Below are 144,179 nucleotides of genomic sequence, written 5' to 3'. Positions count from 1 at the left end.
ATTTTGGCAGAGTGCAATGCTGCGCAAATAGATTATGCAATATATTTTCATTACAGATGGATTTTCCTTTCAGTAAACTGAAATTTAATCCATGTTTTCACTTTCCAACAAATCCTACCGCTTTTTGGTTGTTGTTATAAAACGTTTTTTTTCTTCGTCCAAATGTATTGTTTCAAACCTTCGCTCGTTGAAAATGTCACTTTTTTGCCTAATATTGAGACGATATATATCATTGCAAGGAAGTACTTGTATTAAGCTTTTAATGTTGCATATGCGTGCATTTAAAGTCTGTCTGTGCCCGGTAACATACATAGGCCCTTCTCTCGTGAACTCTCAGTTTTTGTATTGCTTCTGCAAAGCAGATGTTGATTGTTCACTTGACCATCTGTTCAACGTATTTAATTTTATTTTTTCCAGCTTAGGTTTCTGCCACATATGAATAATATTTATGTAAGCAAAAGGACTTTCAGGGTCGCACTATTAAATCGTCTTAAATAATTGACCCTGTCAGTCGTCCCTGGTAGAGAAATGCAATTATCGCACACACTTTAAAGAATTGAAAACATAGCTATGGATGTAATGAAATCTTCAAATTCTTCAGTACATTTAATCTAATAGAAGTGTATTTCATAGTCATTACGAACTATTTGAACCATCGCGCTATCAATGCTGATGATGCTCAGTTTTACGTTGTGTGCACGAACTTTGTCTTTCCAGTGCATTATAGGATATATTTTCTGACGTTTGCAATCAAGATGTTAATATTTTCATTTTCTTGTATGCTATTTTACAACGCATCAAGCTATAATAGCACATTTTCCTATCCAAATTTGTTTACACGTATCCTTAGTTCTTGATGCCAAGACTTTTTATGTTATGATAAACTCGTTATATTTTCATTGTTTTGCATAATTTCTGTTTTGTGTTAAAGAGTGTTTTGTTCACTAACGCTCGTCTAGCGCATGTGCTAGAGCAGATATTGTAGTAATGACAGTATTTTAAAAACATGCGACTTGTGCTCCACCTTACCAGCTGTGCTTCAGTAGATCGAATATTAAAATAACTGGAATTCAAACTTTTCCTTGTCTCGTAGTTTTCACTTTTCGTACTATTTAAAATAATGAAAAGTGTGCTTTAGCTCTCAATATACTAACTACTTCAGGTTTGCCCATTAAAGTAAGATGAATGCAGTCAAAGCCTTCTATTTTCATTTGTTAAGGCTGGAAATTAGGATATACTAGGGAATATATAGCATTTAGTTAAACATTGGAACCGAATTAACTTTATCTTAACTCAATCGTCATTTGACTTTCAAACGAAGGAAGAAATTGCCTACGAATGGTTTCTGGCATCGATCTTATAACATGAATGTTTGTTCCAGGTCTGTGCTTTTCATTGAGAATGGTTATGTCAACATTAAATAAAAACGAAGTTTGACAACAGCATGCGGTGACTATCAACGGTTATATAAGTATCATATGGAGCAGAAACTCATCTAATATTCTCTATTTGCATTATCTGGCACACGCCCCTTAAAACATGATACCAATTCCTTTACATTAAGAAGGTTCATTACGACATTTGTAAACATATAAAATATGTTCAATTTTGAAAATTGGGACGAATTCGATTTTACAATTGTGGGATATGTTCGTGACTTTATTTGTCGGTTACACTAATCCAGTTGTTACAATCCAATTCACATCACAACATAACACTGTAAAAATTTCATAAGCTTCTTCTGTGTCTGTCTTCACTCTCTCTGTTTTTTAAATTTCTTCACTTTCACACTTTTTCCTCCACTTCTTCCTCACTTTCTCCCCTTCTTCTTTTCTACTCATTTCTCTTTCTGCACGTTACTGTGTTCTTCCTTGGAGGAGGGTACCTCTTCTTCCTGTCAATAACCCCTCTCTTCTTCTTCTTCTTGCTCCTGTTGTTTCTTAGGGTATTCTGAAAACCAATGTCCTTTTTCTTGACAATGATAACATGCATCTTGACTTTTGTCTCTTCTAGCCCCAGTTTTACTTTTTGACGATCTGGACACTCTGAAGACCAATGTCCTTTCTTCTTACAGATATGACAAGTATCTTGACTTTTATCTCGAAAGGAGGGTGAGTAGTCCGTCGGCTTGTCTGCGGAACATTTTCTAATGTCCCCTCGCAAAGCTCTCATCAAACGTTCGATCTGTGTAGGCTCTTCCGTCGTTCTGCTCGGTTTGAGAGTGAAATGAATAGTGGAAGGCAAGACACCCACACCCTTTATATATACGCTGGTCTACCATGGATATAAAGTGACCGATGCTGTTTAGAATCTAGTCATTTGACTTTTCGCAGTCAAGATGAAACGATCGAATCAAATCGAGAAGAAAGAATAAGAAGTAAGTAAGAGGCAGAAACGTGATTTATCGCCTCGTACAATAGCTGACGTCTTGGCACAAATTCATACTAGTGATTTTGAAGATGACATGAGTGAACCAGATTCCAGACCCAGCGATTCTACACCCAGTCAAAGTTCACCAGTAAACCCTGAAAATTACTATCACATTCGAGAGACGGAAAAGCACTCCTCTAGAAAATTTAGAATGACTGCTTACACTTACAGGGTGAAGTTTAAAGATTTCAAAGCAGACATACGACTGGAGAAAGAAAAGGGCTTCATCACCGAGGTGTGCGATTCTTTGATAACCACTCTGAAACGCCAATGTCAAGCCAAAGAAGACGATCGCCTGAGACTTTCCATTCATCACGACAGCTTGTAATCCACTGTTTGGATCGAGTTTAGCAACCCAGCAGAACTGACTCCTTCCAAAGTCATGGACAAGATACAAAACGTGCAACAATCCAATGACCAGTCTCACATCACTGATGGAAAAGCGACACTGTTCATGAACCACGTCTCTCTCCCCAAGGGGACCGGACAACGCAGAAAAGTGTTATTGGTGGATGACATTCTTAGTATTAAACGTAGTCTCGTCCAAATTAGCAACTCTCAAGACCAGATCTGTATAGCCCGTGCCATCATGGTGGGACGAACGTATGCAGACAAGAACGACACGGTAGAATGGAAAAGGGTCTGGGAGAAAATTCAAAAATCGGACCGAGCCAAACAACGATTTGAAGCAGAACTCCTGTTACAACAAGCTGGGTTATCCAAAGACACACCATGTGGCATTCCTGAAATGCAAAAACTGCAAGACGTCTTGTCTCCACGCTACACCTTGAAAGTGCACCCTCAAGAAGTGCGCGGGCCTTTGTTGTTTGGAGGCAAAGATTTCCAAGACAGAAAATACATTCACGTCTATTATCACGATGAACATTTCGATGCCATTACCAATATCACTGGATTCGTGGGATATAGTTATTACTGTGAGAAATGTGACTATGGCTATAACAATCGAGAGCAACACAAGCATTGTGGATCGAAATGCTCAGGATATTTGACCTCTCAACCCTGTCTAGACAAAGGACACGAACGAGTGCATTGTCCTGCTTGTCTGCGCACTTTTGTCAGCCCTACCTGTTACCAACAACATCTAACAACGCAAAGTTCACAGCAGAAATGTGCTTGTCAACCGCTGAGATTGTGTCCTACGTGTGGACAAGACATACTTACCAATAATGCCAAGGCACACGTATGTTCAGGAAAGAAGCGATGTCACATTTGTCACCAAATCGTTCACTTGGAACACCAATGCTACATTCAAAAATACCAACCCCAACAGGAAGATGATGACCACAGGAAGAAGGACAATATCACCTTTTTCGACTTCGAATGCATGCAAGAGACCGACATTCTTATTCCTAATTTCTGAGTGGCTCATCGAGTGTGCGAAAAATGTATCCAAGAGCCTATTTTTAGTCATTGCCCTCACTGCAGTAAGATTCCTGGAGGACGTGAAAAAATCTTCCGGGGACCGAACACGCTGGACGATTTTGCCCGAATGGTCTTAGACCCCATCGTCGAGACGTGAAGCCAAGAGGACATCGAACGTTACGGAGATTGTCATCGCCATGCCACGGTGACGGCCCACAATTTCTCCGGATACGATGGATAGTTTCTTTTGAGATACTATTCGAAACAAGGCACCGCACGTCCTAAAGTGACTTTGAACGTAGCCAAAATTATTTCGATGCAAGTGGGACAAGTGCAGTTTAAAGATTCGAGGAGCTATTTGGCCATGCCTTTGAGTCGAATGGCTAAGGGGGCGCTCACCAGTTAATATGTACTTTTGAGAGAGTGACGTATGTAAGGTGAAGTAGTTTGCATTTAAAACATGCACAATGGAGAGAATGTTGGCATACCTCTATGCTACATTAATGTAATGTAGATGATATTTCTTTAGATATTGTACTTTTGGAAATTTTACATGGTTTAAGCACACTGCTAACTAAAATGACTGCTCTCATGTGTTAAAAATCTAGCCTGAATTAGTCTAAAGTACACTATACATAGCAACTATTAAAATAGAGAAAAATGAATTTTGCCAGACTAGACAATACCAGCTATTGAAAGTGCAATGAACGAATTACCAAATATATAAAATGTAGAAAAAGTTATCGGCTCTTTTTATACAGTTTATCTGTGAAGTTCAGGAAGTGAAAATGACAAAGTAGACCTAGCACTTTTTTGAAAGATGGATACATCCATCAATCATACACCAAAATAAAGGGAATTAAAGGTTATTTGAATTATACCTAAGATATACAAGGTCTTTTTCAAATAGCCAGTATAACCAGTGAGGAAACCCGGGGAAATTCTTTTTCTTTAAAATCCTAACCCTATGAAAAATAAGGAAACTGTACAGCGCCAGCGAAAACATTTGGAACGACAGAAATGGCCAACGGTTACTTTCCTCACTTTTTCAGAACCGAAGCCAATCAGCATGCCGTTCTACCCCATTTGCCTGAGGCTAAAGACTACGACCCTGACAACATGCGTACCGAACAACGAGAAACTTTCTACGCTTGGTACCAGGCTCATGCTTTGCACCCCTTCGATTTTCAGGAAGAAATGTTAAAGTATTGTCGTTCCGACGTGAACATTTTACTGCGTTGCTGTGGAAAATTTCGAGAACTGTTCATGGAACACGGAGGGGTCGATCCTTTGAAAGAAGCCTGCACTATTGCCAAAGAGTGTTCCTTAGTGTACCGCCAACAATTTATGCCTGAAAACACCCTGGCTGTCATCAGTCCTCAAACGTTAAACTTTGTCAAACGTCAATACTTGGTCAAAGCCCTACGCTGGTTACATTACTTGTGCGACAAGGAAGACACATGGATTCAGCACGCCTGCAACGGATTGGGCGAAAAGACCATCGGAACATATTCGATAGATGGCTGGGACTTAGAAAACCCCAAGATCGTGTACGAGTTTAACGGTTGCTTATTTCACGGGTGTCCCGCCTGTTACCCTCAACGTGGCACTAAAAATCAGTTTTCACAATAAACCATGGAAGACTTGTACCAGGCCACTTGTCAGCAACGCTTTATGTTAGAACAGCAAGGATACCAAGTGGTGAAAATGTAGGAACACGAGTAGGATCACCTTTTGAAAACCGATCCCGAGTTTAAACGCATCGTAGAAAGTTACAAATTAATGGACCCCCTTAACGCGAGGGACAGTTTATACGGAGGACGGACAAATGCCACCTGTTTGTTGTCCCTCGCAATTGTTGACATTGATATTGGTCAGCATATAAAAAGGGAAAATCTGCAAAATCGATAGTTCATTGTGACTACGAAGACCGAGCGAACAAGATGAATACTCTCAGAGAAACACAAACAAGTTCAGACAGGCACAATTCAAGTTTTGGGCCTCTGAAGTGGAGTGTGGTGCTGAGCCTTGCGGTGTGAGCGATGCAGTAAAGGATCATGGGAACTTTGTTCTCACTGCTACTACCACTACATCTATCATGGAAAGTGATGATATTCGTGTCAAACCTGACGGATGCTAAAGTGATGCTGCTCCTTATCGTGGACAATTTACTGGTTTTCATTGTGGATGTCAACCTTCACGTCTACCACCCTACGGATGTCATTCAGCCCCGAGCAAACTCCTGTCCATGTCACCCTACCCTTATCGAAACCAACCTGTGAACAACGAATATTCCTTCCCTGTGTGATTGCCTGAATACTGCAACTTTGAAAATCGTTTTTAAACGTTCAAAGGAAAATGGCCTAAATGTCTGGGAGGACCGACCCCTGAAGAATTAGCCAGAGCCGGATTTTTCTACTTGGGCGAAGGGGATAAAGTCAAGTGCTTCAGTTGCGGTGTGTCACTTCACCAGTGGGGACAACAAGATTCAGCCTACTTGGAACATGCTCGATGGTCTCCCATTTGTCAGTCTTTACCTTTAGTGGGACAATATCCGTAATCCCTGAATGGATAATTTACAAGAGAACATTCGTGGATTGCCTGTGGGGTTGAAAGAACGCATTTACCTAGAACTGGTCAAAATTCAAGTGAAACGTAAAGAACAATTGCATCCGTTACGTCACCGGTGTGTTAACCGCTGGTACCTGAAAACTATAAAAGGGCTGATTCAGTTGAAAGTGTCCCATTGGTCAGATATTCATCAACTACCCCTTGGTTCAAAGGTTTGGTTTGATATTGATGATTTCGTTTGCTACCAGGTAGACTTACTGCAACTAATTCCAGAGGAAGAGTTAGAGAGTTACCAAAATCTTTTACACAATGTCACCTTAGTGAAACAGGAAACTTCTCAACGAACTGTGATGTGCAAGTTAGTAGCTAAACTATTTAGATTCGCCACTGGAGTAAAACGATCTCTGTGCAGACAGTACACTTATTGTCTCCGACAAAAGAGGGTTTTAGTATGACCTGATCATGGATACTTTACAAGAGAACATTCGTGGCTTGCCTGCGGAGTTGAGAGAACGCATTTACCGAGAACTAGTAAAAATTCAAGTCAAACGTAAAGAACAATTGCATCCGTTACGCCACCGGTGTTTAAACCACTGGTACCTGAATACTATAAGAGGACTGATTCATGAGAAAGTGTTCCAGTGGTCAGACCTTGTTAAACACTTCGAGGACGAGAAGGATCAACACTTTCATGATTTTCGTTGCTTCGAGATACACCTACTGCAACGAATTGAGGAAGAAGAGTTGAAGGATCACAAAAGTCTTTTACGCAACATCTGCTTATTGGAAGAAGAAACTTCTGAACGAACTCGGACATGTTGGTTTGTGCTTGGAGCATTTAGATTCCCTACTGGAGAACGAATATCTCTGGGCAGAAAGTACACGTATTGCTTCCAAAAAAGAGGGTATAAAAAAGGCTGCCATGCCACGGCTTTTATAAAAAGTGATTCAACAGATTCCGTGGAAGGAACTCAATGACCATATTCAAACCGTGGAAGATTACCAACACTTAGTACTACAGCTGTATCCATTGAATTTGGGTCGACGTGTGGTGTGTGTCTTAGTGACTTGTTTTCTCGGATTTCGTTTACCAGCCGATTCCTTGTGGACTCTTTATGAACAGTACTTACCACCCAATCAAACATTAAAGCTGTGCCTTGAAATGGTCACGAAAGACTCATTCTGCTCAAAGCCTTGCGTTGTCATCTGGATACTTTCGACCTCTACGGGAAAAAACGATTTGTCAACTTTTAGCTACCGAAGACGTGTATGACGATGTGTGTTTAGCTTGTGACTTACACCCCCCTTGGACAGATGTACGTGACTGGAAAAAATGGGGTTTTGCGGCTTGGACCCAAGAAGTGGCCCAGTATGCTCAAGAGTTATGATCCTTCCTTCCAACGTCCAAGGAAAAAAGTCACTCTTCAACCTGTGTTAGTGATAGTACCAGAAGAACCCGTCATGGACATTCCTGAAAGCCCGTTTCGGGAGAACATTTGTGTGACATTACCCTCTGTAGAACCTGTAAGAACATTACACCCTGTCCCGAGGACATCTTTGTTACCCAAAATATGTTGTATGGAGACTTGTTTCTATTCCTTTTTGATCGTTTTAATGTGCATTTTATCGTTGTACTTAACCTTTTGGCTTTTACGTTTTTTAGTCTTTCGTGTTTATTTTTAAAACATCAATAAACGTGTCCTGAAAAAGTATAAAAACTTTTGTCTTGTCTGTTTTGTGTCACAAGTGACATTCCTTGAATTGCTATGGCTACATCTGCTGCCTCTGCTTCCTCTTCCTCCACTTTCAAAGTCATCGACGAACACTTAGATCGTGCCAGTTGGGAGGCTTTGTACCTTCGCAATCCCTTTAACATGCTCATTGCTGCACCTAGCGGTTCAGGTAAAACCGAATTTGTCAAACGATTGATCGAACATCAACGTCATTTGATCGATCGTTCACCTCAACGAATCGTGTGGTGTTACAAAGAGTGGCAATCGGCGTAAAGCCTCTTGCGAGAAAGTCAAGGCGATTCCATCGTGTTTGTGGAAGGCATTCCTAACGAAGACGACGGAATCGTATCGGACCCCCGTCTAACCCATCTGGTCATTTTTGACGACATGTTAGGAAAAGACGAAGACGAAATTAAACTTTGGTTTACGAGGAAAAGGGCTTCATCGTAATGCCAATGTCATTTACATTACTCAAAATTTGTTTCAACAAAGTAAAGCCCAGAGAAAACAGCTTTTACTCGCAAGAGAGGCACTTCAGCCAGGACGCAACCTTTCATTCGCAAACCACGACCTGCAACGACGGTGACAGTGTCTCCGGTAGCCTCAGGTTCATCCACTTGTCCGTTGATGACACCTTGGAAGCCCGTGTCTCCAAGAACTTCTCCTCAAGTGGTGACACCCTCCTCCTTTTTAGCTGCAGTGGCAAGTCCAAGAAAGATTGGACATGTTATAGAGTTTAATGGGTTTTTAAAGCAATAACTGGCTCGATTTAGCCCGTGGCGAACCCTTCACGACGTGTAATGCCTGTCATCAAATTGATACGACGTAAAGACAATCAGTGGCGACGCGTTCCAGTATAAAAAAGGTCTAAGGCAAAGTATGTGTATCAGTGTTTTTTGTTCTCCTGAACTCCCAAAGATGTCACCTCAAAGAAGTGCACACCGTCACTATCGTCATTCTCCTGTCCAAAAAGGAAAGAGCCAAGGAGGGTTTCGTCATGCGTCAAAGCGCTTAGTCAAGCATCGACGTTACCCTAAGAAGAGACACATTCGTCCAAACAAGAAGAGGAGGATTCCTTAGCGATTTTGGAAAACACATTGTCAACTTTATTACGAAGCGATAGTCAAAATAAAAAGATAAAAGGACGTGTGCTATGTCATCGACGTTAGTGTATTTTTGGTGAATGTCCCGGAACCAACAAGCAAAGATGTCACCCTCCAGAAAACATCCCTCTTCTAAACCCAAAGGAAATTAAATGAAAGCAGAGCCTCCTCGTTTAGTCAAGGTCTCTATGAAAGAATAAAAAAATAATTCTACACAGTAACATTTGTGGCCAAGAGATCAAACATCTGGGTCACACTGGATGAAAGAAAAAACATACATTTTAGTTATCTTGATAAAGGACTTTTAAACACCATGCAGGCAAATGTGCACTTAGTGGTACTCTTATTGGCCTTTTAAAACAAAACAGATAGTATCTTCTGTACAGTTAGGGGTACATTGTATCTTCATTAACCTTGGTAGGCATTTCTGTCACGACCGGACACTGGAGTCACTTTTGAAATTAGTACTTGCTCGATATGTACTTGAACACTTCTTTCCAATTCTTAGTAATTGTATGCATTTAGTCAAGCTTTATTTGCCTGGTTCATTTGGTTTGGTGCTTTATGACACAGAGACACAAGTAGGATATTTAATCCCGAGGCCATTGGAGTAAGGCGCCTTGCACAAAGACACGCCATTGTTGCTGACCCAGGCTTGGTAGAATTCCAACCCACACCTTTTTTTTGGATCCTGAGTCCGGGACACTAAACTACTAGCCACAGCAGCTCTATGTCTGGTTCATAACCCATTGAGGTATATGCATGTAACTTTGTTTACTTGTGGATCATGGTTAAAGGAATCATGTTTTACAAACATGCATAGTGAGATGAGTAGTTTGTAATTATCCATTGAAGTGAAATAATTAGTTGCCATTCATAACACCAGAAATTTTCGAGGTATTTACATGTTTTAGCGTAAGTTAAGCAGGAGAACTTTGTTAAAATGCTTTTGTTGGATTTAATTACGCTTGTAACAAATCTGGGATGGCCTAAGCTGGTATCGAACCTGTGAATTGTGAATCAGGCTCTATACCGATTGAGCTATCGTATCAACAAGCTAAAATGGTAACCTGTGTCATGTGGTATAATGTAAACTTGGTTCTTGAAAGTAGTAGTATAGACAAGTTCACTGTTCATCATTGTCAGAAACCATTGGAATAGGGTCAAAGGTTCAATACCCACCCCAGCTATCCAGGTTGGCTGCCCCAGTTTATCCTGAGGAAAATGTCTTCACTTTGCTCTCATGGACAGTGTATAACCTTCTTGTGTTAATAAGCCATACAAAACCTGACCGGAGAAATGGACCTGAGTTTGATCTCAATAGAGAACCATGGCAACTCGTTAGGTCTTGTCAGCCTTGTCATTCCAATGCTGCAGATTTTATATCTGCTCAGGTTGGCTGCCAATAGGCAATAATGTAGTAAACGTGTTGTCAATACCAACGAAAATAAAATAAAATTATCTTTATAACAGGTGAGATATAGTATGTGGTCTATCGATTTTCAGTTGTACCCCACCTTCAATGAACAAAAGAATTTGCTTGGTAAAATTAGTCTAACTGAAACATATGCAATCCGTTCATACCAGACAAATTTCAAACCAGGCCTTCTAATTTGGAAATATATTGTTGTTAACTGGATGAGCAATGAATAATCCTTGCAACTGTAGAAGAATGGCAAATACAGATGATGAAACCCAGTGACACGTTGCCTAAATCATAAAAATGTATCTTCTTCTAGTATAAACATATTTATCATTTTCTTGTATTATATGCCAAGCATTCCGTAATAATACAGTTTGCATGAAAGTAACTTTGTGTTTGCTTGTCTTATAGTTAAGTTCTGGTTGCAATGACGATACCTTTATTGAGTAATTTTTCAAATGCAGACATTACTAATCATAATTATTATTATTATTATTATTATTATTATTATTATTATTATTATTATTTATTATTATTATTATTATTATTATTATTATTGTTGTTGTTGTTGTTGTTGTTCTTACTGTTATTGCTATTATTATTATTATTATTATTATCTGATTTTAGAATCTTGTATAGTTTCTAAAATTTATGTATTGAGATTCAAGTGACAATAATAATAAAATAATACTAATAAGAAGAAGAATAAAAGGAATAATAATAATAATACTTATTATTATTATTATTATTATTAATACTATTAATATTATTATCATTATTATTATTATTATCATTATTTTTAAATCATTTTGTATGTAGTAGAATCACTGTCATTTACAAACTGCCCTATTGGTGAATATATGGCATATAAATAAGAACAGGATAAAAAGATCTGTACTTGAAGAACATGATATATTATTTAATTTTCTAAGTGTGATTTTTCTCTCATGCAAGAGCTTGCCTTTATAATAACTGAGTTACAAATTCGTGTGAGCTATTAATAATATTTTTATGCATCATTCATCCCTCTGTTTACCGGCTGCATTTTTCATATATTACGAAGTTTTGTTCCTAAGCATCTTTAATAGTACTTATCAAATATCACAAGGGTGATCAAATTACATTAAAACTCCTTAAAACCGAAAACTCGTTATGCAAGAATCCACTTCAATTGGAATTCTTTTATAGTCCTAATTGTTTCTAATAATACCACATGTTTACCTGAGACACATCGAATCAGATTAATGATGGTTAGCATGTCCTGTAGTGGGCAGATCTGTGAGACAAACACGCACGCTGGAACAGATTAGGGCTAACAGGAAGCTAATCCGAAGTCGTTGCATAATGCGAAGAAGCCAGGTGAATTCATAATAACCTAATGCTTGTAGGCTTATTAACATGGTATGCGGTCTCCCTTTTGATACTTTACCGATGGAGATTGATCAAGCAGCGTTCTAACAGTCAGATTCATTCAATGAATTACCCTGAAGTGTTCGATCATACACAACAATTACAAAATTGTGTGATTGATAAGGATGAACGTTATTTGGCCATGACAGAAAAAATGGAATCATTAACACGAGCCACGTTAGCTAAATGGAGATGCAAAGAACAACAGACAACACTACATGCCTTCTTCAAGCAAGGCACTTGAACTGTCACATTTTGACTAATAACTCTTGTTAAAACTCTTATATCCATACACACCGATTCCCTAATAATTACATTCTCTCTGGACATAAGTGTTTAGAAAAAGATATTTTCAGATATGCAAGACCTCAGTGAACTGAACATGTCTGAAAAGAGAGTAGTTAAAATCAAAGTAGTTGAAAAAATAGGTAAGCTTAAATATCCAGATATTTCGAGGTAGACTTACAGTGGAAAACATAAAGTGAAATCCAACCTATTTGCAATTGAGTTCGGTTGTAGTCCAGACACAATGACAAATGAAAAGACCACATACATACATAACTTCAGTGTAACTGGTCTTAAAATCGCACGTCTCTTCAAACAATCACAGCTTTCACAACTCTTTTCTTTCTTTGAAAAGCATAAATAAAGTGGCAAACTTGCACTGTAGAACTACCGGTAGCTACAACGTGGGCACATCACATGAGACCTCTGCGTCTAGTAGAGGGTAGGTTTGAAAAGTGTGTTGGGTTAATTCCTTGATATGGTTTCTTTATTAATTCTTATTTTGAATTCATTCTGACGTGCAATAAATTATGATAAGCTCGAGAAAGTGAATGTTGGCTTAGTCAGTCGTATCAGTGGGTGATACTACATTATCGAAGCTTCTTGTGACATTTTAAGCTCTGCTGGTCATAGACCACAAGATCATATGGGTGGTCTGCTGTCCAGCTGTCATGAGTTGTCCGTATACCCATTAGTACACGTTTGTTATCGCTACCCCTTAACCACTTGAAGGATTGCTGTGAAATTCTGTATACACATTTATCATATAATCTACTTTGTCCTGAATTAAAATGGAGCTGATGAGACATCTAGCATGGCCACCACAACTGCCATCTTGAAAACATTGTCATCACCCCTTCTGAATGGATGGGGATATGAACATAGGGTTTTCACTAAAAAGACTTTATTATGTCTAGTTGGCCATCAATCAATTAAAATCATGTATGACCATCAAAGTGGTAATCTGAAAGTGGTATCACTACTCCTGAATGGATGGGGATATGAATATAGGGTTTTCACTAAAATGACTTTATTATGTCTAGATGGCCATCAATTAAAATTGTGACCATCTAACCTCATGTATGGCCATTAAAGTGGTAATCTGAAAGTGGTATTACTACTCCTGAATGGATGGGGATATGAACATAGGGTTTTCACTAAAAAGACTTTATTATGTCTAGTTGGCCATCAATTAAAATTGTGACGATCTAAAATCATGTATGACCATTAAAGTGGTAATCTGAAAGTGGTATCACTACTCCTGAATGGATGGTTGTATCGGGATGAGGATTTCACTAAAAATGGTAGATCATAAATGAAAATGATATCAATCTAACGTCTAACATTACGGCCACAATTGCAACCTTGAAAATTTTGTATTATCACTACTATCCCGGACTGGTCATATCGTCATTGTGCATGCACCACGTCGTATGTTGTGTAGCGGGTACTAAATAGACATAGTGTCAGTCTCATACCAAACATGGACACCATGACATCCATCTTGAAAATTTTGTAATTGTTTTTCCTCCAATGCAGAAAAATATATCACCTTTGGGTTTCTTGAATTCCTATAAATTCTTTTTCACGCAGTAGAGCATGAGTTCTTTCAAGAGATTTATTTATTTACCTGTTCTGGAATGACCCTACTGGTAATATGATATGACCACCTGATATAAAACCATAGCTGCTTTTCTCAAATTGACTTACATCAAATGTAAATAGGATTATTAGATGTTTGAATCTATATTGACACTTAATTTTTAAATAATATATGCCGAGGCTCGTTACCACTTTGATTGTTACAGAAAGCATTATTTGCAATGGTAGAAAATGTCAGATATTATTTAAGCAGATGTATTCGATTTCTTAACGTTACATGGAACATGTCAGTTTTTGAGGTTAAGTCCAGTTTATAATTTCTACTATAGACCTGTTAGAGATTAAGTGACAAGAAATTAAAAAACCGAGTACTACTAGTCTTAATTCTGTATATAAAATCTTGTCTTAATTTTGTATATAAAATCTTGCCTTAAAGTCAATTGTGTATACCCCTGTTTCTTTAGTGACAGAGTACATAATGAGCATAGCTTATGTTCATTTTTCGTTCCATCAAGCACAATTCTGCTGGCACAACTAGTTGCAAAGACTCACGGGTGTCCATAGTGTGCCTTTTCCGATTTTTTTGCCAGGCTTGTTTCTTACTTTTTCAAAAATGACCGTACTATCCCTATTTTCTTTCACTTTTATGTTGAACATTGATAATACACTGTATGAATAGCCATAGAAAAGCAAATTCAAGTATGGTCTTTGTGATGTTGAGCTGGGATATTAGGAATGTTATGACTCTATGGTCCTAAACTAAGTACCAGAAAAGAGTGTAAAACCAATAAGATTTTTGTAAAATCAAATAATTTATTTTCCTAAAATACAACGTGGAAATTTTTTAAAGAATTTTTGTGAATTAAAACCCAGTTAGTCCTCAAACTTGTATCACAAGTCCAAATGTTCCATTTGAAATTCAATGGTATTCCAAATACATTTAAATGTTGAATGTGTTGATGTGGCTTTAGAATCGAATATGTTCTTGTGCAATGACCTGGAATGGCAATCTGTTAAGTCTTTTTTTTATGTAACTAAATATTATAATCCAAAATGTCCTTGATTATATTCACTATAATTCCAAAAATTAAAGATTTTGTCAAAAAAGTATCTTCGAGCAATTTGTAATTAAAAAAATCCTCCCACATTTAAAACTGAAGTAAATAATAAGACTGATTCTACTTCGGATGTTAAGATAGGAATGAATAATTAAAAAGTAAACAACTTTTTATGCCTTTCACTTTACCTAGGTCGCATTCACCATTGTTTGAAAATAGTTTTTAATCTTAATGAATAGACGTGTTTCTGGTGCCTTCAAGGGTCAGAATCAAGATTCCATCTATACCTCATACTGAAGGAAACATGTTTACAATTAATAACAATCTTAACATGTTTACAATTAATAACAGTCTTAATATATATATATATATATATATATATATATATATATATATATATATATATATATATATATATATATATATATATATATATATATATATACATATATATACATATATATACATACATACATACATACATATATATATATATATATATATATATATATATATATATATATATATATATATATATATATATATATATATATATAAACTAACAGATGTATCATTTTGTTTTCAAATAAATGCCTGTAGTCACTTAGACCATTAACTTGATATGTGTTTAACGTCAGTTACAATATACAGAATGTGCATTACATATAATAATGGAGAAAAGCTACAAACAAACAATACGATTAAATATACATGAAATTAATGAAAATAACATCCAGTCTGTAAGGAGGATCATTGCTTTGCTTTTAGTTTGCAAAGGCAAGTCCGGTAAAGCTTTTATGTTTCAGTATTATACATGGTAATTGACTTTATAAAATATCCATATTTTCCATACCTTTTCTTTCTACCTTCTCTTTTAAAAAATAGCCATGCATTACCACTCATTATACAAAATGTGTTATAGGAAAGACTTCCCAAAGGTTTATTTTATAGATTATCAACAAAAAAAAAGAAAATATTATGCTTATCAATTTTCCCGCGGAGACGTTGACCAGTAGCGAATAGGGCCACCTTACGTACAATGCAAAATAACATTACAGAGACCCCTGGGCCACTTTACGTACAATGGAAATTTAACATGGAGAAAAATCGTATACCACTTTACGTACAAGGGGAATTAACATGGGAATAAATTTGGGTCATTTTACGTACAAGGGGAATTTAACATGGGATTTTTTTTTAAAAAAATTTTTTTTAAAAAAAGGGTAAGCAATTGAAAAGTCATTCTCTTTTCGAGAAATATGGGGGCCCTGAAAAGGGCCTTTGGGTTTATGTTAATGTATTCATTAACATAAATGGCACCGCATTGGTCTTCTTCTTGTTCTTAGGCTGCGTCTCACTGTTGGCCCGTAAATCAGCACTCTTTTCAGGCATCCTTGTCTTTCAACGTAGATCCTACGTATCCAGAGACTGGTGTTTGTCCTGTGGACAACGGTCCACTTGGATCGGACATACATGAGCATGTCCGTCCTAAACATCATGGAAGACACAAGGGTGGATGACTCAACTGTGGTCCACATCTTGAAGCGACGAGAACAGGTGAATCAATGCAGTGAACTGTGCTTATTTATAGGTAGAGGTAGGATTGAAACGGATTGAGTTCATTCACCAATCCAAACACGCGTTACAAAATTCAGTCAGCTCGCATCCATTCCGAAGAGAACAGTCTGTGACGTCACGTGGTCTATATAGATTCGTTAGCGCTTGTGTGCAGTCAATCTATGCGATAGTGATTCAACATGACGGAAATTCAGAAAACGATCCATTGGGGTACACCAGCAGGGGAGACTGCTCAAGGGAACACGGACTTACTTTCAGAAGAGGTGAATTGGGATTTTGTGGATTTTCTTACCTCGCAAGAATTTGTTCCGGAACCTTCGTTACCTTCTTCATTACCGCAGGTGGAGAATTTTAGACAGAGACAGAAAGAAGAATTGGAGAAATTTATACAACGACAAAAGGAAGCGGAACAAGCTTTTCTCCTACAGCAACAGCAGCAAGAAGAAGAGGTAAGAAAAAAAACAACAGCAACAACAGCAAGAAGAAGTAGCAGCAAAGAAACAAGAGGGTGAAAATCAAACCGCCACGCTACTGTTGGACATTTTAGCGGAGTTAAGAAGTCTGAAACAAAAGTATCAGACTTCTTTAGTACGACCGAAGAGAATACGACCTTCCCGAGCTAAACACGTTAACACTGTGACTAAGCCTACCGTACCACCCTTAGTGATTTCAACCCAATCATCATCATCATCAACATTACGCAGTCCAGAAGTAGGCCTTGGTCGTGGCAAAGACTTAAGGCAGTTAAAGTTGATTGGTTAAACTCACTCCTACACCAAAATAAAAAGGCCCTTTTCAGGGCCACCCACATTTCTCGAAAAGAAATACAATTTCAATTTGCCAATAACTCAAAAAACCCACCCATTTTACCCTTATAGTACGTGTCTGTGTATGAGTGCGTGAGTGTAGCTTCTTATTTTAAAATCAAAACTCAAAGACACTTACCTTGTATCATTAATTTATTCTTTTCTCCATTTTTTTACAATCCAATTCACAATTCACAACAGAACACTTTAATTAAAAGTTCATTGACTTCTTCTTTCTCCTTGTTTAGTCTCTCTGTTTTTTTGAATTTCTTCACCTTCACACTCTTTTCCTCTTCTTCCTCCTCGCTTTCTTCCCTTCTTCTTTTCTTCTCCTGTTTCTTTTTCTTCACCTGTCTTCTTTCTTCCTCAGAAGAATCCCTCTCTTCCTCTGAAGAATCCCTCTCTTCTTCTGAAGAATTCCTCTTTTCTTCTGATTCCTCTTGTTTCTTTTTTGGGCAGTCTGGAGACCAATGTCCTTTTTCTTTACAATAATAACAGGTATCTTGACTTTTGTCTTTTTTAGCCCCTGTTTTTGTTCTTTTTTGACGGTCTGGACACTCTGAAGACCAATGCCCTTTCTTCTGACAGATATAGCAAGTATCCTGACTTTTATCTCGAAAGGAAGGAGAGTAGTCCGTGGGCTGGTCTGAAGAGAATTTTCTAATGACCCCTCGCAAAGCTCTGACGAAACGTTCGATTTGGTTAGTCTCTTCCATCGTTGTACTCGGCTTGAGAGTGAAATGAATAGTGAAAGGACAAGACACACACCCTTTTATATACGCTGGTCTGCCATGACTATAAATTAGTCTATTATGTTTAAACTTGAGTCATTTGACGTTTTGCACTCAAGATGAAACGATCCCATTCATTCGAGAAGAAAGAAGAAGAAGAAAGTAAGAGGCAGAAACGTGATCTATCGCCTCGTACCAGGGCTGAAATCTCGGCACAAATTCATGCCAGTGATTTTGAAGAGGACATGAGTGAACCAGAATTTGAAACCTCTAAACCAAGTTCACCACCCTTAGTCAACCCTGAAAAGTACTATTCCATTCGAGAGACGGAAAAGCGCTCCTCTAGAAAATTTAGAACCACGGCTTACAAATACACGGTGAAGTTTAAAGATTTCAAGGCTGAAGTGCCGTTAGAGAAAGCAGAAGTGTTTATCACTGGGGTGTGGGATTCTTTGCTCACTGCACTCAAGCGACAATGTCAACCCAAAGAAGACGATCGCTTGAGACTTTCCATACAACACGACGGTTTGAAATCCCCTGTTTGGATCGAGTTTAGCACCCCTGCAGAATTGACTGCTTCCAAAGTCATGGACAAGATTCAACACGTACAACAATCTAATGATCAGTTTGACATCACCGATGGAAAAGCCACACTGGACATGACCCACGTCTCTCCTCCTCAAGGAACTGGACGCAAAAAGATGTTATTGGTGGACGACCTTCGCAACACCAAAAAGAGTCTCGTCCGAATTAACAACACTCATGACCAGATGTGTTTAGCTCGTGCCATCGTGGTGGGACGAACCTATGCCAACAAGAACGACACGGTAGAATGGAAAAGAACATGGAACACTATTCAACGTTCCTATCGAGCCAAACAACGAAACGAAGCAGAACTCCTGTTGCAACAAGCTGGCCTGTCCAAAGACACACCCTGTGGCATTCCTGAGATGCAAAAATTGCAAGATGTCCTAGCTCCACGCTACACCTTGAAAGTGCACCCTCAAGAAATGCGCGGGCCTCTGTTGTTTCGAGGCCAAGATTTTAAGGACGGAAAATACATTCATGTTTATTATCACGATGACCATTTCGATACCATTACCACCATCACTGGATTCCTGGGATACAGATATTACTGTGAGAAATGTGATTATGGTTATAACAATCGAGAGCAACACAAGCATTGTGGAATGAAATGTCCAGGATGTTTGGCCTCTCCACCCTGTCTGAGCGAAGAACCAGTGCCTTGTTCAACTTGTCTGCGCACGTTTGTCAGCCCTACCTGTTACCAACAACATTTGAAAACGCAAGGTTCACAGAAGAAATGTGCTTGTCAACTCCTGAGATTGTGCCCTACCTGTGGACAAAGCATATGTACCAATACTGCCAAGGCACACGTATGTCGAGGAAAGAAAAAATGTCACATTTGTCACCACATCGTGGACTTGGAACACCAATGCTACGTGCCAAAATACCAACCCCCACCAGAGAAAGAGGACGGTCACAAGAAGAAAGGCAATTTCATCTTTTTCGATTTCGAATGCATGCAAGAGACCGGCATTCACATCCCTAATTTCTGCGTAGGCTCATCGAGCGTGCGAGAAGTGCATTCAAGAACCTATCTTCAGTCATTGCCCTCACTGCAGCAAAATTCCTGGAGGGCGTGAAAAAATCTTTCGGGGACCGAACACGTTAGCCGATTTTGCCCAATGGGTCTTAGACCCCATCGACAAGACGTGGAGCCACGAGGACATCGAACGTTACGGAGATTGTCATCGTCATGCCACGGTGATGGCTCACAATTTTTCCGGATACGATGGACAGTTTCTTCTCAGATACTATACGGAACATGGCACCGAACGTCCTAAAGTCACTTTGAACGGAGCCAAAATCATTTTCATGCAAGTGGGACAAGTGCAGTTTAAAGATTCGATGAGCTATTTGGCCATGCCTTTGAGTCGAATGCCTAAAACGTTTGGAATGACAGAAATGGCTAAAGGGTACTTTCCACACTTTTTCAATACGGAAGCCAATCAACACGCCGTTCTACCCCATTTACCTGAGGCTCACTATTACGACCCCGACAACATGCGTACCGAACAACGAGAAGCTTTCTACGCTTGGTACCAGGCTCACGCCTCCGACCCTTTCGACTTTCAGGAAGAAATGTTAAAGTATTGTCGTTCCGACGTGGACATTTTACCGCGTTGCTGTGGAAAATTTCGAGAACTATTCATGGAACACGGAGGGGTCGATCCTTTGAAAGAAGCTTGCACCATTGCCAAAGCGTGTTCCTTAGTGTATCGACAACGATTCATGCCTGAAAACACCGTAGCTGTCATTAGCCCTCAAACGACCCACTTTGTCAAACGTCAATACTCGGTCAAAGCCCTACGTTGGTTACATTACTTGTGCGACAAGGAAGACAAGTGGATTCAGCATGCTCGCAACGGAGGGGGTGAAAAGACCATCGGAACGTATTCGGTCGATGGCTGGGACTTAGAAAACCCCAAGATCGTGTACGAGTTTAACGGTTGCTTATTTCACGGATGTCCCGTCTGCTACTCTGACCGAGACACTAAAAATCAGTTTTTACAACGGACCATGGAAGACCTGTACCAGGACACTTGTCAGCGACGCCTAAAGTTAGAACAGCAAGGATACCAAGTGGTGGAAATGTGGGAACACGAATACGATCACCGTTTGAAAACCGATTCCGAGTTTAAACGCCTCGTGGAAAGTTACCAGTTCATGGACCGCTGAACCCGAGGGATAGTTTGTACGGAGGAAGGACCAATGCCACCTGTTTGCTGTACCAAGCCGACGAAGAGAAAGGAGAAGAAATCAAATACTTGGACGTGTGTTCGCTGTATCCCTACGTGTGCAAATATTGTCGCTTTCCTGTAGGGCAACCGCAATTGTTCACGGAAGACATCGACCTGAAAAACATTCGACAATACGAAGGCTTGATCAAGTGTAAAGTTTTGCCTCCCACTAACCTATACCATCCCGTCTTACCTCACCATTGTCAAGGCAAACTGATGTTTCCCTTGTGCCGTACTTGTGCCGAAACGTGCAACCAAGATCAGCCTTGTCAGCACACCCAGGAAGAACGGGCCTTGACGGGAACCTGGGTCAGCGTAGAATTGTTCAAAGCTATGGACATGGGATACCAACTGTTAGAAGTGTACGAAATTTGCCACTTTCCCAAGACACAACAATACCACAAGGGTGACCCTACTCAGAAAGGCATTTTCGCCGACTACGTGGATGCCTTTTTGAAACTGAAGCAAGAAGCCAGCGGCTATCCGTCCTGGTGTCACACTCCCGAAGACCCAATAAAATTCAAAGAGAAATACTACGAACAAGAAGGCATCTCTTTAGACCACATCGAGAAAAACGAAGGCAGGCGATCGTTTGCCAAAGTGATGTTAAATTGCTTGTGGGGTAAAATGGCACAACGACCGTGTTTACCCAAGACGGAATATTTGACAGAACCTTCCCGCTACTTCCAGATGATTCACGACAAAACCAAATACATGAAACACGTGGACGTCGTTCGCGAGGATTTAATCTTGGTCAATTACGAAGAAGATCTGGACTTTGTACAAGACGACCCTTTTGGAAATGTCATCATTGCGGCTTACGTGACAGCTCATGCTCGCTTAAAATTGTACGAAGCTTTAGAACTGTTAGGAGAACGCGTCCTGTACTTTGACACGGACAGTTGCATTTACATCCATCACCCGATTCAACATCACCCTGACATCGAAGGAGACCGTTTAGGAGCCTGGACAGACGAGCATCCCGACGACAAGATTCTAAGTTCGTCAGTGGCGGTCCCAAAAATTACGGCTACGAATACCGGGACAAACAAGGAGAAGTGCACACGACGTGCAAAGTGAAAGGACTGACTCTGAATCATCGTACCAGTCGAGTGGTCAACTTTGGGGTATTGAAAGAAGCCTTGCAATCGGGAGAGGATGGAAACTTTAAAGTGACCACTTACCAACCGAACAAAATTGTACGTTTACCCACTCACCACATCGTCAGTCGGCCCCTGGAAAAAGTCTATCAAATCGTGTACCAGAAGCGAGTTCGACTTCCCAATCATTTCACCTTACCGTATGGACACGTCGGTATTGGTCTGTATATAAAAAGGAATTCTAGGCAAGATCGATAGTTCATTGTGACTACCAAGACCGAGCGAACAAGATGAATACTTTCAGAGAAACACGAAACAAGCTGTTTAGAAAGGCACAATTCAAGTGTGAGACTTCGGAAGTGGAATGCGATTGTGAGCCTTGCGATGGATACGATGCTGTACCTTGTGACCTGAGCGATGGCGTAAAGCATCACGGGAACTTTAGTGTCCCTACCCCTATCATGGAAAGTGATGCTGTGCGTGTCAAACCTGTGGGATGCGAAAGTGATGCCGCTCGTCCTCTTGGACATTTTACTGAGTTTCGTTTTAAAGGGGAATGTTCACCTTCACGTCTACCCCCTTACGGATGTCATCCAGCCCTGAGCAAACTCCTGTTCATGTCACCCAACCCTCATCGAAACGAACCTGTGAAAGACAAATGTTCGTTTCCTGTGCGTTTGTCGAAATACTGCGACTTTGAAAATCGTCTTCAATCGTTCAAAGGAAAATGGCCAAAGTATCTGGGAGGACCGACCCCCGAAGAATTAGCCAGAGCCGGATTTTTCTACTTGGGCGAAGGAGATAAAGTCAAGTGCTTCAGTTGCGGTGTGTCACTTCACCACTGGGAACCGCAAGATTCGGCCTACGTAGAACATGCTCGATGGTCACCGAATTGTCATTACTTACCCTTAGTGGGACTGAGACATTGAAGTAACTTCTTACCATAATCTGTTCATGGATACTTTACAAGAGAACATTCGTGCTTTGCCTGTGGAGTTGAGAGAACGCATTTACCGAGAGCTGGTCAAAATACAAGTGAAACGTAAAGAACAATTGCATCCGTTACGTCACCGGTGTTTGAACCACTGGTACCTGAAGGCTATACAAGGATTGATTCAATTTGAAAGTGTTCCATCGGACAGACATTGATCAACGATCCTCTAGTTTTAAAAAGGATTGGTTTGGTATGGACGATTGTAGGTACATCATTGTAAACTTACTGCATCGAATTCCAGAGGAAGAGTTAACGAATTACCAACATCTTGAACACAATGTAAACTTGGTGAAAGAGGAAACTTCTGAACGAATTGTAATGTGTAGATTAGTGACTGAACGATTTCAATTCGACACTGAAGTAAAACCATGTTTGTGCAAACAGTAGATTTCTTGTGTCAGACCAAAGAGGATTTAGTATGACCTATTCATGGATACTTTGCTAGAGAACATTCGTGCTTTGCCTGTGGAGTTGAGAGAACGCATTTACCGAGAACTGATCAAAATACAAGTGAAACGCAAACTCAAAGTGATTCATCCGTTTTTAAATTATGCTATGTTCCAAAGTACAAGAAGACTGATTATGAGTGGATATTACATTAGGCACAAAGTTAAACGAGGCTATTGGCCACCACCCAACGATTCCAAAAACAGTGTATATACTTATGGATACTTTACAAGAGAACATTTTGGGCTTGCCTGAGGAGTTGAGAGAAAGGATTTACCGAGAGCTTCCGAAACAAAGAGACTATAAAATTAGGCTGCCATGCCACGGCTTATGTCACAAGTGATTGAACAGATTCCGTGGAAGGAACTGAACGACCATATTCAAACCGTGGATCATTACCATCGATTATTACAAGAACTGTATCCATTCAATTTGGGACGACAAGTGGTGTGTGTCTTAGTGACTTGTTTTCTGGGATTTCGTTTACCAGCCGATTCTTTGTGGACTCTTTACGATCAGTACTTACCACCTCCATGGCCTTAAATGGTCACGAAAAACTCCTTTTGCTCAAAGCCTTGCGTTTTCTTCCGGATACTTCTCGACCTCAACAGGAAAAAAAGATTCGTCAACTTTTAGCTACCCAAGACGTGTATGACGATGTGTGTGTAGCTTGTGACTTACATCCCCATTGGACAGATGTTCGTGATTGGAAAAAAGGGGGGTTTTGAGGCTTGGACCCAAGAAGTGGCCCAGTATGCACAAGAGTTGTTCAAGGAAAAAAGTTACTTTTCAACCTGTGTTAGTGACGGTGCCAGAAGAACCCGTCACCGAGAACAACCACTCGCTTCAGGACAGGACTGTCATGGACATGCCTGAAAGGTCATTCCTGGAGGACACTTGTGTGACAATACCTCATGTAGAGACTGTAAGAACATTACACACTGTCCCTAGGACATCTTGGTTACCCAAAACATGTTGTACAGAGACTTGTTTATATTCCACTTTGATCGTTTTGATGTGTTTTTTATTCCTGTACATCACTATTTGGGTTTTATGTATTTTTGTCTTTCGTGTTCATATTTGAAACATTCAATAAACGTGTTCTGAAAAAGTATATAAACTCTTGTCTTGTTTGTTTTTCGTGTCACAAGTGATATTTCTCACACAATGGCTACCCCTGCTGTCTCTGCTCCCTCTTCCTCTACTGTCAAAGTCATCGACGAACACTTAGATCGTGCCAGTTGGGAGGCTTTGTATCTTCGCCATCCCTTTAACATGCTCATTGCTGGACCTAGCGGTTCAGGCAAAACCGAATTCGTCAAACGTTTGATCGAACGGCCACCTCAACGGATCGTGTGGTGTTACAAAGAGTGGCAATCGGCGTACAGCCTCTTGCGAGAAAGTCAAGGCGATTCCATCGTGTTTGTGGAAGGCATTCCTAAAGAAGACGACGGCATCGTCTCTGACTCCCGTCAAACCCATTTGGTCATTTTCGACGACATGTTAGGAGAAGACGAAGAAGAAATTAAATTGTGGTTCACGCGCAAAGGACATCACCGTAATGCCAGTGTCGTTTACATCACCCAAAATTTGTTTCAACAAAGTAAAGCCCATCGCACCATCAGTCTCAATGCGCATTACGTGGTCTTGTTCAAAAGCCCTCGAGATAAATCGCAAGTGCAAGTCTTAGCCAAACAGTTAGGAACTCCTTGGCTGACTCAGGCGTACGACGATGCCACTCAAACGCCACACGCCTATTTACTCGTCGATTTGAAACCTACCACTCCCGAGGATTTGCGATTTCGTACCCACTTGTTTCACCACTGGTGCCAAGACGGAGGGCCTGTCCTGTACACGTCTCCGTTCTCGACTTCATTTCACTCCCCATAAAAAAATCTATAAAAACCGCAATCCCTTTTAATCTGTCACACACACAGTGTGAACATAACGTCCCTTCAGTCGCATCTTCCCGTCAAATTGATTCGTGCCTTGTATGGCATCAGTCGAGACAAAAATCCACAAACACGAGCTCGTGTCTTAGAAGCTAGTCTCAAAGAAGTCTTACGATGGTTCACGGTGACGGCACGTCAATTACTCCAAGGAATCATTCAGATTCCTCATCAAACCAAACGCTTTTTCGATCGAAACAAAGTCGCTTTGGTCCAACTGGCCGATCCCCGCATCGACACTCAAACCAAAAAACAAATCATTTTGAAACCTGGAGGGAGCGGTACTCTAGGAGGGGTCATCATTCGCTCACTCTTAAGATGGGATCCTAATGCCCCCAAAGTTATCCCCAAGACAAAAGTCCAACGAAGCCCCAAGAAGAAAAAGAAAAAGACCAGGTCCCCAAGGAGAACTTCTCCAGTGGCAGGACCCTCCTCTGACCAGACACCACCACCCCGGAAAAAGAAAAGAAGCCCCCAGAAAAAGAAACAGAGAAAAAGTCCCCAGAAAAAGAAAAGTCCACAGAAGAAAACTAGTCGCAAGAGAGGCACTTCGGCCAGGACACAACCTTACACTCGCAAACCACGACCTGCCACGGCGGTGACTACGTCTCCGGCATCCTCACGTTTATCCACTTCTCCGTTAATGACACCCAGAACTGAAGAGTACTTGGAGACGTTGATCACACCAAGAACTTCTCCGTTGATGACCCCCAAAAGAACTTCCCCAGTGGCAGGACCCTCCAATTTAGTGGCAGTGGCTGCTGCTCACAAAGTACCTTCTCACAAAATCAAAGTCCATGAAAGATCGGGCATGTTACAAAGTTTACTGGATTTGTCCAAGCATGAACTGGCTCGATTTAGTCCGTTGCGTACCCCTGCACGACGTGTCATGCCTGTCCTCAAACTGATACGACGTAAAGACAATCTTTGGCGACGCGTTCCAGTATAAAAAAAGGCCTGTGACCAAGTAGGGGTATCAGTAAACTTGTAAAAGATGTCACCTCCAAGAAGCCAAAAGAAAGAAAGAGACAAAGGCAGACGCGTCATCAGACAAAGCGCTTAGCCAAGCATCGACGTTACCCTAAGAAAAGACACAGTCTTTCCAAGAAAAAGAGGCGTCAACAAAGGGGAGGATTCCTTGGCGATTTTGGGAAAAACATTGTCACCTTTATGACAAAGCGATAGTCCCAAAAAAAAAGATAAAAGGGTGTGTGTTAAGTCATCGACGTTAGTGTCTGTTTGGTGAATGTCCCGGAACCCACAAGTAAAGATGTCACCCTCCAGAAAACCCAAAGGAAAGAAAAGGAAAGGACTACCACCACGTTTAGTCAAACATGGGGACATGTTATCTGTCCTGTCCAAAGCTTCTCCACCTCTACGAAAAAAACTCGTTCAATCGGCCTCCAAAGAGGTCATCGATACCGTGTGCGAATGTTGTTTGAACGTCTTGAAAGGCACGATCCCTTTGTCCAAACACCAGAAACAATGCTTAGGCAAACATCGTCACGTTCTTCGCCAAATGGTTCAAAAGAAAATTCCCATTCGTCAAAAAAAGAAGATGTTGGTCCAACGTGGAGGCATTTTGCCTCTCTTGTTAGGCCCCATACTGAAAGGAGTGTTGGGAACCATGTTGGGAGGACTGGTGGGAGCAAGATAAAAAGGCCTTCGGAAGTCCCATTATCTCAGAATCGACCCCTGACAACCCCATGGAAGGACGAAAACTAGCTTTAGTGCCTTACAAACGATGGATGGAATACCATCGGTGGCAAGAACAACGCACCCCGCATTTACCTCCCAATCCCAATTTGAGCGAGATGTCCCAGTTACAACACGAATTGCAGTCCTTGATGGATCGCCAAGATTTGTCCGAAACAGAAAAATCGCAAAAGTACGGTCAACTCTTGCAACGACTGCAACTCTTTCACCAGAAAGCTTTAGACGAAACAGCTCTACCCACTCTGAAAGATTTTAAGACCTTGATGGAAAGTCCAGCACCATCACCAGTACCAGTACCAGTACCAGTGACCAAGACAGAAAAAGGAAAAGAAGAAGAAGAAGAAGAAGGGTTTCAAACTCCACCAGAAAAAGTACGCAAGTTAACAACACCACCTACCTCCAGAATTGGATGGATTAAAAAGATGATGGCCACCCCTTCTTCATCACAAGAGAAAAAGAAAGTGAAGACAGAAGTGAAGACAGAAGTGAAACAAGAACCGATATCCCCCGCTCAGACATCCTCCTCCTCTTCAACACCTATTGCCGGTCGCACACGCAAAGCATTGCAATCCAAGAAAATACCCCAAGAGAAAAAGAGTAGCATCCTCCAAGAGTGGGTGCCTTATTAACACACGAACACAAAAAAAAATCAAAAAAGTCTTAGCCAGCATTTACTACGATCCCTCCCATCCTGCAGGTTACGCAGGAGTTCAAAAATTGTATCGTGCTGCCAAAACTCGATTGAAAAGTCTCCGTTTACCTCAAGTGCAACGATGGTTACAAGAACAAGCTACCTACACTTTACACAAACCCATTCGACGCAAGTTTTCCAGAAGTCGCACCCGAGTGGAAGGCATCGATCATCAATGGCAAGCCGATTTAGCCGATGTCTCTCATTTGGCCAGCTACAATCGTGGCTACAAATATTTGTTTTGTGTCATCGACGTCTTTTCCAAATTTGCCTGGGTCGTGCCCTTGACTTCCAAATCGAGCAACGAGTTAGTGCGAGCCCTGCAACGGGTGTTGAAACAAAGCGGTCGTCACCCTCTTCGATGGCAAACGGACAAAGGCACCGAATTTCTGAACCAAGCTTTCCAAAAAGAATTAAAGAAACGTGACATTCATTTTTTTACCACCGAGAATCCCGAAACCAAAGCCAGCATCGTGGAACGTTTTCAACGCACTTTGAAAGAACGCATGTGGAAATATTTTACGCATCACCACACTCTGAAGTACATCGACATCTTACCGCACCTGGTGCAAGCGTACAACCAATCTTACCATCGAAGCATCGGACGTGCCCCGCAAGACGTGACTCCCGAGAACGAAGTGTTGGTGTTTGAGCGCCTGTTTGGTACGTCCCCGACGAGGGCTGTCCCCAAGAAAAGTGGAGAGTTGACCGTAGGAGATTGGGTGCGCATTGGCAAAACCAAACGCACTTTCGACAAAGGTTACTTACCTAACTGGACGACCGAATTGTTTCGCGTCACTGGACGAGTGCATGGCCGTCATCCTACCGTGTATAAATTGGAAGACATAAACGGAGAAGTGCTCAAAGGAACGTTTTATTTGCCCGAGTTACAACGTGTGACCAAAAAAGAAGACGACGTGTACGACATCGAAAGCATTCTCTAACGCAGAACCCGTAAAGTGGGCAAACGACGTGTCAAAGAAGTCAAAGTACGTTGGAAAGGATATCCACCCAGTTTTGATTCTTGGATCGACGCATCGCAAGTCATCGACTATAAAAAGAAGTGACCATCATGCCCTTTCACACAGCAGACGGAGCTACGTCGACCACTCCTCCTTCACCTAGTTCTTCTGTGCAAGATTTACAAAAACAACCCTTGTGGGTGTGGTGTGGAGAACGTGTGCCTAAAAAGCAAATCGTCTTTTTCTGCCAAATCTTCGTGGTGTATTGTGTCATCGGGGCAGCCATCACCAATTTGAGTTTGCAACAAGGAGACAAACAATTGTGGACCATTTTATTGAGCAGTTGCATCGGTTACCTACTTCCCAATCCCTCCCTGAAATTCTCCTCGAACGGGAACCACGGGAACTTTGTGTCCAGTGCCAGTGCCAGTCACCACTTCAACCACAATCAGAACCCCATTTTGGGCGGAGACACGCCTCTGACGTCCACTAACCCCTCGGACAGCCACAGAACTCTGGAATTATGAGTCACGAAAACGAATTTTACTTAACCTTACACAGTGACAGTTCCATGGAGGTGTTTCCCCACAACACGTTGTGCTGTTACACGGCCAAATTATCTCAAGCCATCCCCTTAGATCACGAAGCCCATTGGGAAGTGGCTTTAGTAGAAATGATTCACCCTACACAAATCCAAAACATCACTGATAAGCAAAACTTTTTTGAGGTCGAAACGAACAATTACAAAAGACCATGAATGACATCGGTGGGTTTTCAGGGATCACAAGACCAGCCAGCAATCCAGCCTTCAGTATCTACACCGTGAAAATCCGGCAGGGTTTTATTTTAGTGGCCAACATTTGGTGGACACTATTGCGGACAGGTTCGAGTTAGTCTTTGGCAAAGCCCTGAGCAAACAAACTAACAAACGTGTCACCCTGGAGTACCATAAAGTGGCTCGTCGCTTACTGATGAAATTTCAGGATACCCAAACGTTGTCCATCAGTTTTAATCGTGACTTGTTTGATATTTTAGGTGGAGACACAAAAATGGCTTCAAATTTTAATCCGAAGATCAACAGCAATACGGAATTTTACAAGTATTTTTGATTCCCTGTAGAACTGAACCAAGGACTGAATTTGATGTTCGTGTACTCCGATGTGGTGGAGTATAACGTGGTGGGACACACCTCCGTACCGTTACTGCGTGTCATTCCTTTCAAAGTAGATAGTACCACAACCAGTGACCAGGAAGGTGGAAACACTTACCACGTTCACCGCGAATTTGTCCATCGTATATGGACACGGTCAACATTGCTATAAAAGGAGATTTGGGACAAAATATTCCATTCACCAAAGGAAAAGTCACGGTGAAACTCCTTTTTCGAAAACGGTTCTCTCACGACTCGTAAGTCATGTATCCAGTGTACCGAGGGGTTGCACGACAGCGAGGACACGGTTTAGGAGACATGTTAAAATCGGCCTTTCGTTCGGTGGCTCCGGTATTGAAACCGATGGTGACACGTGGATTGCACGCCTTGAAAGATGCGGCACTGACGCAAGGCAAAGAATTTCTCCTAAATGTCATCATCAACAAACAAAACCCTAAAGAAGCCTTCATGAGGGCAGGCAAAAATGTCTTGCTGCAAACGGGCAAAGACATTTTGGGTCGCCGAGACACACCTATAAATGCCCTGCACGCTACCGAGTCAGGCATTCAGCAAGGACAAGGCAGAAAGAGACGACGACGAAGAAAACACCCTTTCACCAGACTTCAAGCTAGAAAGGCCAAGAAAAGAAGAACCGTTCGAGACTTAGACGTTTTCGATTATTGAGAAAGAACAGAAAATGATGCACCGAGAGTCTTGCGCCTGTTCCAAGACGGAACTGGATCTGTTTGCCATGCCCCCCACCATGATGACGATGCAAGAATCCCAATGGGTGGAATTTCACCCCGTCTCCTCATTGACCGATTCCGCTCCCATCGAGTTTGAAATCAAAGGACAGCCCGAGGATTACATCGATCTGAATAGCAGTTACTTGTACCTGAAAGTCCAAGTTCTAGATAAGACTGGAACTGATATAGACGCTGAAGCAGTAGCTCCCGTCAACAATTTCATGCATTCCTTGTTTAGCGGAGTGGACTTGTACTTGAATAACAAACTGGTCAGTAGCAGCATGGATACTTACCCTTACCGTGCCTATCTGGAAAATCTCTTGACGTACGGAATAGACGCCAAGAACACTCATCTTAATGCCTGTGTGGTATGGGAAGCTGACGATGCGGACGAGTTTGAAAGATTCGAAATTGATACAAAGGATAAAGCTAAATCAACAAATGATGGATTTCTAGAACGAAGAAAGAGAATCACGGGAACCAACACAAGTTTAGAACTGATGGATCGTTTGCATTTGGACATGTGGTTGCAAGAAAAATATTTGCTGAACGGGGTGGATGTCCGCTTGAGACTGAATCGGAGCAGTACCGCTTTCCATTTATTAGCTAATGCTGACGAGTACAAAACCAAAAACCAAGAAGCCAGACTCTACGTACGCCGTGTGGAAGTGTTACCTAAAGTAGGTAACGACATCAGTCAGACGTTGAGCAGAACGACCGCCAAGTATCCCATACGACGCGTGGAAGTGAAAACTTTCACCATTCCCAAGGGACAGCGATCCATGATCGAAGATCATCTGTTCCAAGGACAGCTACCCAAACGTTTAATCATTGGTATCGTCGAGAATGAAGCCTTCAAAGGAGCTATCGCTAAAAATCCTTTCCGCTTTCAACACTTTGACGTGTCCAAGATCGAAGTCAGTCGCGATGGCAAGACCTTGTGTACCCGACCTTTCGAGCCTAACTTTGACAAGAAGAATTACTTGAGGTCGTACTTGTCCCTGTACGAAGCCACGGGACAGTTAGGAACCAACACCAGTCACGGCATTACGTACGAGGATTATGCAGGAGGCTATGCTTTGTGGGCTTTCGATTTCACTCCAGACCAAGGCAGCGACGAGGGACATTTCCACCCTATAAAATCTGGACAGATTCGTGTGGAACTTCAGTTTGCAAAGCCACTGGACAAGACAGTGAACGTCATCCTGTATGCAGAATTCGATAATACCATAGAAATCAACAGTTTGAGAGAAGTCATTCTAGATTATTAGAAGCCATGGAAGACTGTTATCCCTCTTTACCTAGTGGAGAAACTTTGGACATGAAATGTGAGGAGACCGTGGAAAAAGAAGAAGAAGAAGTGATCATGATGAAATCGAGATGGCCAGAACAAGAAGCCCATTTAGTCTCCTGTTTTGCCAAACACTTGGTCGAAAAAATGACGGAATTGATCAAGAAAAATTGTTATGGATGTCAAAACGATCATCCCAGTCAAATTCAACACGATAAATGCCTAATGTTAAGTCAAGAAGAAGAATTGGGCGAGTATCTGGACGAAGCTTGGAGTCTCATCTCGAACAAAGACGTGTTGCATCAGTGGTATAAAGACTTGCGTGAACATTCTTGTCCACCATTAACCACTCAAGAGATCCATCGTATCGAAGCTCTCCTGAATCAGAGTGAGGAAACAGAACGAATAACCGTTTATTCGTCAGACATTTTCAAGCAAAAAGTCAGGATCGAATTGACGACTTATTATTACATGTGAAGAAGAAGAAAAAAACACACAAAACAATGGATACCTGAGAACTTTATTACCTTTTGAACCACAGTTCGTATACGGCTTCTTGGAATCCTGTCGTCTGTGCTAAAGATGAACTCTCCCATCGCAAACCTAAAGACCATCAAGCTTACGTGATCAACACGGACGACAGTCATCTCCCAGGAACCCACTGGGTAGCCGTCTACTTTCCTCAAGAAGGATGTATGGAATATTTCGATTCGTATGGATTGCCCCCTTTGGAAGACGATATCATCGACTTTATGAGAAGAAATGCTCAGACCACCCGATTCAATAACGTGAAATTACAAGGCACAGATTCCTTGGTGTGTGGACAGTACTGTGTGTATTTTCTGCATCATCGCAGCCTGGGCTATTCCTTAGAACATTTAGTGACTCATTTTAATCCTCGTTCTTCTGCTAGAAACGATGTGAAAGTAGATCGATGGTTTTGTGACCATTATGCTTATCTTTTGTCTCAAGCTAGGAAACGTAGTGTCCATCAATGGCCTAATGATTTCCAACAGTGGAAATCACAATTTCATTCACAACGTTGTCAGCCCTGTTTAAAGTAGATTATCAATTGAGAAAAAAATGTTTGTGATTTGAAAAAATTGTTTGATGTTTTATTGTTGGATTATTGTTAAAAATGTTAGAGTTGTTGTTTAGTGTTAAGTGATTTTTGAATAAAAAATGTTGTGTTTTGAAAAAAAAGCCCTTGTCTTTTGTTTAGCTATAAGAATGTTGGATTGATGCACTTTCATTTCTTACTATCCCTCTCATGACACTCACTGAACGTTGCGGCTCGAAAACCGTGTGGGGGATGTTTTCCTTCACGTCCGCGCTTTGACTTTAAGAACCGGGGTTGTTTCCAGTCTAACCATCCATTGTCGACTCATCCTCCTAAGAAGATGTGCTCCAAACTAGCTAAACTCAACGAAGCCTACGTGAATTTGCATAGGGTCAGACACAGTTTGATACCGAAGCCAGAAGAAATAGAGAATGTGAGAATGTTAAAAATCACTGAAGACCTGATAGAAGAGCTCTTCAGAGAAGAAATGAACAGGGAAAAAGAAGAATGGACAGAGAAGTACAGACTTCAGAGACAGCAACAGCAGCAACAACAACAACAACAGCAGCAGCAACCTGAAGCTGACAGAGGCTTTGTCGATTGTCGTATCGACACCAAAGAGTTCTTCTTCTCTTTCCGAAGAAGCAGACCTATCGCCAGAAAGTCTATCCTCAGAGGACATCGCATTCTTAGAAACTAAAACAGAATGCCATAGCAAACAAAAAAACAGCCCTTTTCAGGGCTACCCAATACTCTAGAAAAGAAATAACGATCCATTTGCCAATGTGTGTAGGTAGAGTAGTGTGAATATAAACACTAACTCTTTATTGATAGTGAGAGTGTATGTATTTGTGTGTTTGTAAGTGCTCACGTACGTTGGTGTGGATAGTAGATTAATATGATGTTTGGTTTTTTTTGGTGTTTGAGGTGTATATTTGGAGTTAGATTGGATTGCTTTGCGTATGTAAATAGTCTATTGAAGTGATTTATAAAAAATTTTAAAATAGTGATGGGTAGCATAAAAAGTGAGTGAGTGTTTCTTTTAGGTCCGCGCGTTGTTTGGTCATGATCTAGGAAAGATCAATTTTATGTTTTTAGGGGGATGTTTTCCATCACGTCCGCGCTTTCAGTATAAATTGAAACTCGCTCGGCAGTCTAGCTACCCTTGTTGATTGATCAACACAAGAATGAATAGCAGAATAAGCAAACTTCTTGAACTCCAGATACATCTGGAATATGTCAGGCGCCTGTTAAATGAACTGGCCGCGGAGGCTATAGTAGAAGAGGAAAGAATAAAGAAGGAAGAGGAGGAGAGAAGACAGAGGGAAGAGGAGGAAAAGAAAATATAAGAGAGGATGTCGTACAATATTCCCGAAACAGAGGATTGGGGTGTTGAAGCGAATCATCCTCCCTCTGCGCTCCCCAGAAGAAAGGTGAAAGGAGACTGGGGAAGAAGATGCGTGTGTGGCGCCAGGCCAGGAAGGTGCAACCATTAGATAGGTGCATCTGGAGTTCAAAAAAACAGCCCTTTTAAGGGCTACCCAATACTCTAGAAAAGAAATAACTATTAATTTGCCAATGTGTGTAGGTAAAGTAGTGTGAATATAAACACTAACTCTTTTTAAAAAATGTGAGTGAATGTGTGTTTGTGTGTTAGTGTTTGTAAGAGCTCAGGTATGCTAGTGTGAATAGTAGATTATAGGTTTCTTAGCGTATGTGAAGAGTATAGTTAGGGTTTTATTATATGAAATGAGAAAGTAGGGGGATGTTTTCCTTCACGTCCGCGCGTTGTTAGGTCATGATCTAGGTAAGATCAATTTTATGTTTTTAGGGGATGTTTTCCATCACGTCCGCGCTTTCACTATAAGAACCCACCAAGTTTGTCGTTGGAACCATAAACAAACTAAGGATAAATCCAAACAATTATAAGCAAAACAAATCCACTGGCTGATAAAACTTTACAAATAACAAGAATAAAATAAAAAACACCAACCATAAAAAAAAACAACTAGTACAAAAACCAGGAAGAAATGTACAGGGGGGTAGGTGGTGAAAATAAAATCCTACTCCACTCCTCCTTACCTATCCTTCTAACATCCTAACCAACAGCTACAAAAACTCTTTTCTCTATACATAGGTGACAGCCAAGATAAACCTAGATATAACTATGTAATCCCAAAAATAGAACGCATAAGGTGGTCGCAAGAATAGACCATCAGGGATACCCTTATTAAGACCCCAAAACTTACACATATGAGGTAGTCGAAAAACCCAACGACTATCAGGGCCGGCGGCACAATGCTGCAAATATAACAATAACATAGAACAATACCCCAAAACATTACAAGCATAAGGTAGTCAAAAAACCCAATGACTATCAGGGCCAGCAGCACAAGGCTGCAACCAAACCAATCAAATTGCTGTCACCTATTAGCTAACATCTACCTCAATAAACTCTACCTCTCTTAAAAACAGCACAGAGTTTTTTATTCAAATTCCAAAAGACGGAAATTTAGAACAAATATCCTGGATCGGAAAAACCCTGCTAACCTGTGGCAATTCAACTCCGCCCGAGCCCGACCACTTTCACCCCTTACCACGGACAGACATCAAAACCCATACGTGCAGTGCACGCATCATAAATTAAAACGCGAACTAGATCGGGTCCAATCCCACTGGTCGCTCATCAATGCAAATGAATGACAGAGTGCGTGCTGGGTCCAATCCCACTCTTACAAATACAAACAAAAATATAGGCCTTACAATCAGGTCGATATGTACACAAAAGTACTTCGACCTGACGGCCCAATCAAAAAGTGTTCTGTGAACACATAAATGCCTGGAGGAAGTGGCACCATTCCTTCCCCCAGGAGCAATCAAAAAGGTGCCTGTGGCACCACAAACCAGTGGTACATGCTCATTGCGAGCGCACACCACTATAATCCAACTCAACAACAACAACAAAATCGTTGGAACCATTCTACGGAAGAACCCAAGAAAATGAGTATTGAACTATTTAATGAGCTAAAGGATAGTTGGTACTGGATGACAGATGCAGCCTATGTGGTGGAAAGGCTAGAGAAGGAGTGGATGCATGAAGTTACTAAGGACTTTGTCAAAAGTCAAGTGACGAGTCTAAAACTTGCCAGGGATCTGATTGTGGACATGATTGAAGAGGAAGTTAAAAAGTTAAGAGGCTTCATAAAACTTGACTATGTGAAAGTAGGTAAACTGAAAGAGGCCCTTGATTATGCTATTGAAGTGAGGTGTTTTTTAAAAGATATTTTGGAGTGGACTGAGTGGTCCTATGTGAAATGGGGTTTAAACCAAATGATGAAAGCAGAGGAGATGATGAGGAAAGTGATGAGAGAACAAGTCAAGATAATAAAAGAAAAGTGGTCAAAGGAAAGAAAAGAAGAAGAAAATAGAAAAAAAAGGATGAACTAGAAAAACTGAACGCAAACTGGATGAAAATCCAAGAGAAGTTCCGGGCCATGGGCCACCCGGACTGGCTGCCGGAAACAGAAAAGAAGAAGAAGAAAGGAATGATGGACAAAATAAGAGGATGGTGGAAAAAGTTAAGAAGTTAAAAGAAGAAGAAGAAAAAACCCAAAGGCCCTTTTCAGGGCCAGCCATATTTCTCGAAAAGAGATAGCCTTTCAATTGCCTACCCCTTTTTTAAATTTAAATTTAAATTTAAATTTAAAAAAAAATTTAAAAAAAAAAAAAAATCCCCTTGTCCCTAAACAAGCCCAAACTCTATTCCCATGTTAATTTCCCTTGTCCCTAGACAGACCCAAACTCTATGTTAAATTCCCATTGTCCCTAGAGTAACCCACGATTTTTCTCCATGTTAAATTTTCATTGTCCCTAGAGTTGCCCAGGGGTCTTTTTAATGCTAAGTCCCATTGTCCCTAGGGTGCCCCACCTTACTACTTCTGTCTGATTACCAACAGAGGCCCGTATGACTATGTTGATATTAACTCTTGTTTTTTGATGCAGAATGTGTACCATTTAAATTTTATTAACCTTGATTTTAGTTATGTACTTATCTTTTTTAATATGCTAGTTCCCATTTGCAAGAAACTAGTATGCAACCACTTTGTGCGTGTCAATTGTCATGACTAAGATGTTATACTGAACTTATCTTGTGAACTTGTTAATTTGAACGTATCAGAAACTATCTGCCAAAGATGAGATCAAGTACGTCCAAGACAGTTTCATTATTTGGAGAGAATGCAAAGAGGGAGAAACTGGACTTAATATGGATTCCAAAAACTTCGTTTTGTCTGATATAGCATAAATTCCTGCACTCGATTCTTGTGTTTTTGTAAGGCTTCCTTTGGTATTTGTTCAAACGGTTGTAATCTTAAAATGTGTGAACAAATGATGCCGATTCATTATCAAGTATGACTGTCACGGCAGACAATAGATTAAGCTTCCAATGACTTCACAGAAGAAACTAAACATACTTTGATCACAGTCAGACAGTGGTTGTTTGGATTTAATGCCATTTTGCAGTGCATAAATGGCTATACGTGCGACCAGTATGAGTGCTGGAGGAAAAACCAGAAAACCCCCGTTAAAAACCTCTGATCCATCGGAAGTTACTGCAAACTTTCTCACACGCCCACACTAGCCGAACTCTAGACTCAAACCGGCGTGGACAGAGGTGAAATGACGGTTATCCTTAAAGGGGAGCGCATTAGACCATGCCATCATCGTGGCTCCCACACTTTGACAGAAACTGCTCGCTCAACACATAAGAACCAGATGTTTTTTATACAAGATAATCCAAACTGAAATATTTTAGCAGTAGAAAGGTTATATATTCCGGCCGTGCTGATACTAATTACTAAACATCTGTATCAGGACGTCGATATTTAATTCTTATATGCATGAGAATGTGGGTGTGTTGGTAGGGTGATCTGAAGTGGAGGGGTGGGGGCGGAAACTCGCTGTTGTACCTTTCTTTCTCCAGAAAAAGTACATTAATATGTTTCCAAAACAAACAAAAAACAAAAACTACGAATGGTTAGGAATGAATGCACATCGAGAATCGTTTGGACAGTTTCGAAGCCAGTTGTTACAATTCTTTTTATTTTGTCTCTTTTGGTTGCTTCGATCTCTTCAGTGTCTAAAGCACAATTTCCACGCGAAATACTGGTTCTTTTTCACGAAAAGCATCGTTTCTTGTCTGAAGGTATAAATAAACTCCTGTCAATTTTCAAAAGGTTAATGCATGCACATAGATAAAGGTTTAAACAAGAACAAATAACTAATGTTGAGCTGGTATGCATGCATTGCTCTTAGCTAGTGCCATTAAAGTAAAGTTTCAGGGCTGAATGATCCTGGAAATGAAAATAGAAATCTGCTTTCTGTTGTCTTTTATTGCTTGTTCCTTTTTCTTAACTTCTTTCAAGCTCAAAGGTCATATTTTGATTTAACATGGATCATTCCTCCCCAAGTGCGCGAATTCGTTCAAATTTTGAGCGAGTCCGCTTTCGCGTCCGGCAGCGTCTCTGATTAGTACATGTAGAATGTTAAAAAAAATCCTACTGTCCAGCCATCTACTACAAAGGACAATGAATATCATACTGAGATGTTTGGTGACACGTTTTTATTGACAATGTAATCTAGATCAAACGAAGAATATTATATTATGTTTACATGTTTGTCCAAACTTCTTATAAAGAAATACATTGCTATTTGTTCTTAAATTTGTGTGTATTCCGCATAAATATGCACAAATAAAAATATATTTTAAATAGATAAGCCTATCAAGAGTCCAGATATCGCGCATATATCTTTTGCAGTAACCCTATCCGTCAAAATACCGTGAAGGTCGAGCAAAGATTGAGTCATCTTTATACCAATGCATATTTCAATGTTTTGTGGATTAAGGCAAGCTATTTTGTCTGTTACTTCTCGATTATTGAAGAATTTTTTTTTTTTTTAATTTGCAGAGTGGTTTAATAATTATGGTCTATTATATCTATTGACCATTTGGAATTTATCGTATTTGTAAAGATGTGGGTCACTCATCCAAGACAAGGCCTGTTGAAGGCTGCTGCACGAGCGAAGGACTAAAGGGTCTGTGCTCCATATGTATATAATCTTTACCTTCTGAATGTATGTTACTATGATAAAAGTACCAGGTACATGTACGTAACACTCTTTTTGCCTTTTATATCTTACATTTATGATTATAGTCGTGGTTAAATATCCAGTACTTGTATTATTTCTTCAAGGTTAGAAGTGGACCCTGATGTCTACAATTGGTTAAAACATATAATGTGCATACAGTTTGCCTCATCCTAAACAATATGCAGATTTCAGATAATTTGTTACACCGTAACTTATCAATATGTTTTCAGTAGACTTAGTCAGTCTCTAATTGTTTAAAGTCAGTACTGGTGGAGGTATAAAAGGAAACAAATATGGAGAGTATAAACAAGATTAATTTAAATGATTGGTAATTCATACAAGAGGGAGCATATGAAAATTTCCGTATTAAACATAAAGATCTTTTTAAAACAACGAATAACAACGAAAATTTGAAAGATATTTTAAATGCTATATACTACATTCTGACGAGGAAAATAATCAATTTGATATATATCGATTATAGAATTCATTATTTTCCCCGTTTCAACCACACAACATGTTTATATTCAAGCAGATGCATGGTACAGAATCCCAAAGGAAGTTATAACAATTTAAACACTCTTTAAAGCAGCATTTAACAAGGTCACGTGATATGCGAACCTTCAACGTGAGGACAATACTCTAAATGGTCGGCAAGATCGAGTAAAGCGATACGATTAACAAATAAAGTGCGTTCATCTTCAACCATTGCAAATAGATTTGACACTTTTGAATATAATTACATATGATTCCACAGCGTACATCAGTATTAATTCTTCAATATACCCGCCTTTAAAATAGATAAAATTATTCATACTAAACTGAGGTTTAGTATTTTGTTTTGAATATTCGCATTTAGTTCTTTTTCTAAATATTTAGTGATCAATTGGTGGAAAGAGTCACACCTCTGAGCAATATATTCTTCCGAATCATATTATTATGGAAAATATATTTTTTTCTTTAGACCTAAATTTTTCGAATGCACGTGTTCTCCATTAAGCTAAGAATGCCTCAAGCTTCATTTCTAATGAAATATCTTCTACACATTACGCGAAGCATGCTTTCGTTTGCATTTCACCTTCCACAGGTTAATGGACATGCGCGTTCAAGTTTCATCTTTACAAGATCATCTACTCAGCCATTGGCATATTTTGATGTTTAGGGTTAGTTAATCCTGTAATTTCTTTAGGGGGAGTTAATCCTAGAATTTCTTTTGGGGGAGTTAATCCTAGAATTTCTTTAGCGGGAGTTAATAGCATTTCTTACAACCTAACAGCTTTCAAACGGTGTAGGATCTTTTCTTTTGTTTTAAATGTAATCAAATTATCTGTCAAGTTCCTTCATAGAACGGTTGAAAATCACTTCAAGACTAACATACTCTTTTAAGTAATGGGTTATGATCGACGTATAACGTGCGTACACATACAATAATCAGACAGCACGTTTCTTGTATTAAAATAATAAAATACTATGCAGATTCATTTATAGGATATTCAATCAGTGCGATTATCCGAAATTATATTTATCATTTTTGACAAAGATATGCCCTTCATCGACCTAAAATACATCAATGAATTGTGAATATTCAAACAATTATAGTTTGAATAATTCCAACCAGATTTACAGTGAATTTGCAATTCAAAATGATCTTGGATACATTGCTAGATTATGCACGATTTTCATAAATTTTGCCGAGTTATATTGCCCGTAGTTTACCTAGCACACTCAGATGAAGCAAGCAGTTAACATATTAACCTAGGTGCACCATCTAAATACATTAATGAAATACAGATTGATTACTAAGTTGACCATGTAGATAGAGATACGTATCAAGTTATGGAAATGGCAATTTCATATCAACGACGGAATGGAAGTAAATACTGAGTGAAATGTAAAATATAAATGCATGCTGGTGGTTATTACTTTTAATGTATGATTTGTGTTGTGCATTTATTGTGTTTACTTTGTTTGGCTGTGTCACTGTGTTGTATTGTAATCGAACTTTTTTTATATATTAGCTATTAGGTTATAAGTTTAGTTTTGTCCAAGCCTTATGCTTTTAGAAAGACAAATTTTGTTGATATAATTATCTTCTATTACCATACGACCGTGAAGGATCACTTGCTTATCACATCGAAACAAATCTTGAGGTTTTCAGTTTCGTTTCCTGTTCAAGGCGGTGCCGTGAATCAAAGTACGGAAACTAGAGTGTAGGTTGAGATGCAAAATGGATGCTGGCTATTGAGATAACGAAACAGGATTTCGCCTTGAACCTGGTTTCAAGAGCAATTCGTACTTGTCGACGATCTAATGAGTAAAATACACCATACACAGAGATTTGTCTTTCCTAAATAACATATTATTGTATATATAAACTTCCACACCGACATTGGTCTTTTTCTCTATGTCCCGTTCCGTCCCGCTTGCCAAACAAGAGATAGCGAGTTCAAAACTCCAGACATCCAAATTGTTCAACAAGTACTTCATTTTACTTCGTTTTTAATTTTTATCTTCAAACTTTCTTTTGAACTCGCGCATCCCAATTTTATATTTTTTAAAAACATTTTTGTTTTTATGTTTACACTTTCTTTTATGACTCCCTTTCAGTCCGGTGGCTTATTGGTTATAGCGTCCGCCTCGGATGCAATAGAACATTGGTTGAACCCCGGCCGAGTCATAAAAAACCCATACAAATGGTACTAGCAGCTTCTTCGCTATGAGATTAGCATTAAGAGGTTGGTATTAGGATTGGTCGGCCTGGTATCAGGATAGTGTGACTGGGCGGGACATGATGCCACATGTCTGCGGCATGATGCCACAGAGCTGGACATCATTTTAAACTGCCACACCACAGATATCGTAGCAATATGACTGAACAATTGTTAAACCTAAGCTAAAAATCCAAATCACACAAAAATCGTTTATGACTCCCGTCCTAGGATGAGCAATTTTGCTATTAAAGATATATATCGATGACCAGACCAGCGTTCTCTGGATAAATGTCCTTCATGCTTTCTAGGTCATAGTTGTCAACGGATACACATTTTATGGAACGAGTTGAAAGGACCATTATGTAAATAAAGAATAAAATAAAAAACAAATATATGCTATGTGCTGAAGTTTAATAAACTTCATCATACATTTAAGAGAACACTGACTATTATTAAGTACATGTCGGTTTCTTTTACTCCGTTTTGAAAGCTGCACGTGTTCTGTTTTGACGATGAATTTGATCTGAGAGAAAAGTAATAGAAAGGTGTGTACTTTTAATTCAAATCAATTAAACATATCTCCTGAAAACAGTGTTTCCAACCTATAATTTTTGCGGACCCCACATGGGACATCAGTCTTATCGGCGTACCAGTTCTCCGGATACACTGGACAACAAATTTTTACAAAAGTCATGTTACTGAAATAAAATTAGTCAATTCTTATCAATTTTTATGTGCTGAACACGAATATGACAGTCAAATTGCAAAATTGGCTCTAGTTTTTTTGTAATCTGCAAGAAATTAATGTTTACATAACGAAATGCATTCCAATAGTAAAAGGTCAACTGTAATAGCCTACCTATAAAAAATCAAGTCATTGACTACATCTTAGATTTCTTCGCCTGTCTCTTGTACAGCTGTTCGGGAGCATCTCTGAGGAGTGTCCAGCAGTAGTCAGCCAGCATTGTAGTGGACCATTTTCCCTGGTATCTTTGTTCCATTGTTGCGATATCTTGATGAAAACGTTCGCCGTGTTCATCACTAACAATACCACAGTTGCTAGGAAAGAAATCCAAATGGGAATGAAGGAAGTGAATCTTTAGAGACATATTGCAGCCAAGTTTCTTATACTTCATCAACATGTCTTCTACTAGTTCCTTATAGTTTTCTGCCCTAACATTTCCGAGGAAGTTTGTAGAAACTAGGCGAAAAGCATTCCATGCTTGTTTCGCGTCACCTTCCAGCAAGTTGTTGAACCGGTCATCTTTGAAAAGCTCTCGAATCTGAGGACCCACAAAAACTCCCTCTTTAATCTTTGCTTCGCTGAGTCGAGGGAATTTTTCATGCAGGTATCGGAATGCTGGCAAAGTCCGGTCAATGGCTTTCACGAAGTTCTTCATCAAACCTAGTTTGATGTGAAGGGGTGGTAGCAAGATTTTCTGAGCCTCAACCAGAGCTGGGTGTTGGATATTCTTCTCTCCAATGGCTACATTCTGCCTGTGAGTCCATTCCTTCCTCATGTAGTGCATTTCCCTTGCTCGGCTATCCCACTCGCATAAGAAACACATGTATTTTGTATATCCTTGCTGCAGTCCCATTAAAAGGGCAACTACCTTCAAATCACCACAGAGGTGCCAGCTGTACTTGTTATACTCAATGGAATTCAGTAGCTGCCTTAAGTTATCGTATGTCTCTTTCATGTGGACAGCATACGCTACTGGAATAGATGGAAGAATGTTTCCATTGTGCAAAAGCACAGCCTTGAGACTCAGTTTCGAAGAGTCCACAAATAGTCTCCATTCTTGTGGGTCATGAGTGATTTTTAAAGCATTCATGAGGCCCTCAATATCGGAACAGAATATCAGATTACTTTCCTTTCTGAAGAAAGGCTCCAATTGCTGGTGGCGCTTTCGATATGCAGTAATTGTGACATCTTCTTCTAGAAGATTCCATTGTTGGAGTCTTGATCCTAGCAATTCTGCCTTGTTCTTTGATAAGTCCAAATCACGAATCAGGTCATTTAGTTCTTCCTGTGTTATTCTGTGTGGGGTTGATGATGCACCACAGTGAAAATCTGGATCACTGCATGCTGATGGACCAGGAGAAGAACAGGTCGACTCACCTTTGTCTTCGTCAGATGAATCAAGAGAATATTCTGCTGGAGGTTCTGGAATAGGAAGTCCCTCACCATGTGGAACTGGTCTCAATGCAGACGGAATGTTTGGGTAGACTATTCTCGACTTCTTTCGCTTCGTTATTCCGCCGGAAAGAGGAGGAACCAAGCAGAAGTAACAGTCATTTAGGTGGTTGCTTGGCTCTCTCCACACCATTGGGACTGCAAACGGCATTGATGACCTTTTGCAATTCAACCACTGTGAAAGCTGTATTGTACATGTAGCACAGCATATATGCGGAGCCCAAGGCTTGTCTTGGTCACCAACCTTGCATCCGAAGTAAAGATGATATGCCTTCTTCACTTGAGAATTGATACTTTTCTTCTGGTTGGCAAATGTCACTTCCCCACAAATAGAGCAAAAATTGTCCGCGGTATTAACACACTTTCGAGGCATTACTGTTCTTTATTGTACGTAAATGGATAAAATAATAAGTTTTATGTAACAGTAGCTTGAACTGTCTCGCACAACGTCTAAAATATTTTAAATGCTGAACCTATCTGATTGGGCTTTATATAGTACACTGCTTACGTCAGCTTCAGCAGCCGCCTGGCATTAGTATAATAGGCCTACACATGTATAGTACACTGCTGACGTCAACTTACTTCAGCAGCCGCATGGCATTAGTATTGCATTGCATCAGAAAATGATGCAATCAACTGTGGATGATGTGAGCATGATGGTATTATGCAATGTTACATCATTATTCCGGATGTTGCTGCAGTCCTACTGGAGAAATTTACACAGTGAAACATAGAAAATGAGGTATATGAATATCTTCAAAACGAGAGCCAATACAAATTTTTCACGGTTATATTCGTGTTCGGCACACCAAAATACTACAGATTAGGGCCTTTTCAAGTCAGTAATGATTTCACTGTTGACCAGTGATACCATAGTGTTTTATTTTTTGTGTGAATTTTTGGTGATTTTTTTTTCTTCAGCCACGTACCGCTTGAAACCTTTTTGCGTATCAACGTTCGTATGCCTACCGCCCTTTTGGGAAACACTGCCTTAAATTATTTTTAACTTTGAAAAAAATTGGAAACACTTTTGAAAATGTCGCATTAATGATTATTCGCTGAATATGGAAGAAAACATAACCTTAACATACAGTTAATTTGTTCATAAAAATACTTAATAAACACATGCATATCTTGCATGCATTAGAATTAATAAATACTAGTATTTGGTAATATATAATATTTGTATGAAATTTTGCATGTGAATCAGTCAGCAAGGTACTGTTCACAATGATTGCAAATAGTAGGATGACACAAATTTTGTAACGCTAATGCTGCTGTTGACATTACTACGGAGTGAAAATGAACTTTAGCTGTCATGACGGTTGCGCTGTAACACACACACACACACACATACACACAGACACACACAGAGGCATACATACACACGCGTATAACTATAACTATAACTATATATGTAAACATGTTAGATGAGAGAGAAATGCAGATGTGCTCTCACACTATATAAATAAAATATGACAATTAAAAACAACTCCAGAAATTTAATCCATAACGGGTCGCTCAAAATAAAACATAGTACACAACAACACAACTTTAAAACAATTGCAAGACCTTAGGAGCGAATTTTACTAAGGATTTGCAAGTTGGATAGGGAAGAAAGAAAGTAAAAGCAATCAAATAGGAAATAATTGAATTAAGGTAAGAACAAACCCGGAAAATCCTCAAGTCCCAAAAAATTTAGAAAATTAAAACAAAAGCCCAGACAAACAGAAAGAGGTAGCTACTTCAAAGTTCTATTTCCAAATTTTAGGTACGTTTGATAAGGTACTGATTATTCCTTATAATATAAGCATAGATTGGTGATAGCTGTATAATATGAGTAGTATCACTGTTCATTTCGACTGCTTTTAGACTATTCAATTTACTCAGTTATTTTGATAAATGTATACTTAAACTCAGCTTAATCTTCTGAAACACATTGCAGCCACAAGGATCAACAATAGTTACAAAGGGAGCATTACAGTTGCGATTAGTTTGATAGATGTATACTTGAGAACAGCGTAATCTTCTGAAACACATTGCAGCCGCAACGATCCAAAAATAGTTACAAGGGGAGCATTACAGTGTCAGTTTAATAGATGTATACTTGAAAACAGTTTAATCTTCTGAAACACACTGCAGCCACAAGGATCAACAATAGTTTCAATGGGAACATTATCGAATTACGCGTGCTATTTGCTACTTCGAGAAATTCTTAAGAAAACATATTCATGAATAATATTCCAATCTCTGATGCTTGTTTGTGCAAATTCATTGGCTTATTACTGATTATGGCTCACACAAATCATACTCAGATATTTTTTATTATAGTAGTTTGCAATTCTATTTTTCCGCATCACTCTAGTAAGCTTATGACCCATCATCGTGTGATTTTTAACATCTACGTGGTTATGGCAATCGTTGCACAACTGTAACGGGTGGAACTGGGCCTGTCAGTTTGGACAGTTCAATTGGTAAAACTCTCGTCTTGAATAATGTAGGTCTCATGTTTGATCCCAGGTCCGGTCTTGAGTTTGTCCCTGCTATATTTGGTTCTGTGAGCAGGATTCCACATATGAACATACAACTAGCTCGGTTGGGAGCAGTGAAAAGTGTAAGCTGGATATTTAGACATAGAAACGTGTCTCTAAAAGGCAGAGAGAAAGTGTAACGGCATGGACGGGGCGTGACGGCTCGGATCACTCAAGTGTACAGCGCTTAGCTGGAGTTAACGATTTACTTGGTTCGACAGCCGAGCCGGACGTGAAGTGTTCCCTTCTAAACTACTATAGTGTTTAATTTACGTCGAATGTATACGTATGTGTGTTTGCGTGCTTGAATATGCATGTTTATATCATGTGTCCCAGTTGATTAAAGTATGCTCAAATATTTGTGACTTTTCATATTACACTTGGCTTGGACATCTAGTTGAAGCATTGAATTATGAATATACAAATATAATTTCTATCCACGAAATAAATGAGTATTACATTTACAGCTTAAAAAGGAGAGATATACTCCACGGGATTACACCACCAATGCATCTGTTAGATTTCTACCAGAAGCACTCAACTCTGCAGAAATTGAAAAAACATATTGAGACACAGAATTGGATTTCTGGTATGCATTTAGTTCTGCTTCGAGTGCCATTGTTGTTGGAAAGAGCTATCTAACTTTTTATCCAAAGAATAAGTGATAGTTATAGAAGATAAATTGTTTTAGATATACTGATGGATGGTGTTACAAATAATCTTGGTTTATTAATATGGTTATAATGACGATAATTCCGACTTCTTTAAGAATCTAAGACACGAATATCTGTTAGCTTTTTAATTCATCTGTTATCATTCGTAATGATTGGAATGATGTTCAGGATATGGAACTTTAAATTTAATGTATTATTCATGACTGAAATCGGTTGGTAAGATAGCAAGCAAGCAACATAAATTTGCTGCTTCATGAATGCACATAATTACTAATATAAAATACATTCATACAGAACTACTCGAATATATCGATTTACTATTGCTAGAATACATCCATTAAATACTACTGTAATAAACACATTGACTACTACTATAATACAGCCTATGACGACAACTGTAATACAACCATTTACTACTACTGTGCTACATTCATTTAATACTCCTAGAATACACCCATTTACTGCTACTAAAATGCATCCATTTACTACAACTAATAAAATACATCCATTTACTACTATTATTATTAGAATACATTCATTTATTACTACTATGTAACATCCATTCGCTACTACTTCTAGAATACATCTATTTACTGCTACTACTAAATACTTATATTTACTACTACTGCTACTACTAGAATACATCCAGTTACTACTACTAAATTACATTCAATTACTACTACTACTACTACTAGAATACATCTATTTACTATTACAAGAATATGTCCATTTATTACTACTGGGATACATCCATTTACCACTGCTAGAATACAACCATTTACTACTACGAGAATACATTCATTTACTATTACAAGAATATATCCATTTATTACTACCGGGATAGATCCATTTACTACTTTTAGAATACACGCATATACAAGTACTACTAAAACAGATCCATTTCCTACTACCAGAATACATCCATTTGCTATTACAAGAATGTATCCATTATCCATAACACACTGAAAATGCTGGACAAATCTGAACTTACCACTTCTGATCGGTCGTCGCCCGGGTCAAAAAGGACCGCGCCTGCCGTTGTCCACCAGGAAGGAGGTGACAAGTGTGCTACTGGTACTTTGCATTAAATCAGAGCGAGAGACAGCATTGCCATCGCCACCTGGAACATTAGAACTCTGGCACGAATTGGAAGACTCCAAGAGTTGACACATGAGCTAGAACACTACACATGGCACATTCTGGGACTCTGTGAAGTCAGATGGAAAGTCATAGGAGAAAACCAAACTGAAGATGGGCATACATTCTACTATAGTGAAGAGTTTGACAAGTCCACAACTGGAGTATGCGTCCTTGTAAACAAAGCCATCAAGGGATCTGGGCTTAAATGCCGCCCCGTATCTAACAGAATCATTTCCATTCGTCTGAAAGCATCTCCCTTTAACATTACAATTATGCAAGTCTATGCTCTAACTATCGATCATGATGATGAAGAAATATAGGAGTTTTGCAACAAACTCCAGGGTATTCTAAACATGGTCAGTAAAAAAGACATCCTCATCATCCAAGGAGACTAGAATGCCAAAGTTGTCAAAGATGCTCTAAAAGACTGTGAAGATCATTTTGGACCTTCTTGCAATGAGCATACCAATGAAAGAGCGAGACAGCTGCTCGAACTCGCAAGCTACAACAACTTGGTAATTTTTTGAAACTTGGTTCTAGCCAATACCTTGGGCCAACATAAAGCTTCACGATGCTGGACATGGCACGCACCTAATGGAACCCATCATAACCGGATCGACTACATACTGGTTCAAAACCGTTACCGATCTGGCATCAATAGAGCAAAAACAAGGACGTTTCCAGGTGCTGATGTTGGGTGTGATCACGACCTCGTGATTATGAACTTCCCAGTGAGGCTGAAAAAAGTAACAAGCCAAAGAACTTCAGGCTCAAATTCAACCTTGAACAACTGAAGGACCCTAACATCTGCAAGTCATTCCAAGCCACAATTGGAGAAATATTTGCTCCACTCCTTGTGATGGATGGTGATGTTAAAGGGATGACAGACACTTTCAACACAGTCATGAAAGCAGCTGCCAAGGACATCATTGGCCTCCATCGCCCAAAGAAAATCCCCTGGGTTACAGGAGAGATTCTGAAGTTGTGTGAAGCCCGAAGAGACCTCAAAAACACCAGACACACAACAGGGGCAATGAAGTACCGAAAAAGAAAACAAGAATGTCAGAAAAAAATTGTTGAAAGCAAAAGAAGATTGGATCGGACAAAAGTGCACATAAATAGAGAGCAATCTGGTAAAGAATAACAGCAAAAAGACATTCCGAACTGTGAAAGACATCACCAGACAGAAGCAACCATGAATCAGTACCATTCAAGACGAAAATGGAAAATGCTTCACAGACGCGAGTGACATTGCAGAAAGGTGGACTGAGTATTGCAAAGAACACTACAGCCATCAGTCCACAGGAGACCCAGAGGTGCTTGAAGTTACAAACTCCTCAAATGATGATGACTTCCCCATTCTAAGAAGAAGAGGTAGAGTCAGCAATAAGAGCTGAACTTATCAAGAATGGTGTGTGTGTGTGTGTGTGTGTGTGTGTGTGTGTGTGTGTGTGGAATCAGTGATAGAGCTACTAATAAAAATCTGCAACAAGATCCGGCAGACAGGTGAATGGCCAACACAATGGACCCAGTCACTGATTAAAACACTCCCCACAAAAGGCAATCTCCAGCTGTGCCAAAATTACATAACTATCAGTTTGATCAGCCATGCTAGTAAGGTGATGCTGAAGATCATTTTGAACATATTGAAACCACAAGCAGAAGAAATAATCGCTGAAGAACAGGCCAGGTTCCAGAGTGGAAGAAGCACAATATAACAAATATTCAATCTCAGGATTCTGTGTGACAAATACTCGCAACATCAACAAGACATTTATCATGTGTTCATAGATTTCAAAAAGGCGTTTTACAGAGTGTGGCATGAGGCATTGTAGGCCACAGTGAAGAAGTACAACATGGGTCAAAAGTTGACCAATACCATCAAGCAGCTGTACGCCAAGGCTAACAGTGCAGTAATTGCCCAAGGGTCGGTAGGGGACTGGTTCCAAACAACAGAAGGAGTACATCAAGGCTGTCTCCTGTCACCCACGCTTTTCAACATCTACTTAGAGCGCATCATGAGCGAAGCCCGGGAATACCACTGTGGGACAGTCAGCATTGGAGGGCGTAACATCACCATCCTCCGCTTTGCAGACGACATTGATGGGCTGACAGGCAGTGAAGACGAGCTTGCCACCTTAGTGAAGAACCTGGATGAAACATCTATCAGATTTGACATGGAGTTAAGCGCTGAGAAGACAAAGCTGATTACAAATAATGGCAAACAAATCTCAGCCAAGATTAAAGTCAGAGGACAGATACTGATAACAGCGAGCCAGTTCAAATATCTTGGTTCCATAATCACGGAAGAGGGATCAAGAGCAGAAATTTTGTCAAGAGCAGCACAAACAATGGCAGCTATGTAAAAGCTAAGATCCATCTGGAGAGACAAGAATACCTGTTTGAAAACTAAACTCAGACTATTACTAGTCGTCTCAATCTTTTTGTACTCATGTGAGGCCTGGACCCTGACAGCAGAATTACAACGGAGAACCCAGGCACTTGAAATGAGATGCTACAGAACCATCCTTGACATCTCTTACATGGACCACATCACACATGAAGAAGTGCGTAACACCATCAGGCACAAAGTAGGCCAATATGAAGACCTCCTCAGTACCGTCAAAAAGAGAAAGCTGAAATGGTATGGACATGTCACTAGAGCCAACAGTCTATCCACAACAGTCCTGCAGGGCAGCGTCCAGGGTGGCAGAAGGAGAGGTAGACAGAGATAAAAGTGGACTGACAACAACAGAGAATTGACTAGGAAAAGTTTTGCGGAGACACAGGCATTGCCACATGATCGAGACAAGTTGAGGGAACTGGTCAGATGATCCGCAGCACTGCGCCTCGACGACCACACTAGGTCAAGAGACTGATGATGATGGTGATGATCCATTTATTACCAATGGGATACATCCATTTACTACCACAAGAATACATCCATTTACCACTACTCGAATACATTAATATACTGCTACTTCTAGAATACATTCATTTAATACTCCTAAAATACAACCATTTACTACTAATAGAATACATTATTAACTACTGCTAGATTACGTCCATTTACTACTACTTGAAAACTTACATTTACTACTAAAATACATCAATGTACTACTACTACTGGAATACATCTATTGACTACAACTAGAAAACATCCATGTACTACTACTAGAATACTTAAATTTACTGCTACTACAATACATTCATTTACTACTACTAGAATACATCCGTTAACTATTAATTGGACACATCTATTTACTACTATCAGAATGCATCCATTTACCACTACTAGGATACATCCATTTACTACTTCCATAATTCATCCATTTACTACTACTAGGATACATCCATTTACTGCTACTAACATACATACATTTACTAGTAATTGAACAAATTCGTTTACTACTACCAGAACATATCCATTAACTGCTACTAGAATACGTTCATTTACTACTACTAAAAAACATCCATTTAATATTTGTAGAATATATCAATTTACTGCTATGATACATTCATTTACTACTGCTAGAATACATCCATTTACTACCAACATAATACATTCATACACTACAACTAGAATAAATCCATTTACTACTACTAAGATACATCCATTTACTAATAATAGAATACATCCGTTTACTACTATGACTACATTTGCTACTTATATAATACATCCATTTATTACTATTGTGATGGATCCATACTTGAATGCATACATTTGCTACTAGTTGGCTACATTCATTTACAAGTATTAAATACATCGATTTACTTCTGTTAGGATTGTTATGTATAATTGATTTATTTATATCTGATTTAATACATATATTTCAATTTAATTGTTTGTCAATTTTAAATTTTTTTATTTTTCATTACATGACATTGTAATGTAAATTTATGCACTAGAGATGATACTTCTTTTAGAAAATAGTTTGACCTTGACTGTTCGTTTTTTAAACACCAGGTGTTGATCTAGATCCTGACCTTGATTCGATATTTTTAGCAAGCACGTAAAGAAGTTCTATTTTTATTTTAAAATGATTGGTTGTTGTCGTGGTCTTGATGGGACTTTGTGTTTAAGCTGTAAACAATTGTTTTTTTATATCTTAGAGTAAAATGATTGGTTTTCGTCAGGGCCACACTGAGATTTTTAGAGGTTTTTAATTTCTATAAGCCTCTTGAACACGATCACGTGATCACTTGTTTACGTTTAGAAGATGATATAACCTATGTTTTTGAGAATTATTCTAAGTAGAAGCTGGGCTGTTACACTGGAAATTGTATGTTGTGCTGTTTGGAGTTATTTAAATTGCTTGGAATATAATTATTTCTGTTATTTTTCTGGAAAATACGTGTGCACATGTAAAATGTTTAAACTAGGACAGTTTTATTTTATAAAAATTTATTCAGCTATCAGAAGCCGGAGTGATATTTCTTATTTCTACAAGGAACTATACAATTCAACACAACAGATTTCTCCTTACGTCATTGTCTTCCATGTTGGATTCTTGTCGGGATTCGAACTTGAAATCAGTAGAACATTTTGTTATTAGGACTTCAAAAATTTTATTCGTGGATTATTATTGGGATATTTTTGGATTTAATTCTATAAAACCGTAAGTTAATACTTTTCATTTCTATAAAATTTTTCCAGCGTAATAAATTATTGCATTTTTCAAAGCTTGTCGTTCTCACTCTTTCTTCCGTTACTCTTTATTCTAGCATGAACACGTGAAATTAGAAATTAGGGGCTCGTCCGGGATAAGTTTGAATTTTGGATATAATCTTTCAGAAAACTTTTTTTTTTGAAATTTGAATTATCTAGCTTTTAAAATCTTAGTTAAATCGGCAAGCTTTTTCTAAAATGTCATCAAAAATGGAAATCTTTCTTTTAAGTACTACCCAGGAACAATTTGATTTTTTCAAAGAAGATGATTTGATTCAACTTGCCAGAAAAAAGGATCCTTAACGAAATATTTTTGGTTCAGTATTATGTAGAAAAGAATGTTTTGGATAAAAGTTCTTTGGTTTCAATCAGTAAGACTGTATCAGATTCTGACACAACAAATGATGGAACTAGAATTAAAACACAAGATATAATTGGAGTTGAGGAAGCTGCAGCTTCAGAAAGAAGAAAGAGAAGAACAAGTGCAAATGCAGTTACAGTTGGGTACAGTTGGAGAAAGAAAAAGATTCAAAAGAAATTAGAGAAAGTGAAAGAAGAAATGAAATTTTAGAAAGAAAAAACCACCAAATTTTATTACATAAAAAACATAAAGTTGCAATTTGAGAAAGAGGAGAAAGAGAGAGAGAGAGATATATATATAGAGAGAGAGACAGAAAGAGAGGAAAGAGAGTAAGAAAAAATGCAATTAGATAAGGAAGAAAAAAGACAAATGCAGTTACAAAAAGAACAAATGTAAGTGGAAGAAAGACAGAAAGACAGGAAATACCAATGTAAGATGAAGGAACTGAAAGTGTCAAGTGCAAAGCACATTCATACTTCAAATCCAAATTTAAGTTTTAATCTTGCAAAGAATATTAAATTAGTGCCCCCTTTCAGAAAAAAAAGACAAATACTTTACTCGTTTTTGTAAATTTGCTGAAAATTTGAAATGGCCAACGGAGCATAGGCCTCAGTTATTAGAACCTGTACTCACTGGTAAGGCTAGTGATATTTACCGTTTACTGTCAGTTCACCAATGTGGTAACTATGATGTGGTTAAAGAATTCATGATAAGGGGTTATGAGTTAGTCCCTGAATCTTATCGATAAAAATGAAGAAACTATAGGGGAAAGCTGGACAAACTCATGTCGAATTTTCTAGAAAAAGAGCTGTTATTTGATAGATGGTGCTGAGCCAAGAAAGTTGAACGAGATTATGAAAGTCTCAGACAGCCTATATTACTTGAAGATTTCAAAAACTGTGTCCATAGTGACATTTAGTCTTATCTTGTCGAGCATCAGATTGAAACCTTCGAAAATGCTGCTCGAGCTGCTGATGAATATTCTTTAACTCATAAAGTTCCTTTTGTAAATAAGACTTAAACTCAACAGTCTTCTGGCAGAAACGTATTTCAGCGTAATACAAGCCCTTTTAAAACTCAGTCTGGCATAACTTCTAAAAATCAAACTTCGGAGAATCTTGATTCAAGATTGTTGTCTCTTCCGACGTGTACCTATCTTAATAACAAAGGTCACTTCATTTCTGATTGCTATAAATTGAAAAATATGCATCAGAATCAAAATAGACCTATTCCAAATGCTCTTATTTCTAAGGGGTCAAGGTCACGGTAATGCATTGAAAGCAATACATATGTTGTGTCTAATGAACCCCAGTCCGATTTGATTATGTAAAATTATGAATCATTCATATCGAAGGGTTCTATATCACTTCTGAGTGACATGGCCAATCCTATCCCGTTCAAAATATTAAGGGACACAGAGCTTCTCATAGTCTATTATTGTCAGGTACTTTGCCTTTTTCTGAGAAGTCTTCTTCTAATGAGAGTGTTCTTATTCAGGGAGTGGAGTGCGGCTTTGTTAATGTTCCTCTCCATTGTGTAAATTTGTTATCAGAATTAGTCTTAGGACCCGTGACAGTCAGAACTGTCTATGTTTTACCCATTGAGGGCATGCATTTATTACTAGTCAGCGACCTAGCAGGAGACAAGGTTGTGATTAAACCACTTGTAATTGATAAGCATTGCTTGGATCAGAAAGTCGATCCAATTGAAAAAGAATTCCCTGATATATTTCCAGCTTGTGCAGTTACCAGAACTATGGGAAAGAAAGCTCTTGAGAAAGATGTAGATAAGGAAAGTATTCCTTTAACTAACATATGCATTGGTCTGGCGTTTGATTAGGTCACTTTCATTTCTTGTTTGGATCAATCAGAAAATATTGATCAGTGATCCTCTTTTAACGACTCATTCTCTTTATTCTAATCAGGGTGATAAAGGACAATTACTTATCGTTGAACAAGAAAAAGATCCTGAGATCTCCTGTTTGTATCAGAAGGCTATTAGTAAAACTGAAGCTACTGAGGTGTCTGTCTGCTATTTTATTTAAATGGAATTCTAGTGAGAAAATGTAGACCTCCCAATGTACCTGCTGATGACGAATGGTCAATGAACTATCAAATTGTAGTTCCGAAACCTCAGAGACAGGAACAACTTAGTCTCGCCCATGAAACTCATTGGCTGGTCATTTAGGGATCAATAAAACTTATCACAAGATCTTAACTCACTTCTATTGTTAAAAATCAAAAGTGATGTTGGTGAATACTGTAGATCTTGTCATACCTGTAAAATGGTACGTAAATCAAGTTAGAAAATTTCCAAGGCTCATCTACAACCTATTCCTGCCTTTGACTAACAATTCAGTATAATTATGGTAGATTGTGTTGGTCCCATACTTAAGATCAAGTCACGTAACCAATATCTTCTGACCATTATGTGTGCGTCAACAAGGTTTCCAGATGCAATTCCCTTGAGGAATATAAAATCTAAAACAGTAGTAAAAGCTTCGATAAAGTTTTTTTTTTTGCTCAATTTGGCCTTCCCAATTCCAGTCTGATCAAGGCTCAAATTCCATGTCTGGAATTTTCCAGCAAGTTATGTACGAATTAGGCATTCAACAATTAAAATCTTCTGCCTATCATCCTGAGAACCAAGGGGCATTAGAAAGATTCCGTCAGACTTTGAAAAATATGATTCAATCATATTGTTTCGATACGGGTAAAGATTGGGATGAAGGCATTCATTTACTATTGTTTGCTTTTAGGGACTCAGTTCAAGAATCTTTAGGTTTCAGTCCCTTTGAACTGGTTTTTAGACACACTGCGTGGACCATTGAAGTTACTGAAAGAGAAACTTCTTTCTTATGAAGATTCTGAAATTAATCTTCTTGATTATGTTTCTAATTTTGAATATAAGTTGTCAAAGGCTTGTGAGGTCGCAAGAGCATATCCGCACTCAACTCAATCCAAAATGAAGTCAAGCTATGATAAAAACTCGAAGGAAAGGAGCTTTCAGCCTGGTGATAGAGTCCTGGATCTCTTGCCAATACCACAAAATCCTCCTCAGGCCAAGTAGTATGGTCCCTACACAGTTGACATAAAAATAAATGATTTAAATTACATCATAAATACTCCTGGGATTCGTAAATAAAAACAACTCTGTCATATAAACATGCTAAAAGAGTATATTGAAAGAGATAGCCAGGTTAAACATGCAATTAATTTATCTGTACCTGTCCCACTCAGTGAAGATTTAAGTGAAGGATTATCATCGGATTCTAGTGATAATGAAGAGATACATCTTCGGAATTCAGAAATTATGAAAGATCTGGACCAGAAACGTTCACATTTGCAATTATTATTTGAATGTGAGCACTTATTTCCAGATATTCCTACAAGGACAAACAAAGTTTTCCTTGACGTTGAAATTGTAAATCCCAAACCAGTCAAACAATACCCGTTCAGGGTGCACCTTCTCAAAGAGGAATACTTGAAAAAAGAAATTCAGTATTTGCTGGAAAATGCTTTTATAGAGCCATGTAAAAGTGACTGGAGTTCACAATGCATACTTCTTCTAATACCTGATAAAACTTGCCGTATGTGTACTGATTATAGGAAAGTGAATAGTGCGACAAAAACAGATTCATTCCCATTACCAAGAATCGATGACTATTATACAATCGGGAATGCCAAGTATGTCACCAAATTTGACCTTCTGAACGGATTTTGGCAAATTCCACTGACGGAAAGAGCAAAGGCAATTTCGGTATTTTTGAGTCCAGATGGACTTTACCAATATATTGTAGTGCCGTTTGGGATGAAAGAGTCGGCAAGTACATTTCAACGTCACATGAATATGATTGCCTCTGGTCTGGACAATTGTGATGCGTACATAGATGATGTCATCATCTACAACGACACCTCGAAAGAACATTTAGCTACAAATCGGAAATTCTTTGACAGACTTACATATCATGTTTGACAATTAATTTATTTAAAAGTGAGTTCTGCCGTGCTAGTGAAGCTTTTCTAGGACACATCGTGGGACTTGGACAAGTTAAACCTATAGATGCTAAGGCCAAAGGAGCCTCTTAATAAAAAGCAAATGATGTAATTTTTGGGTATGGCCGGATACTATCGAAACTTTTGTTCCAATTTTTCTATAATTGCTGAACTCTTGACAAATTTATTGAGTAAGGAAAACAGTTTCTTATGGACTGAAAAATGTCGGGAGGCTTTTGACAAGTTGAAAGTCATACATCAATTTTCTACTGGTAATTCATCCATGTACCACTACTAAAATATAGCTATATACTACAACTAGAGTACGTTCATTTACTACTAGAATACATCCATGTACTGCTACACTCCATCCATTAACTGTTACATGGATTTATCCATGTTACTAACAGCTCCTGGGCTTGGCGCTCATCATTAAGAGGTTAGTGTTAGGACTGGTCGGCCTGGTATCAGGATAATGTGACTGGGTGGGACATCATTCTACATTTCTGCGGCGTGATGCCCCCGTGCGAACATCACTATAAACTGCCACACTGCAGACATCGTAGCAATAAGACTGAAATTTTTAAGGCTTCGTTACAAATTATAGTGACACATATATTCTCATCCATTTACTATAACTACTAGAATGCATCCTTTTACCCTTGAAATAAATATTTCAGTAAGTGGTTTTCATCTCGCACATTCATACTCGGGGTATTTCATTTCTTATTTCACCGCACAGACATTTGAGTTTAATATTTTACTTGTACATCTGTGCCATAAAATACCAGACCAATTTATATTATTAGGACTCTATGGTCTGAAACCATATCAATAATTACAATTTATAGTTCCTGATGTGCTTATCTGAGATAATATGACCAAAAAATACTGCAATTTGTGTCTAAAGTTTTGTAAATTTTAGTCATGGCTGTAAATTGTAGTGATTTTCTATAGCTGAAATTTCATAGATTTTATTTGAAGATATTAAGATCTTTCGAGCTGATTCCCATTGGATAAACCGGTCATGTGACTTTGTTTATTTATAAGAATTCATCTTATTCTCATTGGGTGGATTAGATTATAAGAGTTTTTGTATGATGTTGACTTGCAGTTTCTCACCTAACAGTAGTGATATATATATATATATATATATATATATATATATATATATATATATATATATATATATATATATTAATTTATTTATTTATTTATTTATTTGTGTCAATTTTCTTATTCTTATCTCTTGTGTTTGTCTTGTAACATCAAGTCTGAAGACTTATGTATATGTTCCATTTAGATAATATTTGACAAGAAACATTCGTTTGGGTTATTTAGTAGAAATAGAAAGTGTTCATGGGACTATAATTATTCGGGGTTTACAGTGAATTAAGCAAAGCAGTTAAGCAAATGCCTGGATCTAAAAATATTTAGAACATTCAATTCTTTTGGATTTTAATAAAACTTTTTTCACTATTATTATGGATGCGATTCATAATATGTTAAGTTCCTCTTAAAAGTTCCTTATTTAGCTTTGATAATTGTGAAGTTTTACGAACTTGTTTGTTTTGCTTCTTTCTGTTACTTAGATTATGACCAGAGAGTCATACCAGCACTATTACTTATATACACGATGTCACTGAGCAAGAATGGTACATATGCCTTAATAAAGATGAAAGCGCTCATATACAACATTTGTTGCTTAGATTCAGCCTTTCAATAATAGTGATCTGACCCAGATGCAACTAGTCATTTGAAAATTTAGCGTCATGAAAAACACACTGGACACATATACACCATGAAATCGTCCAATAAAATATTTGGTTCAATATTTACTATCACAAATATTTTAAACATCAGTGTTTGCTGCACTGTGTCATATTGTTGAAATGCTTGTATTATATGGGGAGAGGGATATTTAAGTTGTATAGAACTTACAAGATTACGTATGTCTTTTGTTGAATGTTTTGGAGGCGCATGGTTTATGTCTAAATTTTTCAAGCGTGGTTAATTAGTTGTAGTGTTTCATATTAAAATAATCCCAGTGGCCATGTTGTATGACAAAAGAGGGACGCTGAAGGTCAGAAAAATAATTATATTGAATATTTTGTGTATCAGCAGTTGACAAAGATAAGAGGCACCCCGAGCGCATATAGGAACACACTTCCATAAACCTGCATTATAATTTATCTCTAATTTGACACTATTTGTTACATTAAGACAGTATTTTTCCCATCAGATGCCTCGTTTACCTTAAATGGAAAACATTTGCTGCCCAAATTAGGGCGAAGAGGAAAGTATATTTTTCGCGATATATAAACACTAAATTTCCGCTAAAACATCACAGAGCGGATGGTTTCTGAATAGAAACTCTACGTATCTGCATTTAGAAAACGCACCATGGATTGGAAAGTGTCGATTTCCTTTACGCTGCTAGTGCTGCTTTTCATTGTGCCTGAAAGCAAGTCATGGAGCGGGTATGCTCATTCAATTTTTTATTTCTCTTTTCCATTTTTTGTATATACAATCTATATTTAATAATACTAAGTTCAAAATACGCCGAATAGGTTGAATTGGATACGTGGAAATTTTACTATCCTAATGAACAAGTCACAACTTTAAATAATATGGAAAAAGTGTTAGTTTATTTAAGGGGTGTGACTTGATATAATAAATGAAACGTATTTTGTTTTGGTCAATATTTATGTCACTGACGTATAAGATTTAAGAAATTTCTCGATGATATTTGCACTAACATACGTTGTAGGTCATGACAATATACGTATGACTGTTCACATCGGTTGGTAACTCGTAATTATAAGATCACTATAGCATCATCTAAAGAGGACAACGGTGCTTCTATATTTCAAAATAAGGAACATGTTACTTTTGATTGTATTAGATTTAAAAGAAAGAACATTCATACAAATATAAGGATTGTTATATCATTCGAAGTCCCTGCAGGGCTTTAGATTGCTCCGGTGGATAGAGCGTCCGCCTCGGATGCTGGAGGTTGCGGTTTCGAACCCCAGCCGAGTCATACCGAAGACTTATAAAAATGGTACTAACAGCTGCCTCGCTAGGTACTCAGCATTAAGAGGTCAGTATTAGGACTGGTCGGCCTGGTGTCAGGATAATGTGACTGAGTCGGACTTGATGCCCCATTGATAGACATTACTATATATTGCCACACTGCAGACATTGTAGCAATATGACTAGCGAAGGCTTTATATCTAAGTTTCATCATTTTAATATCTTCTGATTGGGCTTATATTTTAATCAAATAGTCATGTAAGTGCTGAGAGAGAGAGAGAGATAGAGAGAGAGAGAGAGAAAGAGAGAGAGAGAAAGAGAGAGAGAGGACATTACGCTGAAAAGGGAGATGGTTGAATATTACTGTAATTGTCTACCCAAACATGTTCTTTCTTCTTCGACTGTGCTTCGTTTCATCTATCCCAGCGTTTATCAATAATAAATATATTCACTGACTTACTACAACATCTCGACAGGTGCTAAATCTTTTTTTTTCTTCTTCAGTTGTTTTGTTTCATGTTAATCTCTATTTGCTTCAGCACGAATGCTCGAACGATTGTTATGAAAGATGTTTGATAACACCGTTTCGGACATTTTATTTTAATGTGAATGAACGCGGTCTTCAATAGAAATCCGTTTATATCACAAAGACTATCGCGTCTTTAATGTTTGATTATTTAACGTTATTTAAATGAATTCTATATCGCTAAGCAAAGCATGGGTTGGTTTGTATTTTATCCACATCTCTTAGGTGAGTATGTGTCCCCAATTAAAATGCACTGTTGTTACATACATGTTTTTGTGTTTTGAAATGGAGTAAGGGAGTTAACACAGTCACGCCTTACAATATTTCGACCTTAAGTTATCTATCTTAATACACTCTTATTTTCAAAAATCATTCTGCACACATAGTTTACATTCAAGTTAAATATTCTGCCAACTTCATATTTCCTCAAAAATTATCTCTTTACCCTTCTCTAATAATTCTTCTCTTTTTCGTGTTGAATTCTTCATTCAGCGACGTTTGGTGGACGCTTCTCGATATAACTTAAACTTAAAACTGATTTCACATTCATCGGTATCAGAAAGCTGTAATTAGCCAGCGAGTTTAAACAGTTGCCTGTGCTACGATATGTACTTTACTGAAACCAAAACATACGGTGCGTCTATCCATCCGTGTAAGGTATAGAAAAGAGAAGATATCGTCGGTGTAGATGGTGTGCATAATCACACGGTAAGTCACAGTCAAGTTGGAAATAAAAACAACATGAAACGAAGAGGTTTGTTTCACTTTGGTCCGTGCGTTTGGCTGACATTGCAGACAGGTTTATCCGGACGTTAGCGAGATGAGAGTGATTTAGCACATCATATCAAACGACCTTTCGCCCACAAGTTCTTGACACCTGTTGATGTCATTCGGTTATTCGAAAGGTATTGGAATTGTTATGAAGAAATACTTTAATGTAAGTTAATACAATCATCCATTGCAGTCATTCTGCCTTGTGTTATCTAGCTTAATACACTCTTATTCTCAATCATCATTTTGTAATCGCACATAGTTACATAAAAGTTCAATAGAAAAAGTACGGGGAAAAGAGAACTGTCAGTAAGTACCTATAAGATAAAAATTTAATGAGTATATAAATGGTTCATCGAAGTAATACAATGTGAAGATCACAGATACCTTAGTATCCAATACACAAAGATAATGGTATACTCCTGAGTGGCTTTCTAAGCAAGAAACAGTTATTTAGAGGACTGTTATTGCAATTATTAAAACTATACAAGAACTTGTCTTTTTATTATTTAATAATAGAAATCGCAATCATGTACATTTACGTCCAAACACTTTCACAGAGTTTATGGAGCTACGATGTAAGATAGCGTCACATTGTATTGATTATGTCAGATCGAAGTAAGCATTAATTTACAAACGAAGACTAACTTATATACGTTTGAGTAGAGCGAATAATGCTTGAAATTCAAATGATTATTTAATTCTTAACATTATATTTGAGAAATGTCTGTAGAAAGTGTAATGTTATGAGAATATTATGAAAATGTTTTTTTTCTTCATCTTTTAAGTTAATATTCAGAATATTGGCTATAGCTGTTTTATAAGTCCTGAAAAAAATGTGAATATTGAAAAGAAAGTTCCTACTTGAAGTTTATTCGATTGTGTTAACATTATTGTTAGATATATTTTGTTTATTTGTTTTCGCAACGGAATGCCTAATTAAAGAGGTCGTATTCCTTTCTTTACAATATCAATTCAAGTTTGAGATAGCATCTTCTCATTTCATTTTAATAGTCGTTGCTACTACAACAAATTTACATTTATAAATTTATATTTCAAGAGAGAGGGAAATCTCATAAATATATTTGAAAATGTTTGGCTTAAACACAGCGGGAAACTGGAAATTTAAGAGAATAAATTCATTGCCGCATCAAATAAAAATTCTTGAATTCATTCATTAAAATGTTTTTAATGAAAGTAAACTTATGAGCATCAATACGTCCAAAGTCAGTCTGAATCATCAACACTTCCTTGTTTATCATTGGTAGGGAAATCACCGTGTTATACACTACTTCCTCGTCCAAATAATGCAGTTGATTTTTTTCCCAGTAGACTCTACTTAAAGTTGTTTAGAAATGGTATGCATCAAGTTACACTGATCACCAGATAATGATATTTGCCAAAATTTCAGATATCACTTTTACATAAGGTGGTCAATTGCTGAAATGTTGGAGAGAGTTGTCAAGGAACTTAGTATCATACAGGCTAAGCTATAGTGAATAAGCTCAAAGGCTTTGCACGGTCTACCTATTTTCAAAATGAACGTGACTCTACTTGCATTTAAATAATTTTGTATTAATGCTGAACTTTAAATGTAACGCTCACAAGGGTTAATATGATACCAACATACACGTTTTAAGGTTAACGTATCATTCAGTGTGTGAATATAGTAATAAAAAAGCACTTTCGTTACAATGGATGCCTGTAGCTGGGTTGAATTTATATTTGAAAACAAAATGTGAGTAAAATTAAAAAATGGAGAGTGGAATTGAAAATGCTCTCTAAAAGTAACTATGACATGCGTCAGTAGAATAACATATACAAGGACTGGAACACTAGATATGAATCGATTGAATCTATTTATCCCAGCACACTGGTATCCATTCTCAATAGCCTGAAAAATGGGAGCACTAAATTGCAGTGTTATTGAGACTGTATGACAAAGCGTACTCTCGAAACATATTTGGAATTATTTCAGGCAATCAGGTGGGTGGGATAAATGATTTGTTGAGTGAAATGCTGGTCGATAGCGTGCAATAATTAAAACCTGCACATATTTGCGTATGAATTTAATACAGCTTTAAATGCTCTTTTTTTGGAGCAAGACGGGATATACTCTAATTACAAAATATTACAAATTCATAGAACAAACATGGCGAACAAGAATTCTAAGTAACTATTAGCCAGGTCTTTAGCTCGCTCACGTGATTTGAAGATATATTCATGGCCCATGGTTTGAGAACTGGGTGAAGGTGGGTGTGTACGAATACAACACTTGATACAGAAATTAGGTACAAATTGCGGTAAATAAAATAGTTATTGCGTTATAATCAAGGATAACTGAATTGATGCACTTCAACGTGTAAATCAGCGCTTTGTCTTTGACAGAAATAACATAAAACCAAGTTTTGTTTCTCCAAACGTCTATTACTTTTTAAATCTGTCAACAAATATATATCGTTTTTCGCAAACTCTCAGTGAAACTGTTATGCTATGATGCCCCACTAGGTTTCAAGTTTTACTTATTATTCAAATAGTGGCATTGTAGCTTTAGCCGAAATATTGATAGGGGACCAGTCTCTCGTTACGGTTGACAAATTCTCAAGCCTGTCGTCAATAGTTATAGATGACTGCCAGGGATTGTGACGTGTATCCAGTCTGCTAACGCGTCATATTTATGTACACACTGTAGTTCTTATAAAGAATGACAAATTAAATTTACAAGATGTCTGTGTCCATGAAGAAAGGAACGACGAGCTAACATTCAATATTTGTTTCAATATCTGAAAATGAATGCGGAGTCAAACAGCAAATAGTCAGGCAGGTGCTGAGAGAGAGAGAGAGAGAGAGAGAGAGAGAGCTCGTTAATCTGAAAAGGGGAATTATTCAACACTGCTGTAATTATCTCATCAGAAGTGTCTTTCTTCCTTTTTCTGCAGCTCATTTTCTTTCCCATCCTTTAAATAGGGTAAATATATTCTTTGGTTTAATAAATCAGTTTTACTATTGATAAAGCATTTTATTGCTTTGACTTCTTAATTTATTGTTCTTCTTCCTAGTTTATCATTTGTAAGGAAATCACTGTATTGCACAATACTTTCTCGTCCAACTAATGAAGTTGTTTGTTTTTTCCCCAGTAAGTTCTTCTTTTAGTAGTTCAGAAGTGCAATGCTTCAAAATTACCCTGACAACCACATACTGGGCATTTGCCAAAACTTCAGATACCGCTTGTGCAAAATGTGGACACTAATTAAAATGCTGGAGAAAGTTGGCAAGGAACATGATACTCGTACAGGCTTAGCACTACCGTAAAAACCATCTGGTTTTCCACGTCATACGTATTTGCAAACACAAAGTGACTATACATTCAATTAAGTCCTTTTGTGTTCGTGCCTAAATTTAATACTCGGAAGGGTTAACGAGCACGAGTAGTGAATAGGGATAGTATAGCGTCAATGGGACTTATCATTAAAAAGACCCTTGGGAACATATAGCGTCAAGGGAAATTTAACATGGAGAAAAATCGTGGGAACATATAGCGTCAAGGGAAATTAACATGGAGAAAAATCGTGGGACTGTTGAGCGTCAAGGGGAATTTAAACAGGGTGGGACTGTATAGCGTCATGGGATTTTTTTTTTATAAAAAAAAATTTAAAAAAAGGGGTAGGCAATGGAAAGGCTATCTCTTTTCGAGAAATATGGCTGGCCCTGAAAAGGGCCTTTGGTTTATGTTAATATGCCCTTAACATAAAGGGCATTTGCGACATCTTCTTGTCCTCAAACTTCGTCTTACAGCAGGGCCATACATCAGAGTCCGCTTGAGGCAACCTTGTCTCTCTATATAGACTCTTCTTATCCACAGGCTGCTGTTGGTCCTGTGGACAACGGTCCACTTGGATCGGACATACATGAGCATGTCCGTCCTGAACATCATTGTTGACACAAGGGTTGAAGATTCAACGTCTGTCCACATGTTGAGGCTCCGACAATAGGTGAATCAATGCAGTGAACTGCGCTTATTTATAGGGACAGAAAGGATTGAAACGGATTGAGTTCATTCACCAATCCGAACACGCGTTACAGAATTCAGTCAGCCCGCATCCAATCCGAAGAGAGCAGTCTGTGACGTCACGTAGTCTATATAGATTCGCTAGCGCTTGTGTGCAGTCAATCTATGCGACAGTGATTCAACATGACGGAAACTCAGAAAACGATCCATTGGGCTGCGCCAACAGGGGAGACTGCCCAAGGGAACCCGGACTTACTTTCAGAAGAGGTGAATTGGGATTTTGTGGATTTTCTCTCTTCGCAAGAATTTGTTCCGGAACCTTCGTTACCTTCTTCATTACCGCAAGTGGAGAATTTTAGACAGAGACAGAAAGAAGAATTGGAGAAATTTATACAACGACAAAAGGAAGCGGAACAGGCTTTTCTCCTACAGCAACAGCAACAAGAAGAAGAGGTAAGAAAAAAACAACAGCAGCAACAGCAAGAAGAAGTAGCAGCAAAGAAACAAGAGGGTGAAAATCAAACGGTCACGGTACTGTTGGACATTTTAGCGGAGTTAAGAAGTCTGAAACAAATGTATCAGACTTCTTTATCACGACCGAAGAGAATACGACCTTCCCGAGCTAAACACGTCAACCCTGTGACTAAGCCTACCGTACCACCCTTAGTTATTTCAACCCAATCATTATCATCAACATTACGCAGTCCAGAAGTAGGCCTTGGCCGTGGCAAAGGCATAAGGCAGTTAAAGTTGATTGCTTAAACTCACCCTTTCACCATGAAGAAAAAAGGCCCTTTTCAGGGCCACCCACATTTCTCGAAAAGAAATACAATTTCAATTTGCCAATAACTCAAAAAAAAAAAATAAACCCCACAAATTTAACCCTTATAGTACGTGTCTGTGTATGAGTGCGTGAGTGTACGTTCTTATTTTAAAATCACAACTCAAAGACACTTACCTTATATCATTCATTTATTCTTTTCTCCATTTTTTACAATCCAATTCACAATTCACAACACATCACTTTAATAAAAAGTTCATTGACTTCTTCTTTCTCCTTGTTTAGTCTCTCTGTTTTTTTAATTTCTTCACCCTCTTTTCCTCATTTTCTTCCCTTCTTTTCTTCTTCTCCTGTTTCTTTGCCTCTTGTAAATAGAATTGTCTTTTTTCTTCCTCTTCTTCCTCTGAAGAATCCCTCTTTTCTTCCGAAGAATCCCTCTCTTCTTCTGAAGAATCCCTCTTTTCTTCTGACTCCTCTTGTTTCTTTTTTGGGCAATCTGGAGACCAATGTCCTTTTTCTTTACAATAATAACAGGTATCTTGACTTTTGTCTTTTTTAGTCTCTGTTTTTGTTCTTTTTTGACGGTCTGGACACTCTGAAGACCAATGCCCTTTCTTCTGACAGATATAGCAAGTATCTTGACTTTTATCTCTAAAGGAAGGAGAGTAGTCTGTCGGCTGGTCTGAAGAGAATTTTCTAATGACCCCTCGCAAAGCTCTGACGAAACGTTCCATCTGGTTAGTCTCTTCCATCGTTGTGCTCGGCTTGAGAGTGAAATGAATAGTGAAAGGACAAGACACACATCCTTTTATATACGCTGGTCTGCCATGACTATAAAGTAGTTTATGGTGTTTGAACTTGAGTCATTTGACTTTTTGCTTTCAAGATGAAACGATCCCATTCATTCGAGAAGAAAGAAGAAGAAGAAAGAAGTAAGAGGCAGAAACGTGATCTATCGCCTCGTACCAGGGTTGAAATCTTGGCACAAATTCATGCCAGTGATTTTGAAGAGGACATGAGTGAACCAGAATCCGAACCCTCTAAACCAAGTCCACCACCCTTTGTCAACCCTGAAAAGTACTATTCCATTCGAGAGACGGAAAAGCGCTCCTCTAGAAAATTTAGAACCACGGCTTACAAATACACGGTGAAGTTTAAAGATTTCAAGGCTGAAGTACCGTTAGAGAAAGCAGAAGTGTTCATCACTGAGGTGTGGGATTCTTTGCTCACTGCACTCAAGCAACAATGTCAACCCAAAGAAGACGATCGCTTGAGACTTTCCATACAACACGACGGTTTGAAATCCCCTGTTTGGATCGAGTTTAGCACCCCTGCAGAATTGACCGCTTCCAAAGTCATGGACAAGATTCAACATGTGCAACAATCTAATGACCAGTTTGACATCACCGATGGAAAAGCCACATTGGACATGACCCACGTCTCTCCTCCTCAAGGGACCGGACGCAAAAAGATGTTATTGGTGAACGACATTCGCAGCATTAAGCGTAGCCTTGTCCAAATTCACAATCCTCATGACCAGATGTGTTTAGCCCGTGCCATCGTGGTGGGACGAACCTATGCCAACAAGAACGACACGGTAGAATGGAAAAGAACCTGGAAAACTATTCAACAATCGGACCGAGCCAAACAACGAAATGAAGCAGAACTCCTGTTGCAACAAGCTGGCCTGTCCAAAGACACACCCTGTGGCATTCCTGAGATGCAAAAATTGCAAGATGCCCTAGCTCCACGATACACCTTGAAAGTGCACCCTCAAGAAGTGCGCGGGCCTCTGTTGTTTCGAGGGCAAGATTTTAAGGACGGAAAATACATTCATGTTTATCATCACGATGACCATTTCGATACGATTACCAGTATCACCGGATTCCTGGGATACGGTTATTACTGTGAGAAATGTGACCATGGTTATAATAATCGAGAGCAACACAAGCATTGTGGATTGAAATGCTCAGGATGTTTGGCCTCTTCACCCTGTCTGAGCGAAGAACCAGTGCCTTGTTCAACTTGTCTGCGCACGTTTGTCAGCCCTACCTGTTACCAACAACATCTGAAAACGCAAGGTTCACAGAAGAAATGTGCTTGTCAACTCCTGAGATTGTGCCCTACGTGTGAACAAGTCATATGTACCAATGCTGCCAAGGCACACGTATGTCGAGGAAAGAAAAAATGTCACATTTGTCACCACATCGTGGACTTGGAACACCAATGTTACGTGCAAAAATACCAACCCCCACCAGAGAAAGAGGATGGTCACAAGAAGAAAGGCAATTTCATCTTTTTCGATTTCGAATGCATGCAAGAAACCGGCATTCACATTCCTAATTTTTGCGTGGCTCATCGAGCGTGCGAGAAGTGCATTCAAGAACCTATCTTCAGTCATTGCCCTCACTGCAGCAAGATTCCCGGAGGGCGTGAAAAAATCTTTCGGGGACCGAACACGTTAGCCGATTTTGCCCAATGGGTCTTAGACCCCATCGACAAGACGTGGAGCCAAGAGGACATCGAACGTTACGGAGATTGTCATCGTCATGCCACGGTGATGGCTCACAATTTCTCCGGATACGATGGACAGTTTCTTTTGAGGTACTATACGGAACAAGGCACCGAGCGTCCTAAAGTGACTTTGAACGGAGCCAAAATTATTTTCATGCAAGTGGGACAAGTGCTGTTTAAAGATTCGATGAGCTATTTGGCCATGCCTTTGAGTCGAATGCCTAAAACGTTTGGAATGACAGAAATGGCTAAAGGGTACTTTCCACACTTTTTCAATACGGAAGCCAATCAACACGCCGTTCTACCCCATTTGCCTGAGGCTCACTATTACGACCCCGACAACATGCGTACCGAACAACGAGAAGCTTTCTACGCTTGGTACCAGGCTCACGCCTCGGACCCTTTCGACTTTCAGGAAGAAATGCTAAAGTATTGTCGTTCCGACGTGGACATTTTACGGCGTTGCTGTGGAAAATTTCGAGAACTGTTCATGGAACACGGAGGGGTCGATCCTTTGAAAGAAGCTTGCACCATTGCCAAAGCGTGTTCCTTAGTGTATCGACAACGATTCATGCCTGAAAACACCGTGGCTGTCATCAGCCCTCAAACGACCCACTATGTCAAACGTCAATACTCGGTCAAAGCCCTACGCTGGTTACATTACTTGTGCGACAAGGAAGACAAGTGGATTCAGCATGCCCGCAACGGAGGGGGCGAAAAGACCATCGGAACGTATTCGGTCGATGGCTGGGACTTAGAAAACCCCAAGATCGTGTACGAGTTTAACGGTTGCTTATTTCACGGATGTCCCGTCTGTTACCCTGACCGTGGCACTAAAAATCAGTTTTTACAACGAACCATGGAAGACTTGTACCAGGACACTTGTCAGCGACGCCTAAAGTTAGAACAGCAAGGATACCAAGTGGTGGAAATGTGGGAACACGAGTACGATCACCGTATGAAAACCGATCCCGAGTTTAAACGCCTCGTGGAAAGTTACCAGTTCATGGACCCGCTGAACCCGAGGGATAGTTTGTACGGAGGAAGGACCAATGCCACCTGTTTGCTGTACCAAGCCGACGAAGAGAAAGGAGAAGAAATCAAATACTTGGACGTGTGTTCGCTGTATCCCTACGTGTGCAAATATTGTCGCTTTCCTGTAGGGCACCCGCAATTGTTAACTGAACACATCGACCTGAAAAACATTCGACAATACGAAGGCTTGATCAAGTGCAAAGTTTTGCCTCCCACGAACCTATACCATCCCGTCTTACCTCACCATTGTCAAGGCAAACTAATGTTTCCATTGTGCCGTACTTGTGCCGAAACGTGCAACCAAGACCAACCTTGTCAGCACACCCAAGAAGAACGGGCCTTGACGGGAACCTGGGTCAGCGTAGAATTGTTCAAAGCTCTGGACATGGGATATCAACTGTTAGAAGTGTACGAAATTTGCCACTTTCCCAAGACACAACAATACCGCAAGGGTGACCCCAGTCAGAAAGGCATTTTCGCAGACTACGTGGATGCCTTTTTGAAACTGAAGCAAGAAGCCAGCGGCTATCCTTCCTGGTGTCACACTCCCGAAGACCAAATAAAATTCAAAGAGAAATACTACGAACAAGAAGGCATCACTTTAGACCACATCGAGAAAAACGAAGGCAGGCGATCGTTTGCCAAAGTGATGTTAAATTGCTTGTGGGGTAAAATGGCACAACGACCGTGTTTACCCAAGACGGAATATTTGACAGAACCTTCCCGCTACTTCCAGATGATTCACGACAAAACCAAATACATGAAACACGTGGACGTCGTTCGAGAGAATTTGATCTTGGTCAATTACAAAGAAGATCTGGACTTTGTACAAGACGACCCTTTTGGAAATGTCATCATTGCGGCTTACGTGACAGCCCATGCTCGCTTAAAATTGTACGAAGCTTTAGAACTGTTAGAAGAACGCGTCCTGTACTTTGACACGGACAGCTGCATTTACATCCATCACCCGATTCAACATCACCCTAACATCGAAGGAGACCGTTTAGGAGCCTGGACAGACGAGCATCCCGACGACAAGATTCTAAGTTTCGTCAGTGGCGGTCCCAAAAATTACGGCTACGAATACCGGGACAAACAAGGAGAAGTGCACACGACGTGCAAAGTGAAAGGACTGACTCTGAATTATCGTACCAGTCGAGTGGTCAACTTTGGGGTATTGAAAGAAGCCTTGCAATCGGGAGAGGATGGAAACTTTAAAGTGACCACCTATCAACCGAACAAGATTGTACGTTTACCCACTCACCACATCGTCAGTCGACCCTTGGAAAAAGTCTATCAAATTGTATACCAGAAGCGAGTTCGACTTCCCAATCATTTCACCTTACCGTACGGTCACGTCGGTATTGGTCTGTATATAAAAAAGGAACCCTAGGCAAGATCGATAGTTCATTGTGACTACCAAGACCGAGCGAACAAGATGAATGCTTTGAAAGAGGCATCGTTCCAGTTTGGGGATTGTAAAAAAGATGTATCTTCCTCTAGTGTGACTAATATTGGATGGATAAGACCCATGCATTGCGACGGAAAATGTCCGGAAGGAAACTGCGATTGTCCATGTGGTTACCATTGTAATTGCGTAACGGAGTTTGCAGACGAGTGTGATTGTGAGCCTTGCGATGGATACGATGCTGTACCTTGTGACCTGAGCGATGCCGTAAAGCATCATGGGAACTTTGTTCTCACTGCCCCTATCATGGAAAGTGATGCTGTGCGTGTCAAACCTGAGGGATGCGAAAGCGATGCCGCTCGTCCTCTTAGACATTTTACCGGGTTTAAAGGGGAATGTCGACCTTCACGTTTACCTCCCTACGGATGTCATCCAGCCCTGAGCAAACTCCTGTTCATGTCACCCAACCCTCATCGAAACGAACCTGTGAAAGACGAATATTCGTTTCCTGTGCGTTTGTCGGAATACTGCGACTTTGAAAATCGTCTTCAATCGTTCAAAGGAAAATGGCCAAAGTATCTGGGAGGACCGACCCCTGAAGAATTAGCCAGAGCCGGATTTTTCTACTTGGGCGAAGGAGATAAAGTCAAGTGCTTCAGTTGCGGTGTGTCACTTCACCACTGGGAACCGCAAGATTCGGCCTACGTAGAACATGCTCGATGGTCACCGAATTGTCATTACTTACCCTTAGTGGGACCGAGACATTGAAGTAACTTCTTACCATAATAATCTGTTCATGGATACTTTACAAGAGAACATTTGTGCTTTGCCTGTGGAGTTGAGAGAACGCATTTATCGAGAACTGGTCAAAATACAAGTGAAACGTAAAGAACAATTGCATCCGTTACGTCACCGGTGTTTGAACCACTGGTACCTTCAGGCTATACAAGGACTGATTGAGTTAAAAGTGTTCCATTGGACAGACATTGATCAACGACCTCCTGGTTATAAAAAGGAATGGTTTGGTATGGACGATTCTATCTACTACATTGTAAACGTACTGCATCGAATTCCAGAGGAAGAGTTAACGAATTACCAACATCTTTCACGCAATGTCAACTTGGTGAAAGAGGAAACTTCTGAACGAATTGTAATGTGTAAATTAGTGGTGAAACGATTTAGATTCGACAATGAATTAAAACCATGTTTGTGCAAACAGTACATTTCTTGTGTCAGACCAAAGAGGATTTAGTATGACCTATTCATGGATACTTTACAAGAGAACATTCGTGCTTTGCCTGTGGAGCTGAGAGAACGCATTTACCGAGAGCTGGTCAAAATACAAGTCAAACGTAAAGAACAATTGCATCCGATACGTCACCAGATCTTTAACCACTGGTACCTGAATGGTATAAGAGAACTGATTCGTCAGAAATTCTTTCAATGGTCAGACATTGTTCAAAACTTTGAGGTCGCTAATGATCGACATGTTCATGATTATGGTTACTTCGAGATTCACCTAGTGCAACGCATTGAGGAAGACAAGTTAAAGGATTACAAACATATTTTACGTGGAATCTGCTTAGCGGAAGAGGAAACACCTAAACGAACTCTGACGTTTCGGTTACAGTATGCAAGATTTAGATTCCCTACTGGAGAACGAAGATCTCTGGCTAGAAAGTACGTGTATTGCATCCAAAAAAAAGAGAATATAAAAACAGGCTGCCATGCCACGGTTTATGTCACATGTCATCCAACAGACTCCGTGGAAGGAACTCAATGACCATATTCAAACCGTGGATCATTACCATCGATTATTACAAGAACTGTATCCATTCAATTTGGGACGACAAGTGGTGTGTGTCTTAGTGACTTGTTTTCTGGGATTTCGTTTACCAGCCGATTCTTTGTGGACTCTTTACGATCAGTACTTACCACCTCCATGGCCTTAAATGGTCACGAAAAACTCCTTTTGCTCAAAGCCTTGCGGTTTCATCTGGATACTTCTCGACCTCAACAGGAAAAAAAGATTCGTCAACTTTTAGCTACCCAAGACGTGTATGACGATGTGTGTGTAGCTTGTGACTTACACCCTCATTGGACAGATGTTCGTGACTGGAAAAAGGGGGGTTTTGAGGCTTGGACCCAAGAAGTGGCCCAGTATGCACAAGAGTTGTTCAAGGAAAAAAGTTACTTTTCAACCTGTGTTAGTGACGGTGCCAGAAGAACCCGTCACCGAGAACAACCACTCGCTTCAGGACAGGACTGTCATGGACATTCCTGAAAGGTCATTCCGGGAGGACACTTGTGTGACAATACCTCATGTAGAGACTGTAAGAACATTACACACTGTCCCTAGGACATCTTGGTTACCCAAAACATGTTGTACAGACACTTGTTTATATTCCACTTTGATCGCTTTGCTGTGTTTTATATTCCTGTACATCACTATTTGGGTTGTATGTATTTTTGTCTTTCGTGGTCATATTTGAAACATTCAATAAACGTGTTCTGAAAAAGTATATAAACTCTTGTCTTGTTTGTTTTTCGTGTCACAAGTGACATTTCTCACACCATGGCTACCTCTGCTGTCTCTGCTCCCTCTTCCTCTACTGTCAAAGTCATCGACGAACACTTAGATCGTGCCAGTTGGGAGGCTTTGTATCTTCGCCATCCCTTTAACATGCTCATTGCTGGACCTAGCGGTTCTGGCAAAACCGAATTCGTCAAACGTTTGATCGAACATAAACATCATTTGATCGATCGGCCCCCTCAACGGATCGTGTGGTGTTACAAAGAGTGGCAATCGGCGTACAGCCTCTTGCGAGAAAGTCAAGGCGATTCCATCGTGTTTGTGGAAGGCATTCCTAAAGAAGACGACGGCATCGTCTCTGACTCCCGTCAAACCCATTTGGTCATTTTCGACGACATGTTAGGAGAAGACGAAGAAGAAATTAAATTGTGGTTCACGCGCAAAGGGCATCACCGTAATGCCAGTGTCATTTACATCACCCAAAATTTGTTTCAACAAAGTAAAGCCCATCGCACCATCAGTCTCAATGCGCATTACGTGGTCTTGTTTAAAAGCCCTCGAGATAAATCGCAAGTGCAAGTCTTAGCCAAACAGTTAGGAACGCCTTGGCTGACTCAGGCGTACGACGATGCCACTCAAACACCACACGCCTATTTACTCGTCGATTTGAAACCTACGACCCCCGATGATTTGCGATTTCGTACCCACTTGTTTCACCACTGGTGCCAAGACGGAGGGCCTGTCCTGTACACGTCTCCGTCCTCGACTTCATTTCACTCCCCATGAAAAAAAATCTATAAAAACCTCAGACCCTTTTTCGTCTGTCTCACACAGTGTGAACATGACGTCCCTTCAGTCGCATCTTCCCGTCAAATTGATTCGTGCCTTGTATGGCATCAGTCGAGAAAAAGATCCACAAACACGAGCCCGTGTCTTAGAAGCTAGTCTCAAAGAAGTCTTACGATGGTTCACGGTGACGGCACGTCAATTACTCCAAGGAATCATTCAGATTCCTCATCAAACCCAACGCTTTTTCGATCGAAACAAAGTCGCTTTGGTCCAACTGGCCGATCCCCGCATCGACACTCAAACCAAAAAACAAATCATTTTGAAACCTGGAGGGAGCGGTACTCTAGGAGGGGTCATCATTCGCTCACTCTTAAGATGGGATCCTAATGCCCCCAAAGTTATCCCCAAGACAAAAGTTCAACGAAGCCCCAAGAAGAAAAAGAAAAAGACCAAGTCCCCAAGAAGAATAACTTCTCCAGTGGCAGGACCCTCCTCTGACCAGACACCACCCCGGAAAAAGAAAAGAAGTCCCCAGAAAAAGAAACAGAGAAAAAGTCCCCAGAAAAAGAAAAGTCCACAGAAGAAGAAAACTAGTCGCAAGAGAGGCACTTCGGCCAGGACACAACCTTACACTCGCAAACCACGACGTGCCACAGCGTCTCCGGCAGCCTCACGTTTGTCCACTTCTCCGTTGATGTCACCAGGAACTGAAGAGTACTTGGAGACGTTGATTACACCAAGAACTTCTCCGTTGATGACCCCCAAAAGAACTTCCCCAGTGGCAGGACCTTCCCATTTAGCGGCAGTGGCTGCTGCTCACAAAGTACCTTCTCCCAAAATCAAAGTCCATGAAAGATCGGGCATGTTACAAAGTTTACTGGATTTGTCCAAGCAAGAACTGGCTCGATTTAGTCCGTTACGTACCCCTGCACGACGTGTCATGCCTGTCCTCAAACTAATACGTCGTAAAGACAATCAGTGGCGACGTGTTCCAGTATAAAAAAGGCCTGTGACCGAGTAGGGTATCAGTGTTTTTAGGTGCTCCTAAAGACTCAAAGATGTCACCCTCCAGAAAACCCCAAGGAAAGAAAAGGAAAGGACTGCCACCACGTTTAGCCAAACATGGGGACCTGTTATCTGTCCTGTCCAAAGCTTCTCCACCCCTACGAAAAAAACTCATTCAAACGGCCTCCAAAGAGGTCATCGATACCGTGTGCGAATGTTGTTTGAACGTTTTGAAAGGCACGATCCCTTTGTCCAAACATCAGAAACAATGCTTAGGCAAACATCGTCACGTTCTTCGGAAAATGGTTCAAAAGAAAATTCCCATTCGTCAAAAAAAGAAGATGTTGGTCCAACGTGGAGGCATTTTACCTCTCTTGTTAGGCCCCATACTGAAAGGAGTCTTGGGAACCATGTTGGGAGGACTGGTGGGAGCAAGATAAAAAGGCCTTCGGAAGTCCCAAGATCTCAGAATCGACCCCTGACAACCCCATGGAAGGACGAAAACTAGCTTTAGTGCCTTACAAACGATGGATGGAATACCATCGGTGGCAAGAACAACGCACCTTGCATTTACCTCCCAATCCCAATTTGAGCCAGATGTCCCAGTTACAACACGAACTGCAGTCCTTGATGGATCGCCAAGATTTGTCTGAAACAGAAAAATCGCAAAAGTACGGTCAACTCTTGCAACGACTGCAACTCTTTCACCAGAAAGCTTTAGACGAAACAGCTCTACCCACTTTGAAAGATTTTAAGACCTTGATGAAAAGTCCAACACCATCACCAGTACCAGTACCGGTACCAGTGGTCAAGACAGAAAAAGGAAAAGAAGAAGAAGAAGGGTTTCAAACTCCACCAGAAAAAGTACGCAAGTTAACAACACCACCTACCTCCAGAATTGGATGGATTAAAAAGATGATGGCCACCCCTTCTTCATCACAAGAGAAAAAGAAAGTGAAGACAGAAGTGAAGACAGAAGTGAAACAAGAACCGATATCCCCCGCTCAGACATCCTTCTCCTCTTCGACACCTATTGCTGGCCGCACACGCAAAGCCTTGCAATCCAAGAAAATACCCCAAGAGAAAAAGAGTAGCCTCTTCCAAGAGTGGGTGCCTTATTAACACACCAACCAACACAAAAAAAATGGAAAAAGTCTTAGCCAGCATTTACTACGATCCCTCGCATCCTGCAGGTTACGCAGGAGTTCAAAAATTGTATCGTGCTGCCAAAACTCGACTGAAAAGTCTCCGTTTACCTCAAGTGCAACGATGGTTACAAGAACAAGCTACCTACACTTTACACAAACCCATTCGACGCAAGTTTGCCAGAAGTCGCACCCGAGTGGAAGGCATCGATCATCAATGGCAAGCCGATTTAGCCGATGTCTCTCATTTGGCCAGCTACAATCGTGACTACAAATATTTGTTTTGTGTCATCGACGTCTTTTCCAAATTTGCCTGGGTCGTGCCCTTGACTTCCAAATCGAGCAGCGAGTTAGTGCGAGCCCTGCAACGGGTGTTGAAACAAAGCGGTCGTCACCCTCTTCGATGGCAAACGGACAAAGGCACCGAATTTCTGAACCAAGCTTTCCAAAAAGAATTAATTAAACGTGACATTCATTTTTTTACCACCGAGAATCCCGAAACCAAAGCCAGCATCGTGGAACGTTTTCAACGCACTTTGAAAGAACGCATGTGGAAATATTTTACGCATCACCACACTCTGAAGTACATCGACATCTTACCGCACCTGGTGCAAGCGTACAACCAATCTTACCATCGAAGCATCGGACGTGCCCCGCAAGACGTGACTCCCGACAACGAAGTGCTGGTGTTTGAGCGCCTGTTTGGTATGTCCCCGACGAGGGCTGTCCCCAAGAAAAGTGGAGAGTTGACCGTAGGAGATTGGGTGCGCATTGGCAAAACCAAACGCACTTTCGACAAAGGTTACTTACCTAACTGGACGACCGAATTGTTTCGCGTCACTGGACGAGTGCATGGCCGTCATCCTGCCGTCTATAAATTGGAAGACATGAACGGAGAAGTGCTCAAAGGAACGTTTTATTTGCCCGAGTTACAACGTGTCACCAAAAAAGAAGACGACGTGTACGACATCGAAAGCATTCTCGAACGCAGAACCCGTAAAGTTGGCAAACGACGTGTCAAAGAAGTCAAAGTACGTTGGAAAGGATATCCACCCAGTTTCGATTCTTGGATCGACGCTTCGCAAGTCATCGACTATAAAAAGAAGACGTGACCATCATGCCCTTTCACACATCAGACGCAGCTACGTCGACCACTCCTTCTTCCCCTAGTTCTTCTGTGCAAGATTTACAAAAACAACCCTTGTGGGTGTGGTGCGGAGAACGTGTGCCTAAAACGCAGATCGTCTTTTTCTGCCAAATCTTCGTGGTGTATTGTGTCATCGGGGCAGCCATTGCCAATTTGAGTTTGCAACAAGGAGACAAACAATTGTGGACCATTTTATTGAGCAGTTGCATCGGTTACCTGCTTCCCAATCCCTCCCTGAAATTCTCCTCGAACGGGAACGTTGTGTCCAGTGCCAGTGCCAGTCACCACTCCAACAACCACAACCAGAACCCCATTTTGGGTGGAGACACGCCTCTGACGTCCAGTAATATCCCCTCGGACAGCCACAGAACTCTAGAATTATGAGTCACCAAAACCAATTTTACTTAACCTTACCCAGTGACAGTTCCATGGAGGTGTTTCCCCACAACACGTTGTGCTGTTACACGGCCAAATTACCTCAGACCATCCCCTTAGATCACGAAGCCCATTGGGAAGTGGCTTTAGTGGAAATGATTCACCCGACCCAAGTCCTCAATGTCCTTCCCAATCAAAATGTTTTTGATGTGGAAGTTCATGACGAACAATTGCAACAGTACTTGGATACCTATGGCAAATATGACAAGAAAACCCCTGGCACAAAAAATCAAAAGTACACCACCTATCACTTGTTCATTCCCCCAGGCTATTATTTTAGTGGTCAACATTTGGTGAGCACCATTACCTCCAGGTTTAATGTCGTGTTTCTGAAAGCTTTGGAAAGTGTCAAAAAAAGTGTCACCATGGAATACCACAAAACAGCTCGTCGCTTCTTGATGAAATTTGACGGGAGTAAAATCCTGTCCATTTTATTTTGTCCTGAATTGTTTGACATGTTGGGCGGAGACATGGACATGAGAATGGCCATGATGAAGAAAAACGAATCACCCATCGTTTACGACAACGAGTCTTTTAGCAAGTTATTTCGTGCCCCGGTAGAACTGAACCAAGGACTGAATTTGATGTTTGTCTACTCCGATGTGGTGGAGTATAACGTGGTGGGACACACCTCTGTACCGTTACTGCGTGTCATTCCTTTCAAAGTGGATTCTGCCACGAACGCTGACGAGGAAGGTGGAAACACTTATCACGTCCACCGCGAATTTGTCCATCCTCACTATTTGCCTGTCAGCAAGTCGTATTTGGACACGGTCAACATTACTATAAAAGGAGATTTGGGACAAAATATTCCATTCACCAAAGGAAAAGTCACGGTGAAACTCCATTTTCGAAAAAGGTTCTCTCACGATTCGTAAGTAAGTAAGTCATGTATCCAGTGTACCGAGGGGTTGCTCGACAGCGAGGACACGGTTTAGGAGACATGCTGAAATCGGCCTTTCGTTCGGTGGCTCCGGTGTTGAAACCGACGGTGACACGCGGATTGCACGCCTTGAAAGATGCGGCACTGACGCAAGGCAAAGAATTTCTCCAAAATGTCATCATCGACAAACAAAACCCTAAAGAAGCCTTCATGAGGGCAGGCAAAAATGTCTTGCTGCAAACGGGTAAAGACATTTTGGGCCGACGAGACACACCTATAAATGCCCTGCACGCTACCGAGTCAGGCATTCAGCAAGGACAAGGCAGAAAGAGACGACGAAGAAAACACCCTTTCACCAGACTTCAAGCGAGAAAGGCCAAGAAAAGAAGAACCGTTCGAGACTTAGACGTTTTCGATTATTGAGAAAGAGAAAAAAATGATGCACCGAGAGTCTTGCGCTTGTTCCAAGACGGAACTGGACCTGTTTGCCATGCCCCCCACCATGATGACCATGCAAGAATCCCAGTGGGTGGAATTTCATCCCGTCTCCTCTTTGACGGAATCAGCTCCCATCGAGTTTGAAATCAAAGGACAACCCGAAGATTACATCGATCTGAATAGCAGTTACCTGTATTTGAAAGTGAAAGTGATCAAAACGGACAACACCAATCCAGGAGGCGATGCTAGAGTAGCTCCTGTCAACAATTTCATGCATTCCTTATTTAGCGAAGTGGACTTGTACTTGAATAACAAACTGGTCAGCAGCAGCATGGATACTTACCCATATCGTGCCTACTTGGAAAATCTCTTGACGTACGGAAAAGAAGCCAAGAATACTCATCTGGATGCTTGCGTGGTATGGAAACCTGACACAGCAGGTGTAGGCACGTTTAGCGACACAGTCCTGACAGAAGATGACAATCCTCACAATGTGGGGTTTAACGACCGTCGTAAGAAAATTCTGCAAGGGCGAAGTTTAGAACTGATGGATCGTTTGCATTTGGACATGTGGTTACAAGAAAAGTATTTGCTCAACGGGGTGGATATCCGTCTGAGACTGAATCGTAGTAGTGCCACTTTCCATTTGATGGCCCATGCCAACGAATACAAAACTATCATTCAAGAAGCCCGACTTTACGTGCGTCGTGTGGAAGTGTTACCTAAAGTGGGAAACGACGTCAGTCAGACGTTGAGCAGAACGACTGCCAAGTATCCGATACGACGCGTAGAAGTGAAAACGTTCACCATTCCTGCTGGACAGCGATCTATGATCGAAGATCATCTGTTCCAAGGACAGTTACCCAAACGTTTGATTGTTGGTATCGTCAGGAATTCAGCCTTCAACGGAACCCACGATCAAAATCCTTTTGAGTTTCAACATTACAATGTGTCCAAGATCGAAGTCAGTCGCGACGGCAAGACCTTGTGTACCCGACCCTTTGAGCCCAACTTTGGTGTCGCAAAGAATTATTTGAGATCGTACTTGTCCCTGTACGAAGCCACGGGACAGTTAGGAACCAACACCAGTCACGGTATTTCGTACGAGGATTATGCAGGAGGCTATGCTTTGTGGGGTTTTGATTTCACTCCAGACCAAGGCAGCGACGAGGGACATTTCCACCCTATAAAATCAGGCCAGATTCGTGTGGAACTTCAGTTTGCAAATCCACCTCCAGATCACACAGTGAACGTCATCCTGTATGCAGAATTCGATAATACCATAGAAATCAACAGTTTGAGAGAAGTCATTCTAGATTATTAGAAGTCATGGAAGACTGTTATCCCTCTTTACCTAGTGGAGAAACTTTGGACATGAAATGTGAGGAGACTGTGGAAGAAGAGGAAGTGATCATGATGAAATCGAGATGGCCAGAACAAGAAGCCCATTTAGTCTCCTGTTTTGCCAAACACTTGGTCGATAAAATAACAGAATTGATCAAGAAAAATTGCTATGGATGTCAAAACGTTCATCCCAGTCAAATTCAACACGATAAATGCCTGATGTTAAGTCAAGAAGAAAAATTGGACGAGTATCTGGACGAAGCTTGGAGTCTCATCTCGAACAAAGACGTGTTGCACCAGTGGTATAAAGACTTGCGTGAACATTCTTGTCCACCATTAACCACTCAAGAGATCCATCGTATCGAAGCTCTCCTGAATCAGAGTGAGGAAACAGAACGAATAACCGTTTATTCGTCAGACATTTTCAAGCAAAAAGTCAGGATCGAATTGACGACGTATTATTACCTGTGAAGAAGAAAACACAAAACAATGGATACCTGGGAACTTTACTACCTTTTGAACCACAGTTCGTATACGGCTTCTTGGAATCCTGTCGTCTGTGCTAAAGATGAACTCCCTCATCGCAAACCTAAAGACCATCAAGCTTACGTGATCAACACGGACGACAGTCATCTCCCAGGAACCCACTGGGTAGCCGTTTACTTTCCTCAAGAAGGATGTGTGGAATATTTCGATTCGTACGGATTGCCCCCTTTGGAAGACGATATCATTGACTTTATGAGAAGAAATGCTCAAACCACCCGATTCAATAATGTGAAATTACAAGGCACAGATTCCTTGGTGTGTGGACAGTACTGTGTGTATTTTCTGCATCATCGCAGCCTGGGCTATTCCTTAGAACATTTAGTGACTCATTTTGATCCTCGTTCTTCTTCTAGAAACGATGTGAAAGTAGATCGATGGTTTTGTGACCATTATGCTTATCTTTTGTCTCAAGCTAGGAAACGTAGTGTCCATCAATGGCCTAATGATTTCCAACAGTGGAAATCACAATTTCATTCACAACGTTGTCAGCCCTGTTCAAAGTAGATTGTAGATTGAGAAAAAAATGTTTGTGATTTGAAAAAAATGTTTGATGTTATAGTGTTGGATTATTGTTAAAAATGTTAGAGTTGTTGTTTAGTGTTAAGTGATTTTTGAATAAAAAAATGTTGTGTTTGGAAAAAAATGCCTTTGTGGTTTGTTTAGCTAGAAGAATGTTGGATTCATGCTCTTTCATTTCTTACTATCCCTCTCATGACACTCACTGAACGTTGCGACTCGAAAACCGTGTGGGGGATGTTTTCCTTCACGTCCGCGCTTTGACTTTAAGAACCGGGGTTGTTCCCAGTCTAACCATCCATTGTCGACTCATCCTCCTAAGAAGATGTGTTCCAAACTAGCTAAGCTCAACGAAGCCTACGTGAATTTGCATAGGGTCAGACACAGTCTCATACCGAAGCCAGAAGAAATAGAGAATGTGAGAATGTTAAAAATCACTGAAGACCTGATAGAAGAGCTCTTCAGAGAAGAAATGAACAGGGAAAAAGAAGAATGGACAGAGAAGCACAGACTTCAGAGACAGCAGCAACAGCAGCAACAGCAGCAGCAGCAGCAGCAGCAACCTGAAGCTGACAGAGGCTTTGTCGATTGCCGTATCGACACCAAAGAGTTCTTCTTCTCTTTCCGAAGAAGCAGACCTATCGCCAGAAAGTCTATCCTCAGAGGACATCGCATTCTTAGAATCTAAAAAAGAATGCCATAGCAAACAAAAAAACAGCCCTTTTCAGGGCTACCCAATACTCTAGAAAAGAAATAACGATCAATTTGCCAATGTGTGCAGGTAGAGTAGTGTGAAAATAAACACTAACTCTTTTTCAAAAAAATGTGAGGGTATGTGTTTGTGTATAGGATTGTGTTAGTAAGAGCTAAAGTAAGTTGGTGTGGATACTAGATTAAAATGATGTTTGTTTTTTGGCTGTTAGAGGTGTATATTTGGGGTTAGATTGGATTGATTTGCGTATGTGGATAGTCTATTGAAGTGATTTATAAAAAATTTTAAAATAGTGATGGGTAGCATAAAAAAGTGAGTGTTTCTTTTAGGTCCGCGCGTTGTTGTTTTTTTTTGGTCATGATCTAGGTAAGATGAATTTTATGTTATTAGGGGGATGTTTTCCTTCACGTCCGCGCTTTCAGTATAAATTGAAACTCGTTCGGCAGTCCAGCTACCCTTGTTGATTGATCAACACCAAAAAATGAACACGAGACTTGAGAAACTGTTGGAGCTTCATGTGCATCTGGAATATGCCAGGCGCATATTAAATGAACTGGCCGCGGAAGCCATTGTTGAGGAGGGAAGGATAAGAGAGGAGGAAAGAAGAAACAAAGAAGAGGAGGAGAGAAGATATAAAGAAGAAGAAGAAAGAAGATATAAAGAGGAAAGAAGAAACAAAGAAGAGGAGGAGGAAAAGGAGAGAAGAAATTTCAAAATCCCAGAGAGCGAAAATTGGGATTCTGAAGCGACATATCCTGCCTCTGCTCTCTCCCCCCAAAAGGTAAAAGATAACTGGGGGATAAGATGTGTATGTGGCGCCAGGCCTGGAAGGTGCCACCATTAACCAGGTGTCCATGAAGTTCCAAACAAAACAGCCCTTTTAAGGGCTACCCAATACTCTAGAAAAGAAATAACGATCGATTAGCCAATGTGTGTAGGTAGAGTAGTGTGAATATAAACACTAACTCTTTATTAATAGTGGGAGTGTATGTGATTGTGTGTTTGTGTTTGTAAATGTTGAAGTAAGTTTGTGTGTTTGTGTTTGTAAATGATGAAGTAAGTTTGTGTGAATAGTAGATTATGGGTTTCTTAGCGTATGTGGAGAGTATAGTTTGGGTTATATTATATGAAATGAAAAAGTAGGGGGATGTTTTCCTTCACGTTCGCGCGTTGTTGGGTCATGATCTAGGTAAGATCCATTTTATGTTTTTAGGGGGATGTTTTCCTTCACGTACGCGCTTTAAGTATAAGAACCCACAGTATTCGTCGTTCAAACCATTCTTCATAGAAGATGGCTTCAAACCACCTGGATAAATTTCAATCATTGCAAGACGTCCTTGACAATTTGGGAATGATAGAACAAATGCTCGTACGACTAGTTGAAGATCACTATTCTTATAGTCCGCATAGAGTAAAAATGGAAATTAATAATTTAAGAAAAGCAAAGGATATGATAAGTGGTGTGATGAAGGAAATAAAGGAGGAGAAGGAGGATGAAGAGGAAAGGACAAGGATGAGAGCATGGAATGAAAAAATTGAAAAAGAAGAAGAAAATGAGAAGAGGAAGAAAGAAGAAGAGGAGGAAGAGAAGAAAGAAGAGGAGGAGAAAAAAAAGAAGAAAAAGAGTGTAGGTGAGAAAATAAGAAGTTGGTGGAGGAAAAGAAGAAATTAGAAGCAGAAGAAGAAAACCCAAAGGCCCTTTTCAGGGCCAGCCATATTTCTCGAAAAGAGATAGCCTTTCCATTGCCTACCCCTTTTTTTAAATTTTTTTTTATAAAAAAAAATCCCATGACGCTATACAGTCCCACCCTGTTTAAATTCCCCTTGACGCTCAACAGTCCCACGATTTTTCTCCATGTTAATTTCCCTTGACGCTATATGTTCCCACGATTTTTCTCCATGTTAAATTTCCCTTGACGCTATATGTTCCCAAGGGTCTTTTTAATGATAAGTCCCATTGACGCTATACTATCCCTATTCACTACTAGCACGTGAACAGGTTATTTACATAGGTCACTTGCTGTCTGATTCCTGATGTTCTAAAATCTATAGAGAACATCGGAACTAGTAGCTATTAGAATGACTGAATATTGCACGATAAACCTTCTCGCTACCACTGATTAAGCGACCTCGTAATATTTCATGAATAATTTTCAGTCGTGAGACAGTCTTTTCGATTGGTCCAAAAACGTTTGAATCGTAATCGCTGTGGAATTATAAACCTTTTTATTTGAAAAGCATTAATGCTTCTTTTAGGGAAATGTTGAAATGTTTAAATAAGCACAGTGGGATATGGCTGTATACATACATACATACATACATAGGGACCCAGAATGGCCGAGTTAAAGCGCTCTCCGTTACGGATCACTGCCATCTCTCCTCCGTTAAACCCTACAACAATATATATATATATATATATATATATATATATATATATATATATATATATATATATATATATATATATATATATATATATATATATACTAGTTCACGAATAAAAAAAAAAATTGTACTACAATACTAAGTTCGTTAGGTTTGACCGCAATATGCAGTTAATAGATTTAAATGTTGACAGAAATGGTTCTCTTTTGAAGAAGCAAGGTTTGGAAGGGTGAGGTTGAGATATGGCTGATTCTTATTTGTAAGTTGGATATAGAACATGTGTCTTATAGCAAGAATTACACGAAGTACAATGGGCTATTACCTTTGACAACATGTACACAATATGTGATAAATTAAAGTCGACCGGTTTGTCTTTCAAAACATACAATGAAAAGAAAATCGAGTAGCTGTTAGGAACTATTTCACCAATTAAGGATCAACATAATGATGACGAAATCCCAGTCATCTTGAGCCATCAATACATTTCAGTTTCATTCGGGTGTCGCAATGTTAGCGAATAACATACAAAAGCTAAAATTCCTTTACAAATTGGTAATTTTATCAAGGAATTATTGTTTATTTATTTCAAGTCATTGTGGATACAATTTTTGTTATGTTAAACATTCAAAAGTTCATTTTCATCAGTCAATTTGTAATAATGTACTGATTTGTATTAGAACTTTCATTGCACAGGCAGTCTTTTGCAAAAAGGCCATACTTCTAACTGAAAACCAAATTCATACCCATGCTAAAAACTAAATTTGTATGGTAAAATGGTTTTCAGTTTTCAGTTTTTTTTTATAGCAGAGCGTTTTGTTAGCACAAAAATATTTAAAGAAATAATAATGTAAAAGAAGGTGTCAGTTGATAATATTAAAAAGGGTTTTAATAAAATACCTACAATGAAGTGACGCAATGCTTGAAAAGATTACGGCATTATCCTAGGGATATTCTCCCCATGGTTCAAGTACAACTATTGCAATAAATTAATGACGAGCTATTCTCTAACTTTCTCACTTACTTACGGTTCCATATAGCGATCCTTGCTAAACCTATTGAGCACTACAGGTCTTGTACGTCAACGAAATTCCCCGCTGACTCTGGTGCAATCAGGTAAAAAAGTAGTCTTACACATTCTAACACAAATCAACTTTCCTGTTTGTCTGAAAGTAGGAACATTTGTCTGTTTATTGTTTATTTGCATTCTTACATTATTATCATTATTCTTCTTCTTATTATTATTATTTAAATACATCATCGCAGTCGAGGTTGCACAAATAAATGAAAATAAGGAGGGAAAAACGTGAATTTGCCACTTTGACATCTAAATGATCTTGTTAAATAAACACAACAAACATTTCAGAGCACAAAAGACCGTTAGATGGCCCAAATTATTTCTCAAGAACGTAGGTACATGCAGCCTATAACAAAGCATCTAGCTAGCTTTCACAGGAATGTTAAGAACAAAGACAACTCCCGATTTAGGTTTTATTAAATGAATTTATTAATGATATTGTGAAGTATGGCTTGATTAAGTGCATTTTAGTAGAAATAACTCAGTTAATATTTCGGTTACTTTAATTTTACCCGGCCCTCATTCTGTGAATATAAATGATTTAATTTAATCGTAATGTAGTGTGATCTAATTAGTCTCCGAAATTAGAGAAATTAAACAGTCTGGATCAAAATCCTTCACATTTACTACTACAGGAAAAGGTTGAATGAAAACAGCTATTATATGGATATGAGCACTTGACTCTAGATGTTCCAATAGTAACAAATTAACGTCTAATATGACATTGAAATTATAGATTCTATTCCTATGTAAAAGCATCCTTTAGGCTGGATAAGCTTATGGGGGAATGTTTGAAAAAAATCAATATTTGCTGGAGAATGATTTTCTAGAACCATTTTAAAGTAAAAGTGACTGAAGTTCATGGTGCATTCGTGTGCCTGATACCGACAATAAATTTGGTGTGTGTACAGACTATAGAAAATTCACCATTGTTTTACAAAACTGACTCAATTCCAATGCTGAAAATCGATAACTACATTGAAAAAAGTTGAAACCCAAAGTGTAACATTTGAAACAGGATCTGAACAATTCCCCTCACAGAAAGAGAAATATAACTGACAGTGTTTGCAACTCAAGAAGAACCTTATCAATATAAGGTAATGCCGTTTGATAGACAATTCTCAATTAACAATCCAGCGCTAAATAAGATGATACCATCTGCTCTATGTAATTGCGAAGCGTACATCCATGGTGTTATTGTCTAATACGATACCTTGAAAATCAAATGGAAATAATTCAGAAATTTTTTGATGGACTCGGTGATGCAAATCTTAAATTAATTTAAGTTAATGTTAGTTTTTGCCCGTGGTTGTGTTACATTTTCAGACATTGTGTCACACTGACGAGCTAAATATATAGAATTTAAGACCAAGCCTACCTCTGGAAGTCCTAGTGCATATCATTAAAAAGGAACTGGTACGATATTGCGTATGGCTGGATATTAATGGAAATTAAGTTTCAATTCTCCGTGATTGCCAGTTTTCTGACAAATTTGTTGAGTAAAATATCCAATTTTCATTGATCTGACTACTTTCAGGAACCTTTTCACAAATTATAGGTCAAACGAAAGAATGTAAAAATTATTTCAGCTCCAAACATCACTTACATATTTAAAATACATACTGATGCAGGTGGTATAGGGCTTGTTTGAGTACTGATTCAAGAAAAAAACATGTTTGAGGCCATCCTTTTTGTTCTAATCTCATCGATCATTATCTTAATGAAGGCCGCAATTTGTTCTTCATAATATACACACTATGACCAAAGCAAATTCATAGGTATTAAGCAACGAAAAAAATAAAGTAAACCTAGAATAAAGTATTGAAACGTTCGTTTGTAGAGTGCAATAATGGCATAGATTCTAGAATATAATGTAGGTGTTCTACAAACATTTCGACATGTTCCTTATGTAAAAAGTTTCAACATCCCTTTAAGCGCCTCTTTGAAATAAAAAAAAAAACAATGGTAAGTGCCATAAATATATAGAGTTGCATGCTTTTTGCGCAGTATAAATACATAACTGTCTCCACCGAATCAAATGTAACTGCAAGTTTACATGTCAGGTATATTCACCTAGCACAAGGATAATAGACTGTAGGCTCTTTGGTGCCCTTTCGTTGCTGCTGCATTTTCTGTACTTTGCTCAAAAGAGTGAGGCATGGAGTAGGTACGTGTTCTTTAGCCGTCGTTTCGTTTTTAAAAGAAAAAATCCACTTCATCGTACCGAATGTCATTGTTCGTAATTAAGCTATTTTGTCATTATCAATGATTGATTGTAAGGTTTATAGCTTCGATTAATCGGTAACAGTTTTCGCCACTAAATCAGACCTACGGTGTTTTGCAGAGAAGTATATGAATCATGTATACACGTTTGCAGTAGTTTTCTTTTTAAATAAATAGTTCGTTCAAAATAAGAAGAAATTATTCATTTTGACCCAAAATAGGGACAAACGTGCAGTTTGTTTTTCGACTTCCATAACATAATATTCTTTTATCGTAATCAGAACTTCAGCTATTGATTAAGGATGGGTGATTGAGTTAAACCCTTTTCCTTATGGATATCGTCAGACGTTTCTATTTGAATAGCTTAGCAGTGACAAAGCTCTATTTTCTTGAATAGACATTGGTCTGTAATTGCTTACAAATTCGAATGTTCTGGACAATATTATATATAAATAATTTTAATACATATTTCTGAGACGAAATCGCCCACCTTTTTAAAATCACGAATCATAGTATTTTAGTGAACAGTTACGATTGTCTGTGCTGATAGGAATGAAAACAACATACGGGTAGCTATGATAATAGTTAGTTGCAGTAGGTCTTTCAAATGTGAACGTAGTGTAATATATATATATATATATATATATATATATATATATATATATATATATATATATATATATATATATATATATATATATATATATATATATATATATATATATATATATATATATATACTTTACCTTGTGTATAAACTCGGAATGAATATTTGCAACACGGTGGGTTAAAAGCCAGACGATATTATACTATTTACCACTACTATTTATTATTTTGTTTGCATGATGCATAAAGGTTTATCGCAATTTTGAAAGACTGTCGAAAAGATTTTAGCAGAGCTATTACATCGGTACATTAGCTGAACATAAAAGTTGGATCAGGTTTGGACGCTTACTTTGTGTTCATCATTGGTAATATCACGGTACTAAGGTTTAGGAGCATGTCAGCACACCATTGGATACATGGTATTTTCATCGTTGACCATTCCTATTCAAAGTAAACCTCCAGATCAAAGAAGGACAAACCACGAACGCATAATCTTATTAGAGAAGTATCGATTAAGTGACTTTTCAATTATTTCAATTTTATATGGTATCTTTTTTTTAAAAATTTGATCTTAGGCTACAAAGTTTAATTATGCTTAGATTTTCGAACACTGTAGTAGACGTTTTTAGTATGGTGGAAATTTATAAGGCGAAACTAGGTCAGTAATTATTTCATTGTAATGTTTTAACGCTGAATGAAAAATGTTTCTGAAAACGGAATCTGGAAGAAAGCAGCGTTTCACCCATGGTTTCAATAATGAAAAATTGTTTTGATTTTTCGAAACCGTTTTCCTGGATGCAAAGTTTGGAATTCAGACATTCGGTTAGTTTCAGATCAATTGGAAAACATGAAGGTTCAATTCACTGAAATATCTGGAAAACTATGATAAAGCTGCTAATGTACTTTATGGTGTTTGATTCTACATGACTCGGTTATTGGCATCACTTCAGGAAAACGCTGTTAGTGTTTCCACTTGGTTGTATCACTGAAGGAAAGCTCTACATTCAGTGTAAACGCTGGAATTTTTTTATATAGATTTCTTCATTTTCGATATAGTTTATTTATGTGATAGATTTGAAAACAATGGTATAATAAGTTGAAAATATGAATGAGTTAAAAGTTAAAATTAAGGTGAACCAATCTTATTAATTTTTTGCAATTTTTGTTCATGGCTGTAAATTTGTACATACTATCTTTTGTTAGACCTTACCTATGTGACTTGATTTTGTTATGTGCGTACATAGGATGTTAAACCTTAGATGATTACATAGGTATTTACAATTACTAACGCTGATCTTAATAATTGGTATAATTTTGCATTCGCTTATAGGGATTTGACTGTTCTAGAAGGATTAATTAAGTTACTTTTGGCTGGCAAATTGAGCAGTAAGATTCGTGTATATGAAATTATTGGACTGCACGATATATATATATATATATATATATATATATATATATATATATATATATATATATATATATATATATGGGGGAATTATAGTCGGTATAGAAGATGTATACAAGAAAAGAACAGAGCAATCACGTTCATTCCGTTGTTGGAGTCATCCTCATTTCTTGTGATCCCGTTGTAAGTCGGCAGACGTGTTATATGTTGTACTTACATCTTATTTGAGAGAAAAGCACATTGTTTTATACAGATCATTGGAAACAGAAAGAACGCATTATTTACACTATGATATTATTCTGGAACTGTTGTGAATAATTCAAAGAGAATCTGAACGACGCCGTCTTTAAAATTGGTCAAGTACATTATATGGAAAATTTTATTTAATATAACTTATACAACTTTGTCATTATTATCTTGGATTTACTTCATAATACTGCAAGTTCGTCTCAATTTCCATTAAAAAATTTGATGATTACAATTAACTTTGATAATTACATTATTTGTTAAGTTTTACAAAACTGGTCAATTTTGCTTTTTTCTGTTACTTTGTTTGTGACCATCGAATCTCAGCAGTATATCATATTGTCTTATACCACCACTTTAAAAGCCTTGATATTTTAATGAATATATATATATATATATATATATATATATATATATATATATATATATATATATATATATGAAACAGGAAAAATCAGATTTGTTTTATTGTTTTGATAGTATAAAGGTAGTCAAGGAAAATAAATTCTTAGATCTGTTAAACTGTTCGTTGGTAACAATCAGAAAACAAATTTAGCCTATGTGTCCTTTATATATTTGCTTTGTAACTAGCTCTTGTTTCTATTTTAAAAAATTTGTAAAATTCATATGTATTTTAGTTTGCTCATAATACACACTATTAACCCTATTTACTTTCTTCATGTTATGCAGGAATGTTTGCACAAGACGCCGAATCGAGTATTGGAGTGAAAAATACAGTTGTTACCAATTTTTGTGGTGGTAAGTAGAATATAATATGTTGTTGTTTTCTAAAACAATGGAAAGATAATCCTTGGATAACTTTTCATTATCGTTCAGATTTGTAATCTATAAAAAAAAATACTGACCTGTCTATAGGAATCAACATCATTAGCTGTCAGACTTTCCAGCATATACTTTGTCTCAGACTGAAATGTACAATTCGGATATTAAATAAATATATCTTTGCAGGGAATTACATATCCTCGTCAGCATATAAATCATATGTATGTTAGAATTTAACCGTTGAATGAAAATATAAATTAAATTATTATTAGTAATAGTTTCTGTAGAATTTTACCGTTGAATGGAAATGGAAATTAAATAATTAACAGTAATAGTTTCTGTAGAATTTAACCGTTGAATGGAAATGGAAATTAAATAATTAACAGTAATAGTTTCTGAAGAATTTAACCGCTGAATGGAAACATAAATTAAATAATTATCAGTAATAGTTACTGTAGAATTAAACCGTTGAATGGAAATGGAAATTTAAAAATGAACAATTATAGTTTCTGTAGAATTTAGCCGTTGAATGAAAATATAAATTAAATAATTATCAGTAATATTTTCTGTAGAATTTAACCGTGGAATGGAAATGGAAATAAAATAATTGTCAGTAATAGTTACTGTTTTGTTTGGGTTCACCTTATTGACAACGTAAATAGACAGGGTCAAGAACAATTATTCACTGGAACAAATGACTAAAGTATTTTCTCCTGCCCTCATCTCTCGACTTCAGCAATGTTACTGAATTTAATTGTAGCACAAACTCACCTGCATATAACTTTAGACGACATATTAGTCTATCAGTCTCAAACAGATTCGTTTCATATTAGAAGTGAGATAGATTAACTAAATCTAATACATGCATGCCATAAGATACTTAAAAGTTACAAAAATGTGGTCCTTACTTCCTACATAAATTCTTAATTCTTATCGGATGAGTACGGTTTTAGCGTTTGATACGGATATTTTGCAGACTTTAGTCATGTTCAAACATTGGAACCTCACACTAAAGTTTTGGCCTTATTCACACGTTTAAACCGTAAAACATTTGAAACTGTTTGGTTCAAATTCCCCATTCATTTGCTGGCAAGCTTTTGCAAGATATTTAATCTTTAATATTTGCCATCGGCGTAACATTTTCCTCTTGTACCTGGTAATATTAGCAAACAAGTAACTGTCCATGATCCCTATATTTGCGTTATACTATTCGTGTGGAGTTTCGACACAGTAAATTACATTCTGTATGGACATGCCTAATTTCATTTTGTTAACATGTTTATAATGGTCAAAGGACGGATATTGTTTTTACTTCTGGCCATCCATACACCTAGCGCGATTCGATTTTACCCCGAAAAGCATGTCTTTTCGAATATGTAGATCACCTGATTAGAACTCCATTATTGGGAGTAACTGCTTGTTTTTGCAATGTTTCTGTACTTTTGTGGGACTTGTGGTTGTAATACATCCGGGCAACGACATACTTTATTTAAGGATCGTTCTACTTTGGATCCATTAAGATTGCTGTTAATAAAATTGTTTTTCCTGTTAAACACAATTTCAATTTTTTACAGAACAACTATATTTTACTTGCTTTCTTCACAAAAAGCATAGAAAATAAGTGAAAGCGCTGAACAAAAATATCATAACTGATTCAAATTCATATATTCTACTTGAAGGTACTCCTATTGTTATCGAGATCGCCTAAGTATTCACACTGATTTTGGATGCTGTCCCGGGTGGACACAAAGCTCATATCAACGTTGTGATAATGGTAAGTATATCATGATATTGATAAGTAGATTGATATTGAACATTATTTCAATCCGTTAGTATTTGATTGACCATGTATACTTTTTTTTTTCAAATATGAAGCGTTTGGGTTTGTTCGTTGTATAAAATATTTAACGATATCATTTATCTCTGAAATTATCTGCATGTATAATCTTTCACATGCAATGCTTAAATATGTTTTCGGATTTCTACAGCTGCCATCACAATTTCCCATCGTTTCTCCTTGGATAAAAACTATACTTCCACTTGGCTAATCTAAAAGTAACTATCACTATCTCCAAGAGGATTAATATTTAGAATATGAAAGCTTTTATTACTTACTTTTGTAATAATACACACAGGTTAGTCACATGCAGGAATAATACATTTCAAAATTATAAATTTTGTAGCGATTTGCATCCCCTCATGTGAGCCACGTGGAACCTGTATTGCCCCGGACAGATGTAGATGCAACCATGGGTACACGGGGGAGGATACTGCTTGTACAACACGTATGTTAAATAATGAATATTAAAACACTTCTTTTAACATCCATCAACATTTTACATTTTGAGATCAGTTTGACACGAGATCTCTCGTATGTATAATGATCCAAAATGATGAAGCACCGTTCTATGGTCAGAAACTTTGACTGACATACATTAATTAACATGGTGATTTATCATAAATTAATTATGATTAGTCATGTATATCTTTACTGAGATAGTTTGCTTGGCGTTATTTAACCTCGTTCGACTTCAATAAAGAAAGCAGTCTATTAACACTTTGTTTTCGTTGCTTGATATAAAACGTTATTATAAACTGTTTGATTATTTATATTCGTTCAAATTGATGCACTTTCAGAACATTAAACAATTGATGCATCGGATAATTTTCCGGAGGGTTAATAATTTATATACCAGCAAATCAAATACTGCCATCTACCGTAATCCGTATATTAAATTTGTTTAAAATTTTTCAAAAATGATAAAGATTACCGCTGGAAAGTGCTAAATCATGGCTAAATATCATGTTTAAATACAGGAAACAGCCAATTCACTAAGCATCAATTTAAAATTTTAGTACAATGCTCCCATTTGCTGCCATGCTATCCTGGACATTGCAACCTTCCCAATGGTTGTAGCTGTGACAATGGATTCAGTGGAACCGGACAGGATGCGTGTCTGACAAGTACGCTCTCTCCTTGTATCAATGTTATTAGGGAAGAATAGGTTACATATATTTTTATTGGGGGTGTGCATGTTCGTTTGTATGGATGCTATTTTGTATGTACAAATACAAATATATACTTCTCTATGGATGAATATCCGGATGTTGAGTATTGTGTTGGCACGAAGAGAAACTAAACTACTAATGTTGTATTTCAAACATGATTTCAATTGTAAAACTGTGATTTAGAAATAATTCAAATATTGCAAATGTCTCAAATATCGTGTCATGTGAGATATGCAGGTCAGGATTTATTAGAGATTTCAGTCCCACACCCGGCAAGATGATACAAAAGTGATTGCTCAATCTATATTAATATGGCCATCATTGATCCACGCTGGATGTATCTAACAATAGCCGTGTAGGACACGTTCCATGACAATGCATCTGTACTTACGAACGGGGTGCATACGGTATCGCAAAATCTCTTCATTATAAGTGTTTGGACAATTATACACCTGCCGCTGTTTTCAAGCGAAGCATAATGAAGTTTCTTACAGATGCGACAACAGTGACAGAAGAAAGGATAATAATAAAATGAAAATAATTACATAAATAGTATAGTATTACTATTTGAAGAAAAAAAAAACACGCTTGATTTCTGTACAAAGTCCTCGTTATTACCATTATTATAATGACTATTATTATTATTATTATTGTTATTATTATTGCAGTAACCAATAATAAGGGGATGCCAGATATAGGTCTCAGCACAGTTACCTTGTCTCACGTCAGACGCACGGACAACACTACCAAATTTTCATTTACCATGGATGGAAGCTCAGAGCAAACGGATTCTTTCTGGATTAATCAAAACGATCTAAACTACATATCGTTTGAATTTGACGCCCTGTACGAACCTCCCCTGCTCTCACATAGACCTATTTATGTCCACAGCTCGGAATTTGGGATTGTACAGAGTGAAATCTACGTTAATATTTCCAAGATTTCAAGATCAGGTTTGATTAATTAAATCAAATACCTTTGATGTATTGGTCATATGCTTACATTATTCTTCAATGTTGCAATCTGGCCGTAGTGATATGCTATTTTTACGTCGGTCAAATATGTATTTTAACCCGGAAAAAAGCATTCTATAGTAACATTAAATATTTTAACTTTTCCTGCTATACCATGCTATCAACTGTAACAAGAAAGCAGAAATAGGGTCATTGTCAATTTCATAATAATCGTAAATATCAAATGAAAGTGAACTGTAACCAACATCTTTGGTTTTCTGTTTGGAAAATATTTATTATGTTTATTTCAATTCAATTATTGTAAGTATTTCTTTAACTATGAAACGTAGATAAGTTTGTAAATTTTGCTAAACATAAATGTGACCGAAAATACGACGGTGCCTACTAGCGTATGATTTGTTTCATTTTTCTTGGACTTGTCAGATTACCACCTTATGAACTGATAAAGCCATATGTAAATCATTATATAATATCCAGTGAGACCATTCAGGCCTTATATATATATATATATATATATATATATATATATATATATATATATATATATATATATATATACACATTAAAAATGATATGGCCTTTGAAGTGTTGGTATCAAGCAACTTGATATACCAACATTATTGGTATATCAAATTTTGATTTGCCCATGGCGTATGAATATGCATAATCAACATGTTTTTATAGCTATTATACTCTCTGAACATAGATATGAATTTCTTTGAATATTACATTTAAAAACTGAAAAAAACCTAGAAAATGATTTTCTTTTAAAATATTTTTTTAAAATAGAAATTAACATTTTTATACAAAAAAAAAAAACACAAAAACAACCATACTCAATCCAGGAAATAAATATTATTGAGCTCCATCCTGTGTCGTCTGCAGCCATCTCTGTGTACACTGCTGTTTCCAGTCTCCCCCTCTGGCAAAAATCAAACACTGCAACTCTGTGGGAAAAAAAACCCCCAATGACATCAGGTAAGGAGCAAGATGATGAAGCAACATTTAATCTACGAAACTGTGCGTTAATTGGAGAGTTTAATAGAGACATGGCTGAAACATTTGCAAATGAAAATGATCATTGTGTTAGGGAAGACAGATGCAAACACTTGAAAAAAGACACTTGTTGATGTAAGGCTAGTGACATAATTCTTGCAGTCGAAAATTGAATTCAGAAATTTACACAAGATACAACCATCTGAACTGGATCAGCACCTGGCTGGTTTTATACTCAATGTTAGGAGAAAAGATGGATCTGAGTTTGAATCGAACAGCTTAAGAAGTATCATCAGCTCCATTGATCGCCACCTTAAAATCAATAAATATGCAAGTACAATCATGAGAGGAACAGACACACATTGTGCATTAACAAGGGAAGCCCTTCGGGCTAAGCAGAAAGATTTAAAATCTAAAGGTAAAGGAAAAAAAACCTAATCGGAGTCAACCGATCACAGACAAAGAAATAAATGCCTTGTAAAAACCTAATGGGAATAAAAACACCTGAAGCCATTGTTAACACATTGTGGTTTAACAACTATGTGCATTTAGTTTTGAGGGGAGTGACTGAACATTACAATCTGAAATGGGGGATGTTACACTACAGAAAGATGTGAATGGCCTCTTGTATCTTGAACTCAATGAAAGGCAGACACAAACAAGAACAGGAGACAATGTCAAGGACATCAGGGATATTAACCCTAAGATGTATGAAAACAAAAACAATAAAGAGAGAGAGATCCACTTGCTATCTACAAACGGTATGCTGAGCTAAAACTAGCAGACTTTTGTTAACATGAAGATTCTTTCTATATTGCGCCAACACTATGCCAATCTCAGCGACAAATCCAAAATGGTTTAGGAAACAAGTCGTTGGAATTAACAAACTTGGATGCATCATGAAACAAATGAAAGAAAAGGCAAATATTACAGAAAGAAATTAACAAACACAAGTAGCTGAAAGTACTTAATTCAGAAGTTAAAGAGACAAAAACATTCCCCAACTGATATCTTGCAAATTTCAGGCCACAAAAACGTACAGTCTATAAACAGCTACTAAAAAATTAGTGAAAGACAACAAGAGACGCACTCCAATCACCCAAGTAATGATGATGTCAACCCCCACCCCCACAACAAAGAAATTTCCAACTGCACAGCAACAGACTGTAGTAAATCAAGTTCCCAAACGTATAATATTCAGCAGATTCAGATTATCAGCAACCCATTCAACGGATCAAACATCAGCGTACAAAATATGTTTGTTATGAACTTAACGGAAAACATGACCGAGATCCCTAACAGGGTCAACTTCTTTCAACAGGCGAATTCTCAAAATGGTGCCACACAGCGGAAACGTAACATAATTATTGAAAGTGACACTGACAGACAGTAGGAATAGCGAAATAAGGACATAAACGATATCAATGAAATGTGGTTATGGTTAAATTGTTTAATTATCTATTGTTCCTTTATTATTTTGATGTTTGTGGCTCCAATCGTACTGTTGCTATAGATGTAAATGGCCGCCCTGTTACTGTTCATGACAACGAACCTTATTAAAAATATTTTGAATATTAACTATCAGCCTTGTGTTTTCATTTCGTTTAGTATTGCTAAAGGAAACATAAAGGAATTAATATCAATGAAGTGTACAAGAAATTATGAATCACTACAGAACTTCTGGGGGCCCCGAGTGGCCGAGTGGTCTAAAGCGTTCGCCGTTACGGATCACTGCCATCTCACCTCTGTCTGCGCCGGTTCGAGTCTCAGATTCAGTCAATGTAGATATGTGAGAAAGCATGCCAGTAGCTTCTCGTGGGTCGGTGGTTCTTTCCGGGGTTTTCCCGGGTTCTTCCTCCACCATTAATACTGGCCGCCATATATGGCCTATCGTGTGCTGAAAAATGGCGTTAAACCCCACAACAACAACAACAACAACAACAGAACTTCTGTTTTGAGCGTACATACATGCGAGGTTTTGTGAAGAGTTCACTTCCTTAAAGTGCACTGTTTGTGGTCGTTAGTTTTATCTCCCATACAAAATGAAAACTTTGATGTGGTTTAAATAAAATATATGTATAGTATGTACACTGTATCAATGATACTCGTTATATAAATTTTTCATTCAAAGCAAACTCGGGCAAGCCTCGTTTCCTTTCAATGAAAAATGTATACATCTCGTGGTATATGATTGATACAGCGCACATACTATATATATATATATATATATATATATATATATATATATATATATATATATATATATATATATATCGTGTATAGTGATAATATTTAATTTTATGTACCAATAGGTAGTCGAATACGTGACGTAGCTTTTACAAAACGATATGAGTGCCATGGTGCATCAAATACCAGTCCAAACAAGGATGTCTTCAAGTGTACCAGAACAGTAGAACAATTCTATACGATCCTGGAAAACGGCGATTGGTAATACACACACACACACACACACACACACACACATATATATATATATATATATATATATATATATATATATATATATATATATATATATATATATATATATATATGTGTATATATATATATATATATATATATATATATATATATATATATATATATATATATATATATATATACACACATACATACAAACATACATACATACATATGGGGGGTTGGTGGGGGACTGGTGTCTTGGATAGTATTGTTTTGCTCGAATACAAATCCGAAGAGAACTTTGTGACTTTCGGATTCAAAGAAATTAAGTTAAATGGCTTTCTAGAAATAATATTTTCATCAACTGAGCATTTGAGAATATTGTCCATATTTGACTCTATTTGTATCAACTACATTTTAGTACAGTTTAAATGTTAGCGGTACAGAAACAAAACTAGAAGATTCAAAAATATCTGCTTTATTTCACAACATAAAGCTTGTGAAAACTGAAGTGAAGAGACAAAACCTAGAAGTTTGCTTTAAAATATAAATTTTACTCATTTGTATCCATTACATTTGTGGATGATGCATATTTGGATGGCATAACACACTTCGTCTTCTTAAAATCTTACAGGTTCGATGTTGAGTTCAGGGCAACGAGCGGGGGCTACAGAGACCTGGTAAACTTGAATAACCGGAATACAATCTTGCAAAGACAGTATTATCACGGTCAAACGAGCACAAAAAAAATAGTGTTTAAGTTTGATTATGAAGTCCCAAAGCATTGTTCAGAGCCAACTAGCACAGTGTCATGCAGTCCAGCAGATATTCCTCTAAGAATAGCAAACGAATTTACAAAGGTAATGAGACCTGTCTTATGATTGTTTATTTTTTCCTAATTAGTGCTATAAATTTCTCTGTGTTCACATTTATTCCGCAAATACGATTAAGTCTGTCTTCATATCACTTGGTGTGTAAAATATTTAGTTCAAAGTCGGGGAGTGAGCTTCCACTACGTTTTCATCTACCCTAAAGCAGCAATCGAGTATTCTTGGTTGACATACATTTTCAGACTTAAATTCCTGCTTTGGGCTGGATAGAATCTTTTATCTAAATTGTTCTACTCTAACAGCATATAACTACTAATCGCACCTTCTTCTCTTCTATGATGTTGCTTCCACATTTAGTGAATACAGTTCAAAGGTAGCTGGAAGTGTATGAGCAACATTTGAATAATGTGTTAAAATGGCAATATGAGGCACAATTCCGCAGATTTCTGACCCATGTTATTCGATTTAAAAAAAGCTATAATCAGTAGTTTCTTTCATTGCTTACAAGGTTGTGAATAAATAAAGAATGATTTAGTAATATTCAATGTTGCAGCGACGAACAGATTGTTTGAAAATGTTATGAGATTTGCTAACTTATCGCAACACATGTTATTTTATAGATGATTTCGAGACTTAAAGTATAGCACAGTCTATTTTCTTGTTGAGTTTGCAGACTGACTATATAAAAAATTGAAACTTGCTTTCTTATGACCATGTGTCCAACTGATTAAATGTAGAGATGGAGAACCCACTTCGTGACATTGAGTTCGTACGACTGCTGAGTCATAGCCATAAGTTTCAGGTATCCATTGTGTGTCCTAGCCAATATAAACAAAAATCAATTAACTCCATCAATGTTTGCGAAATTATGTTACTTGTAAACATGATTAGTTACATGTTGCATGTTTTCTTTTATATTTATTTGGGTTATACATGTTCTAATCTTCTTTGTATGTATCGAGTCCTTACAACCATTGGACTAACGTTGTTCTGAATTTTAGGTAAGAGGATTCCTTTGCAGATACATTTTTACGAGATGTTTATTTTTCAGTCGCCGATCAACATTTCTTGGGGTGGATGGTTTGACGCTATATCCGGGATGAAGCGTTACCGCATAGATTTTTTCAAACTCTCTCCGAATGCATATAGTAATCTTGTGGAGAGGACGCCCCTAAGCCCTATCTATTCTAAGGACGTTAACCATACACATAGCAACACCTACTATTACACCTACACTCCAACAGAAAGTGGAATGTACTCTGTCCTTCTTCAAGCAACCGACAGAGCAAATAATTCTAAAATAGCTCGGCGCCTTGTGCTATATGACCCCTTTTCAAACATTAGCTTGAATAAAGAAGGCAACAAAACACTTTTTGTAGCTTCAGCAGTTCCTGAGACTGGTTACATGTGGCAGAACGCAAGGAATGGAACAAATACAGAGATAACCGTGGAATGGACGAACCATTTTGCGAATAAATTCATTTCGGAGGGAAAGCTGCTGAACAAAGTAGAGGACTACCCAATTCAGTTCAAAGACATTGAAAGGGACGGTATACTTCGAAGTGAAAAGTAAACCTGTATTCACGTATCCGCACAGACACAGACACACAGAGAAACAAAACTCCCCCATATATATATATATATATATATATATATATATATATATATATATATATATATATATATATATATATATATATATATATATATTACCGATAGTCGTTTTCCATGAGTGTATCGATTTGTTTTTCTGTTAAGGCACATTTGACGATGTTCTTATCTTCATTTGATGTGCCAGGGCAGTTATCGTCCTGTGAAAGCTACGTCATGTTTTGTACTACCTATTGGTAAACAAAGTAAATATATTGTCACTATACACGATCCAGCAGGATTATACACATATATTTGAAATTTGGTATAATTTCGTTGAATTCATTCGGTCATTGACATTATACTCTACAACCATTTTCTCTTATTAGAGATGTCCTTATTTGGATGTGGTCGATTTAGTGTGATTTATTGTTTATACAATGGCGTTATGAGAATCCAAATAATATTAGCAACCTTATCAGGAACACAGTAAGGCTAGCGTAATTGCCTCCAGGTCGAAGCCATGCTCTCTTTATTTATCTCACCGATAATAAATATGATCTGGTTAGCGCATTAATTAATTTGGCTGATCGTATGCATGACACTGCAATTATGTCGGCTTTTCTCTTGATATGTACATAGATAACACATATATACCAATGACTAGATAACACATATATATCAATGACTGCATAATTTACCTACATGCAAAGTAGTATGGAAATAAGGCTTAGTAACACGATTTTGACCACATTTTGAAATATTTTACATGTGAGTTTTGTTATTGAAATCATACATTTTAGAGAATGTAAACATTCCTTATCCTATATGTTGTATTCTGTACTCTTTGAAATGGTTCATTTTCCTAACGTGTTTCTTCCAGAATATTGAAATTCGTCGAAGTTAACTTACACTTTTCACAATATAGCGAATCTTGTGCTGATTTGCTATAAAAGATTTATTTAATGTTTTTTTTTCAACGTTAGTGGGACCTCCTTCTTTCCATATTTCATCGTATATGAAGCAGATGATTATATGACCTGCAGCAAGACACGAAACTAGCATCCAACATTATGATAATGCTAATTTTATGTTTGATGGCCACTCGTTCGATGGTATACATTTCATACCATCAGTTACTTAATTACAAGACCGTGCATGTCTGTGGATTCCAAACATTTTATTTCGTTTTGGTTAAATATCTGATTTAAATATAAAATACCATGCCACCATATAGACGTGTTTTAATATCGTTAGTATGCTATTTAATTTTATTCAAAATGTAATTATCAGTTAAAAATTAATGCCATAATTTGATAAATATTTTGAAAAAATACTTATTGCAACTAGTGACATACTATTTAAACGAGGTTTCGGAGTCTGAGTTCTGGCATTGGATTGACAAATAATAAGAAAACAATGAAAAAATTCAGCAATTGTTTAGGCTTGAAATATATGTTTTCCTTCAAACTGAACAACCGTTCTGGCAGGCAGAACATGTGGTTCTTTATTTGACATCGTGATGAATCAGACACAAAGAGCGTTTAGATTTGTTTAAAGACTATTATATGTCTATCAAAATATGAAAACGTCTTTGTTTATCTCCACTGAATATTACTGATGCAAACTTTGAGCTGTCGTTCTGTAATACAAAATGTCCATATGTGCTTAAACAAACTTGCAATTGTTTAATGATCTTGAATTTATATAGATTTGTATATCCTGGATTAGATGACAATGAGGGTGAAAGAACTGTTAAAGAAAAGCCCAACAAGAGCGGTGTCAATGACTTCGAGGTGAATACTGTTCTTACTGATGACACAAGTGAGCCCACACACGGTTGGATCAGTATCAATGGTTTGAGAGAACGTTACACCATCAGTGAAAATCTTAGGGACGGCAGAACTGTACGCTTTTGGGTACGAGCAAAGGACGTTCTCGGTAACACAAAAACAGACACTACCGTGGTTCATTTTGATTCCACTCCACCTCGCTTGTCAAGAACTTCCACCTCTTTTCATAGAAACCAAAATGGGACCTACAATCGCACATCAAGGTAGAACACAAATTTCATAACGAGATCTATATTTCGTTTACGTTTTGACATTGCATCAGTATTTTAAACTGCGCACTAAATAATTCTGTCAAGACATAATTTATTTTATTTTGTATTCTTACACAGGTCAACTCATTGCTAAGTATAGTCTAAAACCGTATAGAAGCGACAAGCAAGTATAATAGAACCAATCTAACGGAACCAAATAACTATGGAAATCGTGATGAAAGGATTTTATTTATTGGAAAAGGCTACAATGCAAACATTTCAAGATTTTTTAAAAAATGTCTTTCCCAGGATATTGTTCAAAGCAGACGATCCCGAGAGTGGTGTTCATAAGATTGGATTTAGACTTATTCGAAACGACACAGGCCAAGTTATGTATAGTGGTCATGCACCCGCATATAGAAGAAACGTGAGTAACTCCATCTTTAAAATCTCAAAAATGAGATGCAGCAAATAAGATGCAGCAAAATAGTGTTGACTTATTAGACATGAACTGAATAAAACAATTTTATCTGGCTAGTATTTTGATATATCCATTCCGTTCCTCTTGCTGAGGATAACGGAATTCTACACCTGGCTTTTGACAGTATTACTGTATTTTTTAAAGACAGATACTAATAGAAAATATTGATTTCAAAGACAGAAGAAACTTAATACAAATCTATGGATGCATTTTCTTCTGTATTGTGAAGTATACGTGAATCTATTAAACAGTGTGTGCAGGCATCAATTCAATTTTAATTTAAAAACAAGAAGAAATAAAAGAATAATTTTATACTTAGCCAAATATTTTTTTAAAAGTAGGTAGGTAGGAATATTTTAGTGATTAAGAGCACATCAACGCATATCATTGAGTCCCATGGCTATTTAAGTAAAGTGCCTTGCCCAAGGACACGCATCTGAAGCAGACAAGGGTTGATCTGATGGTATGACACCAACCCGCACCTATCGGTCGCGTGACCGTTACTTCAACCCATTCAGCTGACTCATTTAGTCTGCTTTCACGACATCACGAGAGATCATCGGATGGATTCTTTATTCCTGATTCAGCATTGGTAAGGAAGTTTATATGTTGGATAGATACATAATGTCACACTTTTACTAAAATATCTTTGAGCATATCATCCTTAAAAGTTAGGACTTATTTGGCAACTACCAATTATAAAGTCTATAATTGCTACTTTATGTTCATGGTTTTATATTGGAATTATTTGAGATTTTGTTAATCATTTCTGGGAAATTGAAATGTATTTCAGGTTTCTTGCAATGAAGACTTTGATTGTACATGCATCCTAAATACATGCTTCATTAAGGATCAGATTTTGGAGCTCGACAACTGTTGGTTTATGATGGCAAAGGAAGACTTAGTTCGTGTAAATGTGACTGTAGAGATCACAGTCTACAACCAGGCAATGCTTCAAGCTACGCTCAACATTACCGTAAGTATTCGGTCTACGTCTCGCATTGTTATTACCTGTATTTTATTCCCTAAGTAAACGGACAAGAGATACATAGCAGAGAACACCATTTGCTTGCTTATAATCAATTCTTTTGCCTTTTTGTTATGATTTTGACTGCTGCTGATTCCATCAGACATATAGACTATTTATTTATGGCATAGTTTACTGTAATACTTGCATTTGTATTCATTACCAACATTTTTGTCAGATTAATAAAATAATCAATTGCTTCGTAGCAAGCCAACGCATAAAATAATCGTTTTCTTGCATGGTATAACCTTTATTGTTTGTTTCTTTTAACACACAAATTTCCACCGAAAACTATTTACCGGAATTATGCTTTAAATATTAGTTATGTTTCTCTAGGTTAACAAGGTCGATGGATTACAGGGCCTTGAACAATGTAAGTACTCACCGGATACAAATGCGTTATCATTTGTTTTCGCTTTCTTTTGAAGGCAAAATTAGGTCGTTGTTTAGTATATAACATCTAGACCAACGATGTCGCGACTGTTTTGCAAACGTAGAGTTTCTTCTCTCAAAAATGTATGACAATCAATGTTCGTGTGATGGCTCCACTTTATCAGGAACATATAAAATGCTAATTATTGAAGGCTGTCAATTTAACGGAGGGCTATTTATTTGATACGCTAGTTGTTATACTAAAGAATATGTTGACGCTAAATTATACTCAGCATTACGAAAACAGGTTTTGTGAAAGATGCATCTTTATGCACGCTTCTGATTAGACGGGTACAATGAATATTCATTTTCTTGCTGAAAAAAGAATTTTCAGTAATCAGCGCAATACCCGTTATGTAGTCAATAAAACTGGACACACTATAAATGCATTATATTCCTATATCTACTTGTATTAAACGAAGTGTCCAGATAAATTTAATCTTTGTTATGTATTGTTGGGAACTAAGGAACCTTATGTATTGTTTTTAAATAGCTGGGCACAATGTACATTACACAATAAAGTTGTAGATGTGTGGCTAGACTTTCATGGTTCCCATATGGACCATAGCCTAACGTATTTCAAATAACATTATCTGAATTTCAAAATCTCCTTCTGAAGACATGAGTTGGAATAACTTCATTTATTCGAATACTAGATTCTGGCCCAATTAATATACGTGTTACTGAAAATAATGGCAAAGGTGTTCGTCTTGAATGGGATCTACCAGAAACTGAATCTTGCTATGGACGTACGGACATTGTAATCATCCTTTACATGCAAGGTGTGGCAAATAAAGTGTACATTGTCAATAGACTCACCAGATTTGCTGATATTACTGGACTGGACCCATCACAGAACTATACAGTGGCTTTCAGTCTCGGATATGAAGGGCAAACCTTTGGAAACTTGACGTTCCGTTTTCGCACTGGTGAGTATTAACGTAACTGATAAAATGTAAATGTTTTACTTTCAAATATCCTTACAATAAGTACCCCTTAAATTATTTTATCAACTAAGGGTAATAAATACGGAATTATTCGTTTTTTTTTTATTCGATTCAAAATGTCCATGAATAAAACACGTTGATTAAAGGAATTTTACAAAATATACTTATACAACGGAATGAGTATAATGTTTTACACTTAGCTTATAAACAGTTTGTGGCAGTAATTGCAATATTAAGCCCTTTGTTTATAATTTGCCATGAAATTAGCACTTGGATTATAAGCTGAATGCGTCTCGATTGACCTCTAGTTATATCAGAGCTAACACATGCGCTAGTCATGTTTGCGCAATATGTAATGAATGTGTGATATAAAAGTTAGTTTGCAGTCGATCTTTTCTTCATCTTCACATCCGATCGTACCTTAGGAACATTTATTTTTCTTCTTTTTATATTAAAGCTGCGGAGGATAATACAGCAGCAATAGGAGCAATGGTGGGAGGAGTTGTCGGTAAGATGTGAATATTTCTATATCTATCTATCTATCTATCTATAACAATATGGTCGTTTTAGTTGTTAAAACACCTTCAGACATTTGTTTTCATTTTGTAATAGGCGTTAAACCATTAAACTAAACCTTTGGGCTCACTGTTTCCTATGGTAATCATTGGCTAAACTATTAATTGCCGAATCTTTGAACCAAAACTACATAAAGCTAATTATTCTAGCTGTGTGAGTCTTCAACAGCCAGTTTATCTCATCCTAAACGCAAAAAGAAATATCTAGTCTATAACGTTGCAATTTATTCATGACTTTCATTTTGTAGCTCTGTATGGATCTGCTGTTTTTCTCTGATATTCAGACTATGTCAGAAAAACTAATTTTCCATTCTTCATTAGATAGATTTATCATGTTACAAAATCCTTACGCCTTTCGATTTTCCTCAATGAAAGGTTACAGCCGCGTTGAAGAAAGTAACCGGAAAGAAGAACAGCTGAATTTGCTAACATAAGTTAAGAAATATTTATTTCGGAAAGGTAATTTCACCATCAACAATCTCAAAGAAAACATTAAGTAGAGTTTGACTGCCATCTGTTGTTTCGAATTTCTACCAAACGTGTGTGCATAAAAAGGCACGGAGATGCCACATTCTCCTAATAAAAATAATCTTACAACAACCAGAATGTTTCACAGTAAATTTTCGTTTCATTTAGATTGTTTAAGTCATGCATTGATATGCTTAAAACGTAGCTGCTAACAATATCTTCAGTAACGTGCACGACAAAATGTCTGTTCGAAATCATCTACAGACACTAAATAAAAAAGAAATGTGATGAACATTCACATCGTCAGACGCCAAAAATACAAGACAACTCATCACTTATCATATTATGATCATGAATGTTTGGCTTTACATAGATTTGATTATATCTAAAATATATTCTCCTACAGCAAAGCTGTATCGATTTATACCATATATTATACCATACTATGTAATCAAACACTTTGGGAGATCAGTAAAAGCACAAAACAATGTTTTACCTTGATTAATATTATGTGATATAAACCCATGTAAAATAATGCATATTGTCCACTGTATTCAATTGTTGTTCTAATTCCTGCGTAGTTTTTATTGCAGCTTTCTGCTCCATTCATTAGGTCTATTATTAAGTATAGGTGTGAATAATATACCTGTACAGCTCAGAAGCGTTTTACGTCTATAATTATTAACATCATATATTTGGCAATTTTAATCATCGGTGTAACTGTACCTTTTTAAATGACATTCTGGAGGAAAGTGACCAGTATTAAATGCAGAAATAAATTACTTACAGTATGCATTTAAAAGTATATCTTTACTTTCATCCGCTCTTAGTTGCTATTCAGGTCGTTGCCCGGTCCACGCTACGAGGAACCCTCCTCGTAAAAGTGAACCACCTTAAATTAGAAAACAAGATATTTTTAAGCCCATTTAAGATAGCTGATATGAGTAACATGATTTACATGTAAGACTATGTAAGTAACAGTAATATTTCCTACTTCAGATAAAGGAAATACATTCTGAGAATAGGATTTGGTTTAAACGATTTATTTTTATCTCAACGTTTAACCCACAAGCAGCAGACATTTATGATCGATGAATGCACATATCGTTTTAATAGATAGCCAAATACTGTCTTGCGTGGAATAGTGCTTGCGTAATTTTATATGGAATGATTAAAAATTTGGAGACCCAAATTTAGTGTGTGTGTTAGTTAATTTAATATCTATTGCCGACTATTAGAAATGTTTATGCAGAAGAGCCCAATTGACGCGTCCCTAGACAGGTATGTGTTCCATGCGCTTGTGTGGTTTTATAAAGAATATCAGTCAGTTGGTATTCTATCGAACCGCTCAGCGTAAACCCCGTCTGTAAATTATAGAAAAGTCTATATTGTTCAAACAAACAATTGAAGAAATACTTAACTATAATTATTTCAAAAATCTTTCATATGCACCTAAGGAGGGATATTGATTATTAATATGATGGTAAACTATATAACAATCTTCTTTACATAGGTATTACATTGGTATTATTATATCCGGTAGGAAACTTTCATTTAAATATAATTTAAGGAGAAGCACAAAGGGTTTGATTATAGAATCGGAGAGTTCCTTGAACAGTCTATAGCTGATATTATCTGGCCCATTCACCTTACCAAACTACAATGACATAATGACGTCGAAGCTTTGTTAGTTTCTAATATCTACTTGGCCTGAAGTTTTATTACTGCGATAAAAAGTTTGAAGGTAGAAAATGTGCCTGTCATCACTGATATAGACCGATGCGAACTAGTCATTCAGATAGTTTGCTTTCTCGTTATCCTCTACTATCAATAAACCCCGTACACAATACGAATTGTGGACGTGTTGCCGTTTCTAACATCCACCGATTTAAATCAAAATGATGCTGTCCGTGCTTGTTGAATGTTCATATTATAGAGTTCGAAATTTAGATGGGCTCTGGGAAGTCTGAATAATATGATTATATATGTACATGTACTTATAGTGTTCATCCAAAATATGAACATTCAGAATACTGATACTACTACTACTACTACTACTACTAATAATAATAATAATAATAGTAATACAACTTATTCCCCAGTATGTGATTTTATTTATAAACAAATGAATACACACGGCCAAGCAAATGAAAAATTTCTCTTGAAATATATGGTCAAATAAACCGATTAGAATAGACTTAGATGTGGTATTACTGCATGTGTAAACTTTATGATTGACAATAAACGTTGCTTTGCAGTCCTTGGAAATTGGGGAAATTTCAACCTTAAGCAACATATTACCCTTGACATGTGCACATACTATTCACAAAAGAAATGAATAACCAGTTGTTTCTTTTCCTCAGACGGAAAGGTAAAAATTTGTTTATGTTCTTGGTCATTAAGATGGAAGAAATATGTGGACGGGTTACACTGGAGCCTTTGCAATAGTCAAACTGAAAATAGTTTTAATTGAGAAACGCCCATAGTTTAGACATGAGTGAACACAATACGGATTATTAAAAATATCTGAGAGATGATGCAGACAAATGTTATTAATGAGAAGTTATAAAGGATATAATAACGAATAGCTTAAAAATACTTTACAGCTGCTGTCATTATCGTTGGACTAGTAACAGCTCTAGTTGTATTGATTAGAAGAGGGAAGCTGGAACCTGTTCGAGAACGTCTACGCCCGCTGTCGATGAGAATCAGGAAAACGATTAGGGTACGTCAAGGCGATATGCATTATGTAAGTAAACAAATTCGAATGGAACAAAGTTAAATTGTAGGATATATATTTTTTTCCGGTAATGAGTTAAATGACTATTTACTCGTAAGTGCAGATAACTAAGTGAGCTGCTTACCTTTAAACAAGAACCAAACCAAAATAAAAGACAGTAACAAAATCAGCAAAATACAAGCGTCTAACTAAACCTTCAGTACGTTTATGTGATTTCGAAACATATTCATAAATGTAATTGTTTCATTGCCTTAACTGGAAAACATTTGATAAAATAGTTGTTTCTTTTCTGTTACTGGCCGTTATGAGAGCTGAGAAAGGCGCCATAGTGCCTAAATTGGACCATCTGTGTCGATTGAAATATCGTAATGCAAGATAATCATCGGGAACGGAGCTATAGCTGAATCTAAATGTGTCTGAGGGAAACTATACATCAGACTATCATTTACAGAGTGTACGGGATTTTTCCACACTTTTACCTATCCTCCTCTGAAGAAGACTCGTCTTGAAAAACAGTTGATGTTGATCTGTTACTTCCCTTCGATGTAATATCGATGTGACGTCACACTATCATAATTAATGCATTTGCTTAAATTATAATGAACATTGAAAATAATCGTAAATAATGCAAATGGTTCGAAAAATATATTTAGGCAGCTGTCATTGCTATTATTATACTGAGAACAGCACATATCGTATGATAAGCTCTAGGTATTGGCCACTCAAATACCGAGAAATTTCTCTAAGGGTAATAATATTCTCAACACTCATCCACACTCATCCGCCACTAATGACTTAAAAGAGTAATGATTGCATCATAGAGTGAGTAACAGCAGGTGACGGGACATAAGTGCATGCACTTGACTACATACCACTTTATGTTTCGTAATATAGTCAATTTTTTATTCTTACCCTTAATAAACACGATTTTATGTATATCAATTTTTCAGACATTTGTCAAATTGCAAACATGATTCTAATTTTACTTGAACATACTGGATTAAAATTTATCTTAACAGAATCAGCATGATAACGATGATCATCATCATTGCCGCCTTAGTCATCATCGTTATCAACAACATAGCGTTCAATTCATTAAATTAGTGAAGTCCTCTCAAGATTTAATTAACAGAGTATAGAACAGCAACACGTTTGCCACATTGTACAGGATTCAGTGTAACGAAAAAACGATTAAATTTTAAAAATTGGTATTGATGTGACAGTGTACCGCTCGTCTTTCGAAAAACGTCCCCCGTGAACTCCACACACCAAAACCCTCTCAGATATTCTTTATTTTAGAAGCCTCGTGAATATCATCAAATGGGAATGCTAATTACGTACTTGTAGTTCATAGTTCATTGTCGATGGAATCATGCGTCACGAGGTGTGATTTATGATCGGCAATTTAATTATGACATAGTTCTTAATTTAGATTAATATTATCAAAACAAATTATCATCAAACAATTTTGTAATATAAAAATTGCACAGACATTAAATTGTGTAATACATGTGTAATACACGTCATATAATTAAATTGATTCGGTTACCGTACTTGATTTAGAAACCATTACATCAACTAAACAGTGCATAAAAACTTGCATTTGTATTTGAGTCTTACATATTACCGGTACCCATCGATTTTATTGGAGTGAGTTTGTTTTCTTTAATAGAAAAGCATGGAGGACGAATTGTACATTTACGGTGGAATGACATTTGATGAGCGTCCATCCTGGCAAATTAATAGGAATGACGTCACCCTGGAAAATCTCATCAAAAGTGCTCATTTTGCGGATATATACAGAGCAATTCTAAACTATGGAACAAGCAAACAGACAAGCGTTGCTGCCAAGTGTTTAAAAGGTTTGTTTTCTGTGTTAATACTCTTTGGAATCGTAATAATTGTACTACTAATACTCCAAAAGTGCTAACATTATTCAGGCAATTTGTTTGCATTTGGTTCTGCGAACGAATACATTATTAACAATTTTATGTGTTCTTTTTGTACGACTCCAAACAACACACGTCTTATGACGAAGTTAGATAAAAAAAAATATTTTATCAATTAATAAAATAGTATTCTTCATGGGCTTATAGCCTGTCATACACTTCGATTGCTCTTGTAGACAGGGACCATGGTTCATTCTATGTTATCAAGAAACATTTGATACCAATATAAAATTGTATATAAGTAAAGATAAAACGAGAATACTGTATTTTTACAGAGGGCTTCTCCAAGAATGATAAGGAGATGATGATGGCCAAAATTAATTTTACTGGAACCAAATTAGGAAATCATCCAAATGTACTGAGGTTTGTTGGTGCTGTTACGGATAATGAATCTAGTAAGTTTTCATCTGATAGAACAAATCAATTACCCTTATCTGTTTTGTTAGACGATGAAGGGAACATGTTATGCTAGGTTTTAATGAGTATTCGAATATGGCTATGTCGTGGTATGTGAATACCAGCATTTAAAGGACAATGTGCATCAAATATTGCTTTCGAAGTTCATACAAACAGTAACAAAGTATAATGGTACAACTGAACGTTTTAGGACAGGATATTCGAACCATAGAAATGTTTCAAAAAGCAACAAGCCTGCTGACAAGGTCTGTATGATCTGACACGTGATATGTCTTTGCAATGTCTTGTTTGAAAAGGTTCCAGCTTAGCAAATTAATAAAAAAATATTATAAATCCTATAAGGAGTCCGAAGAGTATTGTTTGAAAGTATCCTTCATTAAGAGTGTTAAATATTTTATTCCACGCTCGCGGATAACATATTGTGTCCTATTTCGGAGGTTCTATAAAACATAGCCATTGAACGCGGATACGAGTAACTGTCATGAGACTCGTCTGACTAAGGCTTATAATAAACTCGTTTTGTTATAACCCGATTTGCTCCTTACGTTATTCGATTCACACTGTTATGCTACAATGCTTCAGATGTGACGGCACCCCCTCCCAATTATTATCAGATAAAAGGAATGATATATAATGCATATGTAGTTCTAGATAAAAGCTCAGCAAAACAAAACAAAGTTAAAACAGTATCATATGATTCGCTTCACCATAATGCAAACCAACTTGTTTTAAGTAAAAATATCGCCGTGAAAAGGGAATATGCTCTTTTCATGAATATAATTAGCATTTTTAAGCAGGAATCAGAACTGAATCTGTACTCTTTGCATCGGTGCGCAAAGTCGCTTAAATCACAACCTAGTAAAATACTAGACAACAGCTAAGACAAACGACTGTTCTGATTGATAAAATCGCGGTCAGCATTCCGGTTATGAACTTGATGTCTAGGAGGAAAGAATGGCTTGCGGTGTGATCCTGTAGTAAAATGAAAGTCGATTAAACAGCAAGACAGCAAAGCAAAAACAAGCATTTGCAGACAGACGCAAGGACAAATCAATGCAATCCTACGGGCACAGCAAGAATTGCGGCATCCACATCAAGGGAACAGGAAGGGAAAGAGGCAATCACGTATATGACGGGTAAATGTAGTGGAAAAATCTACGGCATGATAAGGTGCATAGCAAAAATCAGCACTGACCCTAACTCATTATTTCGGTGCACAGAGGCTTACAAGAGTAAACAGCTCGGAAAGGTTTTGGCAGAGCCGCCACACATAGCAACCTATGCCTCACAGTCACACGGGCCTCAACAACAGGAAGCAGCCTACAATTAGTTTTATCGGAAAACATTTTCTGCTCGACTCAAATATACCAAGAGTCGCGAACCTACAAGAACTTGAATTAGGCGCCAGCAGGATCACACTATCGCGTTCAACAATGGAGACAATGATGCCACGAATATTAAATAGCTTTATTAGAAAAATTGTTAGCCTGCATCAAATGTAACAACGTGTCTCAATCCTAGGAGCAACTAAAGAGACAATATCTAGCATACACTCGCGAGCCTGTGCGATCCACCACACAAATGAGATTAACAATGGGAGATCAATTATACATTATCCAACAATATTTTCAGAGCATCTTACACGTACCAACTCGTTGAGACCCCACAATTAGAGACGAAACGCCAGAAATTATACAAGATTTCGTGCGCGATACGAGCGAAAGAGGAGAAAGTTGAGCACAAAGAGCTTACCTACATATTACTGCCATTTCCTCAGACCCGCTAACTAACCACCAAGAGCAGAGATGCCACCACGAAGATAGCATCCAAGGGGCCATGTAGGATCTCATACCTTCTAGTGCCAGCTGATGGAAGAGCCTCACCGCAAACCCAATACTGATGGTTAAAGGCTTCCAGTGAGTTCATCCGCTGAGTAGCGGGTGAACATAAGGAAATTGGCGGTGCCGCCGATACATTCCCAAAACGAAATCCTGTCACAAATTCGACGCGCAGTACCAGTTTAGTACGCCATCATCCAGATCAGAATATTTTGCTTGCATGAAAAGCCTGTTGGCGCCAACGTTTATGGTAGTAAGGGTTTTAAGGTTATGAAGTGTGCCAGATCATGACAATTGTACCTTTCAGCTTCGAACAACTGCGTACGGGTAGATATTCTGGGGAATTCTAATTATTTTTCAAAACTGCCATTGTAAAGCCTCTGCTGCAGAAACCAACACTCGATCATAACGATTTAAATGACTACCGACCTGTTTCTAATCACCCATTTATATACAAATTCTTAGAAAAAGTTCTATCTCATCTAAATTCAAACAGTCTTTTTAGCAATGTACAACGTCCATATCGCCCTTGCCACAGTACTGAAACTACTCTTATAAAAGTAGGTAATGACATTCTCCCTGCTTTGGACAGCAGAAATATTACAGTCCTCACCCTCCGTGATTTGTCTGCAGCATTTGACACAGTAGACCATGATATTTTACTTCACCGTCTCCAGCATGTATTTGGCATTCATGACACAACCTTACTGTGTCTCACATACTGTACACTGATGACACCAAAGTACACAAATATAGCCACCCAACTGAAGTTGATGATACCATCCAATATGTAGAGATGTGCATTTCTGATGTGAAATCATGGATGATATGTAACAAGCTGCAAATGAATGAAGATAAAACTACGGCCATTCTGATCGCAAAACAAAGATTTCCCATTCACATCCTTTACCTCAAACAATAAATATCAGCAACAACAACATTAAATTCACAAAGTAAGTAAAACCTAGGTGTTACTCTGGACAGTACTGTCATATTGCACCAACATGTCATGAACATATGCAAGGCTGCATATCTTGAGCTGAGACGCATCAGCTACATTCGTAAACATCTTTCACTTGTGTGTTAATTAGTACTTTCAAGACTGGACTATTGTAACTCAATTCTGTCTGGTTCCACTCAATATCTACTCGGGAAACTTCAATAAAGTGAAATCACAAGTGCTCGGATAATCGTTAAAGTACCACGATGAGAGCACACATCCCGCTACTATGTACCTTACACTGGCTGTCCATTCAATCCAAACACAGAACTTGTTCTCTGTGCTACTTTTCACTGACGGACTCCAGTACAACATACCTATTCGACCTTACCCATGTGTACACACCAGCCAGATACTTACGCTTCTCTTCTGACAATCGTATACTCGTAATTACCACTATGAAAACAAAGTCATATAGACAATTTTCTTTTGCATACCAGAGCCAAGCAACGAGGAATGAATTGCCCACTGAACTTAGACAAAAAGACACAGTGATCCCATTCAAGATTGCTCTTAAAACTCACCTGTTTCGACTGCAAGAACGAACTTAAAGACCTATAATATTTCCTACCTTAAATATTTTCAGCGTGGTTTTTATCTTTTCTAATTACATGGTGTTTTTTGTGTAATCATACCATTATATGTTTTTTATGTTATAGGTGTTGTCTAATGCTGTAAAACGCCTGTAGCTTCTAAAGATTAGGCGCTTTAGAAAGTCCTCATTATTATTATTATTATTATATAGGTGAGTACATAGACGTACTTTCGGATGACAACGCCCGCGATGGGGCTGTCACAGTTAAGTGAGCCGGTGCTAGGAATTCTTTCCGTTCTCGATTTATATGCCCATATTTGTGGCTGAGTGGGAGAACTGTAAGGACAGACAAGAGATATGTGTCTTGAACGATGCGGTTCGCGGTCTGGCCGGTTCCTTGAAAGAAGTACGGTGAAAATTTCCAGCAAACTGATTTGAACGAACTGGCTAGACGATTTAAATATGCTGTTGGTCTAAAAAAACGTAGTCGAAGATGTTAGGCTAGGCGAAACGCAGCAAAATGTCCTGCCGCTAGAAATCAAACGATTGTTAGAATTAAGAAAGATGACAATGGCTGCGGCAGTTGCTGGCATCCTTGTATGGGAAGTCTCCTAGAATCAAAGAATGAAGAATGCCCTTATACAACATGTATTATGTTGAGACTATCATGCCGTCCATCACAATAATAGTTTTGGAAGTGATCTCAGTCGCATTCGTCGCCGTATGACAGTCCATGCATTGTAAATAGTACTATATCTGTTATGACCATCCAATTGCTCTACGCGACACATTCAGTACAGAGTAGTCCTTATTATGTTTTATTCTACGAGTGAATCTGCGAGAACTAAATCCAGGCTTTTAATATTTGGTGTTTATGTTGATTGCCTACTACTTTCTTTTTTGGCCCGGCGGGCTCCCCCAATGAAGCTCGAACCTGTCAGACAAAACAGTCACATCTGAATTGGCGTCTACAAATGGCACGCCGTTGCTGCCGCGTTTTTTTAAAAATCAAATCAATAACAGGCATTGTTCTTATATGTGTCCAAGTATTTTACTAGGTAGTGTTTTATGAGTTATTTTGTCCATATCAGGCTATGAGTACAACTGAATTTGTATTTTTAATTGTAAATATATTAGGATCTACGTTTACGCCTGTTATAATTTGATGGGCTTTTGTAATTATACTGCGTCAATAAACATTATCACAATAATTTTGAAAGTGTCAACTCATTATATTCATTAAATACTGTGTTATCATAAATTATTTATGCCGATCTCGACAAATATGGTCCAAATGTTGTATCTCAAGTGAATAAAACACTACAACGTCGAAGAAATCAACAACCATGGATGAGTCACAGCATATTCGCGAAGGTATTTTAGCTCAGGAAACGAATCTAAGGTACAAATGAAGCACACAGTCTCTCTGTATCCTTTTGATTGCAGTCACTAAATGCGAATAATGGGTTAAGAACGAAGTATTTCATCCACTTTACTGCGAGAAAGGAAACTAATCTAAACTAATTTAACCTGTTCGATGAAGTTCACAACTGTTTTAATCTTCATGCAAAATTTTGACAGATGAATGAAATCAAAGACATCATTGAATAAAAATGAATTCATAACGAAAACATTTATAAACAATTTCAGTATAAAGTGTTTCGAAGGCCTCTCAATTTCGTAAAGAACATTTTCAAATATTTGATACAAATACAGATACAAGTTTCATTTTTGATAGTTGGTCCATTTATGATATATGAACTCTGCGAACACGGAACTCTTAAAGACTACCTGGAAAGCCAAAGAAACAACGTGACCATGGAATTGCAAGAAAACCTCTTCCGCTTTGGGTTGGCTATTTGTAGTGGAATGGAGTACCTTGCCCTCAAAGGCGTAAGTATTCTTGGTGTATTTTCGAAGTGGATAAATAAAATGATTTAGTGTTTACTTGGATACTGACATTATCTAAATGTACAATTTATTCTTTACGTGTTTATTGTTAAACACACTTAATACTAATAAATCATTTTCAATGGTAACAAAAAGCCAAAGGGCAATCCTCATTGTTCGTTTTCACAGAATTAATAACATAAAGTGACAAATTTCAGCTCCACTTTTAGAAACTCACAAGGTTGTATCTTTGTTTATCTTTTTGTTTTCAATTACCTAAATTTTCATTTTTCTCAACGTTTCACCATCTGACTTTTAGATAGTTCACCGTCGTCTTGCTGCAAGAAACATCTTGCTGACCATCTTAAATGAAGTAAAAATTTCAGGCTTCGGACCTCAGAATTTTGAAATCGATGATGGTGATGGCGAATCCGGAAAGAAGGTTGGTGTTCACAACATTCAAATATATAAAGTATATACATGGTCCTGCTTGTAAATGACTGCATTCACAGTGTCAATTACATCAAAGCAACACCGAATAGTAATGCGACGAAGAGATATTTGTAATATCTAGTCCTTGGTTAATTTTACAGAAATTACCCTTTGATTTCTGCACTTTTGTTTTATTTGTTTCATTAATCTGTTGTTTGCTCTTCTATTGTTCATGTGTTAGTACATTGCCAATGTTTTATATCTCAAAAGCTTTGTGTCGCCATGTTTTCACCCCAATAATTTAGAGTCGGCTTGACCTCTTAACATAAAATATTTTCGTTTCTAATGTTTGACATTTAATCTCCTAGTTCTTAAAATGACAGTAGGAATTAGTGATATTTATAACATAGACCGATCGTAATAAGTAGATATACTACATCAAGTAAATAATTATGTTAGTAAAAAAAGTGCATAAAAGTTAAAATTTGTATTTTATCTGTTATACTGATGTACCCATTAGAGTCTCAGAAACTTTTGATGCCGTTATTATTATTATTATTATTATTATTGTTATTATTATTATTATTTTATAGGAGAGAATCCCAATGAAATGGATGGCACCTGAGTGCATGGAGAGCACAGCTGGCGCGACGGAAAAGAGTGATGTCTGGTCTTTTGGAGTAGTCCTATGGGAGATATTTAGCCTAGGTTAGTGTTGCCTCTGCCTTATCACGTTTTTATCAACTTGCTTTTAGTGACAAAGGAGTAAGGAAAACAAATATATAGGCCAATAAATGCAAACACACATGCCGAAGCATGGGATGGACATATTTATTTATGTGACCACGAATCTATTCAGCTATCTCCGCAGTGATAATTGTATCGTACACATTTCTGAACCGGTCAATATAACAACAGAAAACAGGATACAAATATTAGACAAACCTTACCTTTTCTCCCTTTGTTTGATTCTCCATGATCTATATTATCCGAAACATGCTATTCTGTAGGATGAATATTTTGTACATAAACTTCTCTGTGTAACAGCTTTGCTTGTCTTAGCGGTTGAAATAAGTACAGTCATACATCCTTGTCAATCGATTCTTGGAGATTTTTAGTGTTTAGTTCCTTATTGCATATATGACCTAAAATATCTTAGTAAGTACCTTTTTATAATGGTAAAATTCACAGCAATAATGGAAATGGAAACGAAGAAACAATATGTAAACAGTCGTTATTAAATGATGCAGGTCATAGTGTCCAGTATAGTTGTGTCCTATTTATATAAAGACAAATATGTTCGGTTAACACTGCGTAAATACATAATATGTAAAACAATTATGCTGTAGCATTCTTTACGTTGTCCTTGGAGCAAATCAGAAGCTTGTTCATTCCATCACGTGTGAAATGTTGGAAACGCCAATGAGGTTCAGATTCTTTATACAAATGACTAGATCTATTTGATTAGCACTCATCTTAAAGTACAAAAGCAAATGTGGTAGGCCATTTAAATATAAATTTGTACTTCGTCACCATTTGAATGCATAATAATGCTTGATTATATGGTACAGCCGTTTACGTAATACCCACACTATAATCAATCCATTGTACTACTTACAAATTTGAAATTGCAAACCTTCCACCAACAACAGAAGTTGTAATTTTATGGCATATTTACATCATACTTCTTGACTGAGACAAAAGTGCAATCCAGAAAAGGAGTTAGAGAATCTAGCTCCCTAAACGTATCACAAGGCAAGCACTAGAACAAAAATATGCAAGTAGAATACTGCGAGAATATATCAGATGCAAATAAAATGCAAACCGGTAAAGACTGTTCAGTTACTTTACGTATCAGCATAACTCTTTAAGGTTAGTAAATGTAAAATAGTCGACTCAATGCAAACACTTTTAAAATTTCTCTCTTAAGCGAGCATCAACGTGTTGCTAATTGAGCATTATATGATAGATATTGCACTATCTGTTTTTAAAAAAAACACACAGGTAACATGAACATAATGTAACAGTGTTAACACTATTAACATGAATATTTGTATAAGCCTGCAATACGTGTGTGTGCGTGTGTGTGTGTGTGTGTGTGTGTGCAGAACATTGCGCCTATCTATAACCATGTGTGGATTATTTAATTTGCTTAATTTATTTGTAATATCTCTTGATTGTGTTGTAGTAACATTATGGTTCATCCATTCAGTAAGCTTAATAATCATAGGTAATTTGAAAATATTTTCTTTAAGCGTTTAGAATGCGTTTTGTTCGTTGAAAAAAATAATAAGACGAGCTTCTATGCAACAGTGTGGATTTGTGTACAGAATTCTCAGATCAATCGGATAATTTTGAATTCTAACATAAAGAGGCAATAAGGACGGAAATAATAATCCATCAATCCAACTATCGGAGAAATTTTGTATTTATTTATCTGAACATATATAGGCCATACTCCGTATCCCACCATCAAAAGCCGTGACCTGCCTTCGAGACTAAAAAAAGGAGAACGTATGCCAAAGCCCGAACTATGCGATGACACGTAAGTGATTTTATTTACTTTGTACTGCGTAAGAGATGCCGAAAACAAACAATGCGAACACACCGTCCCATATTTTATATAAGTATATATATGCTAAAGATATTTATATAATTTACTCTGAACCGAAATAGTCCTATCATGACCAAGGCAATTATGAGAATGATCGGTAATTACATTTAGTCCTTATAACATTAGGACTTATTTACATTGAAGCGGAGCTTGGTCTGTTCGTCGTGAAACATCTAGTTTGATACTTTGTTTTCTATTTTTGACATACTTTCAATCTCTACATGAGCTCATTTTCAGAAGGACGTATCTTTGAATTATATCTAACATATACGCTCTTTAATAGATTGTGCAACACGCTTTTGTAAATTTATATTCAGCAGTTAATTTAACAATTTAAGCATTAATACTTCATATTTAATGTACTTATGTATGTGTTGGCAAAGTTTTGGCGTAACAGACTATCACTTTCTGGTGCCTGTTTCAAACAACAGCAATTTTGAAGTTTGATGAATAATCTCTTTCTTTTGCATTTTTCCTGCTTTGTACGACCTATATATCTCTTGTACGGTATAAACGGATAAAATGGCGAATTGTGACTTCATTTGTACTATTAGTTCGGTAGCTGAGTTAGGCCATCGTCTTCCATACCCAAATGAGCTTATTACGTTTATCTTGATCATGACAGGAGACGGTATGTTCTTTGAGGTAATAACAATCATTCTGACTCTAGCATGAAAGTTTCTTAAACTCCGAATGCCGCCGTTATGTCCAAAAGATTGTATTTGCCAAATCAGCTGAATACTGCGTATGATTGAAAGTTATTGATCCTAAATATCATTGATACTCTGTTCTCATTTTCAGTCTGATATTACGCAGCACCCGGCCATGCATTTACGAATATGTTTTCTTTAACAGCACAACCGATGTGATTTAATTTTACATGTCCGTGTCGTATACTTATATGTTAATATGGAAATCTGCAACAACCAGGTTTGTCTTTATCCCAAGTTCGCCCATAAAGTATTTCATAATCACAGCTGACAACAATATCCACCCGAGTCTAATTTTATATTTAATGCGCGCTTTTTCTTCTCAGCTCCAATTAAAAAGATGCCTGGCTGTCTTCGTTCCCTCAATAATCAAATTGTCCACCACGTGCGAATGTTGATGATATTAAATTTGTCATTAACGGAATTTGTCGAATGTATCAAACCTCTAGTTTTGGAGCACTCCCGAAAAATAACGGAACGACCAGCGACGTAGGTATCTAAAATAAGGGGTGGCACCTCTTAATTTTAAACTGAGTATTTGCTTTAACCTAACAACTTGATTTTGTAATGAACCCTTTATGTCAGATAGCATTTTAGGAAATCATTTCCTTTCCTTCAAACCTTAGTTAGATTGGAAGAATGGTGATTTTTATTAAAACAAAGCATCAGCAAAGGGGCTTTACAATCAAACAACAGAGAAAACCAACCCAGCCACGTAATTTCGTTTCCATTTGCGTTGCAGCAAATTTCGGCTAGTTATTGTGGTTTATGATGTACACAAAATTATCACTAGAAAGACAATTTAGAAGCTTTCCTTAACGAGGTAAATATTTCATAGCCTACCGGTGTAGTCATTGATATCAATTTCCGCTAACATTACCTCGAACTCTGCTATGTAATGTTATGATCTTTAATGGCGACATAGTTCAGTTTAAGAAGCTCCGAATAGATACGTATTCGCGAATGCACTCGTGTGAATTCTACTTGACAAGCTACACCTGATACACCTGTTTCTGTTGATGGTCCGACAATATTTCTGATTGGTATATGGTGGTTGCCGTGGTCACAATTCCTGCAACACCCAGGCATATCATGGTCGGGGCGGCGAGTCCAAAATTTGCATCAGCAACCATACATATGCATTTGAATTTCGCCAGAAAATAGATCGCTTAGTGACTCCATCTTGCAGTTTTTGTTCAGATTGGACTATTTTCTCAAAAAAGTAAAATTGAGGGCTATCCTAGTCTGATATTAATAATGTTACTGCGTAATAGGAATGCTAGAAAAGCTTTCCTTCGTCAGCTGCAATACGTACACTCATTTCTAAGCAATTAACTTTTTACTGTTACAAATTTCATACTATTGTAGAAAATATCAGCCTGAGGAATATTCAAGACTGCCGATTAAGCGTTCTGGGGGCCTAATTCCTGGCTCATATCGATACAAACCAATTTTGCACAAATTAGTGGTGACTGAAGTGATTGCTCTACTATTTGCCCAAAACATGATGCATAACAAATGCACCCTTGCTGTATAAAGGTCTAGATTTGTCTCTTCTTGGTTGAGTTTATGTTGGTTTAACATAATCAACGGAAAATTAAATCAGGGCTGAGTTGTCAGAGTGTCAGATTCTCCCGATTTATTTGTTTTATTAGGTCCTTTGCAATGGCGCCTCGCAGCCTTATAACAATATATTAAATGTCGACACTGGACGTTTAAAATTTTTGAGTTCGATCTTCACAAACCACAAGTTCGTCAGGGGCAATCTCATTAACAACTGACCGGTAAACTTCTATACATTAGTAAATATCAACACACATTTCGAATACTCTTCAGTGTACTTTCTAAGTAAATAAATGTTTTCATATTGCCCAGTCCAGCCTAGTTTGCAACGGCAGAATTAAAAAAAAAATGTTGTTGAGCTTATTCTCTTTTAGTGGTTGTTAGACCAATGGCGTTTTCCAAGAGCCATCCTGAATGCGGATCCGACGGCTCTTAAGGTAGCCAATCTTGCAACCGCCGCAGCTACAACCGCTAACAATGCTACATCGGTAGCGAGGAATGGAATTATTTCACCTGCCTTTTGCATTTGCATGACCACTGACTTTCACAATTTTAATATCACTCTGGTGTTCTTTCGTTTAACCGCATTAAGTCGATTAAAATTAGTTTGGGTCAACCATGAGGAGATAGTTCTAGTAAATTGTACCAGATAAAGATTCAGTGTGATACCGCATTGCGCTCCTTCTTTTCGAAAGCTGGTTTTGGCCAAAGCTAACCTTAACCTCGTGATTGTTCATTATTATTTGAAAACCGAACAAATTAAATTAGTAGTTTGCGAACATTTTACTAGTTTTCCACAGGCGAGTCAATGTATCTCATCCGGCCTCTTGTATCCTACAACAATAGCATCTTGTCCTAGAGAATCACATCAATGCATCTATAATGAGCCCATTTACACGTGTATGAATGTCGACCACATACTGCTTAACTTGGTCTGAATGATCCAATAAAAGTACAAAAGATGTATTGTGTAATCTGATGACCATTGTTACTGTATTGATGACATTACATTTACAAGCACAGTTTGTGATATTCACATGCAAATTGACTGTGAAGTCAAGCAAGATTTCTTCCCTGGTTTCCAGATGACCTTGTCACGGTAGCGAAACCACAGACACTCCTAAATTGTCAAATATAGTTTACCTGGTTATCTACCCACCATTCACACGAGCCATAGACTGACACACTACGAAATTAGTCCAAATTTAGTTTAATTTGTTGAACTAAAGAGCTAAATCTAGTCTTATAATTTGATTATTATAAAACGTTTCTTTAGTCATAGCTGTATATATCAGATGTCATGGGTTATAGAAGGCCTTGACCTATTTTACCAACTGAAATCTAAATTGTCTACTCTGCATCTTTGTTACTTGCTATGTATTGCTGTTAGTATCCCATCCTTTAAAGAACACACTTCCATTAGGTGCACTATAAATACACTTTCTGCAAATTAATATGGTTTATATTGATTCATATTGTAGTTTTCTGTGATTGCAAAGAAGATTAATTAATGCATGGTGTATTCTCAACAGGTGGTACGGCGTGATGAAGAGAACGTGGAATATGTCCCCAAATAAGAGACCTACATTCGCTGAGATCAAAGACGACCTTGACAAAATGTTTGTGCAGCCAGCTGGAGATGACTATTATTACTACAAACGTTGAGGAGGTTTAGAATCCCTTTCCAAAATAAACATTGTTGTCCTGGAACTGAGGGTGTTTTCAATGCTTAAATCGGACACAATAACACATAATATGTATATATTCCTAAATTAATATTATGTGTTCCCTGTATAAGTGATTATGTATCTACTCTAGAACCCATGATATACATGAATACTAATTTCACTAAATGTATGCATGTATAACGATTAAATGAATAATTCCAGCCTGAATAATTCTATGACTGTATGATTCAACGCTTTATAAGTATGTTGTACTTTTTATATGTCCTGCAGCATACTTGTGTACTTCTAGAATAGCGCTTTGTTAGGATTCCATGTCTGACTAACGAAGATAAATCGTTAATCACAAACTTTGCAGTCGTTCATTCATATGTAAATGAATTTGTTGAAGTAGCGAGCTAAACTAGGTGCATAATTTGACTTCATAAAATGCTTGTTCGGTAAAAACAGTCCCTGACCGGATTATTTTGTTAAAACACTTCACAATAAATTAGCGGATAACGGAAAGCCTTCTATGTATTTAAAGACAGAAATAAAAATATAAGATCAAACTTTTATGTTGTGGCGTCATACGTGATCATAACAAGACACTCAGGGCAATCTTCAATGTATCAAAGCAAAAACAATACTTTGTACATTTGAAAATGTGCCATGAATTTCTTGAGTCAGTTAGTAAAAAATGGGGTTTGCCAGGTAAGGCATGCAACTATCCGCTGATATAAAATTTCTATACTCTTTGAAAATATATTTCTCTTGAAAATACGTTTGAGAAACAGGAAGTAATATCTAATCTTTTAAAAAAACAACAAAATAATTGATTTTTTTTTTTTTTGGGGGGGGGGGCTGTTTCGAGTCCTAGCCTAAAGCAAAACGACAACACAAATTTCTTGTAAATGTTAATTATTTTTTACATTGCTTATGTTGCGCGTGAATTAAAAACAGGTATATATATATATATATATATATATATATATATATGGATTTGTATAAGTATAAGTGCCTGAAAGAATGATAATTTCGATGCTATTAACATCATTCCAAGTAATTTTGAATAAGTACGGAAAATATAAGTCATGCTGTAGGGAGTTAAGAATTGTTAAACAGTGATTTGCCAAGCAATATGACATTTCGCTGCACACTCGTAATTAATAATATACAGAAAAGCCGGATATTATATCGCCCGTCTCTGTGTACAGTGTTATGTAACAAAGAAACTTTAAATATGCATTTATTGTCATGGCTAGCAGATGAATTAAAGTGTTGTCTCTCCTGTCATGACCTGAGTAAATCATAAACGATATCTTAAATCTCTCCTTAGACCTGGTATGATGGGCTCATTTATCGAGGAGAAAATCAAAGTTAGGTTATTCCAGCGCGTTTCGTTCCAGAGTGGAATAAACTTATGAAGTCAGAGAGCAGATAATGTCATTGTTGCATTTTTTAAAACTAAGTTTACCTAATTAATCTCCTACTTCGAATTTGTCGTGTCACCCACTATTCCGACTTTCTGAATCTCGCGAGTTTAACACTAAAAAGATAATGAAACCTGCAAACTACCATTAGAGACTTCTGTAACTAACGTTTTCCAGCAAAATATCTCATAATATTTGCGATAAGATGTACCTCTTGAAGAGCAGAACTTTAAGAAAGTTCAAACAAAACTGCAGAACTCTTTTGATGTTACGTCCATGCATAAATATAATTTGAACTCCACCCTTACAAAGACGGAAAGGGAAAAAATAAATAAACGAGGACAAAATAAACATTAAATTAAAATTAAGAACAAACACAACAGGATAACCTTAATGAAATTTTTTTATGGAGCTCTTGAAAAAAAAAGCAAGATACAAGTGTATCTATGTCTGTAAATGATATGATGGGCTGCGCAAATGGACAGCGTTACCATAGTTTCGACTGACAGATGTTTAGACTGTTATAAATATCACATATGTAATAGTTAGAGGTTCTCTTCATACTTTATATGATTGTGCAATTTATATCGCTTACGTTGAGAACTAACTTTCTCATTACACAGAATATATATATATATATATATATATATATATATATATATATATATACAACGTTGTCCAAAGCATAAAAGTCAAAAACAAATTCTGAGTGGACATAGAAAACAGAAATCATGATTTTCATATCTTTATTTTGACAAATACAATTTGAAATTTTGGTCTATATTGTCACTTAAGAGACATGCTGATAATGCAAAAAGGAATCGAGCATGGTACAAAATTAGAATACAAGCGGACTGTAAAGGAAGTTCTAGACATTTTTGTTAGGATGACATGAACTAGTTCTGGGATGAAAGTAATCTCCAGATGTTTTATTATTTTGTACATTGTTATCAATATGACTTATGTAATCTACATACATAGAATATTATGCAATTATCAAGAGATACCCAAATGTTATGTATATTAGATTTAATTTACATTTGATTTAATTGAATTGTTTATAAGTTTTAAAAAAAATTATTTTTAATTTCATTACATGTCAAAGCAATGTAATTTTGTTTGCTAGGAATTTGATATTTTCCAAACAAATGCAGTTTGACCTATTTTAATAAACACCTAGCAATAAAACCACTGTTTCTATTTTTGACTTAGTTCCAGACCTTGATACAGTAATCACTGAGACAAGTAAACAAGTTTCTATTTTTATTTTATTCTCGGAGTATAATGATTGGTTTTTATGTAGGCGATACTGGGAGTACGTTATTTTAGATGTAAACAGTGTCTATTTCGCAATTCTGTGTTTTCCGAAATTGCGCAGTAGTTATATTTATTAGTGATGTTTAGAGAGATATTTCTCAGTTGAGCTTTTACCTTGGACACTGGAAAAGTGTTTGTTTGTCACAAGTTAGGAGTTACATCTTAATTTTTATTTAAATTATTTGGATTCAAGAAGATTAATCCTTTTTCCTAGAGATATTTGAGTGCTCATACAAAATTTTTGGACAATGATATTATTTTAAATTTTATTCGGAAATTCAAACACTGAAATATTGTTTATGAATCAACAAAGAACTGTACAGATGGTCTTAATATAAACACTACAGTATACGTCATCGCTTTCCATTTTGGATTTTTTTCGGGACTCGAACTTGAAATCATTAAAACATTTCATTACTAGGAACTCAAAAGTTTATTTTGTTGATTATTCTTGGATTATTTCTAGGTTTGATTTCTTACAACCGTAAGTTCTTATTTGTTCTTTTGTTACGTTGTTTGTCCAGGAAAATAAATTATTTGCTAAATTTTTCTAAGCTTGTTGCTTTCACGCTTTCTTTTGTGACTGTTTATTACAGGATAAACAAGTGACAAAAGAAATTATGGGCTCGTCAAGGTCATTTGAATTTCGGCTAAAATTATTTCAGAAAACTTTATGTTTTGCAATTTGAAATACCCTAGTTTCTGAAATCTTTTAAAAATCCAAAGTATTCTTTTGCAATTTTGAAATCAATAATGAATTTGGCCAGTTTTTCTAAAATGTCATCAAAAGTGGAAATCTGTTTTTCAAGTCCTACCCAGGACCAATTAGACGTTTTAAAAAAAGATGACTTTATTCAACTTGCCAGAAAATATGATCTCTCTGAGGTAAATGCTTCCTTAAAGAAACAAGAAATAAGAAATATTGTGGTCTAGGACTTGGTAGAAAAAATATTTTGGACAAAGGTACTTTGAGTGCGATCAGTAACTTCGTTTCAGACTCTGACATAAAAGATTTAGAACTAAAATACAAGAAGGAATTGGGGTTGAGGAAACTGGAACTTAAGAAAGATAAAGAAGAGAAATAAATGCAGTTGCAATTGAAGAAAGAGAAAGAACAAATTAAATTGGATAAAGAGAAAGAAGAAATGTTATTACAAAAAGAAGAAAACAAATGCAGCTGCAATTTGAGAAAGAGGAGAGAGAGAAAGGAAAGAGAAAAGGATAAACAGATTCAAATGCAATTATATAAGAAGAGAAAGATGGACAAATGCAGTTACGAGAAAACATGTAGTTACAAGAAAAACAAACGCAATTAGATAAAGAAGAAAGAGAGAAAGAGATATATTAACAATTTATAATAAAAGAAATGGAGCTGGCAAGCAAAAAGCACATACCCACTTTAAATACAACTTTAAGTTTCGATGTTGCAAAGAATATTAGTTTAGAGCCCCCTTTTAGAGAAAAAGATGGTGACAAATTCTTCCTACTTTTGAAAACGTTGCTGAAAATTTGAAATCTTCAATGGAGCATCGAACTCAATTATTTAAATGTATACCTATTGACTAAGCTAATGATATTTACTGTTCACTGTCAGTTCACCAACGTGGTGATTATGATGTGATTAAGGAATGCATCTAAAGATGTTATGACTTAGTGCCTGACGCTTAGCGGCAAAATTCAGAAACATTAAAAGGAAGCTGTCAAATTTGCAAGAGAAAACGATGAGTTATTTGACAGATAGGGCGTAGCCAAAAAACGTTGAACAAGATTATGAAAGTCTCAAACAATTCGTATTACTCGAAGAGTTTAAGAACTGTGTCCTTAGCGTCATTAAGATTTATCATAACGATAACCTTAGAAAATGCTGCTCGTGCTGCTCATGAGTATTCTTTAGCTCATAAAGTATCTTTTGCAAATAAGACTTCCACTCAGTAGTTTTCTGGCAGAAAAGTATTTCAACCTAATACAAGCCTTCTAAATCTTAAACTGGCACAACTTCTAAATATCAAGCTTCAGATGAGCTTGATCACAGATCATTGTCTCTTCCTACGTGTACATATTGCAAGTAAAATGGACACTTAATATCTGATTGCAACACATTGAAAAGTAGGCATCAGAATCAAGACAGACCTATTCCAAATGCTCTTATTTCTAAGAAGGCAAGGTCACGGTCATGTTTTGAAAGCAATACATTTGGTGGGTCTTATAAACCCCAGTCCGATGTTAATATGGGGAATTATGAACCATTCATATCGAAGTGTTCTATATCACTCTTGGGTGGTTCGGCCAATCCTATCCCTATTAAAATTGCAATGGACACAGGAGCTGCTCATTCTTTTATTTTCAGGTACTTTGCCTTTTTCTGAGAAGTCTTCTTCTAATGAGAGTGTTCTTATTCAGGGAGTAGAGTGCGACTTTGTTAAGGTTCCCCTCCATTGAATTAATTTGTAATCAGACTAAATCTCAGGATCCGTCGACGCAGTGTCTACTTTATCCGGTGATTGCAATTATTCACTACCAGGCAACGACCCAGCTGGAGACAAGATTGTGGTTTATCCACTTGAAATTGACAAGTCTTGTTTGGATCAGAAAGTCGATTCAAAAAGGATTCATTCATTTATTCCCAGCTTGTGCAACTAAAAGAGATGTGGCAAAAATAGTTCTTGAGATTGATGTTGACAAGGAATGTATTCTTTTAGGTGACACATGTACTAGTCAGATTTTTGTTGAGGTCACTTTCACACCTTGTGTAGATCAGTCAGAAGGTATTGATCACAGTGATTCTCTTTTAACAAGTCATTTGTTTTATTCTAATCAGGTTAACATATGATAATCACTTATCAAAGATGAAAAATATCATGAGATCTCCTGTTTGTTTCAAAAGGCCATTAGTGAAACTGAAGTCACTCAAGTATATGTATGTTATTTAATTTAAAATGGAATTAGTAAGAGAAAATAGAGACGTCCAGAATTACCCGCTGATGATGAGTGGTCAATGAACGTGTCGATGCTTGGCTAAGCATTCTTTCTGATGTGGAGACAAAGGTGTCGTGCCTTTCTGGACATTCTTGCAACATTCACAGACGGTATAGACGACGTCTTTATAGCCTATTTGAATGAGTTGTTTTCACATGTGTGAAAGAGCTTGGTACAGGACAGACAACCTGTTGCAATGTTTGGTTAAACGAGGAGACAGACCTTTCCTTTTCTTTCCATTTTTAGCCAGAGAATGGTGTACACTTCTTCTAGGGGACATTTTTGGGCGTTCAGGAGCACATAAACACTAATCTCTATCCTTTACCGCAGGTTATTATGATACTGGAATGCGTCTCACTGATGGATTTTACGTCGTATTAACTTGATGACCGGTATCGCACGTCATGGAGGGGTTCGCAACGGACTAAATCGGGACAGTTTCTGCTTGGATAAATCCAGTAAACTCTGTAACCTACCCGATCTCTCTTGGATTTTGGCGCAAGTATTTTGTGAGCGGCTACCACTGCATCTAAGGAGGAGGAAGTTATTGGAGACGCGGGTTTCCATTGTTTCGTCAAATTGGTTTGACAGGCATCATCAGCAACGGAGAAGTGGAAGAACCAGAGGCTACTGGATATGCGGTCAACGTCGCTGCAGGTCGTGATTTGCGAACATAAGGTTGCGTTCTCGCAGAAGTGTCTCTCTTCCGGGTAGAAACTGTTTTCTGTGGGTTTTTCTTTTACTGGGGACTTTTCATTTTGTTTTTCTGTTTGCTTTTCTTTTTCTGTGGTTGTGACCTGGCCCTGACACCGTTGCTTTTTGGGGTTCGTTTGGCCTTTTTTGGGAGAGACATTCTTCTTAGGGAGGACTTTGGTTGCATTCGAATCCCATATTAGGAGGGAGCGAATGATGACACCTTGTAGTGAACCGTTCCCTCCAGGTTTCAAAATGATTTGTTTTTTGGTTTGAGTGTCGATGCGGGGATCGATCAGTTGCGTTAAAGCTACAGTGTTTCTGTTAAAAAAGTATTTGGTTTGATGAGGAATGTGAATAATGCCTTGCAATAATTGACGTGCTCTTATCGTAAACCATCGTAAGACTTCTCTGAGACTGGGTTCTAAGACAAGAGTACGTATTTGTGGATTGTTTTCGCGACTGACGACATATAATGCACACATAAATTAGACTCTAAGATGAGAATGAAGGTACGTCATGTTGACGATGAGTGAGACAGACCCAAATTGTCCGAAGTTTTTATAGATTTTTTGTGAAATCGACGACGGGAACGTGTACACGACAGGCCAGCCGTCTTGGCACCAGTGGTGAAACAGATTCGTACGAAATCGCAATCGGGGGTGGTTGGTTTTAATCCACGAGTATATAGACGTGTTAGGTTTGAGTGGTATCGTGGTACGCATGAATCAGCCAAGGTGTTCCTAACTGTTTGGCTAAGACTTGAACTTGCGATTTTTCTCTAGGGCTTTTACAAAATACCACGTAATATGTATTGAGACTGATGGAGTTTACTTTGTTGAAAGAAATTTAGGATAATGTAAACGACACTGGCATTAAGATGATGTCCTTTGCATGTAAACCACAGTTTAATTTCTTCTTTGTCTTCTCATAACATGTCATGGAAAACTTGGGTCAGACACGATCCCGTCGTCTTCGCCAGGAATGCCTTCCACAAACATGCTGCAATCGCCTTCACTTTCTCGCAAGAGGCTGTAAGCTGATTGCCACTCTTTGTAACACCACACGATTCGTTGAGGTGGACTATCAATCAAATGACGTTTATGTTCGATCAACCGTTTGACAAATCTGGTTTTGCTTGAATCGCTAGGTCCAGCAATGAACATGTTAAAGGGATGGCGAAGATACAAAGCCTCCCAACTGGCACGATGCAAGTATTTGTCGATGACTTTGAAAGTGGAGGAAGAGGAAGCAGAGACAGTAGAGGTAGCCATAGTAGTGCAAGGAATGTCCCTTGTGACACGAAAAGAGAGAAGAGTTTTTATACTTTTTCAGGACACGTTTACTGATGTTTTAAAAATAAACACGAAAGACTACAAAACATAAAAGCGAAAGTGTTTAGTACAACGATAGAATGCACATTAAAACGATCAAAGTGAATATAAACAAGTCTCTGTAAAACATGATTTTGGTAAGAAAGGTGTCCTAGGGGCAGTATATAATGTTCTTGCAGTCTCTACATTGGGTACAGTCACACAGGTGTCCTCCCGGATTGGTCTTTTGGGAATGTCCATGACAGTCCTGTCTTGAAAGGAGTGGTTGTCCTCGTTGTCTGGTTCTGTTTCTTCTGACACTGTCACTAACACAGGTTTAAAAGTTACTTTTGGCACTGGTTGAATTTAGGAAAACATCTCATGGGAATAATTGGTCACTTCTTTGGTACAAGCCTCCAAACCACAATGTTTCCATTCACGTTCATCTGTTAAGTGTAAGTCACAAGTTACACACACATCGTCGTACACATCTTCAGTACCTAAACGTTGACGAATCATCTTTTTCTCCCCGTAGAGGTGGAGAAGTATCCAAATGAAAACGCAAGGTTTTTAGCCAAATGTGTCTCTTATGGTCATCTAACGGGACCATTTTCACATTTGTTTTGTGGTAAGTACTGTTCGTAAGGAGTCCACAAGGAATCGACTGGTAAACGAAATCTCAGAAAGGATGCCACTAAGACACACACCTCACGTCGACCCCACTTCAATTGACAAAGTTCTCGTAATAAGCGTTAGTAATCCTCTACCGTCGTATATTGATTTCGTTCCACGGAATCTGTTGTATCACATTGATAAATGTCGTGGCATGGTAGCCCATTGTATACCTCTTTTGTCGGAGGCAATAAAAATACCTTCTACACAGAAAGGTTCATTTCGACGAGGGTATGGTGAAGTCCGCAGGAATTTGCTCAGTTTTGGATGACATCAGTACGGTGGTAGCTGCATGGTTTCACGTAGAGGATGATATTGGCCACCAGTAAAGTGATAAGGTGTTCTGTAACGAATGGCATCGTTTTCGGATCCGTCAGGTTTACACCATCACTTTCCATGGTAGGTGTAGTGGTAGACGTAGTCATAGCAAAGTTCCATGATGTGATACTGCATCGTTTAGGTTACAGTGTAAGGCATCGCTATCATTGCAAGGTCCACATACCATTCCACTTGAGAATCACTTAACCTGAATTATGTCTGTTTGAAAGTATTCATCTTTCTCGCCTGGTCTTGGCAGTTACAACGAACTATCGGTCTTGGACGTTTTCCCTTTTCATATTCTGACCAATATCGATGTGTCCGTACGGCAAAATAAAATGTTTGAGAAGTCGCACTCGCTTCTGGTACACGATTTGATAGATTATTTCTAAATGCCGACTGAAGATTTCGTGTGTGGGTAAACGTACAATCTTTTGCGGTTCGTAGGTGGTCACGCTAACATTTAGCTTCTGTCCAGACTACAGGGCTTCTTTCAAGACCCCAAAAGTTCACTACTCGACTGGTGTGATAACTGAGAGTCAATCTTTTCACTTTAGACTCCGTATGCTCTTCTCCTTGTGGGTTTCGGTATTCGTAGCCGTAATGTTTAGGGACCGCCACTAGCAAAACTTAGAATCTTGTCGTTGGGATGTTCGTCAGTCCAGGCTCCTAAGCGGTCTCCTTCAAAGTCAGGGTGCCGGTGACCCAGGCAATCAAAGTAGATGCAACTGTCCTTGTCAAAATAAGGACACGATCTCCTAATTGGTTTAACGCTTCCTACAATTTTAAGAAACCATGGGATGTCACGTAAGCCGCAAAGATGACAGATTGCACAAAGTCCAGTTCTTACTCGTAAATAAATAAGTTCAACTCCTCAAGAAAGACGTCCACGTGTTTCACGTATTTGATTTTGTCGTGAATCATCTGGAAGTAGCGGAAAGGTTCTGTCAAATACTCCATTCTGGGTCAAAACGATCGTTGTACCAGTTTACTCTACAGGCCATTTAACATCACTTTGGCAAACCATCACATTCCTTCGTTTTTCTAGGTGTGGTCGAAAGTGATGCCTTCCTGGTCCCTGTATTTCTCTTTGAATTTATTTTGGTCTTCGGGAGTGTGGCACTAGGAGGGATAGCCGCTGGCTTCTTGTTACAGTTTCAAAAAGGCATCCACGTAGTCTGCGAAAATGCCTTTTTCAGTCTCGTTGACCTTATGGTACTGTTCTCTCTTGGGAAAGTGGTGAATTTCTTACACTTCTAACAGTTGGTATCCCATGTCCAGAGCTTTGAACAATTCCACACTGACCCACGTTCCCGTCAAGGAACGTTCTTTCTGGTGTGGTTGCACGTTTCGGCACATGTACGGCACAACGGAAAAATCAGTTTTACTTGGCAATGGTGAGGTAAAACGGGATAGTTCATGTTCGTGGGAGGCTAGACATTACATTTAATCAATCCTTTGCATTGTCGAATGTTTTGTCCAGGTCGATTTGTTCCGTTAGCAACTGCGTTGGCCCTGAGGGAAAGTGACAACATTTGCACAGGTATGGATACAGCGAACACACGTCAAAGTATTTGATTTCTTCTCCTTTCTCCTCGTCGGCGTGGTGCAGCAAACGGGTGACATTTTCCTGTCCTCCGTCCTAACTGTCCCTTGGGTTCAGTGGGTCAAACACTAACTTTCCACGATGCGCTTAAACTCGGGATAGCTTACGAAACGTGATCGTACACATGTTCCCACATTTCCACCACTTGGTATCCTTGCTGTTCTAACTTCAAGCGATACTGACATGTGGCCTCGTACAAGTCTTCCATGGTCCGTAGTAAAAACTGATAGTTGGTGTCCCGTTGAGGTTAGCAGAGGGGATAACAGTAAAAAAGCAACCATTAAACGCGTACACGATCTTGGGGTTTCTTAAGTCCCAACCATCCACTGAATACCTTCCGATGGTCTTTTCGCCTCATCCGTTGCGGTAATATTGAATCCATTGTCTTCCTTGTCTCAGAAGTAATGTAGCCAGCGTAGTGCTTTGATAGCGTATTGACGTTTGGCAAATCCATCGTTTGAGGGCTGATGACAGCCTGGATGTTTTTTGGCATGAATCGTTGGCGGTACACTAAGGACCACGCCTTGGCAATGGATCCGTGATCTCCGTGACCCATGAATAATTTTCGAAATTTCCCACAGCAACGTTGTAAAATGTCCACGTCGGGACGACAATACTTTAACATGTCTTCCTGAAAGTCGAAGGTGGCCGAAACGTGAGTATGGTACCAAGTTTAGAAAGCATCTCGTTGTTCGTTAGGCATATTGTCGGAGTCGTACTCGGTATTGAAAAAGTGCGGAAATAGCCTTTGGCCATTTCTATCATTCCAAACGATTTAGGCATTTGGCTCAAAAGCATGGTCAAGTAACTCGTCGAATCTTTAAATCGCACTAGTCCCACTTGCATAAAAATAGTTTGGCTTCGTTCAAAGTGACTTTAGGACGTTCGGTACTTTCTTCCGTATAGTATCTCAAAAGAAACTAACCATCGTAACCCGAGACATTGTGAGCCATCACTGTGGCATGTCGATGAATCTCCGTAACGTTCAATGTCCTCTAGGCTCCACGTTTCGTCCATGGTGTCTAAGATCCATTGGGCGAAATCGGAAAGATTGTTCACGTCCTCCAGGAATCTTGCTGAAATGAGGTCAATGACTATAGATAGGCTCTTGGATGCACTTCTCGCACGCTTAATGGGCCACGAAGAAATTAGAAATGTGCATGTTGCATGAATTCGAAATCGAAACATAGGAAATTCCCTTTCTTCTGGTAATCGTCTTCCTCTTGATGTTTGGAGTTTTGAATGTAGCATTTCGCGTTCCAAGTCCACGATTTGGTGACAAATGTGACATAGTTTCTTTCCTGAACATACGTACCTTCGCAATGTTGGTAAGTATGTCTTGTCCCCAAGTAGGGCACAATCTCAGCAGTTGACAAGCACTTTTCTTCTGTAAACATTGTGTCTTTAGATTTTGTTGGTAATAGATATGGCTAACATAAGTGCGTTGACAAGCTGGGTAATGCACTCGTTTATGTCCTTCGTCGAGGCAGGGTTGAGAGGCCAAACATCCCTCACAATTCGATCGACAATGCTTGTGCTGCTCTCGATTGTTATAGCTATAGTCACCTTTATCACAATAATAGCTGTGTCCCTAGAATGGGGTGATACTGGTGATGGTATCAAAATGTTCGTCGTGATGATAGATGTGAATGTATTTTCCGTCTTTGAAATCACTGCCTCGAAACAACAGAGGTCCGCGCACTTCTAGAGAGTGTACTTTCAAGGTGTAGAGTGGGGCCAAGACGACTTGCAAGTTTTTCATTTCAGGAATGCCACAGGGCGTGTGTTTGGATAGCCCGGCTTGCTGTAACAGGAGGTTTGCTTCTCTTTGTTGTTTGGTAAGGTTCGATTTTTGAAGTTTGCCAAGCTCTTTTCAATTCTACCGTGTCTTTCTTGTCGGCATACGCGTCGTCCCACCACGATGGCACGGGCTAAAGACATCTGGTCTTGAGGGTTGTTAATTCGGACGAGACTACGCTTGATGCTACGAAGTTCGTCCATCAATAACACCTTTATGCGTTCTGTCCCATGGGGAAGAGAAACGTGGGTCATGAACAGTGTCGCGTTTACATCGGTGATGTGAAACTTGTCGTTGGATTGTTACACATGTTGAATCTTGTCGATGACTTTGGAAGGAGTCAGTTCTGCCGGGATGCTAAACTCAATCCAAACGGGGGACTTCAAACTATCGCAATGAATGGGAAGTCTCAAGCGATCGTCTTATTTGGCTTGACATTGGCGTTTCAGTGTGGTTAACAAAGAATCCCACACCTCCGTGATGAACCCCTCTTTTTTCTCCAGTGGTTCTTCAGACTTGAAATCTTTAAACTACACCGTGTACGTGTAAGCCGTAGTTCTAAATTTTCTAGAGGAGCGCTTTTCCATCTCTCGAATGTGGTAGTACGTTTGAGTATTTGTTGGTGGTTAAGTTTGGTTGGCTGCAGACTCTCTTGGTCTGGATTCTGGCTCACTCATGTCATCTTCAAATTCGCTGGCATGAATTTGATCCAAGACTTCAGCTACCTACTGTGCGAGGCAATAAAACACGTTACTGCTCCTTCCTTTATTCTTCTTTCTCCACGAAATGATGCGATCATTTCATCGTGACTGCAAAAAGTCAAATGAGTACATTTTAAACGCCGTCAGACCAGTGTCTTCCCTATATAAAGGGTCAGTGTATTCCCTTCCATAATTCATTTCACTCTCAAACCGATTAGAACGACGGAAGAGCCCACACGGATCAAACTTCTGACTAGAGCTTTGCGAGGTGTCATACGAAAGTTTTCTTCAGACGAGCCAACGGACTACTCCCCCTCATTTTGAGATAAAAGTCAAGATACTTGCTATATCTGTAAGAAGAAAAAGTATTGAGCTATAGAGTGTCCCGAACATGAAAAAATACAAGACAGGTGTCAGAAGAGACAACAGTCATGATAATGTTATCAATGTTAAGAGAAAGGACATTGGTCTTCAGAATTCTCTGAAAAAACAACAGGAGCAAGAGGAAGAGAGGGTATGAGAACAGGAAGGAGAGGTACCCAGATACGTCCAGAAAGAGATAAAAAAGAGAAAAAAAGAAAACGAGGAAACAGTGAGGAAGAAGAGGAGGAAAAACTTGTGAAAGTGAAGAAACTCAAGAACCAGAGAGAGTGAACAAAGACAAGGAAGAACTCTTTGAACTTTTTAAAGTGTTGTATTGTGATCTGGATTATAAAATTTGTACCACAATAGAACAGATAGAAAATGTAAGTGTCTCTTGGTTTTGATTTTTTAGAATATGGACCCAGACTTACGCACTGACATACGTACATCACGGGCGGAAAAAAGCGATTTTTGAGTTTTAATAGATGTTGGCAAACTGAATGCTATCTCTTTTTCGAGAGAATGGGTGACCCTGAAATGGATCCTTGGGTGTTTGTTTTTTAAAACAAAAAACAACTCAGGAACGGGTCGTAATCCGCTGTAACTGCCTTAAACCTTTGCCACGGCCAAGGCCTACTTCTGGACTGGCTCGGGTCGACGATTTGGTAGTAATCACTAGGTTTGGTATTTCAGCAGTAGCAGGTGTGTTGATGGGTTTGAACTGTTTGACCCGTGAAGGTCTTTTATTCTTGAGTCGCATTAAAGAAGTGTGATGCAATTCATTCAGACTCCTTAACTCTGCCTAAATATCTAAGAGTACCGTTTCCGTTTGATTTTCACTGTCCTACTTCTCTCCACGACCTCGTTTTTTCTCCTCCTTCTTCCTGTCTTTTCCTTCATTTTGCTTCTTCTTCTTTTTTTTTGCTGTTGCTGTTGAAGGAGAAAGGCTTGTTCTGCTTCTTTCCGATGCTGTAAAAAATTTATAACATTCTTCTTTCTGTCTCTGTTGAAAATCCTTTACGTGTGGTAAAGAAGGAGAAGGTAGCGAAGGTGCTGCTAACGGAACAAATTGTTGCGAAGAAGAGAGAAAATCCTCTAAATCCCAAGTATTATCGGTCTCTTCTGGAAGTAGGACTGTGTTGATTTTGTTAGTCGCTGATATGCCATCGCTTCTAGTCTTCACGGTCGGTGCACCCCAATTCGTCGTTTTTTCTCCTCCTTCTTCCTGTCTTTTCCTTCATTTTGCTTCTTCTTCTTTTTTTTGCTGTTACTGTTGAAGGAAAAAGGCCTGTTCTGCTTCTTTCCGATGCTGTAACAAATTTATAACATTCTTCTTTCTGTCTCTGTTGAAAATCCTTTACGTGTGGTAAAGAAGGAGAAGGTAGCGAAGGTGCTGCTAACGGAACAAATTGTTGCGAAGAAGAGAGAAAATCCTCTAAATCCCAAGTATTATCGGTCTCTTCTGGAAGTAGGACTGTGTTGATTTTGTTAGTCGCTGATATGCCATCGCTTCTAGTCTTCACGGTCGGTGCACCCCAATTCGTCGTCTTCTTAGGGTCCGTCATATTTGAAAACTTCGGAATCGATTCACTGTGCACAGACGCTAGCGCATCTATATAGGGAATGTGATATCACAGGCAGATCTCTTCGAGTTGGAAGATAGACTCCAGGCAGTGATTTGTAACGGGTGTTTAGATTGGTGAAAAAACTCAATCCGTTTTGATCTGCTCTTCCACTATAAATTAACGCGGTTCATTTCATTCCCTTCACCTGTTCTCGTCGCAAGATATGGACTAATGTTGAATCATTTATTCTCGTATCGTCGATGCTGTTCCGTACAGACTTACCCATGTCAAATAATTATGGACAATCATCCGGATCACCGATACGAACATTTAAAAAAGAAAAATCTGTATCGAGAGACACGGCTGTTTAAACAGACTCCTCATCTTCGGTCCAGAAGTCAGAAGAAGTTTGAGGAAAAGAAGAAGGCGTATGCGACGCCCTCGATGTTAACGGAATGATGTTAAACAGACAAATATCCAAAGGCCCTTTTCAGAGCCAATCATATGCCTCGAAAAGATATTTATTCTCTTTGCATGTATGTGTTTGAGGTTCACCAATCTATGTATGCATGTGATATGGATTTTCTATTGTCCGTATAAATCTTATTCGTATACAGCCCCATGACCTTTTTGACTGGATTTTCTATTGTCCGTATACAGCCTCCATTGACTACTACCCTACCTAATTCAAACATCTTGGCAATATATAAATAATCTAATAACGCAAATCCTCTGGAATATTTGTTATTTGGTAGCAGAAACTGGTTTGGGTGCAGTTCAGCCCTTGCGATGGTTCTCAGTGGATGCACACTTCAAACTTCCTATGAGTTGTCTCAGTTTTAATACCAATGTATATAGAAGCCGACTGGGTCTCTAGGTTAGATTATTGAGAGTACCCCAAAGGAACACATTGACTCTTTCTGCAATTTTAATCGGAGATGTTTTCCTCCATGTCCGCGTCATCACAAAACTTACAAAGTTAAGACTATTATGGAAACACTCACACAAATATATAATCCTTGTCGAAACGAGAATTCTTTTCTCAATAAAATTTTATTCTCAAAAGAGTTAATTCAATCATCTCGACACCATATACATAATCTAAATAAAGCAAATCCCCTGGGCATTTTGCTAGCAGACACTGGGTCTGTCCAGTTATTTAAAGGGACAATACAATACCAATTATGTGTAAGTCACCTGTGCAATTATTTAAAGCTGGAATTTAGTGTACAAAGTGTACTTACAATAAGCTAATTAAAGACCAATCAGTAAAGTCAGAATGACTTATACATAGTTTGTATCACACATATTAAAAATGGGAGGATAAAACTTTTCATGGTAGTAAAGAAACAGATCAAATTTGGATATTACAAATAGAGATATTATCAAAAACGGTTTTCAGCCAATTAAACCGTACACATTCAGGCAATATGGCAGTAAATCTTGCTTTTTCTATTTCAGCTTCTTAAGGCATCATCCGGAATGGAAGGCTGCTCCGGTTTACAACGGCTACTCATGTAGGTTTCTCTGGCGACAACTCGACACTGGCTCGGGGTAGCCTCGTGTCTGGTGCCTTTCCATTAAACTCCTATGGTGCAAAGTTGTTTCATCCGGTAGCCTAGTTCTTTGTTGCTGGCTTCTACCACTCCGTTTATGCTGGGGACTCGCACTGGCTACGTGCCTCTCGGCTGCCTCGTGTTCTGTACCTTGTCCACTTTTCCGATGTGGCTGTCCAGAGACCTTTTATATGAGCAGCTATTTAACTTCCATGATGATTTGCTAGACAGGAGCCTAACACGTTGTGGACACGTTGTGTTGTGGTCCTGTGTGCAGCACGCTTTGCCTGATTTTTCCCGCCTGTACCTATTCATGATCATCCGATACTACGGTCCATACTTCTCCGTGTCTACCGCCTGAATGACCTAATGATGACACTGGGTGCAGTTCATTCTTATGAACGGTTCTCAGTAGATGTACACTTCAAATATATTAAAATTGTATTTATTTAATACCAATATATACGGAACCAGGCTGGGTCTGCGGGTCAGATTCTACCTTATGGAGGATATCCCAAGTGAACCCGGGTACTCTTTCTGCAACTGTACGTTATTTGACTATGGTTTCCTTCACGTACGGGTGAAGACAAATTTCAATCCGCTACGTCACAAAACCAACAAAGTTTACACTAATATAAAACGCCCAAACAGATATGGTAATTTCCGATATCAATCCTCGTTTAAAAGATACTTATTTTACAATAAAATTTTATATTAACTAAACTACAATCACAAAAGCCGAAATACGCCTAATAGCACAGGCCCCCGAACCACCAAAAATCCCAAAGTCAAAGAGGGCTATAGACACCGCGTTATAGGACCCATTATAAACAGTGGCTAGGGTTCCTCAAAATAGGAGTAATGCTAGTATAAATAAAACAAGAAAAGTACTCATTAAATCTAAGTTATCTGAAATCAAAGTCATGAATGTCAAAAGTAGCAGTATATAATCGACAGTAACCAAATGATGAAGCTGCACAAGAGTAACCTAAAACCCAGACACAAGTGACTAACATGAAGCACGAGAGTAATACAGATCAGAAGACAGGCAGAAGACGAAAACATCAAAGTCCACGGAAAAGCAAGGAAAACAGCTGACATTAAGATCAGGAACAAGGATTGAACACCAGGTAGAAGGGGGACTTACCAGAAATAACGAAGACTAGGGTCAGACAGCAAATTCAGAAACAAAGAAAATAATGATCACACCCAGCAAAAAGGACGCATTGAAGAGTACAAAGAGAGGACAACCAGGACAGAGCCTTGTGGAGACTCTTGAAAAGAAAAATATAACTCGAAAGCAATTGCCACACCAAAAAATAAATAAAATGAAACCCCACAAGTCAGAAACGATTTGCCAGCCCCAATAAAGTAACCCAGACCCGAATAACCTCATCACCCTCCTCTCTTAACACAATACATATTTGTGTGTCAGAGAGTGTGCGTGTACGTGTGTGTCTGCATGTATACGAATATAACTTACATTTTAACACAAACAAGAACATAAGTATCTATAACTTGTAGAAAGAATAGCACCTCCCCCTCTCAAAAACAAAAACCACAAACAAATCCACACACATTTACCATATAGGGATTTCATTTTGACCGACGAAAGCACTATTTAGAGCCAACAACACACTTCCCCTGAAAATATTCTGACTGGTTAAATTACCAACTCGCGATGCTTGACACCAGAATTAAGAGTAAAAACGAACAGCTACTCAAGCCCATCCGATGTGACGAACCTTTTGGAATATTACGTACACACATTACACGAATATAGAGAATTGTCACATGATAGGAAAATTCTCTACTCAGGAATATTCGAATGGAATGTGTCCCACATATGTTTTGCAATAGGATAGGAACAGCTCGATACAAACATGAACTGGACATTGATTTTAAACAAATAAATTACAGAACTTTTCACGCTGTGTACAGGGTAATCCATGGCAGTATTTAAACTTTGACTGTTATTCCCATCACCCAAATTATACATCTTTGTCAAGTAGGATGTTTTATTGATGATCTCTGGAATGATTGGATTTTATGGCACTATAAAGTTAGTTGATGGCAGTTAAAAACTATATATAGAGACATATATACACTTGTGGACATTTGCGTGTAATTACATCAGTATCAATCTTGTACATTTCTTTGCTAATAAGTTAATATATTTTAAGAATTCACTTTCACAACATTGCATAATTTTCGGATGTATTATATCCAGTTAGTCACATTAATTTTTAAGTTAGGTGAGTTTTATCCTGCTATAGAATAAAAATCTTTGACGTTTTGCAAATGCAGCTTAAATCATTGTTTAAATTTTTGTAAATGAATTTATTTATCTCGTGTACTATTAGAGAGATATAGTTAATTACAATCCAAACCGACTCAAAAAATATGTTAATATTTAAATATCAAGGGAATATTGTTTGTATGAATGTATATATATCAATATACAAAATCACATTTATGTATTCGTGATTGCTTATATGTATGTATGCTTCCATGTATATGTGCAAATACGAGCATGCGTGTATTCATGTACTTCCTTAGCGCTGAGTCACTAGAGTCAAATATTATTCAGTCACTGATGTTTGTTGAGGTCAGTATGAAGCAGTTTTATTTACCTGTAAACGTGATGTTGACTGACGCAAAGTAGATGTCAGTATGGAAGGTTTAGTAGTATATTTTACGTCTTGGTTACCCCAGTATGTCAATAATTGTTACGTTATATGAGTGACAAAAATTTGTAAATTAATGTTGTTGAGTGTTTTAAACTGCATGTTGTACACGCCAATGTAAATGTGTATCTCGCGGAAATCGTGTAATTAGTGTGTTACATGACACTGGCTTCAATGCATGTAATAAAAAGTTATAAAGGACCTAGAAGCGTGAATTTTTGTATTGCCAGGGTCGTAATGTATTTCTGCTGTTTGAGTTCAAACAGT

The 144,179-nt window shown here is 38.0% G+C and overlaps 1 protein-coding gene across 2 annotated transcripts; it reads left to right on the top strand.

Moving 5' to 3' along the window:
• The first annotated feature begins 59,831 nt into the window (after positions 1-59,831).
• On the top strand, positions 59,832-127,535 carry LOC149775981 (uncharacterized). 2 transcript variants are annotated; one of them, XM_089941105.1, is made up of 23 exons: positions 59,832-59,949; positions 91,673-91,741; positions 93,445-93,539; positions 93,949-94,050; positions 94,622-94,729; positions 95,443-95,727; positions 99,057-99,192; positions 99,803-100,028; positions 101,050-101,567; positions 103,300-103,644; positions 103,942-104,059; positions 104,907-105,089; positions 105,477-105,513; positions 106,229-106,501; positions 106,977-107,027; positions 110,169-110,287; positions 111,975-112,164; positions 112,527-112,646; positions 117,780-117,934; positions 118,251-118,373; positions 118,957-119,071; positions 120,815-120,908; positions 124,783-127,535. In XM_089941105.1, the coding sequence occupies exons 1-23, from the start codon at positions 59,873-59,875 to the stop codon at positions 124,913-124,915; spliced, it is 3,672 nt and encodes a 1,223-aa protein (XP_089797231.1). In that variant the 5' UTR covers positions 59,832-59,872; the 3' UTR covers positions 124,916-127,535. The 2 variants fall into 2 exon arrangements, with proteins under 2 accessions (XP_089797231.1, XP_089797230.1); XM_089941104.1 differs by having other exon boundaries at positions 110,169-110,311.
• The last annotated feature ends 16,644 nt before the right edge of the window (positions 127,536-144,179 follow it).

This window comes from Sinohyriopsis cumingii, chromosome 18, assembly GCF_028554795.1.
Source record: "Sinohyriopsis cumingii isolate HCF-2022 chromosome 18, ASM2855479v2, whole genome shotgun sequence".
Lineage (NCBI taxonomy): Eukaryota > Metazoa > Mollusca > Bivalvia > Unionida > Unionidae > Sinohyriopsis > Sinohyriopsis cumingii.
This window is presented reverse-complemented; position numbering and strand designations above follow the sequence as displayed.

Bases quoted from the DNA above. Each gene is read 5' to 3' on its own strand.
- LOC149775981 (XM_089941104.1), top strand. From the start codon at position 59,873: ATGGATTGGAAAGTGTCGATTTCCTTTACGCTGCTAGTGCTGCTTTTC. The intron at 101,568-103,299 runs GTAAACCTGTAT...GAATTTATATAG, and splicing joins GGTATACTTCGAAGTGAAAA to ATTTGTATATCCTGGATTAG. The intron at 112,165-112,526 runs GTTTGTTTTCTG...GTATTTTTACAG, and splicing joins TGCTGCCAAGTGTTTAAAAG to AGGGCTTCTCCAAGAATGAT.